The sequence below is a fragment of the Lagenorhynchus albirostris genome, chromosome 8 (genome assembly GCF_949774975.1).
Source record: "Lagenorhynchus albirostris chromosome 8, mLagAlb1.1, whole genome shotgun sequence".
NCBI classification, from domain to species: Eukaryota; Metazoa; Chordata; class Mammalia; order Artiodactyla; family Delphinidae; genus Lagenorhynchus; species Lagenorhynchus albirostris.
Genome location: NC_083102.1, coordinates 69,496,801 through 69,640,979, shown reverse-complemented (window position 1 = coordinate 69,640,979; position 144,179 = coordinate 69,496,801). Strand labels below are relative to the sequence as shown.

General features: G+C 37.3%; 1 protein-coding gene across 6 annotated transcripts; it reads right to left on the bottom strand.

Annotated features, from left to right (window-relative positions):
- Window positions 1-25,531: 25,531 nt before the first annotated feature.
- Window positions 25,532-129,960, bottom strand: AHR (aryl hydrocarbon receptor). 6 transcript variants are annotated; one of them, XR_009542005.1, is made up of 12 exons: window positions 129,761-129,960; window positions 119,028-119,215; window positions 102,868-102,971; window positions 95,652-95,741; window positions 92,976-93,099; window positions 92,149-92,279; window positions 90,511-90,713; window positions 89,683-89,792; window positions 88,921-89,062; window positions 86,255-87,503; window positions 83,039-83,125; window positions 25,532-25,940 (listed from the first exon to the last, which is right to left on the bottom strand). XR_009542005.1 is itself a non-coding variant. In XM_060157118.1 (11 exons), exons 1-11 carry the CDS (start codon window positions 129,823-129,825, stop codon window positions 25,896-25,898), a joined length of 2,451 nt encoding a protein of 816 aa, XP_060013101.1. In that variant the 5' UTR covers window positions 129,826-129,960; the 3' UTR covers window positions 25,532-25,895. The 6 variants fall into 6 exon arrangements, 3 of the variants coding, with proteins under 3 accessions (XP_060013101.1, XP_060013100.1, XP_060013103.1); XR_009542006.1 differs by lacking the exon at window positions 25,532-25,940 and adding an exon at window positions 54,810-54,821; XR_009542007.1 differs by lacking the exon at window positions 25,532-25,940 and adding an exon at window positions 54,846-55,762.
- Window positions 129,961-144,179: the final 14,219 nt, after the last annotated feature.

Here is a 144,179-nt window from a genome sequence, read left to right as displayed (position 1 = left end):
TGTATAGTTTCTGTGTAGTGTCTCTTAACGATGCCTCAGAACAGGTGTTTCATGGCTTATGTTGACTGGAAGCATTGAGATTTTTGAAGCCAGACTTTATTTCACTATTAAGATGAAACATTTTTTGTGATCCAAGAATGCCCATTCGTTCAAATGGGCTTCACACAAATAATTACCAGGAATATACATTTACCTTATTTTAATAGATGGCATATCAGTTATACTTTCTCGCTCTGTTCTATTGTACTGCTGAGTTACAGACAAAGAGAAATAGGAAATTAAACATGGTTCACCTGAAGTCTTAAAAGTAGAAGCTTCTCAAAAAAGGCAGGATATGGGAAGCTGTATATTTATCCCTTCTACTCTATTGCCCTTACCCCCATCATAGGTAAATTAGATCATAGTTATCAATATATATATATATATATAAGATAAGAAGATAGCACATCCTATGCTTGTGAACCAGTATCACTACTGAGATTTGTATGGCCAAAATTACCTTTGCTAGCAGTGTATGGAAAATGAGGTTTGGTAAGAACAAATGCTAAAGTAAGGAGTGAATAGCAACACTATTTTGAAATAAGACTTCCTAAAGTAAGTGCTTTGCATTTATGACTGGAAATTTCCACTCTCCCTGTCCCTCCGCCCTACCCTAGTTATCTGTACTCAAAATTCATTGCTAGGGATCCCAACCTGTAGTATGAAGGTATTTAAAGAAACCATATAGACGAGCTCTGGAAATATAGAGTCACATTTAAAAGAAAAATCTCTTACTGGAGTTTGGTGACATTAGAATTTGCTGGCTACGGAAAATGAATACCATGGCCTTTCCCTTCATATCCTGGAGTAGCTCTGCCATGCCCACCGGAATTCCTCCTTGAGAACTTGAAACGAGATTTGATTTCAGTCTCCACAATGTACACATGGTGGGTCTACAAACGACTTCTAAGCCTTTTGATGTTCATGAAGAGGAAGGAGCAGGGAGCTGTTTCCTGGAAGCGTATGGGGCACTAGGGAGCATTAAAGAAAGAAACAATGGCAAAGGAAATGTCAGCCTTCTGCACTCATTACGTTCCTGTGAACAATGAATTTCATGAGTTTTGGGTCCTTGAATGGACATGTTACAGGTTCCAATCCTGTTTCCAGCACTGTCTTGGGGACCACACATAACATTTAGATTTATTCTTGAAAAAACAATCAACGTTGTACCTCCTTCCCCAAGTCACCTAAAGGGGATACTGGGTTATTTTAATTACAGACAATATGAAAAGCCTTTTGGAACATTTGTAGTTTGAAGATGTATTAAAAGGCATGATTGTGTCAAATCTTACTCTTTCCACACCTCAGTTCCTCATGTTAATTTTCTCCGTCTTAAGAATAGAGAATGCTAGAAAAACGTAAAGAAGAAAATAATAACCCTCTATCTTTATACATTAACTTCTCTGTGACTTTCAATATGTATCCTTATAGTCATATAAATAGGTATGTATTGTTTTGCTCTTAAGGTAAGAATTAAGAGTTTTGTAAGTTATAACAAATGGGATTGATTTTTAAAATTTTAAGCATAGTTATTCAAATAGAAGTCATTTGTGGATTTTATTTCCCACAAAACTTTGTTTCTGCCAAACAACTACCCTAATTTTTATTTTTTCTGACCTCAAGGCACAGTAATACTTTACAAATTTTTTAGTGGTTTGTGTACGACTCACATTTCCCATGTTTTATCCAGTGCATATCATCCAAACCCTTAGATTGCTCCAGAGTTGCAGAAAGAGAAATCATGGTGACCTGGACACCTTACTCAGAAATTTACCCGTGAATTGTTCAACTGACAAAGTCCCAATCAGAGTCTAATCTGCTCTTAAGCTTATTACCTTAGGACTTTCAGTGCTGAATATGGTTGAACAGCAAATAATAAACTAGCAGATATCTACCACCTATAATTTCCAAAGAACTATGTTAGAAACAAAAAGTAGAAGTCATGGTTCATATAACCAAAAAGGAATGACTCCTCATCCCTGTCATGTTTTTATTTATTTTATTTTTATTTTTTTGCGGTACGCGGGCTTCTCACTGTTGTGGCCTCTTCCGTTGTGGAGCACAGGCTCCGGACGCGCAGGCTCAGCGGCCATGGCTCACGGGCCCAGCTGCTCCGCGGCATGTGGGATCTTCCCGGACTGGGGCACGAACCCGTGTCCCCTGCATCGGCAGGTGGACTCTCAACCACTGCGCCACCAGGGAAGCCCCCTTGTCATGTTTTTAGAGAGGTATCTTAGGAGAATTATTCCATATTCAACCTCCACTGTGACACTTAGTGTTAATTAAACCATTCAGGAATGAGAGTTATTTAAATTTCAGATATCCCCAGACCTGGCTCATTTTCCCCTACTCCCCTCACATCTTAATTTAGAGCTGTGCATCATGTCTCTCATTTCCCTTCCTGTTTTTTTAATAATTACCAGTCCCTTAAGAAGAACATAAATGAGGGCAAGAGAGTGTTTGTTGGGTATTAAGCCCTTAGTCATACTCTATATTAGCATGTGCTTAGCACGTTAAAAATATTATGTCATCTTTACCTCTTGCTTTGATATTGGTATTGCTGATATCTATCTAATACCTATTCACCCTCAGAATCCCATTCTCCCCTTTTTCCTGGGCACATGGCCTCTCTGTTGCTGATCACCTTTGTCAGTTTCTCATGCTCTTCCCCTTACATCCTGTTGGTGAGAATGAGTCACATGATCAATGGAAGTGAGGTGAAGAGCAAAACCTTTGCGTGTGTGACTTATTTATAGAAAATTGCTCGTCCTGGGCTTCCTCTTTTCCCCCTTCCTGCAGGCTGGCTGGATTTGCTGAGACCCAGCTGTGCTCTTGTAAAGGTGGAAGAGGGGCTAGAAGATGGAAGGAATCCGTGCTCCTAAATGGCTCAGAGGAGTAGAACCGCCCACCCAGCTTAGAATGCCCACCTTAAAATGGTTCCACAAGAAGGAGAGACACAAACCTCTAATTTAAGTCATTGCCTTTTTTTTTTAAGCATTGTATTTTGAGTTCTCTTTCTTTCAGCAGCTTAGTCCTTACCTCAACTAAGAAAGATTTCTTGATTTCATTTTATAGATCAAGAAAAGAGAGGCTCACAGGGGTAAGTCACTTACATATTAGGATTTTTCCAGCTTCCTCTTTTGCTCAGCAGAGCATATTTCTACTGAGCCCCATTGAAATAGGAACAGAACAAAACCCAAAACCATGTGGGCCCATGGACCAGAGAACACTCAGCCCCTATAAGATCTAAGTCAGAACTCTTTATTCTCTCTATTTCTGGATCTCAAATGAGCACCCTTTCATTCAATGGTTCTCCTCCAGAGGTTTGCTTTCTTGGAACTGCCCGTCCTCACTGCAAGTTCAAAAAAGAGCTTTCAGGGTTGTAGGTCATGTGACATCACCTCAGTTGATCTCAACACCTCTGACAAATGGCAGCAGAAGAAAGGACTCTTTCCACGTGAGTTCCTCATCTGTCCCCATCTCTTAGGGAGGATATTATTCCTTACCAAAAAAAAAAAAAAAAAAAGCTATCATCTTGTTCTACAAAGGCCAAATAAATATAATTAACACCAAATTTGTTCTGCTGACCAAACAGCACAGTCGTAAAAAGATAATCTTCATGAAATAAATGATGAGGCCTCTTTGATAAATCAATACGGCAAAAACCTTGAGAGTAAATCAAGACAAAGGGGAAACCAGATGGAAGAAATCAAACAGGCAAAGCAGGTGCATTGGCTTGTGTTTGGGAAGATAAAACACAGCATGAGGCATCGCACATTTACACAAAAAGCAAGATCTGTAACCTTTGTCAGGCTTTGAACTGAGCTAAATGCATGACTTAGAAGAGCTGGTAGCTGGGAACTAGTTGAACTAAGAGTGTCAAAACCAATTCTGAAGACGTTTTCTCATACTTAGCCTGTTTTCCTGTGCTCCGAGGATTGCCAAACAGCCAGAGGCAGATGGCCCTTCCGCTAAGTGTGTTTTAAGTGATGTGAAGGATTGTGTGATGGACCATTTCCCCAGAGTAGCAGGAAGAAAAAATTCTTGTAAAAATGCCTCTGCTATGTGGGGTGGCTGTAAAACATGCAGGGGGTGAACAGACCTTTGACAAGACCACACTGGGCCCAACAGTGCTGAATGACTTCAACACACATCTGTGGGCATTCAACAGGGACAAAAGCGTAAATACTAAACCACGGCACGACCTGGAGTACATACCTTAGGCAACATAATCTCTTACCCAGCAACACTATTTCCTTTTCCAGAGAAGGCCTCCTTGCCGTTGTGGAGGTAGATTTAGATATCACACTTGATTCCATTTTGGCAGCGTTCATTAGGCCAAACATAACTGCCTCCTTCATTTTGGGCCTCTGAGAATGCTTCAGAAGTTGTAGTCCAAGCATGCAAACACACACACTGAAGAGTGCCAGGAGTCTGATTTCCAATAGTTTCTGGCTAAGAGCCTTTCCTAATTTCTCACACAAAAATATGAACACTGAGAAAAGCCACCAAAAATTTGAATTTTCAGAATCTGGGAGCTCTTAACATCCAACCGCAAGATGGGCAGAATTGTATTGAAAAATGCAATTGAGACCCACCAATGCCAGATCTTTGCAACAGAGCAAGCTGCCCAGCTGGAAGAAAAGCAGAGAAATCCCCAAACCATTTGTCTTTTGGCTCCAAAATCTTAGAACTATACCAGCAAGAAAATTGAGCAGCTGTCTCGCTCTCCTGCACAGGTGTCCGGCCTTACGTAGTACACTACAGCTAATACAGCTTTTCCTATGCAAATTAGAGACTGATGCTTCCAGAGAACAACTTGAGAGGAGTGTGGAGGAAGGGTTGCCAGATTTAGCAGATACAAATACAGGGCCCAGTTAAATTTGAATTTCATGTAAACTTCAAATAATGTTTTAATATAACTATGTCCCAAAGAGTAAACAGAAACAAAAACATAATTTTTTTTTTTTTTTTTTTTTTTTTTTGCGGTACGCGGGCCTCTCACTGTTGTGGCCTCTCCCGTTGCGGAGCACAGGCTCCGGACGCGCAGGCTCAGCAGCCATGGCTCACGGGCCCAGCCTGTCCGCAGCATGTGGGATCTTCCCAGACCAGGGCACGAACCCGTGTCCCCTGCATCGGCAGGCGGACCCTCAACCACCGCGCCACCAGGGAAGCCCCAACAACATAATTTTTTAGTGTAAGTATGTCCCCAAGAGTTGTGGGACATACTTACACTAAAAAATTATTTGTAGTTCTATCTGAAATTCAAACTTAACTGGGCATCCAGTGCTTAATCACGGAGATATAGATCCTACAAATAAAGGTGTGGAAGGCGAGGCAAAGCCACAAGAAGCCCTTATAAGCATGCTAGCTGGTTGTTAGAAATTTACATTTATTTAATCTGTTCAGAATAGCATAGCCTGGGAAGGATAATACCCCAAATCAGCCCAGCACAGATGAGAATTACTACAATGAAGACTGCCTCTTAGAAACCAAGAATTGGGCTAAATTCTTGTACATTCACTGTATATTCTTGTATATTGAAATTCTTGTATATTCACTGACCTGCCTTCTAGTTGGTCTATAGCTAGATTCCAACAGACGCTGAATGTCATGAAAGGAAATCCACATTCCCATCAACGGGCAAACACTGGCAGAGTGGCAAGCTCTAGACAGAGCTTGTTTCATTAAGAATAAATAAAGGAGAAAAGACAAAACAAAACAAGGGAAAACATATCAGAGAAAGTAACTACTAGCCGAAGAACATAGTATTTTTATACTTCTTGACACAGTCCGTTTGCACTCTGTGAGACAAGAGGCAAATGTCATAAAAATGAATTGAGAAGCAAGGTATGTGAGATAAAGAGATTTTAGGAGTTCAGAATTAAGTATAGTAGGAGTATTAGAAGTGTTGTTGGCGTCATGAAGGCGTTAATGTATAACATTGATTCAGAGTTTAGATAGGAGATGCTTTCAGAACTTATAAAAAAAGTCAAAGGCGAAAAACATGAAGAGATGATAGCTAGAAAGGATGGAGAACCCTGCAAGTTTCAAGAATAAACAATACAAATTAAAAAGGAAAGTCTGCATCAGACTTGCCTTCTGCAAATATAAATGCCAGGAGAGAGTGTGGAGAAATAGCTATAAAATTTGAGTAAAAATTGGTCTCCCAATGTCCACATTTACCTAAATTACTCTTCTTGTGTAAAGAAATAAGGCATTCTCATACGTGAAAGATTTGGAAAACGTTATCACATATGCATGTTTCTTGAAAGTAAATTTCATTGAGAAGTTCAACATGTGTTCAAGAAATTAATCAAATTAAGAATTCAAAACTAGGTAAGTCTTGGAGAAAGTGCCTTGATGCTTTCCATAATCATCTGAGGAACAGCAGTGTTCATGCTGTGAAGCAGCGTGGTTTACAGCAGCGGTTCGCAAATGTGGAAATGCATGGGAATTACCAGGGGAACATTTAAAACCACAAGCAATTAAGTCCCATTTCAGATTAATTAAATCAGAAATTCAGAGCAGGAGGTGTGAAAGTGGGTGTTTAATGCTTTAAAAGCATTAATATGTAGCCAGGGTTGAGACCCATCATTTAGATAGAGAACAAGCATGAGATTGGAAGGTCTGGGTTTAAACTCTTTGCCTGTGACTTGTGGAGCAAGTGGTGACTATAAGCAAATGGCTCAATCTATCTAGACTTAGTTTATTAATTTTTTTAAAAAGCTTTGATAATAATGTGGTAAGAACAATCATACCTGTCCCATATATTGATCATTAACATAAAACTGGAAAATATATGTCCCATTCGCCAAAGCGGGCTTATACAGCTTCTAGCCACAACACAATATTTTCGTCTTTTCTGGGAATGGCAGTGTGCATGTGCTGTTTCTTTTGTGTGTGTTATCATAAAGAAGGGTTTTGTAGTTTAGTCAGCCTTTCTCCCACAAACCACTAAATTTTATGTAATTTCAGACACATTTCAGTTCTACAGAGAGCAGCAGCTCATTTGCCAGCCTTGAAAGGACCTCTGAAATTTGGTCCCTCTCATTTATTTCAATGCAAACCAATCACTCTGCTCTCCTCACTGAATCCTCGCCCAGCGCTAGATGGCCCTGATCCCCCCCTACTCCCTCCTATCCTGAATCATTCGCTCCCTGCTCACTAGTTCCCACGCCTGCCACCTCCTCAAGGCCCACCTCATCTTTCATCTCCACTGCCCTTTCCTGATGACCCCAGCTCTCAGGGACCTTCCGTAACACCCATGTAAACTTAGTCATATTTTCCAACACCTACCTTATAAAATTTAGTACTCTATTAATTATAATTTTGCATGTATTTGCCCTAAGTAAACTTTAATTTCCTGTGAGGGGTGTAGAAAGAAGACAGAGTGATGTGGAAAGAATACTTAATAGCATACAAAATGCTCATGATATGGTATTGAAGCAAAAAAAAGTTGGACACTAAATTGAATATACAATATTGACACAATTATGGAAAACTGCATAAAGCCAAGACTGGAAAAATAAGGGGTTGGCATTGGGTATCTCTCAGTGGTCAGATTATGAGGAAATTTTATATGTTTTCTTCATACTTTTCTTTATTTCCCATGAGCTGTATTTATTAATTCTATAATAAGTCAAAATATGTTTTATAAAGAAAATGAACCGTGACACAAAATGGCATATTAACAGAATCAAACTTTTCAGAAAACATGTATTATAAAAGTTTGAGAAGAGTGTACAAAAATGTTAATAGCATACACCAAAAAAGATATATGGATGGTAAATAGGTACACGAAAAACTTGCTGAATGTCACTATTTGTCAAGAAAATGCAAATTAAAGTCACAAGGAAATATCATTGCGCGTATCAGAACATGACTAAATTAAAATGTCTGACAACACCTAATAACAGCCAGAATTGTACATCTATATTCAATGTTGGCAGCAATACCTATAATAGAAAGAAACTGGAACTAAATTATCTAACCCTATAGAAACTGTCAGAAATTCATTGTACCACTTCAAAACAGAATAATTTACAGCCAACAGAAGTTATGTTTCAAGAGAATTTTAAATAAGTTAAAAGCTTATAATATAATATTGAGAAAATATGTCAGACATCAGCAATAGTCAAGCTTTGGTGGTGGTAGAAGACAGCTAATTTTTTTCTTCATGCTTTTCCAAATGTTAGCGTATATTATGTCCACTAGAAGAAAAAGCAAACATTTTAATGTAATGACTTGTTTCTGGAATACAAATAGAATCACTTCAGCAGGGGAATTCAGTGACCCTTGCTGCTGATTTGTGAATGACTTGGGTTTCTAGGACAATAGCTTTTCTTTCTTTTTTTTTTTTTAACATCTTTATTGGAGTATAATTGCTTTCCAATGGTGTGTTAGTTTCTGCTTTATAACAAAGTGAATCAGCTATACATATACATATATCCCCATATCCCTTCCCTCTTGCATCTCCCTCCCACCCTCCCTATCCCACCCCTCTAGGTGGTCACAAAGCACCCAGCTGATCTCCCTGTGCTATGCGGCTGCTTCCCACTAGCTATCAGTTTTACATTTGGTAGTGTATATATGTCCATGCCACTCTCACTTCATCCCAGCTTACCCTTTCCCCTCCCCGTATCCTCAAGTCCATTCTCTAGTAGGTCTGCATCTTTGTTCCCATCCTGCCCCTAGGTTCTTCATGACCATTTTTTTTCTAAGGTTCCATATATATGTGTTAGCATGTGGTATTTGTTTTTCTCTTTCTGACTTACTTCACTCTGTATGACAGACTCTAGGTCCATCCACCTCACTACAAATAACTCAATTTCATTTCTTTTTATGGCTGAGTAATATTCCATTGTATCTATGTGCCACATCTTTATCCATTCATCTGTCGATGGACATTTATGTTACTTCCACGTCCTGGCTATTGTAAATAGACCAAAGAAGATATACAGACTGCCAACAAACACATGAAAGAATGCTCAACATCATGAACCATTAGAGAAATGCACATCAAAACTACAATGAGGTATCACCTCACACAAGTCAGAATGGCCATCATCAAAAAATCTACAAACAATAAATGTTGGAGAGGGTGTGGAGAAAAGGGAACCCTCTTACACTGTTGGTGGAGATGTAAATTGATACAGCCACTATGGAGAACAGTATGGAGGTTCCTTAAAACATTAAAAATAGAACTATCATATGACCCAGCAATCCCACTACTGGGCATATACCCTGAGAAAACCATAATTCCAAAAGAGCAATAGCTTTTCTTGACATATTGTGTATTTTTGATTTAATTACTGGTCAACTTGTATTCTATATGGGAGTAATGCCCAAAATGTGTGTATCCCTGGCAGCCTCTGGATTCAAAAACTATTTTCATAATAATACTAAGACATTTGCCTTTTTCATAGTGTGAGATTTGCACTAAGAGTACAAAAGGAATAGCAGATAAAAACTTCTGGTGCCTTAGAGTGAATCAAGGTAGTGGCACAAAACTGTACCAGTTTTTACTGCATTTTTTGATACCACATACTCACTGCAAAAAAAGGAAAAAGGAGAAAAATATTTAGTTCAGAGTGTCCATGAGGAAACAACAAATATTACTTTATTAAATCTTAGTCCTTGAGTTCATGTTTTTATAGTATTCTCTATGACACAATAGGAAATAAACCTAAACTATACTGAGTACGATGATTGTTTTAAGAGAAAGAACTTGGGATATTATTGATTGAAATTCTGAGCTGGACTATTAGTTTTTGCATTTTTACTTGAAAGAATGACTGACAGAAGGCTATGGTTATCCTGATCTGGATTTTCAACACTTTCTTGAAAATGATCACAGTGAGCCTGTTACTTCAAGGAAAACAATAAGCAGTATTTGTTGTCAGGGATAAAAATCTGAGCTTTCTGGTAAAAATTAGAATTTTGGAAAACTGCTATCTACCACATGAGCTTAACAGCTTCCCAATACTTAAAGACTCTCCTGATAAAATTAATTTAGTATTACAGGAAGTGATTTTTTTAAATGTTACATGATGAATGGGTCGACATTTGGAAGAGCTAGGTAACTCATGGAAGCAATATTTTCTGAATAACCAGAGCATGATCAGACAAAGTTATGCTTGGATAAAAGATTCATTCAGAGTGCAGGAGAGACCAATGGCCTTTAAAGGAACAGAGTAGGAGAAGTTCACTGAGAAAGTCTCAGATTCCATACTGCAATTTTTAAGAAGCTATTATTAAAATATCCTTCCCTTTTCCAACCATGAATATGAGGTGGGGTTTTCTTTATATACGTCAACCAAAATAACATATTACAACAGATTGAATGCAGAAGCCTATAGGATAATCCACTTAAGTTATTCTCAATAAATTCCTGAGTTGGGTTTATGAAGCCCTGAGTTTAAAAGCCCCACACTCACTGTTTCAGATAAATTAGGATTACTATCAATTTTCTGGTACCTATATTCAACAAAACAAAGGAAACGGCCTTTTTGTACGAGATTAACTTAATGAGACATTTCCTCTATTGCCTTACATATTGGAAAGAAACAATTGTAACTGTTTATTTTTTGGAAACTATCCTAATGTAACTGACCCCAGTACCAAATATACATGATTCCAGTGTATCAGTCAGGATGGTGTTTAGCAACATGTAAAATAAAACCAAAATTACAGCGAAAGAGATTTATTTTTTCTTACGTAAAGAGAAGTTATGATAGATCCTCTAAAGCTGGTGCAGTGGTTCCACAATGTGGTCGATGTCCTAGGCTTGTGGCATCTTCCTGCCTTGCCTTCCTTAGCGTATGATTTTAATCTTCATGTTTGCAAGAGGGCCACTCTACTACGCATGCTCCAGGCAGGGAGAAGGAGGCAAGGGAACAGAGAGCATCAGAGCTGTTAATTAGCTTTTCACTTCATTGGCCTGAACAGTGTCATGTGACTATTCACAGTTGAAAGAAATGCTGAGAAACTGAGTTTTAACTTTTACTGTCCTGTGGCAGTTGTGGACAGGGGAGAGATGGGTTTGAAACACAGGCTGGATCAGGCAAGTGTCTGTGGTATCTAGTAAGAACAGAAGTAATGGAAAGAAAAAGAATAGACACTGACGAACGCCAGGAAAAATTGAAGTAGGCATATACTTCCTCCTGGATGAAGTGAAGAACAATAGGATTGAGAGGGTGGCCAATGTGCTGTTAACTATACAAACACACTCTGTTGAGAAGGAAAGAGTAAATGCAGAACTTACATTCTTAAAAAGAAGGAGGGCTTCCCTGGTGGTGAAATGGTTGAGAGTCCGCCTGCTCATGCAGGGGACACAGGTTCGTGCCCCGGTCCGGGAAGATCCCACATGCCCCGGAGCGGCTAGGCCCGTGAGCCATGGACGCTGAGCCTGCGCGTCCGGAGCCTGTGCTCCGCAACGGGAGAGGCCACAACAGTGAGAGGCCTGCGTACCGTACCGCAAAAAAAAAAAGGAGAAAAAGAGTCAGTCTTTAATTTTCCTTGTAGGAAAAAAAAGAATCATTTTAGGATAAATAATCTAATTACAGAATAGAAAATTTAGCAGGTGCAAAACTTCTTCATTTATGTGGCCCACAGCATGCAAGAAAGTTAAAAGAAGGAAACACCAAATGATGTCTGTGAGCCAGTCCTTACTAGAAACAATTATCTGAAGACGACACCAGAGATCCAGAATCAGTAAGGAAGGCTCCATTCCTTCCACATTCACTGTTCATCAAGCACAATTGTGTGTCTGGCTCTCTGTAGCTGGCACAAAGCAATGAGTAAGGTATGGGTTTTCATCTCAGGGAACTCGACATCCCGGAGAAGTTTGCTCTGAATTTTTGCCCAGTATTTTATTTACAGGCGGTTTGATGAACCAACTGATATAAAACTGTATAAAAAATGTCTTGTTCTGACATCAAGAACATGGCCTTTATTTTATGTACTTTATAGTATAAAATACACTTGGCTCTGCAATTAGGGCACCAAGTACATAATAAATGACTTAGTGACTCATTGAATAAGAGCCTGGAGATAATTTTCCTGAAGCCAAATTCTTAGGAATTAGTTTAAAGTCAGGAGGAGAGAAGAGAGCCATATAGCTTTGCTCAGAACAGGTTATTAATTGTTCCTGCACCAAGAGGGGGGATTTGAAGAGCAAAGATTAGGCTGGAAGTTTCTTTCAGCTGAAAGAGCTGACTAAATTTTATCTTCCCTTTTGGAGGAAGATGAGGAATACATAGATAAAAAATACTTAATATTTGAAGATCAAAGTTGGATAATTTCTTAAGCTTTCCAAAATTTCAGTGGTAGAAAATTATATATATATATATAATGTTTTATCATATGCTGTTTTTTAAATATTGTTTAAAAATTTTTTTAAGCCAAAATTTATTTGAAGCAGCTGTTAAACTTCTTGATGCGTTTTTCTGGTTTGAAGTCTGCTGTTAGTCCCAAATAAAACCAAATACCTACTTAGATATTTTTAACACTTTACCAAGATTAAATACACCAAACCATAACATTTTTGCAGGTTTGAAATTCTAAATTCTGCTTTCAACACTACTTTGAAATGTTTTATTTGGGGAGAAAGGAGATAAAGAAATTTCCAAGTTTATGTGGCCATTAGGGGAAGTCAGAAGGATAGGTCCACATTAGCCATGCCTCTATTTAAATCTCCAGCCCTTTTCAACCCAAAGAGGCCCTTTAGTAAGTCAATTCTGCTTCTGTATAACTTTGGACACAACATTTTAATATTTAGTCCTTTATACAAGGTATAATATTGGAATATCATTGCACATAGGAACCTCTTTATTATGAGAAATTTGTGCTTGTTTTTGGGAGGGGGAAGATCAGTTAAGTATTATATTGGGGAACCATTATGAATCTCAATTCTCTGCTTAGTTTTAAGTCTAAGCTAATATGATTTCCAGTTCTGGATCTATTACTCTAATGAAACAATTACTTCTACACCTGAAACTTTATTTTCTTTATTCTTGTTAGTTCTATTAAAAGTTCATACTTCTATAATAAAATTTAAAGTTTAATTTTTAAAAATCATTTTGTTTGCGTGTAAAAGCCAAGGTAATTTTAGTATAGATATCAAGTATTAGTATAATGAATACAGTTTCTGAATATAAGGAAAAAGAGAAGGGGGGAAAATACAGGCCCGGAGTGCAGAAGATCTGACCTTTGTCCCAGTTCTGCCATCAATCAATTGTTAATCTTCCTTAAACTCCCTTTATGTTTTCATATTGAGACAAAATTTAAGTTTTCGTGTATTTCTCAAATTCCACAAATCTCCTAAGTATTAGAGAACAGTATATTCTGTTTACTATTTATGTATCTTTATATCTTTCCAGGATACTAGCACCCCAATATTACAACATCATGGAGTAACTTAGAGTTTACAAACTTACATATCATATACATTATTAGATTATTTTTTATTATCTCTTTAGGCATATCTTCTAGGCAGACTTAATTGTAAGGACTAGAAGAAATTGTTTAATGGGAAATCCTTCCATTGAATAAAAAGCAAGATTTGCACTTCCAGAATCTCATCTAGTATTTTTGTAAAATATATAACCTATCACATCTAAGTTAAAAGCATACTTAATACTCAGTAAAAATGTTCAGCTATTTATGAAACTAAAAGGAAGTTACACACGACAGGTTGGAAAGCAAATGTAAACATTTTGCAAAAATCATACCAGTGACCCCACCCTTTTTCATTAACTTCATATCGAAATAAAATTTTATCCAGGACCCTGCTTCAGGCAACATCTGTTCCATATTTACTATTATCAATCCTTTCAGTTTTCTTAAAACCTACTTCTAAAGATAAACTTGATTTCATAGGACTCTAATTTCCAACATTATAAAGCAAAGCTTTCTTTGTTGAATCCATCATCTACAGTACTTAGATTATGGAAGTGTTTTTAATAAAAAACTTCATAGGAGGTATTTAGATCATTATTAATTTCAGAATATACCAGTGAGAACTATATTAGCATTTTCTCTTCATTGTTGTTCACAAAGCAATTGTGATGGTTTTATCATGTCCACGATGGTTTATTGTTTTTCTACTGACTTTTTTCCTGCGTTTTAGACTAACATGGTATTTCTCATCCAAAACCCTCTTAGGTAATTAAACTGTTGTAACTGCCCTCTGGGGCATCTTTATTTCATCTCTAACAGTTCATGCAAGAAACACACACACGCAAACTCATTCACAAATACGAACACACACCTGTCATTCCATGGCTCTCACAGTCCTTTCCACTTATAAATATTACTCTATTCCTTCCATTCATGTATTCAGTAACCATTTATTGAGTACCTTTTATATACTGGGCACTATGCTAAGTGTTGTGGACCTAAAGGTAAATATTACATGTTTTTCTGCCCTTAAGCAGAGTGCAGTCCAGTGACTAATACAGGCATGTAAGCATTACAATGCATAGTGATCAGGTGCTATGAAGTGAAGTAAGTGCAAAGATAAATCTGAGTTGGAAGGATAACTAGGAACAAAATTTAAAGATCGAAAATAAGAGTGAAGGCAGGAGCCTGGCGCTACTGCATTTGAAAACATTATAGAGCTGGGACCTAGCATTCTCTTGATCCTCAAGGGAAACCTGGTTATTCTCCCACACTGTGTGTACCCCATACAAAAGGTGATTATCGAAGCCTCCTAGCTTCCCAACACAACTCATCCATTCTCATTCCTCAGATTCAAACCATTCATTCCCATTCCTCAGACGAAAACCTCTCTTACTTTGGGGCTCTTGCCATCTGGTTGCCATCTCCTACCTTCCATCTAGCTCTTGTTCACCAACACCCTTGTCACTCCTCCACTTTCATCAAGGGCTTTAGACTCTGATCACATTTTTTTTTCTTGCCATTTTTCGTGGCCAATTTCAATGTCAGGGCAGACGACCCCATCCAACCAACTTTCTTAACAGTTCCCTGATCTCTTCAATGCCAGGGACCCGCACCACATACAACAGACCCCACCTGGACTTCATCAGCATCCTTCCATTTTCCTGTTCTGGATTTTTAAACTCTTGGCAGTACCTTCCTTTTCCTCACATTTCTCTCAATCCCTTATTTTCAGCACTCTCCTTTATTTGGCCACATCAAGAACACCAACACTTTTACTCTCCTTTTCTCTCCATCCTTCCACCCTCTCTTCTGTTTCTGACTTGCATCTGCCTAAACCCCAGAGGCTCATTAATGTATCACTTGAGCCCAGGTGTGCCCGTTGCGGCACCTTCCAAGGAAAATATAAAGCTTAGCTCATTCCAGACCTCTCCTTTACTCTTACACCTGAGAATCTTGACACAACTGGAGAGAAGGAACAAATGGATGTGATGATATAGTCATGGTCTCCAGCTTGCTGCAGACCCTTGTTCTCTTTCCCAGACTCACAGAAATCACTTTAAACTTCTGCCAGTCTCCTTAATGCCCTGGCTTGCTGTTTTACCTGTTAGTTTCAACAGATGACTGAAATCCGAATTCACGGAGAAAACAGTGACCATCAAACCTCTTTGCCTTTTTGACCTTCCTTTCGGTCAAGATCTGTATGTATCATAAACTGTCCCTTCAGTTTTGGTGGGAAGAGAGACACCCACCTCTGATGAAAGCGATTCTCTCCACCTTCACGTGGTTCGCATTTCCACCTGTAGCCTCAGTCACCTGATTCATCAATTCCGTAGTTAGCCTTTCCTTTTCAGCACATTAACATTCAAGTTTCTCTGAGAAAAAAAACAAGACCCTTTTCTGATTCTGTTTCCTACTCCAGCTACTTTTCTCCTTTCTCTTCCTTTCACACCTAAGTGCCCCCCCCACAAAAAAGGAACATACACGCTCAGCTTCCATTTCCTCACATTCCACCCATGCTTTATCAATCATTTATTATAAAATATTACATATGTATAAAATAATATGCATATATAAGATATAATAATTTAAATGTCTCCACAGCTCAGCTTAGGAAATATAACATTACCAGTGCCTTTAAAATTAGTTTGTTTTCCCTTCCAATCCATGCCCCTCCCCTATAAAGGCAGTCATGAATTTTTGCTTATTTTTCATTTGTTTCTTCATTTATACCTACCTAAACAATACATGGTAGGGTCTTACCTGTTTTAGTTTTATGTAAATTTTATCATATTGTTGGTATTCTTCTGTATCTTGTTTTCTTGCTGTTTTTGCTCCATATTAGCTCTGTTCCATTTACAGCTATATTGACAAACCAGGTGACTGTGGTTAGTAATTCGTTACATCATGAGAATTTACTATGAATAGAAATTGTTTTCAGTTGTTGCTGTTATTACCTTGAGCCTCATGAAACTGCAGCTTTTGTAGATTAAAAATATGTGATTATCAGGGTTTAGTATGATTTAACCTATACAAACAACTGTGCTGCCAACATTCTTGTACATGTTTTCTTATGCCATGTGTGAGAATTTCTCGAGGTCAAGGTAGAAGTGGAATTCATTGTTCCAACAGAATAAACATCTCCGTATTAAGAATGTCAAATGGTTTTTCAAAATTATGGTTCCAGTTGGCATCACCACGGTTAATGTTTAAATGTCCTCACTGGTTCATATTCTCAACGACACATAGTGTAAGAGGAAAAAATTTGCAAGTCTGAGATGTGTAAAATTACACTTCACTATGTCTTGAACTTTTTTGTGTATTAAGACTGCTTTTTTAAGAGAAGTTTCAGGCTCAAGCAAAATCGAGGGGAAGGTACAGAGGTTTCCCATGTACTCCCTGCCCACACACATGCATCATCACAGCCCCCCGCCCCCATCCATCATCAACTTTACACCAGAGTGGTGCATGTGCTGTAACTGATGGATCTACACGGACACATCATAACCACAGAAAGCCTGTAGTTTACGGTTCACTCTGTGGGTTTGGATAAATGTGTAAGGACAGGTATCCATCATTATGGTTTCATTACAGTGCCCTGAAACTCCGATGTGCCGCATCTGTTCATTCCTCCCCTCTCCCAGTAGCTGGCAATCCCCTCTCTTTTTACTGTCTCCATAGTTTTGCCTCTTCCAGAATATTATATGTTTGGAATCATACAATATGTAGCCTTTTCAGATTGGCCTCTTTCAGTTAGTAATACTAATTTTAATCAATAAATTAAATTATTAATTTAAATTTCCTGCTCTTTTTTTTCATGGCTTGATAGCTCATTTCTTTGTAGCACTGAATAATATTCCATTGTCTGGACGTACCACAGTTCATCCATTCACCTACTGAAGGACATCTTGGTTTCTCCCAAGTTTTGGCAATTATGAATAAAGCTGCTATAAGCATGTGCGTGCAGATTTTTGTGTGGAGATAAGGATTTGACACCTTTGGGTTAATACCAAGGAGTGAGATTCCTGAATCGTATCGTAGGAGTATGTTTAGTTTTGTAAGAAACAAGCAAACTGTCTTCCAAAGAGGCTGTACTGTTTTACATTCCCACCGGCAATGAACGAGAGGTTCTGTTTTTGCATATCCTTGCCGGGCGTTTGGTGTTGTCAGTGTTCCAGATTTTGGCCAGTCTAATAGGTGTGTAGAGGTATCTTGTTTTAATTTGCATTTCCCTGATGGCAGATAATGTGGAGCATCTTCTCATATGCTTATTTTCCATCTGTATACCTTCTTTGGTGAAGAGTCTGTTAAGGTCTTTGGCCCATTTTAAGTGGTTGTTTACTTTCTTTTGTTGAGTAATTAGGTCTCAGTCTTTCAGGAGCCTATATCTCTGGACTGTGAACTTCACTAGTGTTTCTGGTTTTTTCTACCCCTTTAGGTGGGACAGGATGACTAGAGCAGGCAGGAGTTGATATTTTGCTACTCCCTCGTGGAAGGTACAGCTGACTGCAGTTGAGATTTCCCTTCCCCCCAGGTCAATTAGGTCCTGATTATACCCCAGCAGGTTAGGCTCTGGTTAATTAGTTTCCCCTGAGGTCAGGCCTTGTTAAGAAACACAAAGGTGCTCTGGTTTATTTTAAAGTGGCTTTCCTCCCCCTGCCAGAAGCATGTCGGGATTTTTCTCCCATATTTACTGTGGAATCTGGCTGAGCTCGTGGAAGTGAGTCTCACAGTTTGGTGGGGGCCCTTTCTGACTGGGCTCCCAGGGATTTTTTAACGCTCAAAGCTGTGCACACTGAGCCCTCATCAGTTCCACAATTGTGGCTCAGGCCTTCCTACCTTGGCAGTGGTTCCCACCGGTGATTCTGCTAGTGAGTCTCTGCTCGGGTAAGTGACAACAAGCGTTCTTCCCTACTCTGTCTCTCCAGTCTTGGGGGCCGCGGTTTCCCCTCTGTCCTCCTTTCTTTTACGGACCCAAGAATTGTTAATTTTTCAGTCAAGTTCAGCCTTACTTGTTGTTAGGATGGAGTGATGTCTTCTAAGCTCCTTGTATGCAAAACCAGCTTTTATTGTGTCTTTAATTTTCATTTTCCTAATTAGTAATGAGGTTATCTTTTCATATTTTTATTGGCCACTTGTGTTTTCTCTTTATGTTTATGCCCTTTTTTTCTGTTTAAAATTTGTTGGGTAAGACTTGTCTACGAGTTTTGGATACTAATTGTTTCCCAGTGATACTGATTGCAAATATATCTTTCCAGTTGTGGCATATTTTTCCTCCTTGAGTTTTGTGGTGTCTTTTTTTTTTTTTTTTGTGGTACGCGGGCCTCTCACTGCTGTGGCCCCTCCCGTCGCGGAGCACAGGCTCGGGGCGCGCAGGCCCAGCGGCCATGGCTCACGGGTCCAGCCGCTCCGCGGCATGCGGGATCCTCCCAGACCAGGGCACGAACCCGCGTCCCCCGCATTGGCAGGCGGACCCCCAACCACTGCGCCACCAGGGAAGCCCTTGTGGTATCTTTTGATAAACGTCGTAATGTGCTCAGTGTTAATGGAGTCAAATTCACCAATTACTTTCTTTACTTGTTGTTGTTAAAGAATTCCTTTTTCCTCCTCTACAACCGTAAAGATAGTTTCCTATTTTGCTATGTAAAATTGTTAAAGTTTTGACTTTTATGCTTTATCTTTAAATCCATTTAGAACTGATTTTTGTGTAAGATGTGAAGTAGGAATCCATTTTCAGTTTTTAAAAATACAGGTACCGATTTCCAGAGCACCATCTATTGCATAGTTCATCTTGTACTCATACATATCTGTGCTGAATCTGTCATCTATCAAGTTTCCTTAAAAGTTTTGGTCTAATTCAGGCCTCTTTCTTCACTTCCACTGGTTTGTCTATTTCTGGACCAAAGAAGCTAAGACACCTGTGACAGCTAGTATCTATACTTCATTTTTTTCTTCTTGACTCTAATCCTTCTCCTTAAATCTTCAAATCAGTCTTTTAAATTTCAAGGGATATACAGTTTAGATTTTGGAAGAAATTTCATTGACTCTATATCAATTTAGGAAAAACTGATATATTTAAAATATTAATCTTGTTATTTATATCTCTCAATTTAGGTTTTTTAAAATGCATTTTAAAAAGTATGAATTTCTCCGTGAAAAGATTGATCTTTTGTTAAATTGATTCCTAATTATATATGTTTTTATAATTTTTAAAATTTATATTTTGTTTTTAACTTTTGTTTATTGATCTTATGTGGTCACCGAGCTAAGCTCTTTTATTTGAATACTTTGTAGCTTTCTTTTGGGTTTGACTGTCTTCAGTAAATGAGATTTCTTCTGTACTTTTTCTATCCTTACATATTTTTCATTTTCTTATTTTCTTGTGCTTTCTGGGATCCTCAGTTCAATGTTAATATGTGTGGTAATAGTAGGTATCTTTCTTTTGTTTCTCTCTTTAAAGAGAATGATTTTTCTATTTACCAATGACTATGATGTTTCCTGTGAAATTATTATACTCTTTTGCCAATTAGGAAAGTTTCCTTCAATTCCAAGTTTACTAAGAGTTTCTAATATGAATGAATGTTGTGTCTCTTTTATCTGTAAAAACTGAAATGATTTTATGCGTTTTTAGCATTTTTCAGTTAATTTATATTAATAGTTTTTAAAATGTTATCTAGCTTTTTATTTCTTGGATAAAGCCAACTTAGTAATATGTGTGTGTGTCTGTGTGTTTTCAATATATTGCTGGATTTAGTTCGCTAATATTCTATATAGGACTTTTGCATCTGTGTTCATAATTGAGACCTATAATTTTTCCTTTGAAACTTTCATTATTGGCTTTTGGAATCAAAATTATAATGCTGACCTTATAAAACAAGTCAAGGAGGAGTGTGTCATTGTTTTTTGCTTTCTGGAAGAATTTATGTGATGTTGGAATTGTTTGCTCCTTAAATATCTAGTGGAATTTGTTGTCAAACTGTGGACTTGAGTTTTTTTGGTGAGAAGATGACAGTTTATTTTCTTCAATGGTTATAGGATCACGCAGGTTTTCTAGTTCTTTCATAAATCAATTATTTTGAGAAATAATTTTCTAGAAATGCAGCCATTTCATCAAAGTTGTCATAATCTGAAGTTGTCATAATCTAAAATTGTCTATAACATTCTGCTCTGTTTCTTCTGTAGGTATGTTTCCTTTAACTTTGCTAATATTGTTTGTATCTTTCCTCTTTTTTCTTGATCAATTTTATCAGAGACATCTGGATTTTGTTTTTAAAAAAACAGACTTGTTTTTATTGATCTTCTTAATTATTTTCTACTTTATTAATTTTTATTATTTTTGTTAATTTTCTTCTAATATTTGGGTTTATTTTGTCACTGTTTTTCTAAATTTAATTAGGTGCTTAATTAGTTAATTATCAGCCTTACTAACATATTACATAAGACTACACATTTTTCTCTATGAACTATTTTACCCATATGCTATAATTTTTCATGACTGTTCTAAAATTTTCTAATATCCATTTTGATTGCTTTGTTATTTATAAGTATTTTCAAATTTCTAAACAAGAGTCATTTCATGATCTTCAAACTTAATTTTACTGTGGCTAGAGAATGTGACCCATATCGTATCAAATATTTCATATTTGTTAAAACTAGTTTTATAGTTTATTACATGGTTTCTGTATATTTATATAGGCAATACGCATCAAGTGTGCTTGAAAATTATGTGTTGTCTCTAATTGTTTCATACTTTACATAATGCAATTAGTTCAAGCGTGTTATTTATATTCTCAAAGTCTTTGGTATCTTACTGATTATTTTTGGGGGGAGGGGTCAATTTGATCTATCCATTGTCAAGCAATATGTCTCAAAATCACCAACTAACTATGATCTGTGACTCTCTCCTGCTAATTTTTACTATATACATTTTGAATTGTGAAATTTGGTGCATGGGATATTTTTATTATTAGGTAGTGTGAACCTCTAACCGAAATACTGCTTTATACCTTAAGGACTATTTTATCTGACATTTATATAGCCACATTAAATTTTGTTCACCATTTCATTTAAAAAGATGTTTGTGTGCTTATATTTTAGATTCCTGATATATTTTGGTTAATTTCTATCATCTTATTTTGTTCTTTGTATTCATGCTTAATACAGTTTAAAATTAATCTGTATCTTTTTGAACTTTATAAAAGGACTTTAGCATGCTTTAACTCGAATCATGCTCTTTCTGACTTACTGTTTTAGCTTTATCTTGTTTTTTTGTCCCAACTTCTTTGTGCAGTACACACCCTAAGGTGACCCCCGATGAGTCATGCCTTTGCATAATTCTCTCCCTTTGAGTGTTGGCAGAACTTATGCCTTGCTTCTAACCGATAGAATATTGTAAAAATAATGGGATGTCACTCCCTTGATAAGATTACATTATATGGCAAAGGTGATGGGGATGTCATTTCAGTTATTGCGTTATGTTATATGCACTGGGGAGAGATTCTCTTTACTGGGTTGAAGAAATTAGTTGCCCTATTGTGAGGGGGTGTATGGAATGGGATGGCCTCTAGGAACTAAGGGTGGCCCCTAGCTGGCAGCCAGTTAAAGGTCTAGACCCTCAGTAATAGAGCCTCAGGGAAATTACTCTGCTAAAAATGTGAATGAGCTTGGAAGTAGATTGTTCCTCAGTGGCCCCTCCAACTGAGATCACAGCTTGATATCTGCCTTGACTGCAGACCTGTGATACCCATTAAGCTGGGTCCCAACTCATGATCCTTGGAAACTTAGGGACCAACACATGTGTGTTGTTTTAAGCCACTAAATTTGTGGTATGTCATTACACAGCAACAGAAAACTAATACATTCTCAAATTAGACTTCATTGTTATTGTTTTATAGAGTTAATATTTGTTTAGATTCACTTATATTTACCACTTCATTCGCTTACCTTTTCTTCTTGAACTCGGTAGTTTTTCTGAAATCATTTTCCTTTTTCTTGAAGAATATATTTTAGAAGTTTCTGTAGGGAGGAGCTGCTTGTAGGAAATTTGATTTAGTTGTATCTCAAAGTTTCATTTTACTACCACACCACACTTCTAAGTCTGTAGCTATGAATAATTTTTTCATAAATTTGATATTACCTCACAGTTTTTGTGCTTCCGTTGTTGTCATTTAGAATTAGGTTGTCTTTCTAATTTTTTGTTTGGATATAATGTTTTTCTCTCTGGGTTTTTAAAAGTTCTTTGGCATTTGTGTTCTACAGCTCGGTTAAAATTGAGATTGTTTTGCTTCCCGAATCTGAGGATTCAAATCATCTGGAATTCTGAGATTTCCCTAAGATTTTGCCTTCCAAAATAATGTCTCTCCTATTTTTCTGCTATTTCTTTCTGGAATTCTCATTTGACTTGTGTTACATCTATCACTGTATCCTTTATGTCTCTCGATTGATTTTATATTCCATCTATGTCTCTCTGTGCTCTCTTGGGGCTAATGGCTTTATGGCTATATTTCTAGTTGAGTCACTCTTCAGTCATGTCTAATAGACTAAGGAGGCACCTATTGTTTTTATTCTCAATTTTTATTTCTGTATGTCCAACTTATTTTTGATTTTTTATTCCAACTGCTTACGTTTATAATCACTTCTTCCTTATTCATACATTTGATTTTTTTGTTTTGCTTTAAATGATTACATACTAATCTCATATTGTGAATGTGACAGTTGCAACATCAGAACTCTTTCTTGAGTTTGATTTTGTGTTTACTGTTTCTGCTGATGTTTACTCCTACTCATTTCCTTGTTTATTTTGTACTTAAATTCTGAGGTGACGTGAGGACTTTACATGTGGAGATTCTTTGAGGCTTGATTTGATGGTGGATTCATCTAGAGAAAGCTATCATTTGCTTTTGACAGGCACTTAGGGAAGCTTTAAGACTGGGGTTGCTTGAGTCCTTTTCAGACTATGCAGGCAGTGAGATGTGAGACCCTAGCCTGTATGAAGACTAGCATGGGCTCATGAAATCCCAAGGGTATTTTGTTTGTTTCTTCATCCAATGTCTATTTTATTTATTTTGAAATTTTTTCTAATTCACACTTTCACTGAAGATGCAATTCTTTACAGTTCCCAGAACTGAATTCCAGCTCTCCTGCCAAAGCAGACCTGAGTTTGTCAAGGTCAAAACCAAAGCTCTAGGTTTCTGGAATTAATAGATGATTTTGGTGCTTATAACTCTTTGAGTTGATTCTCCCCAGAACTTTTGGCCTCTGATGATTCTGGTAGTTTCTCTTACTCTTTCCGACTCAGTCATGCGTTAAAATATGTTTTTAATTTTGTATCTACTAGGATACAAAATTAGGAGCTAGGATAAGCAGCAGGATCATTTTCAGGATATTTACTCTGCCAGTATTGTTGGAAAAGGAAGTTTCTGTCTACTCTTCACCTTCCTGTAACCAAGGTTTGCCCTTAGCACTTTATAGAATCTATCCTTGCTCGGGTCACCAGTGACATCATAATTCCTAAATAAAGTGAATGCTCATCAGATCTTTTCTCACTTTGCAGCCTCTGAAACTATTGTTCACTTTCTCCATGAATTACTTTTCTTTCATATATTATCTGATGTCTTACATAGGCAGGCACACTGACACATGCTAATTTGGAATTTGCCACTGCCAACTCCTAGGATGGTATTTTCACACTGTCTAGTATCCTAATAAGGGCTATAAGAAATATTACCAAACCAAGGACATTTTCCTAACCCTGTGTATGTTCAATGGGCTATTGGCCATACATTTCAATACTTGTATTTCTTTTTGCAAGAACTGCTTATCTCTCAAGGCTGCTCTGTCATTCATCTATTCCAAAAATGCACCAGCCCATCTTAGAAGTTGCTTGTTACTTAAAATCCTATCACTTCCTGATTTTATTGCATCCTGCTATGCAGTTGATTGTTTTGCTTTGAATTACCAGTGAATAAATGGCTAGGTGCTGGTTTTAACGGCAACCTTCCAGTTCCTTAAAGTGGTAAAAGTCAACTTCAGTAAACCTCCTGTTGGAATGATTGGGGTGGAAGTTCCAGAGTCACAGGTCACTTCACCAGCAGCAGATCAGGTTGAGGTCTGATTTTTCAGCTGTGTCCCTGAGTCAGGAAGCAGGATCATTAGTGACTCTTTAGCAATGGCTAGTAAAGAGGATCACGTGGTGATCCTCTGAACATCCCTATGATACGTACCTCTCCGTGTTTTGTAGTAAAATGTCCTTTTAAATAAAAATCTATAAGTTATGTTAATCAAGTGATATTTAATTGGGAATGTTACTTTTTATAAAACTCAGGGAGTGTCACTGAACATCAGATAGATGTAAGATCTGGACTTACTGATTTAGCAGTTGGGGAAAAAAACAGGTAAAGCCTGTGCTCTGGACCAGAAGCACAGAGAGCCAGTTTCCCCTTCTGTTCCAGCTCTGGAGTTGCAGGCTCCTTCCCCAGCTCCTCATTCACTCTGTCCTCTAAATAGTACTCTTCCCGCAGTGTGTGTGCTCTCAGTCATCATCTCTTCTCACTCCGCCTGAGCTCCTTATGTGCAGTTCTGGCCACCAGATTTACTTTCACGACTGCCACACGTGTGCTGTTAGCTCCGATAGCCATCTGAGTTTAAGGTACACTTTCAAATTCTTCCTGGTTATCTCATTTAGAGGCTCCTAAAATTCAGCTTGACTGAAATTGAACTCTCTCCCTACTTGTCAGCTGTCAGTTCTCATCACACCAACACTTATAAAATCTCTTACTAGTTCACTCCTTTCAAATTGCTCCATAAAATTAAAGAAAGCCTAAATATGTCCAAGGAATAACGCATCCTGCTTAATCGATACTTGTAATTTTGCCCTCAACTTCAGTAGTTTCTGATGCGAGAGCTGTTCCATTCTTCACCTCTGAGTAAAGAAGTTAAACTTGTTTTTGCAGTTTCTAAGTTCCCCTTAACCTTGAGGATTTACTATCACCTCTGGGTTTACAGCTATGCTCCTCATGACGGATACTGATAAAAGCTTCATTTTAATAAAACATCGATGTATGTATAAAAGAAATCATCTCACTAGAATTGCTTAATTTGAAGGAAAACATTTAATGATAAAGACAGAAGCCAGTATTAAATCTCTAAGTAATGTAGGCAATAGGCAGGAAGAAAAATAACCCCAAACCATTGGCTTCCCAGAACCCAACATCTCTCTCACTTCCTGCTTGAGGTAAAGGAAAGCAGAGAGACTTCATTCCTTACGTTGCCATGGTCACAAGATAAATATGAGCTGTTATTATTTTTAAATCAATAAAGAACTTTCCACTGCTCCTTTCGCAGCTGTATGCACCAACCACTTCCCGCTCCTAACTCCAGTCAACGGTTCTCACATCTTCTGAGAAAAATAGGTGGAGGATATTTCTGCGATCCTCTGCTGCTGAGGTTGCCCACATTCAGGTAAAATCGTGGGAAACGCCTGGACCGCTAAAAACCTGTTCCTGAGAGACAGAAGTAGAAACAAAAATTTACACATATAAAAAAAGAGAAGTTGAGGTGCTGTGGGCGAGGCCTGCAACTTGATGAACTTCCTCTCAAGATAAAATAAAATTGAAGTACCTGCTGATGGATTGGCAGAAGCCAAGACCAGTCTTTTTATAGGCACCTCAGAGAGTATCTTCAGGATTGCCAAGTGTTTAAATATTTTCAGCTTAAGCACCTGGAGCAACAGGAAGGGTGTAGGCAACCGTGTTAGCAGAGCCCTTTGGAAAGGAAGCTGGGTGAGCTCTTCAGGACTGCTTATCATTTCCCTTTTTTGAAGATAGGAAGAATTTAGTGACCTTTCCATGATGCTTTATTTGAATCCCATGTGAGAGCACAATAACAATATGATCACATTTCTTTTATTTTTTTTATATTTTAAGGTCTACCTTAGGAGAAACTGAGCCAAGAAGAAAATAGTGGTAGAAAATAGCTTTAGAAAACAAGTATGATTGTCATAGTCTCACAGTTTACTCTTGCTGCTGAGATGGGGGTTGAGTTTGGTATCCAGGTTACTGGGTCTTATTTCTATGTGTCTTAAATTTTGGGGGGTAGATGTTGAGTAACAGGTGAGAGAGAGGGAGGGAGGATAGGAATTCAAAATAGTTCATTACAGTGTGATCTGATTTGGACTGGAAAGGACAGATGGTTACTAAATAGAAAACCAGAATAGTTAGAATAGCTGCCTCGGTGCAGGGAGAGAAGATAGGAGACATCTTGGTCTGGGTTAAGAAAGAGTTGGGGTCAAACTGAGGAATGGGAAGGCAGCTGTCTTTCTGGTGAGACAACTATAGGAGTGATGGGAAAAGAGAATTAAAAAAAAATAATTCTCTGCATCATGATCAAATGTCCCTTGGACACTTTTTTCAAGATGCTTCCATAGACAATTAAACTGCTTTTCAGCTGTGGTTTGTAGGTGCCCCTTGGTTTGCTGTGGGATACTGAGATGGGCTACAGGGAAGAAGCAAAAAGTTCTAGCTGTTCACATAATTTGCAACTGCCCCATCACAGCAGGGATTACATTCTCCTTAAGAATAACCTAACATACTTGGAAGTCACATCAACCCTTTAGGCCCTGACAGTACAGAGTTAAATAACTTAATTCTTTGGTCATAATAATTTGTTACGTTAGTTCTTGTTATACTAATGTTTACTATTATCGGGTGAATATAATAAATAAGGAGTTGTGTTAAGTGCTATGCATGAGATAGTTTGATTACCTCTATGAACTCTAGGAGTTCGGTGCTATTTTTATCCTTATTTAAAGGTTGAAGGTACTGAGACACAGAGATTTAACGACTTGCCCAGTCATACAGCAAATAAGTGGCTAGGCCAGGATTTGAATGGAAGCTGCCTGCCCTCTAAGCCTGAGATTCTTTTTTCCCCCAAATTTATTTATTTATTTGTTTGCTTGTTTGTTTATTTATTTATTTAAGCTCTGCCTCAAAGCACCTGCTTGATTTATATTAATCTGAAAATGGAACCATCGACACAATTTTGTATTTAGAGTTTAAAAGCACATACTTAGACTTTTAAAAGCACAGTCATGGGTAATATATCCTAAAGTCCTGTCTTTGAATTGACTGGACTAGTTTTCCACTGGGAAAACTATATTGCTGTCCTTTGCAGGAAAAATGATACTTAGATCATGTCACTCGAGCTTCCTCCTAAAGAGATGTGTCCAGAGAGGGATTTGAAGTTGGAAAATGTTTCCTTTTCCTTAAGGCTATTCCATGCACCCTTCTAATTAAATGGGAAGATTTTATGCTGCGAGATTCACTTCCTGCTTTTCCCAAATCTAAGGGATCCTGGAGATGACCAAAACAGGATCTGACACCAGAATAGACTCCCTGTCATTCATCTTTGAACATCACGTGTCATGAAATGTGACATAAGTTACCCTCAAGATACCATGAAATGGACCAAAAAGACACAGGGAGTTCTATTTCTAGCTTCTCATTCCACAGTTTCAAAACTTGGCTTTTGTAGATCTGCAGGTGGACTTTGAAAACAATATCGTGTTCTTCCAGGTCGCGAAGAAAATGAATGAATATGTAAAAGAAAAAAGGCATTTCTTTTCTTTAGGTCTTGACATTTCAGTGACTGTCTATCTTTCCATTCATGCACACACGCACACCTTCCAGCTTCTACTCTAAGTCTCCACAATGAGATGTATATCATATGCATACACATGTACACATACACAAACACTTATACATATCATAAAACTTTATGTTTCAGTAACTCTTCTTCTTAACCTAAAGCTTTAAACAATACTATTGATGACTTCTAAACTGCAGACTTCTAGCAGTCTAAGAATGTGGAGTTGTGGAAAGTCCCTCAGTGGACACCACAACACGAATAAAAACTGTACTTTGAACAATTGCCTCTCAAAAAATATGACCACACATGTTATTCATATGGGTTACCTGACAACATGTAATGAGAAGAAATAGTAAGGCAACCTGATTAGCCTTAGAAAGGTGAGAAAGGTGTATGGCTGCCCCAAGAAATATATTCACCTGCATGCAATGTGTGTTTCTTTATGGAAAGCACACTGAGAGGAAATGAATAATTGTACTGATCTCAGGTGACCTCGGCCTACAGCGGCTTGAAGCAGGGTTTCGACCCGACCAGAGATTGAGGTCCGGCAGCGGCAGTGAGAGCGTTGAATCCTAGCTACCAGATCACCAGGGACCAGTGGCCAGTGAACAAGGCCCTGGCCTGTAAGCTGTGTAGAAATGAATTTCCACATAGAGACGGAAAGTAGTGAAACAAGTAAAGTGTTTATTAGGAGGAAAAAGAGTGCAGTACGTGTGGATAGACCCATGGGCGGGCTCAGAGAGAGAGAGTCACGCCCTCGTGGCAGTTTGAATCACTTTTATAGGGCATTTATTCTGGGTTGCCTTTGACCAATCATCTTGCTTTGCTGGGTTCTGGGTCCGTATTTGGTATATCTCAGCGTCCTCCCCTGTGTGCCTGTGCATCTCTTAGCCAAGATGGATTCCAGTGAAGAGGCCTATGGGTAGTTGACATCACTTACTATGGGGTGGCACCTCCTCTCCTTTGACCTCCAGGGAGCCTTTCTGTGCATGTGTAGTCAGGGAGGTCTCCTTGACTTTGAAAATGAGGAATATGTGGTCTTTTATCTGGGCAGGGCCCCAGCCTCCTCCATCATCCTGCTTTTATGGAGTTTCTGTCCACAGGGGAGAAACTGTTCAGCCTGGAGCCCATCTGTCTCCTGCCTCAGTACCTTGAATTGGATATATGAGTATATGACACATAAATACAAATAATGCATTAAAGTCAGCCTACCCTGCTTATAAGAAAATTATAGGGTTATTTTGAAAAAGGAGAAGTTTCTGGAAACTAAGCCCTAAAATTCTTTTGCCTGCTCTCCTCTCTTCTAAGTACTTTTTGACATGATTATTTGCCATTTTTAAATGTTCAAACACAAAAGTATTTTCTTTAAGGACTTGGAAAGTGTTTTAACACCCTGACTGCAGAAGATATAGGTCACATCCACGTATACGTGCACACATACACAAACGCACGTATACACATACGTACACACATACACACACACACACATCTTCCAGCTTTGACTGTCTCCCTGCCTTCACTACATACCACTCAACAGCCAGAGTAATTTCTTAAAAAATTATAAATTGTATCTTGTCGATCCCATGCTCTCCTTGACTTCCAGTTTTACTTGGATAAAAGACAAAGTCTTCTCTCTGGCCATCAAGGTCTGGCGTGATTTGGCTGTTAACCTCTTCAGCTCTTACTATTCTATCAAACCCTTTGCTTTGTGATCTCCCACCACTGAGGTCACCTTGCTGTTTCTCCCACAGGCCAAGCTTGTTTTCACCTCTGAGCCTTTCGTCAGCCTGAAATGTTCTCGCTCTCTTTTTTTTTTTTTTTTTTTTTTTTTTTTTCTTGCGGTACGCGGGCTTCTCACTGTTGCGGCCTCTCCCGTTGCGGAGCACAGGCTCCGGACACGCAGGCTCAGCGGCCATGGCTCACGGGCCCAGCCGCTCCGTGGCATGTGGGATCTTCCCGGGTTGGGGCACGAACCCGTGTCCCCTGCATCAGCAGGGGGACTCTCAACCACTGCGCCAACAGGGAAGCCCTGAAATGTTCTCTTTTTATGGCTGGCTCCTCCTCATTTTTCCTGGTTACTTTTTTGGAGAAGTCATCCGTGACCATCCAATTTGAAGTCTCTCCCTACTGTTCTCTCATGATATTCCCTTCTCATTTTTGCTTGTACTTGTTAAAGTCGGTCTCTTCTGCTAGAATATCAGTTAAAAGAAGGCAGGAATGATATCTTCTTTATTTTCCATGTATATTCAGAACCTAGCACATTGATACATGTGTGTATAGGCACAGGCAATTATTAATCAATCAATCAACTTCCTTGCAAATAAAAATGGTTTCTGGCTTCTAACGCCCCTCCATTTTCACCTGATACTGTCTCCAGTTATCTCACAAGAAACTGTGAAGTTTTAGTGAACTTTAGAGTGAAGTGAGGCAATACAAGATGCCTAACATAACCGTTGGTGGACCTATAAGACAGAAAAACAACTGGTTAACTAAGGAGATTACGTTGTTACTAGCAATGTAACTTTTTCTGGAAGGATTCCAACCCGAAATTTTGGTCAGTCTCACTGTGATTATCTGAGATATGGTGGACATGTTCAGCCCAGACCTCAAAGCTCAGATTTTATTGTACTGCAATGACAATGACTACTTTGAACTTTGATTGTATCATGCATATTGACTCCCCAACTTATTCTGGTAATGGGCAAGTAGAAAACAAAACCAGTCCACCTGATGGTTTGTTTGTATAGACCAAGGAGCAAGTTGGCCAAATTCTTCATTGTTCACTAGTTATTACGGTGGTGTATTGACCCTGCCTTTAGCTTTAGACCTTCTGCAAAGTAGTCACTCAAACTGTCATATTTCAAAATGGTCACATTGTTGATGGCTGCTACTTACTAAAGCACAGGAAAGAACATCTGTCTGTTAATACAGTTCTAAAGAATCTTAGAGAATGTTTCCATCGTTTCATTGAAAAATGTGAATTGGATCACTTTACATATTTCAGCTGCCATATTGATTCACAAATAGGAATAAATTTCTCTTTACAGTACAAACATCTTTGATTGAGCTTTTGGGAAATGAAAAATAACTCTTGATGCACCTTAGATCCATCCTCTGAATGGCTTCTCTTTCCTTAACACCATCTTCTAGCTGTTCCTCAGTAGACAGCTGCTACTGTTGCTAACTTTCCTGCCATTACTAGTTCAACAGTACTTGCTTATTATCTTGTGGTAAGCCTACTTTTCAGACTAATGGCGCAAGTATTAAGAAAGAGAAGCATTTTCTTCTAAAAATGTATAGATAAATTGACAGTGTACAAACCTTAGAGAAACTTATGCAGCATCTTTAGGCAAGCTTTGGACCACTGCTTGTTAAGCTACATTTGGTGACAGAAAACTATCATCATCTTTCTTTATTTTTTATTTTATTTTTTTTCATCATCTTTCTTTAGATGGTCAAGTAAAATTCCCAAATTATTGTTCAAATATGTGTATGTTATGCATTTCAGTTTTTAAAATTCACACACATAGGATTAATCTTATAGCTGGGCAGTAAAGCAAAAACCAAGTTACTAACTCCGACACACTGTATTTTGAAAAACAAACAAACAAAAGACAAAGCAATAGTCAGTGTGTTGGATCCATAAGCAATACATTTTATATGTATTACCAAGAAAAACTATTACAAAACTTGTGTAATTCCAGGTCAATTAGGAAGAAATTTGTCAGCTGAGAAACATTCTCACAGTTTTGGCTTTTGGCAGAATACTTTTCAAATGTCAGTGACTGCTGCTTTTTTTAACCCAAGGGCATAGAAACATGCTTTAGTTCTTTGAATTTATAAAAAAAAAAAAGTGGAAAGAAAAATAGGAGTTTATTAGTATTGGATGCTTTCATGCTTATGTAACCAAAAAATCTGGCTGAATTGCTTTGGCAAGTATGCAATGCATCATATAGTGTAATAACTTATGGTGTTTGGAAGAAAAATAAAAGCTGCGAAGATATTGTGGTTTTGAACTTGGCAAAAGAGTTGTAGAATGAAATTGGCCCATGCACTTTCATAAGAACTTTGACAATGGATAACAGACTTTCCAGTATTATATATAATGAGGTGGTAAGCAACTTACTACGTTGAATCCCACTGTAACCTTTTTAGTTTCCATATATTAAGAGAGTCTTAAAGGGAAATTATTTTATAGAGAAGGGTCCCTGGAACATCAATAAATGAACTTTTTGAATATAGTTCAAGAAAGTCGTAGTTTATCTTATATTTAAGAGGGATTGCCATATAGCAATATTTTAATTTAACATCAAATGTTTAGTGAATACCTCCTATGTGCTAGTAGCTATAGAGGACACAAATATTAGTAAGAAAAGACAGACCCTGCCTCTGTAGAATTTATGTTTTATGGTCTCCCATGTAGGCATATAGCCATAACAGTTCTATAGGCAGAATAATGTAGGTTTATAAGAGGTAAAATAATTCTATGTTTCAGGTAGTGGGTGAGGAAAAGGCTTTGCTGGTATCACTCTCTGATCTCTAGGGAAGAGCTGACTATTCCCATTCTCACAGCCAACACCAGAACATGAATCAATAAATAAGATCCCTTTCTCCAAAGACAGAAAAATTATATGAGAACGAGTATAGGATGAAGAAAAGGAAATCCTCAAATATGCTTATTTAAGATATTACAATAATGACTGGAGCATTCATTCATTTCATGGGAGGATTAAAGAGTTTAAATTTCCTCTTTGTGGTGCTTTCTTCCATGAATTCTGATACGGCTGATGTGGTCGTTATGGGAGTGTCCAGGGCTCTGAAGCAGCATTCATTATAGGGCTTCCTGGAAAAGGAGGCACCTCTTACTCTTGGCATTGTAATAAAGGGGTAAGGACAGTGGGTGACTTACGAATGACCCAGCTCTGTGTGCTAGAGCAGGAGAGAGCTGAAGATTTGTTACTAATCCTTAGTTGGCAGTCGGGAACCTATCACTTTTTTGGAGTAAATCCCATGAAAATAACCCTTAGAAATAAGCAGAGGTGTTGTCATAGGCCACTGGCAGCTCATAAAGGATTTTAGGACTTGGCATCCCAGCTGTTTCTTCTTTACGAGCTTTATGAAAGGTATTTTGAAGTTAACCTTGAAAGTCACAAAGGATTTCAAATGGCAGAAATAAGAGGAAGAACATTCTAGAGAAAGGAAATAGCGCAAATACAGGTATGCAGAAGAATGGGGTAGGTTGGGGATGGGGTAGCAGAGCTGACAGAAAGATGTAAGTAAGCGTTTCAAGAGAGGCAGTGCTGGAAAGAGAGGTTGGGGTCATATTGAAAGCTAGGACGAGAAAGCTGTGGTAAATTTAGCAAGAGTTAGCATGTCTCCAGCATTTCTGCCTGAACATACGACAAACATGCCTTTCATATGTTCTCTAGGAAGATGCCTTTTTTTCTTCTTTCCTTCTGTCCCTTTGAATTTGCTCCATAGACTTCACCCTTCCATTCCTGGATGGAATCTTGTATAGATCTGGTAACTTACCCAGGTAATAAATAAGTAGTCTCTTTTTCCAATTATTGAAACGCCTTGTCCAGTGTAATTTCAAAACCCAAAGCTGTCATCCAATTTACAACTGCTGTTCTTTATTGGGCTGGAAATCTTTTCTTAAAAATACATACTTAGCTATTTTCATTCAGGGTTTCATTTCATGGTTATCGAGGTATAATATAGATGTAACAAATTTCACTGTGTTTCAGTGTTCAGTTAATGAGTTTTCACAAATTTATATTGTCTTGTAACAACACTGTGATCAAGATTATAGAACATTTCCACGCTAACAAAAAGCTTTCTCTCAGTCCTTTGCAGTCTCTTCCCTCTCCCAGTCTTTGCCAGCCACTGATCTGATTTCTGTCCCTATAGTTGTGCCTTTTCTAGAATGTCAGATAAATGAAATCATGGAGTATGTATTTTGGGGTTGGGTTTTTTTCCTCTAGCATAATGCTTTGGACATTCATCCAAGTTGTTGCATATATCAGTACATTCTTTTCGTTGCTGAGTAGTACGCCATTGTATGATGCACCTCAACTAGTTATCCGTTTAAGGTTGATGAATATTTGAATTGTTCCCAGTTTTTGACTGTTACGAAATAAAGCTGTTATGGACATTCACATACAGGTCTTTACGCAGAAATGTTTTCAGTTCTCTTGGTTTAATACCTAGAAGTGGAATTGCTGGGTCATATGAGTATGTTCTTAATTTATATAAGAAACTGTCAAAATATTTTCCAAAGTGGCTTTACCATTTTGCACTCTTATCAGCAGTGTATGAGAATTTTCCATTTTAGCGATTGTAGTGGACATGTTCTGAATGTTGTTTGACGTTATCTATTCTAATGATGTCCTTGCCTGGTTTTGGTATAAAGTGTATGCTGGCCTCATAAAATGATTGAGTCATAAAATGAGGAGGAATGCATTCTCTATTTTCTGGAAGAGTTTACTTCTTCCTTAAGTGTTTGGTAGAATTCACCAGTGAAGCCATCTGAGCCTGGCTGTTTTCTCCAGGAAAAAACGATGTTTTTCCTCTCAGTTTTACTGAGATAAAATTGACATACAGCACTGTATAAGTTTAGGGTGTACAGCATAATGACTTGACGTACGTATATTGCAAAATGATTACCACAGTAAGTTTATTTAACATCCATCATGTCATACAGACACTAAAAAAAAAAAATAAAATAAACCAAAAAACTTTTCCTCTTGTGATGAAAACTTTTAGAATCTACTTACTCTCTTAGAAACTTTCAAATAGATCATACAGCAGTGTTAGCTATAGTCATCATATTGTATATCCCCAATACTGATTTATCTTCTAATAAGAAATCTGTACATTTTGACCAGCTTCATCCAAATTTCCATGGACTGGGAATCTTGCAGTGGGGAATAGGGAATAGTTGGCCGCTTTTCTCCCTTGAAACAGCTCCTCCCTTACTTTCTAGCTGCATTTTCTGGTGGTCAAAGAAAGGCAGAGAGAAGAGGGAAGTGAAGGGAAGTCTTTCTTGATTGGCACAGTTAATAGGGCACTGGTACGTGGTAGATGACAAAAGCTGACTCACCTGTGGGGGACTTTCGAGAGTTCCTTGGACCCTGTGCGTCCGTCTCCTCCCAGACCTTCCGCTGCCTTTACCTGGAACCTGCTCAGTTTCAGTAATGGATGTTTGTTGTACTCACAGCCAGAAGCCCTCTTCCTTTTCAAGAGATCTTGCCATCAGCTCCCCTCCTAGTCCCTGGAAATCGTGCATCCTTTATATACCGTTGGTCGAAGGGGAGCCCTTTATTTATTCCCTTCTCAGAATGCTGCCAGCGTATGGCTCTGGATTATTTTTAGACCATTCCCTAGCCCCACACTCCAAGGGAAATATGACAAGTTCTTCAAGTGGTTCTTTCAAAGCTCCCTTCATTGATTTGAGACAAATGGGAAGACTCCCATTTCCCCTCCCGCATGGGAGAAATACATAACACATTTACTACAAAGTTATTACTACCTTCTTCTTGACGCAAGGATTTGTTCTATATAAGCTGGATGTGGGTGATCAGTTGAACAATGTAGCATGTGCTGCATAGGTGGTCTTGCACCTCCATTTAGGATCCTGAGCTGCTTGGAACTTAACTGGTTTTAGGGGCCTCCGCTGAAATTGATCATAGGGAAGGTCTAATTTGAAAACCTATTCCATACATAAACAGGAGATCCAGTGTTTATGAATGGTTTATCTAAAGGTCCACTTGTGAGTTACTTTTTGGAACATTGAAATCATGTTGCCTAAAAACCGTGTATAATCATCATACGTGAGGTTCAGAGAGGACCTCAAAGACCTGTGTTTATGTGAGTCACAGTTACTGATATTTAGCATATTAAAACAAACTTTTAAAACAAAAGAGTACACAAGCACATGTCACATTAGACATCAGAGCGATGACATCATCACGTGTCATGTAGACTCTGGAAAACTCCAGTGTGTGCTTGAGTGAAAACAAGTGAAAATGGCATATAGCATCTTGGCATTATTATGAAAATAGTTCTGACAGCACGAACCCCTTGAAAGGATCTCAAAACCCCGCCAGGGGTCCCTGCACTGTGCTTTGATAACTTGCTTGTCTAGAGTGAGGAGGGGCTGGGAGTTAGGAAAGAAGCATTGTGTTCCGTGCTCTCAAGTGCGGAATTCAGATACTGATTGAGAAGAACGGGTAATGGGAATAAGGCAATCCACACATAATGCTCTGAAAATGCTACATCATCGGAATAAAGACGTGTTGTCTTCATTCGTGAAGTAAATATTTGATGCCAAGCGTTGGAAATACAATGCTTATCTGTAGATTAGACAGAGACCTTGCTCCCACAGAATGTGTATTGTGCTTTATAGAGGCAGATAACGTAGTAAACAAAAGCACACGTTAATTGGAAAATCATGAGACTTTCAAAAGAAAACGTATTTTGGATAAAACATGAATAGAGAAATCCAGGGTTGAATTGACGCTTCGGAAGATGGCTCAGTATTCAGAAAGATTATGGTATCATTTCAGGATGCGTTAATACCAATACAAATGTGTTTTTCTTCGCGTAGTGGTGGAGGAGGAAACAGTAGGCATGAGTGTGCTGCTCAGAAGGCTTCTGGTCCTCATTCAGCTCCGAAGTCAGAGCAAGACTTCAGAGGAAACAAGATGGAGAAAGAATTTGTGTCATTTAAAATCACAAATTTACTTAGAAACCAATCCCTGATTACAGATAAGGGGGGTAAGGGCACATGGAAAGGATGAAACATACTCTGTCACATGTGCTATGAGAATGCTTTTTTTTTTTTTTTTTTTCCGGTACGCGGGACTCTCACTGTTGTGGCCTCTCCCGTTGCGGAGCACAGGCTCCGGACGCCCAGGCTCAGAGGCCATGGCTCACGGGCCCAGCCGCTCCGCGGCATGTGGGATCTTCCCGGACCGGGTCACGAACCCGCATCTCCTGCATCGGCAGGCGGACTCCCAACCACTGCGCCACCAAGGGAAGCCCGAGAATGCTTTTTTGTATCTATGAAAAGCTCTGCTTAGTAATTAACGGTGGTAATTTTTCTTCCGCTGAGAACTTTCTTTGACAAAGACTTTAGATTGGCAGTCATTCAGCAAATTTCACACCTGAATTGATGTTTTTATCTGCTGTATTTCTAAGTACATAGTCTTTATGTATTGGTGTAGGTGTCATAGGTATGCATTCGGGAGTGTGTTTTCTATGAAAGTATTTCCATAATTATTTACACCATTTTTCTTCATTATTAAAGTTAATTAGATGTGTCTGGATATCGAATTTAAAATCCTGATTAGAGTTATAATAAATCTGTTCTCTCCTGCATTCTTTTTTTTTTTTTTTTTTTTGCGGTACGCGGGCTTCTCACTGTTGTGGCCTCTCCCGTTGCGGAGCACAGGCTCCGGATGCATAGGCTCAGCGGCCATGGCTCACGGGGCCAGCCGCTCCGTGGCATGTGGGATCTTCCCGGACTGGGGCACGAACCCGCATCCCCTGCATCGGCAGGTGGACTCTCAACCACTGCACCACCAGGGAAGCCCTCTCCTACATTCTTAGGAGTTTATGTATCATTTCAACCTCAGACTTCAAATATTTTAGGATTTTTGTTCTGTTTTGTTTTTTGATGAGTAGTGAGGTTTATCCTTTATTTGTGTACCTAGAATTATTAAACCATTGTTGGCAAAATACTTTGCCTTGCATGACTTTTTACAGTAAAAAAAAATTTAGGTAGACTCTTTGGAGAAGACCTGGTAGAAATACTTAAGGGCTTAAAATAGTGATCAAAAGTTTCTTAGGTATATATGATATTTGTATAAAATACAGATTTTATTCCATTTCTTCTTGGCAAAAACCTGTGACATTCAATAAGACACTGTGCCAGGACCGACTCCTGGCTTGATGACTTTAGTTTCTTCAAATCACCCCCAATGGCATAAAATTTAAGTCTCAGGCCAATTGTAATAGGCTTTTTTGTTGTACCTGGATTTTGTAAGACTCTCTATTGAGCCCTCCACAGTGCACACGTGATAAAGACAGAGCTCTTGCTATTAAGTGCTTAAATATATGTTTTTCTTACATTTTGATCATTTTCTAAACCATGCTGCCAAATCAATAAATCGATTAGAGGTTGAATAAGAATTATTAGAAAACCTATTATATCTACTTTTTTAAAGTGAAAGAAAATAGACATGAATGTTTCATAAGTCTCTGAAGAAGCAAGGGCTTCCTAGATTTAAAAAGGGTAGAAGAAATCACAGTTAAAAAAGCAAAAGATAAAAATCTTAAACTTTTATATTTCTGGAAATAACTGAAATAGATAGATTATATCTATGTTTAACAGTTTGGCTAAGTAATTCCAGTGGGAATATTATGTTACTTCTTTTCTAGAACCGTTTATTCAAGCTGATAAGAAAAATAGTAAGATGTCTGATAAATTAATGGTCAAAGAACTGGAATGGACTTCACAACAGAAGATATAAAAAGGCAATTTGCATAAAAGTATTTATCTCTACTAGCAATGGAAGGGACATAAATATATATAAAGATAGGTTCGTGAAATTAACCAATTAAAGTTATAAAAAACTCAGTGTTAGTGATATGTGCTCACTAGAGTACTGTTTAGTGACTGTATCCAGGAACCATAATTTTAAAAACTTTTTTGGTAAACAATTTAGTAATACGCATTATAAGTCTTCAAATAATCATATCTTTTGATCCAGTAGTTCACTTGGATTGTTACTTTATCTTAAAAAAAAAGTCTTGGGCACCAAAATGATAGTTACAGTGCCGTTTTACATGACAAAAATAAAAGCAACTTAAATGTCAATATCAAGAAAATGGTTAAGTAAATTATGGTACATCAACATGATGGAACACTTTGCTTCTACTTAAAAAGGATGCTTGATTCTTTGAGAAAGCAGTGTTCTCTGAAGCCTGACGTTTTTCAGATCCCCACTTAGTAGCCGTGTGTCCTTGGGCAAGTGTCATAAGCTCGTAACAGACAATGATTGTCTTAGTTTAAAAAAGGGGAAATTATTGAAGCACTTGATGTAATTTAATAATAAAGGGCCTGATATCTATCCTCATGAAGTTAAGAATTCAACAGAGGACTAAAGTTAAGAACAGGAAGAACTATCATTTAGGGCAGAATGTATTAATCACTAGCACAGAGAAAGTGGGGGATTGATTCAGCAGAGGACAGATGAGATGCTTCACAGGGAAGTAGCATTTGGCTAAGGCCTGACTGAATTAGATTTAAGTACCTGGGAAGATCTACACTTTTCAAACGGTGACAACAGTGAGAACAAAATCAAGAATGTAAAAGGAACAGTTGCCGACAAGTCACTTGGCCGGTTGGAACATACAAAACTTGGAAAAAAATTGAAAAAGCTGTTTGGAATCCATAGTGGAAGGTCTGAAATCTCTTCTGAAAGCAATCGGGTATATTCAGGTTGGCAGGTTTATATCTGCCATCTATTTAGAGAAGGATATAGATGAGGTTTAACTCTGACTGAAATATTATCTTCTACCTAAAAATATTAAACCGTAAAACAAACAACATTGCCGCGGCCCTTTGAGTCTTCGCAATGAATACATTCTTAGCTTGCTTACATTAGTAGCTAAGGTCCTCTGGGGTCTGCTGGCATGCAGCTTCCCCAGCCCTCTCTGTGTTTACCCACACTTTCAGGCCTACCGTCCATCTCCTGAACAAATACTCCTCCCCACATTTCCACCTTTGGTCAAGAAACCCTTTTGTCATCCTGCTTGGCCTTTTGACTGCAATGCTGATTTATTTCCACACTCAGCTCAGTTTTTAGTTCCACCTCTGCCAGGGCAGTCCTCTGTGACTCTCTGTGCTTGTTCTCTCCTAAGACACATACACTTAGTCTGTTGTGTACTGCCTTGAGATCCCTCAATATTCTTAGCATGAGCATATGTCTAGGGCCTGGTATTCATTTTTAGGAGTTAAAAGTATATTTGGGTTCAGGGTCATTTGCGATGCTTCATAGTGTCCTCCGTGGACAATCATTTACACCCAGTCAGTGTTCAGCTCATTTTTTTCAGTGCTTATTTCTTTGACCCTGTCAATAAATTACTGAGCAGCGCTCTGGATATACAAGAAGAGCTAACGTTATGGATCCCATTCTGTTTCTGCTCAGGTCTGTCAAGAAATAGACAATTTTCTCATGAAATCCATGTAATTTTCGGATGTCATTAGTGTTTCTGCAATTCTTATGAAGAGTTTTAGATACTTAGCCATCGTTTCCAAATACCGTAGCCAAACCAAACTGGTTTCTAGCCCAAGATTATTTCTCCTTGTATGATTTTTAGATGTTAATGAACATGAGATCTATATTTAGAATATTACTGGATTTAAATGCGTTGGATAATATTTACAGTTTAAAGCAGCCCATTTGGAGACAGTTAAATTCAGCTTCAGTTTTGCAACTCATAAAAAAAGATGTATAAAACCTAGAAAAGGTCTAGTTGATAGTGGGAGGATACTCGATTATAGTCATGTCATGATAAATGCCCTGAGAAGTCACACTGAGACTTATGGCTGATCAGTTTTCCTTGTATCCTTGACACAAGCATGCACATGAAATATTCATAATTTCAACAGTTTCACATTAAAAATAGCACTGGCAAGGAGATTTAAATGGCAGAACTCAGAGATTGGCAAGGGTGTAATAAATGAGCACTTTCCTACATCACTGGTGAGGGTGTTGATTTGTTCCATATTTGGCAGCATAATTGAATACATGTTGCCAGAGGCTTTAAAAAGAGCATACCCTTTAATATAACCGTCTTACTTCTAGGAATTTTTCCTAAGGAAATAATTCTGGATGTGCACGCAGATGTAGCTATCAAGATGCTTGTTGTGGTGACCATTTTCGTAATGTGTAGAATATCAAATCACTATGTTGAACACCAGGAACTAGCATAGTGCTGGAGGTCGATCATACTTTAAAAACAAGCAAACTCGTAGAAAAAGACATCAGGTATGTGGTTACCAAAGGTGGGGGGGAGGGGAGAGGGAACTGAATAAAAGTGGTCAGAAGGTACAAACTTGGAGTTACAAGAGGAAAGAAGTAATGTACGACATGATAAATATACTTAGCACTGCTGTACGTTATGTATGAAAGTTAAGAGAGTAAACCCTAGGAGTTCTCATCACAGGGAGAAAATATTTTTTCTTTTATCTTGTGTCTATATGAGATGATGGATGTTCAGTAAACCCACTGTGTTAATCATTTCAGGGTGTATGTAAGTCAAATGATTGTGTTGTACACCTTAAACTTACACAGCGCCGTATGTCAATTATATCGCAACAAAACTGGGAGAAAAAATGATTCGAAGTGGAAAAAAAATTTAATAATGTAATACGGAAAACACTGAATTGTACACTTGAAATGGAGGAATTGTATATTTCATTGAGAGACTAGACATAGATAGGTAAGTGAATTATGTCTCAGTAAAGTTGTTTAAAAACAAAAACAACTGCTCTTTGGAAAACCATGGCCCGTGGGCCAAATCTGGCCTACCATCTGTTTTTGTAAATACAATTCTATTGAAACAACAACACGAACAACAAAACACATAAAAACAACAAGAAAAAAAAGCTGCTTATCACTGCATGATTAACATAGTGAAAAACTGGAAATGACCAAAATGTCCTGCATTTGAAATTATGAAATTTTAGAATGATTGACAAAAATAATTTCTGACACACCCATACACACCTATATACACAGAGCCACTGGATACAGCCACCGCATGATGTTCTGGGAAAATATTTTCTGACATGGAAAAATGTTCGTGGTATGGTCAGTTCCAATTAACAGACCTACAAATACTTCCTGAAAAACAAAAGTGTGCTTGACATTTGTTGTAGGCTCAGCTGTTATAAAAATGTCGAGAGACATACTACGACCACAAACAAATGAATTTCAGGTACCGCTATGGACTATAAGGAAAAATAAAATTAGGGTGATGTGATAAAGAGTGACAGGGAGGCTGGGGAGGGGCTGCTTGGTCTAGACCTGTCAGGGAAGGCCTCTCTACAGAGGCGACATTTGAATTGCAACCTGAATGAGGCAGGCACACGCAGATCTGGGGAAGAACATTTTAAGCAGAAGAAACAGCAGTGGAAAGACCTTTGGACAGGAACGAGCTTATGAGGTCTATAAATATGTGTATCAATGCTAACTAATAATGGTTATTTCCTACTGGCGAGATTACAGATTAGTTTTTACTTTATTGTATTTGCTTACCTGTAACAGTCTAATATTTCTGTAATCAACATGGATTTTTAATAAGAAAAAATGAAAGGTAATCTAATAATAAAATACCACTTTCATCTACATGCTTTAGGTGGCAGTTTCCGAAAATGATTGCCTACAGTAACAAAGATAAGGTGTTACTCTAGAAAGTAAGTAGGGCATGCTTTGCCAACTGTATGACTGAAACGGCCTATGTTACAGGTCATTCTTATCTTGTTGTTTTCTTTGATTGGGAAGTAATTCATTTAACCTAGTTAAGATAGTCTGTGGAAGCCTAAGGGTAGTGTAGAGTTGCACATTTGCTGAAGAAGCTAGGTCTGGACTTAACCTGATGGCCATACATAGATTGGGGCAAATTTATTTTGGCTCAGTGTTATGATAAACAAAATGCAACTCACTTACCTAGTGTTAAAATCAAATAGGAGTGGGGCAGCAATCTTTCACACGTGACTGCCAGTAACACAAATCCACACTTAGATGCAAACATGCTAAACATCATCTTCTGTAGAGGACTTACATAGTACCGATTGCCAGGGAAGAAAAATAAGACATCTGCTTTCTATTGATTCTGTAGGGAGCAACTCACTGAATCATCACATTTCTTCCTAGTGAAATAAGCACTTTGGTCTTTGGTCCATTTTCTGATAAGAGGTTAATAAATAATCCAAAGGAAAATACACTCACACTGTATAGCGATTCTGAATTTCTTTTTATTGAAATCAGTTTGACTTAATCTCTAAACACTGGTTGTTTGCTGTGGCAGCAGAGAGAAATGTGATAGAACCACACAGCTGGTTAATTCACTAAAGATGCAGAAGGTCTATGGAGAAGGGAACTACTCCTTTGCAAATAATGTCAAGTTAACAACGCAAACGTTCTTTGGCAAAAGGAGAAGGCTTTGACCTCTACTGGGCTAAATTTTTATAAGCAGTTGTACCACAAAATTGAAATTAAGTTATGTGTGGGATTTGGAGTAAGTACACGTTTGGGGATACAGAAGAAGGGAAGGATGGAGGTTTTGGAGGAAGTCCAGGGGAAAAACACTTTGTGTAAAATTTTGCTTTAGTTTGGCTCTGCCTAAGGGATTTTTAGGATTTATTTGATCTCTGAAGTTCTATCAGACTTTACCTTTTAATGAGAAGCAGGTTAGACTTAGAGTCATAAGGGGCTCACTTAGTAGAAACTTTAATTAAAATGGAAGGTTTGTAAGAATATTTATGTTAAACTTTTCAGTCTTCTCATTTTTCTTTCAGCTGCATCTATTGTTAAAATGTTTTTCAATTTCTCTGAAGAAATGAGGCTATGGTGTAAACCAGTTTATAAAGCAGACAGAGCTGCCTACTTTCTGTAGACCAAAGGACCTGACAAAGTCTTGGTAGGACAGACAATAAAGAATAGTGTTTGCTTGGATTACATGGAAATCAAATAAAAATGTATCAGATTACTATCTTGAATAATGGAAGAGACAGAACATTTGGTATTATTTTGAGGTGCTAAAAAGGGTTATTGTAGTTATTACATTTATAAATGAAAAAGATTGGCCCTTCAGAGGCATGATAAAAATAGGGCATTTTTCAAATAATGGAAATTTCATGGATATCATAGAATCATTAAACAAATTGATGATTTGGATATATTGTTACAGAGGTTGCTGAGAAAAAGTCAAGTTTCGAAAAACAATATTATTTACCCCAAAAAACTCGTTAGGATTAATCAAAATAATTGGCAAATGTAAACCAGATGAAGTACTAAATAGAATAAATTAAACGTGAAATATGAGTCCGTTATGGCAGATTCTGTCCTGAATGTGACCAGCACCAATCAATTGGTGCTTATTGCGTGCAGCTATTAAAATGAACAATCCTGTGAGCCTTTTTAACTTTTTTTTTTTTTTTTTTTTTTTTTTTTTTGCCAATAAAACCCCTCTGTGACTTTACTCAACCAAGGAGCTCTGGACAATTTCACCTGCAGTCGAAAGACTCACAGCATTTATGATGAGTCTTTTGATAGTAATGAAAGGTATAGACAGCGTTCTCTTAAACACATAAATACACAGAATATGTCCAGGAGCAGCTCATTCTCTAAATTTCATTAAAGGGAGGGCCACCTCCAGGGCAACATGAAATTGTAGACTATTTATATATTGTTGCAACAGTTACATATTTATGTCTTCTTTTCAGGTTTGTCTTACAGATGGAGTACTTAAACGCACATGCCAAATTAGATTTTCCTTTAAAGAATTTAAACATAATGAGGTGGTTTGCCCATTGCAAAGTTTTTTAGGCCTTGGAAGAGGTACGATGATACATTTTTTCTTTTTTTTTAATTGAGATATAATTGACACAAACATGAGTGTTTCAGTTATACAACATAATGATTCGATATGTGTATATATTGTGAAATGATCGCCACAATAAGTCTAGCTCATATCCATTATCATACCTAGTTACAATTTTTTTCTTGTGATGAGAACTTTAAGAATATTTAAAAACAGGGAACCTCAAACTCAAACAAGATACAACATTTATTTAAAAAGTTAATAAGGCTCAAATACACCATTTTAAACTGTAAGTTGTAAAGATACTTAGAACATTTCGATAAAACAGATGAGAAACTATAGACTCCTTTTTTTGAACTATCTTATTTGGTCATCTTGAGAGTTATTAAGGAACTAAGGGAGAATGTCGATAAAACCTTTAAAATTATAACAAAAGCAATAAAGTCTAATAGTAAAGTCAAGATAAATTATTCCGACACCTAGAAAAATATTGTAACAAAAAGGTTTCATGGGTAAACTGCAGTTATGTCTCTAAATTCTAAAAGGCTGTGAAGGACTAAGGATGCTACTGGCTTGTGGAAAGCCCTCAGGACAGTCACGTGTAGTCCATGACTCGTAATTGCAGAAATGCACTAAGAATCCAGACATTGGTGTCAGGCAGTGGACCAAATATTAGTAAAACGTAGCTTGTTGTCTATTCACATAAACAGTACATTTAAATCTAAGTTCTGATATTAACTCCCTTTGCTCTGTTGGATCCTTCGGTGCATTTCCTGGGAGGCAAGAGCAATGCTTAGAGACTAATGCTCTTAGGTGTTTTCATGCTTTAAAATTCTAAGATCAGGTCACTGTAACACGTCAGTCCATGACAGATTCATTAGACTCTGATCCAAATAATGTTAATTTTTCATCTGGCTAACATTCCTTCTATGACTAATGATCAATTTTTCCTTAATATGAATACTTAACATTAGCCTCATATTAATCCTTTGGTCTCTGGGGAAGAAAAATAAAGATGCTTGACTATTTTGCATGTAATTTACCTAAACACTTCCCACTTTTCCCCATGTTTAAAATATTTGGGGATATAGTAACTTATAATTAATAGAAAGACATTATTAATGGAAATATACCACCCATGCTGAAAACTGCCCTGGAATAAAGTGCTTTGGGATAAATCTTGGGTTAGAGGTTTTAGCATAAACCCTAAGAGCTGTGTGATTAAAAATAGTAAAACACAGTCTGTTAGACATGCTGCCCAGCAGTTCTCAGAACCGTCTAGTAATCTACTGACCACATTGTCAGAGCCGAGAGATGGGTGCTCATTCAACTGAACTTTGTGATTCAAGTTAATATAGCTAAATAAATTATATTTCTGTAAATGTCCTTTTCAGTTATGTTAATCATTAAGATAGGCAGTGGTGGATGCATGTAGATATCTAAAAGTATACACGCCTTAATGTGTGGTAGAGAGAAGGTAAGAGTACTTCATTATTTGATAAACTTGGCTAACTTCCGTTTAAATTACCTTTTTAAACTTGACAGTTTTAACATGCACTTCAAGGTCGTATGGGTGCATATTCTTGGTCCAAATTCCATGATATTTTAAATAAACCTATAACATTATGCATTACTGCAGATGTAACTGTGATTTAACAGCCATTAGATAAAAATCTTTTGCCTTAAAGCTTGGCATTTTGAGTACGATTTTGATTGTGAGTGCACCTCAAAAAATGTCACAGTCGTCACCAGGATCATCCCCCCACCCTTCCGTGAAATTTCCCTCTCTATGAGAGTCATAGAAAGTCTCAGATGACATGTTGCTGCATGTAATACTTGGCTGCAGAAGGGGTAGAAATTTAACTCTTTCCTTAATATTTAGCAGTTTTCATTGCTCAATGTTAAACTTACCTTCCAGTTTAAGGAGATCCACTGTTTTGTGACATTAATCCCCCAAGTGGATAATTATTTATTTTATAGTTTGAGGCACAAGATCAAGAAATTTAAAAAGAGAGCCAGGAAGAGGTAGAATATGCTCTGCTACGTATAACCCTGTTATTATTATTATTATTTTTACTTTGGGAAAAATATCAACTATTCCCCCAAATATTAGAGAACAGCAAATAGCAGTTAAGGAAACACCCTTTGCACCACCAATATAAAAACTAAAGATGTATCAATTCTGGAAATGACAACCAATTGAAAGGTGTTCCCAGGTCCTTGGAAGAGCAGCGCCATGAGGGGGTGGGAGGAAAATGATCTCCATTGGGAAAACATGCACACCCACCCACACACGGACATCTACACAGTAACCCACGATAATCCACTCATGTTCCTCCACACATGTGTATATTGGTACCTCTGAATGTTCTCACTGCTAAGTTTAGCTCTGTATTTTATATGGGCCTATTCATTTAGCTATTTTTCTAAGTCAACAATTTATACAGAGCTCTTCACTCTGTCTGAAACACACAAGCCAAAGCTCTAGAACACATTCACAATTAATAGGTTTCATGCACTTTTGTTCCCAAGCAATTGAGTTGTGCCGTGCCTGAAATTCATTTTAATTTGTCACAAACCTGTAATTACAAATATTACAAGTGAAGTAAGTGTAACAAGGAAGAATTTTGCTGTGCCTGTAAAAATTCAGTTAAAAGTTTTAAGATGTTTTTGAGAAAGGGAGTCATTAAAAAATGCTTTTGAATTAAGCGTGGGTGGGAAAGTTGTTAGAGATCAGGGAAGAAAATGTTAAAATTCTACAGAGATTCTGCACTCTGCTTTCTTTACGAGTGTCTCTGAGTTCTCGTTCCATTTTTTAAAAATGGGGCTAGTACAGATATGATATAAGAACGACAGTGACAAGCTCCATCGGTAGGTCTTTTTCTAAAGACAAAGGTTTGGCTCTATGTCAAAAGATCAATTAAAAGATGCACAATTTTTATGTTTTTAGTTAAAATAAAAATTTTAAGGTGTGTATACATCATATTTTCATAAAACCCTGCATTTAATTGCATTTTTCAACTGATCAATTACCTATTAGCCTGGATCTCATCGAGGAAAAGTGCTTCTAATGTAATTAACTTATGCTGGTACCATTCCACAAAGTCCTTGAATCACCTTACAAAAACACAGACAGTCTTATAAAATTATATAAAATTTATGTATGTAAAACGTACATAAATATTATATAAAAGTATAAAGCAAAAGCTGAGATTTTTAAGGAGGAAAGGGAAAAAAGGGAGAGAAAATAATAAAGCCAGTTTTATTTGGGTCACATTAGTTTTCTAATGGCCAAAGCGCAGAGAGAGATTGACCACAAGATTCATAACATCCAAATTAAAATAAAAGAAAAATGAAAACCGACGAGTTGCTTAGGGGAAGCACAGCTTTTCCTGATATTGAGAAAAATCCGATAAATAACAGGTCAATCTGGCATGGTTGTTTGGATACTAAAATATACCTGAAATGAAATACGTTTACAGAGTGCTTGAAAAACCCAAGAGGACTTTATTACGTGGCAGTATTTCAGTGTAAACGTCCAAGATAACCCTATATGAATACCAGTTCATTTCTGAGTCTTTAAACATTACCAGAAACAGTTCATGGCTTGTATAGATTATCTCACTATTCGTCACTGCAATCACAGAGGGTAGGTGGCCTCGCAGTGCCATTTTAAAGACAGGAATCTGAGGCCCAGAGGCCAGGGTTAGAGGGCTAGCCAGCAGGAGGCCAAGCCCCAGGATGCCATACCCCTGCCCGTCATAATGCTGACATTTCCCTCCTCAAGTATTTTTAGTCCGTTCCACTGAACCTAGTCCTTGGACAGCTTCCTTGGGCTACTTTTGCTTGTATTTATAATCAAAGCTGCTGACACATTAGAATCACCTAGGCAGTTTTAAAAAATACTTTGGGGCTTCACCCCCACCCCTTGCCCCAGAGATTCTGATTCAGTCAGTCTGGGGTTGGGACTTGGCATTAGTGTTTTTTAAAATCACCCTATGTTGAGTACCTGTGGAGGTGGGACAAGCATTTCCTTATTCTTAGTGAGAAATGATGCTTTGCAAAGTAAGTGTCCTCATCCTCATATTCTGGGGTTACTGTCACCTCTGGACATGACATAATCCTTCCCACTCTAAGCACAGATGATTGGGCTAACACAACTGAAGTTATTTCAGTCCCCTCTTTGGTGGGCTTTGCCGATATCTAGGAATAATTTTCTTAGAACCACCTTTTACCTGCCTTGGATTCATCGGGCATGACTTTAGGAAGGGAGGGGAAAGCTGCTTGTTACAAATCCCAAAGGATCCATCACAATTCTCCTCTACCTCTTCCCCACCCTGCTTCTCTATCCTGTCCTTAAATACCCTGGGGATCGGGGTGATTGTAGACGGCCTATTCTGCTGCTTCTTAGTCTGTGCCTATTTTGGGCAGCTCTCATTATAACCGATAGACTTATAACACCTCACTTTTCCAGCGTTATGGCTTTAGTCACAATTCTAGGTTAACACAAAAGTTTCATTTCCCATCCCATTATATTAATTTTTAGTCAACTTTGAAGACTTTTCTGGTGATTTATTGCTGTGTAACAAACCACCTCAAAACTTAGTGGCATAGCTCATGAAAAGCCTCTCAACATCACTAATTATTAGGGAAATGCAAATCAAATCCACAATGAGGTATCATCTCACACCAGTCAGAATGGGCATCATCAGAAAATCTACGAACAACAAATGCTGGAGAGGGTGTGCAGAAAAAAAGGGAACCCTCTTGCACTGTTGGTGGGAATGTAAATTGACACAGCCACTATGGAGAACAGTATGGAGGGTCCTTGAGAAACTAAAACTAGAACTACCGTATGACCCAGCAATCCCACTACTGGGCATATACCCTGAGAAAACCATAATTCAAAAAGAGTCATGTACCGCAGTGTTCATTGTAGCACTATTTAAAATAGCCAGGTCATGGAAGCAACCTAAATGCTCACCGACAGACGAATGGATAAGGAAGATGTGTACATATATACAATGAAATATTACTCAGCCATAAAAAGAAATGAAATTGGGTCATTTGCAGAGAGGTAGATGGATCTAGAGACTGTCATACAGAGTGAAGTAAGTCAGAAAGAGAAAAACAAATATCGTATATTAACGCATATATGTGGAACCTAGAAAAATGGTACAGATGAACCGGTTTGCAGGGCAGAAATAGACACACAGATGTAGAGAAACAAATGTATGGGCACCAAGGGGGGAAAGTGGTGGTGGTGGTGGTGTGATGAACTGGGAGATTGGGATTGACATGTATACAATCATATGTACAAAATAGATAACTAATAAGAACCTGCTGTATAAAAAATAAATAAAATTCAAAAAAAAATTTAGTGGCATAAAACACCACCGTCTCATGACCCCCGCAGATTTGATGGGTCAGGGATCTGGACAGGGATGGCTCCATCGTATGGGCTCAAACCGCTGCAGGTGACTTGAATGGCAGTGGGCAGAAATCATCTGGAGGCTTCTTCCCTCAGGTCTCTGGGGCCTGGGCTGGAATGATGTGAAGGCCAGCTGCAGCTGGGACCATCACTGGTACCGTACACGTGGGCTATCCTTGTGGCCTGGGCTTCCTCACACCTTTGCAGCTCTGCCTTACGTGGCAGCTCAGGGCTCTGAGAGCAAAAGTTCTACCTGATGTTCAGTGACCTTTCCTGCTGTGGATAGTCACTCTGTATCACTTCTGCTGAACTCTGTTGACTGAAGCAGACACAAACCTGCTCAGAATCCAGAGGAGGAGACCAACAGCCCACAGGTGCTTTTAGACTCAAGAATAAAATCTATCTTTATGTCTCCCTCAAAGTACATAATGCCTACCTTAATAGGAAGTATTTAAATATTTGTTGAACTAGTACAGCTGATGTCCCATAGTTTATGATGATTTTTTACATCTATTGGAAGATAATAGAACTGACTTCTTTAAAGTACACTTTCTTAGCAAGCAAAATGTCTAAGCAGCTCACTCAGGTAATCAGAGCAGAGTACTTAGTGAAAAGATATCTGCACTGTACTCTAATTCCAAACTCTTTTTTTTCAGAAATGTATAGCATTGGTTATAAACGGGGTCTGGGTAAAAAGAATGGTTCAAATCAAACTAATCTATCTAGAAAATAACTCAAAGCCAAGGTTGTATGGTATTGTTACTTAGCAATGTGTTTTATAAATGGAGCCAAGTTCTGCGTTTTGGGATCATTTTTTAGTTTTCATTTCATTTCCATGGAACAAGCCACAGTTACAGGGCGTCTCAGTAATCTTCTCAGGAAGCCTCACTCCTGGGTTTAATACAACACTGAAAAGTCCCAGATGTACATTGGATTAAAATTAATCACTCAGTGAATTTTTTCCAGACCTATTTCTTATTTACTTAAACCGGTTTAGGTAATTAGTTGGATGCCTACCAATTCTTAACTAAGTTTAGTTTGAAGTTTGTTTCAGCATTGTGATAAAATGAATAATAGCCCCCCCAAATGCCCAAACTCTAATCCCCAGAACCTGTGAATATGTTACTTTACATGATAAGAGACTTTGTAGGTGTGATTAAATTAAGGATCTTGGGATGGGGAAATTAGCCTGGATTATCGGTGGGCCCAGTGTAATCATGAGAGTCCTTATAAGAGGCAGGCAGAAGATCAGAGGAGTGGTAGTAAACAGAAGCAAGAGGTTGGAGTGATGTGAAGAAATCAGGAACCAAAGAATGCAGGTAGCCACTAGAAATTGACAAAGGCAATTTCCTGTTCCAGAAGCAACCAGCCCTGTCCACACCTTGGCTTTAGCCCAGTGAGACTGATTTTTAGATCTGTGACCCATAGAACGATAAGATAATAAATTTGTGGCGTTTTAAGCCATTAAGTTTATGGCAATTTGTTATAGCAGCAATAGGAAACTAATAAAAAACATGCAGGACACACAGCTATACCTTCCGTTAGATTGGTCTGAATATTGGTGTTAATAATTGATTCCTACACCATCTACTTCATCACTGTAAAAACAAAATCTGTTGTTGGTTTAGATTTCATTGATGACTTGAGAAAATAGTATAATGTCCATCTTTGAGAAAACTTAAAAGTTCAGAATTAAAAATCAGAAAAAAAGAAATACTAGGGTTTTATGTATAAACATGATTAATACAATGAACACTTCTGTATGGTATATAAGAAAATTGTTAAGAGAGTAAATCCCAAGAGTCCTCATCACAAGAAAAAATATTTTTTTCTTTAATTTTGTATCTGTAGAAGACGATGGGTATTCACTAAACTTACTGTGGTAATCCTTTCATGTTGTATGTAAGTCAAATCATTCTGTTGTACGCCTTAAACTTATACAGTGCTGTATGTCAGTTATATCTCAGTATAACTGGAAGGGAAAAATATTTAATATGAAGAAGGAATGAATGAATAAGTAAATAAATAGATAAAACTCGTTATTGTGATTCAAAAAAAATAAAATAAAAATCAGATAAAGGGTGGCTCATCATTTTCCCAAAGGATGTCTTGTTTAATCAAAGGCAGGTTTATTTCATCAGTCTTAAATATTGAGCCATACTAAAACTTTTCAAAAGTGAGTCAACTTAGAAAATTGCAATTTGCTTCCCAATTTTGGGAGCACATCTACTGCATAAAGGAATCAAGCAAGCAAGGAAGTGATAGATAAAGATAAAATTAGAAATTTTTTAAAAATGAAAGTAATTTTTTTGAGCACAGAGAGCTCTAAAACATGTTTGACATTATTAGCCTTAATGCTTTCCTTTTGTTCCCCGATAGCACCCAAATATGTTGAGTCGTAAACATGAAGATAAATTTTGTGGAGGTGCCTAGATTAGCATCTGGCCCATGGTAGGTGTATAAGTACTATTAGTTGAGTGCGAATAGAGATGGCGTGAAAGCTGCAGGGCAGCAGACTGTTTATTGGAAGGCGATGAATGTCATCCCCCAGCTTAGAGCTGAGAGAGAGACCAGCCTTTTTCCTTTTTCTTTTCAGTAGAGGAGAGGGGAAATCGGGCCCCTTTAATCTGGCCCTGTGCCAGGGCCTTAAGCTATTCACATTATCTACCATAAATAACTTGTGTTGACACTGACACACTTCTAGGCCATCACGTTTTCAGAATGTTAGAGAAGCCATGAACATGAAATGAGTTTCTAAATACTTAACATATGTGTTTTACTTCAGAGCTCTCTTAACAGTGAGCTAACAAATTTAATAACAAGTGGTTCTTTTAGTAGACCATTGTTCCGCATTTGCCAAAAGGCGAACGTCTGATTAACTGCTCTCTCTCTCTCTCTTGCTCTCTCTTTCGTCAATAGAGTATTAGTAAAACATTTGTCACTAGTACTGCAGCGAGAAAACCTCTCTCGGAATCCTGTGGTGCATGTTGTGAGCTGACCTACTGTGGCTGGGTATAAACACAGCTGCTCCAGAAGTTAGCTAGCTAACGAGAGGGCTGAGGAGCTGCGCGCAGAGGGTGAGGAATGTTTTCTTGAAGTAATGTTTGTACATTTGCACCTTATAGAAGACGGAAGACATTTCGCACCCCAGCTGAATAGTCCCTGATCTGGGGACATGTTGGCGCCCCCGTACAGCTCTGGTCTCGCCTTTTCTAAGCTTGTACTGATGACAGTGGAGAAAAGTGTTGACTCCTCCCCACTACCTACCACGTCAGCAAAGACTCCATCTTGATCTGGAATCTGAGATTTTGCTTCATTGAAGTTTGTACCATTGAAAAATGCAATATCGATAACACCTTGACTTCACTGTTTGAACAGAAAGAAACATGTCCAATAGTGATAACCATGCTTCTGACTTAAGTTCAGTGTGTGACCCCAAGATGCAGGAAGAGCTGTAAGATTCCTTTCAGATGTAAAATTGTATAATTTTATGTTTTAAGCTAGTTGTCTTTTCCAACGTAGTACTATTCCTCGTTAAAGCAGTGGTTTCCAGCTATGGGTGATCTTGCCTCCTACGGAACATTTGGTAATTTCTGGAGACATTTCTGGTTGTCGCAACTGGTGGTGTGGTGCTACTGGCATCTAGTGGGTTGTAATGGACTGTTAGTGCCCCCCCCCACCAAATTTGTATGTTCACATGCCTTATTCATTCACATACCTAATGTGATGGTATTTGGAGATGGGGCCTTTGGGAGGTAATTAGGTCATGAACCCCTATGATGAAATTACTGTCCTTATAAAAAGAGGAAGAGAGCTAGCTCTTTATCTGCTTTCACTAAGTGAAGATCTGAGAAGACGCCTCTCTCTAAACCAGGAAGAAGGCCTCTACCAAGAACTCAATCATGTTGGCACCCTGGTTGTGGTCTTCCAACCCCCCAGAACTATGAGAAATAAGTGCACCGTGTTTCAGCCACCCGTTCTAGCGTATTCTGTTATAGCAGCCTAAACTAAGACATGACCACAGCCCGGAGGTGCTGCTAAACACCCTACAGTGCACGGGACAGCTCCCCACAACTAAGAATGCCCAGTCCCCAGATGGCATTAGTGCTGAAGTTGAGAAACCCGTGAATGAGAGCCCGCAGGAAAGAACAGAGTGGGTTAGGGAGGGGAACTTGTTATGAGCGAAAGCCAGCAGCTGTGTTTCCTGGGAACATTTTGCTAGTTGCCTACCTGCAATTTTGCAATGTTGATTATTACTTAAGAGGAAGCAGAGCCTGCTCTGAGTGAGTGGGAGACACAGGCGTGCACTTTCTGAATTACGAGCCTACTGTGCTAAGGATACTAAGAAACGCAATTTGTGTACTTACACAAATAGGAGACATGTCAATTCATCCATCCTCTTAGTTTTACTTTTTTTTCTGAAAGGAGCCCTCACAAGAAATTCTGTTCGCCTTAGGCACAGCAAAGTACTTTTCTGATGAGAACTCCTTACCTTACCAGGAGAGAATGAATTCTCAGCGGGAAGTCTTGCATACCTTTCTGCTGGAGGCTGAGGTCCATCCACACAAGGCCAGGGCGTTGCCTATAAACACTTGATATTCAAAAGCAGAGGCCAGCAACGTGGGTGCCACCTGGGAGCTTGTTAGCAGTGCAGAATCTCAGGCCCAGACTTGACCTACTGCATCTGAATCTGCATTGTGACAAGACGGGAGTGAGGTGGGGGGTAGGTAGCTATGCATGTTCAAGATCAAGAAGCGCTGCTAGATGATCTTCGTTCTATGGTAATCAAGCCCTAATTTTTGAGCCTGTGAATAAAATGCATTTTACTCTCTTTCAAAGTATATGGGCATTTGTTCATGACTAGTTCTGTTGTATTGGGCAAATTGGTTCACCTTTTGGGCTTCAGTAATCTCATCTTTGAAAAGAGGGTGTGACGATGAGAGGATCTCTAGTTCTTTTCCACTTCGAACATTGTCAGAAATAGATTTTTTTTCTCCAGTGTAAACATCATTTATAACTGCCTGAGTTATCCTGGTGAATGTAAACTTAAGAAAGAGAAGGTCTGTGGCCAATACATACCATAGATGCACATATGCATAGACCCTTGTCAATTAATAGTCACTGAATTTTTATGCAAAATATTCCACCCCCAACTTGGAAACTGAACCTACTGAAGTCACACTTGGATCTGCTCTTCGCAGGAGCATTCCTTGCCTCCCTGGTTAAATGAGCATCCTGTGTAAATGGACCATCGCCAAGCACCAGCCTTGTGCGTACAAGCAGGCTCTACCTGGGTGTGCCACGTGGGCCCCTGGGCAATGTCTACCTGCTCCGAATCACCCCCCTTAAATCCCAAAGCAGAGGTCACCCAGCTCCTTTCTTGCAGTCTGCACCATTTGAAAACAGAAAGCCTGGGTGTAGGAAGATCTTTCAGCACAACCCACAGAGATGAAAAGTGTCTGCAATTCAGCTTCTTTCAAGAGCTACCTCTGGAGTGTGATTTCGGGAGACGGTACTTTGGCTTTTTTGTTTTGCACAATTCAAGAGACCACAAGATCACAAACGCCAGCCCAATCCCAGACACCACCGTACCTCTGAAGCACAGGAGGGACCGTTGCAGTTCTTTTTCCTCTGGAAACGATGGAATAATTAAGTGGAAAAGTGAGATTTATTTTTACTATAAACCAGAACATAGAACAAATATAATAGTTTATTATTGTCTAGTTAGCCAGTGTAAACTGCTCTACAAGAGAGAGTTGAAAATAATATCACGTTTCTTCACTTCCCAAATTAAATTAGAACTGGGCCCAGCTGCCAACCATCGGATGAGCAAAACATTCCGTTTCAGTGTCCTCTCCCAAGGTTAAGAACTCACAGGCTGGTGCCTTGGCAGGTGACGAGGTGGGAGGCCTGGGATGGCATCCGGACTGTGGATACTGCAGACCTAGCAGGGGTCCTCCTGTCTGCTCACACACCACCTGCCTGGCCTTGCAGCCCATCCATGTGCAGCTTCCTGCCCAGGCCAGTGGGGTCTCCACAGATGGAGTTAGTCCACTTCCACTGTCTCATGAGAAGGAGGTCAGACCTTAGAAAAGGCCAGCTCTTCCATGCCTCAAGAAGGAAAAAAATGTATCTTTCTTTCATTCCTTGACACAACCCAGTCTGCCTTCTATCAAAATGGTAAAAATTATAAAATGATTATTAATACTTGGTGCATTTCTAAACACTGTAGCAGGATTTACATTGCTACAGTCTTTTCAGAGGGCAATTTGGCTGTTATCTTAAAATATTTTCAATGTACATATACTTCACTGTACTAAGAATTTATCAAACAGAAGTATCTCCAAAAGTGTATGAAGATGTACATGGAAAGATGATTATTTCTTCTTTGTTTGTAAAATAGTTACAAAAAATTGTAAACCTAAAGTTCCATTAATAGGGAGGAGATTGAATAATTCGTGGCATATGCATATAGTAAATCACTACCCAAATTCCTAGTGAGGAAAAACTGAGTTTTATATACAATCATTCAGTAGAAAATGTGGTAAGTGAAAAAGCTTCATACACCCACGCACACACACGAAACACTGAAATGGTTGCATATAGAGTATGAAAATATGTACATCCGTGCAGCAGGCCATTAAAAATGACACCCTCTGGAGAATGGTTTGGAGAGATGAAACTTTCACTTTCTGTTTTATGCATTCCTTTACTCTAAATAGTATGCAGTAGCAGGAACTACTTTTGCAAACATAGTTAATATTTGGATTTTTACATCTATAATCTGAAACAAATAATAAAGATGAACAATTTTTTATTATATAATATTACCAATCCCACCACTGTTTTGTAATGAACATCCAATCAACCCTTACTCATTGTGCATAATTTATTGTCTCAAAGGCCTCTCTTCTTGGTCTCTGTGTGAATAATTGGCTCCCTTCTGACTGACCCTCTCTGCTAGATGATCTGTTACAGCTAGGTACCACACAGCTATTCACTAATTTCAGGGGTGCTGTTGGGAAAGAGAAGGATATGAATCGGGTAGGACCTCTCAGAAACCACCATTTAATTTCATTTCCTGGACCGTCTCCAACACAAAAAACTGTGTCCTTTTGGAAATCCTCCTTCTTCTCTTAGTGGTTTTGAACCAAGGGTGTTTCCCTCCCTCCCCACTGCCCAATCCCTAGAGGCATTTGGCAATATCTGGAGACATTTTTGGTTTTCACACCTGGAGGTGGGACTGTTACTGTCATCTAGTGAGTAGAGGCCAGGAATGCTGGCCTCTATCGTGCAACACACAGGCCAGCCCTTCCCACAAGGAAGAATTGTCCCAGAATGTCAATAGTACCATGAGTGAGAAACCCTGCTCTGCATCGAGATAAAATGGGCATTTTTTTAAAGCTGCTAGGGAGATTCTATGCCTGCCTCAAAAGGTTAGCTTCTACCATTCACACCTATCTTTTCATCATAGCTTTTTTGAGGTATAATTTACAAATAAAGTTTTAAGATATTTATAGTGTACAATATTAGGATTTGAGAGAGAGATATATATATGTGTGTGTGTGTGTATATATATATATATATAGAGAGAGAGAGAGAGAGAGAGAGAGAGAGAGAGGGGAAAGATTTCCCCCAAATTAATTAACATGGCCATATTTACCCCCCTCCCTTTTTTGTAGTGAGACCATTTAAGTTCTACTCTCTTAGCAAATAGCGATTACACCATGCAGAATTATCAACAATAGCCGTCATGTTATACGTTAGATCCTTAGACCTTATTCTTCTTATAGCTGAAATTTTGTACTCTTTAACCAACCCCTCCTTATTTCCCCCATACCTCATCCATTGGCAACCTCTTTTCTACTCTCTTCTTCCTCCCTCCCTCCCTCCCTCTCCCTGTCTCTCTCTTTCTTTCTCTCCTTCTCTCTCCCTCTTTCTCTCTCTCTCTTTTTCTTTCTTTCTTTCTCTCTTTCTTTCTCTCTTTCCTTTTCTCTTTCTCTCTCTCTTTCTCTTTTTCTTCAACATTTAAGTGCTGTCATGCAGTTTTTGTCTTTCTCTGTCTGGCTTGAACTTAGCATAATACCCCCCAGGTTCATCCATGTTGTTGCAAATGACAAGATTTTCTTTTTTTTTTAAGGCTGAATAATATTCCATTGTATGTATATACCACATTTTCTTGATCCATAAATTTGTCAATGAACACAGGTTGTTTCCATACCTGGGCTCTTGTGATCAGTGCTGCAGTGAACAAGGGAGTACGGATATCTCTTTGAGATAATGGTCTCATATCCTTTGGATAAATACCCACGAGGGGGCTTGCTGGATACTATGGTTGTTCTGTTTTTCTTGAGGAACCTCATACTATTTTGCATAATAGCTGTACCAGTTTACATTCCCAATAACAGTATAAAGGATTCCCTTTTCTCCACATCCTTGCCAGAATTTTTTATATCTTTTTGATAATAACTATCCTAAAAGGTGTGCAGTGATATCTCATTGTGCTTTTGATTTGCATCTCCATGATGATTAGTGATGCTGAGCATCTTTTCATGTGCATATTGGTCATTTGTACGTCTTAGGAAAAACATCTATTCAGGTCCTTTCTCCATTTTTTTAATCGAGTAATTTGGTTTTTTTCACACTGGTTTGTGTGTGTTCCTTGTATAGTTCGGATATTAACCTTTTACTGGATATGGGGTTTGCCTTTTCATTTTGTTGATTGTTTCCTTTGCTGAGCAGAAGCTTTTTGGTTTGCTGCAGTCCCACTTGTTGATTTTTACTTTTGTTGCCTTGGCTTTTCGTTTCAAACCCGAAGAGTCATTGCCAAGGCCAAAGTCAAGGGGCTTACCACTTGTGTTTTCTTTTAGGATTTTAAAGGTTTCAGATCTTAATTTCAAGTCTTGAATCCATTTTGAGTTGTTTTTTGTGTATGGTGTAGGATAGGGGTCCAGTTTCATTCTTTTGCATGTGGTTGTCCAGTTTTCCCGGCACCATGTATTGAAGAGACTATTCTTTCCCCATTGAGTGTTTTGGATCCCTTGTAAAATATTAGTTGACCATATATGCAAGGGTTTATTTCTGGGCTGTCTATCCTGTTCCATTCATCTGTATGGCTGGTTTTATACCAATACCATACCGTTTTCATTACAATAGCTTTATAATGTAGTTTGAAATCAGGGAGTGTGATGCCTCCAGCTTTGTATTTAGTTCCCAGGATTGCTTTGGCTATCTGGGGTCTCTTGTGGTTCCATATATATTTGATGGTTGTTTTTTTCTATTTCTGTGAAAAATGCCATTTGAATGTTGATAGATAGTGCATTGAATCTGGAGATTGCTTTGGGTAGTATGGACTTTTTAACAATATTCTTCCAATCCATGAGCACAGAATATCTTTCTACTTATTTGTGTCTTTGTCAATTTTTTTCATCAATATCTTATAGTTTCTAGTGTATAGATCTTTAATCACCTTGGTTAAATTTATTCCTAGGTAGTGTATTTCTTTTTGTGTGTGTGTGATGCTATTATAAATGGGACTGTTTTCTTAAATTCTCTTCCTGATAATTCATTGTTAGTATGCACAAACACAACTGGTTTTTGTATATTGAATTTGTATCCTGCAACTTCACTAAATTCATTTATTAGTTCTAACCATTATTTGGTGGAGTCTTTTGAATGTTCTTTATGTAATATCACATCATCTGTAAATACAGAAAATTTTATTTTATCCTTTCTGATTTGGATGGCTTTTTTTTTTTTTTTTTTTTTTTTGCCTGATTGCTCTGGCTAGGACTTGCAGTACTATGTTGAATAGAAGTAACAAGAGTGAACATCCTTGTCTTGTTCCAGATCTTAGAGAAAAAGTTTCAGCTTTTAACCATTGAGTATAATATTAGCTGTGGGCTTGTCATATATGGCCTTTATTATGTTGAGGTACATCCCCTCTCTAGCAAGATTCTTGAGTTATTTCATTGTGAAAAGATTTTGAATTTTGTGAAATGCTTTCTCTGTGTTGATTGAGATGATTATATGATTTTTATTCTCCATTTTGTTAATGTGGTGTATCACAATAATTGATTTGTGCATGTTGAACCATCCTTGCATTTCTGGAGTAAATTCCACTTGATTATGGCATGTCATCCTTTTAATGTATTGTCAAATTCAGTTTGCTAATATTTTGATGATGATTTTTGCATCTATGTTTATTGGAGACATTGGCCTGTAATTTTATTTTCTTGAAGTGTCTTTGGTTTTGGTATGAGGTTAATGCTACCCTCGTAAAATGAGTTTGGAAGTCTTCTCTCCTCTCCTATTTTTTTGGAATAGTTTGAGAAGGATAGCTATTAATGCTTTTTTAAATGTTTGGTAAAATTGACCAGTGAAGCTATCTGTTGGATGGTTATTTGTTGGAAAGTTTTTGATTACAGATTTAACCTCCTTATAGCAATTAGTCTGTTCAGATTTTCAATATCTTCATGAATCAGTCTTGGTAATTTGTATGTTTCTAAGAATATATCCATTTCTTATAGGTTGTCCAATTTGTTGGCATATAATTGTTCATAGTAGTCTCTTATGATTCTTTGTATTTCTGTGCTATCAGTTATAATGTCCCCTCTTTCATGTCTAATTTTGTTTATTTGAGTCCTCTCTCTTTTTTGTCTTGGTTAGTCTGGCTAAAGGCTTGGAAATTTTGTTTATCCTTTCAAAGAACCAACTCTTAGTTTCATTGATCCTTCCTATTGTCTTTTTAGTCTCTGTTTCATTTATTTACACTCTTATCTTTGTATTTCCTTCCTTCTATTGACTTTGGCTTAGTTCTTCTTTTTTCTAGTTCCTTATGTCGTAAACTTAGGTTGTTTATTTGAGATCTTTCTTGTTTGTTAATCTAGGCATTTATCTCTATGAATTTTCTCAGAGAACTACTTTTGCTGCATAGCATGAGTTTGGTATATTGTGCTTTCATTTTCAGTTATTTCAAGATATTTTTATTGCACTTTGATTTCATCTTTAACCCATTGATTGTTCAGAAGTGTATTGTTTAATGTCCACATATTTGTAAATTTTCCAGTTTTCTTCTTGTGACTTCTAGTTTCTTACCATTGTGGTTAGAAAAGATACTTGATATGGTTTCAATCTCCTTAAATTTATTAAGACTGAGAAGAATGTGTTCTGTGGCTTTTGAATGGAATGTACTATAAATGTCTGTTAGGTCCATCTGCTCTAACATAGCTTGGGTTCATTTTCTTATTGATTTTCAGTCTATGTGATCCATTTGCTGTTGAAAGTGGGATATTGAAGTCCCCTAATATGATTGTATTGAAATTTATCTCTTTCTTCAGATAAGTTAATATTTGCTTTAAATATTTAGGTGTTCCTCTGTTGGGTGCATGAATATTTATTAATGTAATGTCCTCCAGATGAATGGATCCCTTTATAATTATATAATAACCTTCTTTGTCTCTTGTTACAGTTTTTTTGGTTAAAAGTCTGTTTTGTCTGATACAAGTATAGCTACCCCTGTTTCTTTCTGCTTCCATCTGCATGGAATATATTTTTCCATCCCTTCAGTTTCAGCCTATGTGTGCCCTTAAAGCTAAAGTGAGTCACCTGTAGACAGTATGTAGTTGGGTCTTGTTTTTGTAACCATTCTGTCACTCTGTGTCTCTTGATTGGATAATTTAGTTCATTTCTAGTTAAAGTAATTATTGACAGGTATGGACTTACTATTGCCATTTTGTCTATTGTTTTCTGGTTGTTCTATACATCCTCTCTTCTTTTCTTCCTCTTTTGTTCTCTTCCTTTGTGACTTGATGATTTTCTGTAGTGATATGCTTAGAATCCTTTTTCTTTATCATCTGTGTATCTACTATAAGTTTTTGCTTTGTGGTTATGAAGCTTACATAAAACATGTTATATTTGTAACAGTCTATTTTAAGCTGATAACAACTTCAAATGCACACAAAAGCTCTAAATTTTAACTCTCCCTCCTTGCATTTTGTGTTTTGGTGTCAAAATTCACGTATTTTTACTTTGTGTGTCCATTAACAAATTATTGTAATTAAGTTATTTTAATACGCTTGTCTTTTGCTCTTTATACTAGAGTTATAAGTGATTTACCCACCTCCTTTACCACATTAAAGTATTCTGAATTTAATTATATATTTACTTTTACCAATGAGTTTTATACTATCATCTGTTTTCATGTTACTAATTAACATCCTTTTGTTTCAGCTGAAGAATCCCCGTTAACTTTTCTTGTCAGGCTGGTCTCGTGGTGTTGAACTCCTTTAGCTTGTGTTTGCTTGGAAAACTATTTTTCCTTCAATTCTGAAAGATACTTTTGCAGTGGAGTATTCTCATTGGCAGTTTTTTTCTTTCAGCATTTTGACTAAATCATGCCCCTCCCTTCTGGCTTGCAAAGTTTCTGCTAAAAATTCTGATGATAGGGTTCCCTTGTATGTAAAAAGTTGCTTTTCTCTTGCTGCTTTTAAGGTTTTTTTCTTGTTTTTAACTTTTGACAACTTAATTATGGTGTATCTCGGTGTGGCTCTCTTTGGATTCCCCTTATTTGAAATTCTGTTGGTTTCCTGCATCTGAAAGTCTGCTTGTTTATCTAGGTTAGGGAAATTTTCAGTCATTATTTCTTTGAATAAGCTTTCTGCTCCTTTCTCTCTACTTCTGGGATCCCTTATAGTTTGAATATTGGCTGCTTGATGGTGTCCCATAAGTCCCTTAAGCTATCTCCATTTTTTTTCATTCATTTTTCCTTTCACTCCTCAATTGGATGAATTCTACTACCTTGTCTTTTAGTTTGCTGATCTTCTCTTTTGGTTGATCTAGTCTGCTGTTAAACCTCTCTATTGAATTTTTCAGTTCAATTATTATATCATTCTTCTCTGTGATTTCTCTTTGGTATTTTTTAATATTTTCTTTCTCTTTGTTGAAATTCTGCCTTTGTTCATGCATTGCTCTCCTGACCTTGATGAGCATCTCTACCAGCATGATTTTGAACTCTCTATCATGTTAATTACTAAAGTTTGTGTCATTAAGATCTGTTTCTGGAGAATTATCTTGTTCTTTTATTTGAAACACATTCCTTTTTATTCATTTTCCTTGACTGTCTGTATTGTTTTCTATGCATGAAATAGAGCAGCCACATTTCCCAGTCCTTACAGAGTGCTCTCATATAGGAGATGAACCTCATCAATCAGTCTAGCCTAAGATCCTGGTTTTCTTTCAAGACTTTGTAATTGACCAAGCTGCCCTCTTTGTTCTTGGTGACTTACAGTAGTTTAGGGTGTGCCAAGACCTGTCAGTGTCCCTAGAGAGAGGATCGCATTCAGTGTCTAGAATGTGGACCCCCTTAGGTGGAAGGGAATGTATGTAGTTAAGTCCGTTTCACAGAGAAACCGGAGATGGGTATATTTCTTCCTGCCTCCTCTGTACTGGATCCAGGTGTATAGCTGCGGGGGTTACCTGTAATTGCCATAGTCCTGTTGGACCTGTGAAGGGAAGCCCCACTGGCTGTCAGCGCCAGACATACCAGGGACTTGCCCCTTGTGCAGCAGCTGCAAAAGCTGGGACACAGACATATGTACAAGCTTCTTCCAGAAAGATATTGGTGACTTGGAGCAGGCTACCAGGAGTCAATGAGAAAGGTGTTTGTTAGTTTCCCTGGCTTCCAGGAATTTCCAGCTAGCCCCTGTATGTGTGCTAAATCAAAAGGCCTAAATCTCAGGCAGCAGCTTTCAGAGTATGCAGATGGATCCTTTTGGGGGAAAGACTAGGAGTTGGGCAATTTTGCTTGCTCCCTCTGTACTGAGCCCTGGGAGAATAGCTCTATTGCAAGCACTTGCATACCCGTTAACAACTATTCCTTTTTCTGCTATAGTCTTACAGATACAAGCCTCATTGGCTTTAAGAAATAGATGTTTTAGGGGCCTATACCTCAACTGAGAGTTTTAAAAGTTTGGGTATTAGATGTTGGAGCAAACTCTTTGCTCCTCAAGGAGAATCTGGAAATGAGGCGTTCCCTTCCAATTGTATGCTGCTGTGCAGGGGTGGAGTTTATGGCATGTGTATATCTCAGCCTTTTCTACCCATTTTGATGTGGGCAATTTTCTAATTTGCTTGATGTGTAGGAATTGTTCCCTAGTTTCAGATTTCTTTCAGAGGTAATTGCTCTTTGTGTAGCCATAGATTCAGTGTGTACATAGGAGGGGAATTCAGGAGCCTCCTATATTGCCATCTTGGTTGACCTCTCTGTTCATAATTATCTTGGTCACACCTTTAGATACTCATGGATTTTTAACTGAAGCAATTAAGGAGGATTGAAGAATTTGGTTCCTTTAATGTGTATGCTAGCACTATTATAAAACCAGAAAAAAATTAGCTACCATGAACTTTGTTGACATGTATTCCAAATTGAGCTATGAATGTTAAGTACTCACCCAGTATCAGTTATCTCTGGTATCACTGCTTCTAGTAATCAAGAATTACTAGAACCAGAGTTCTTTTTTTTCTTTTTTTACGTTCTTTGTTTTGTTCTTTTATCAGATCATTCCAAAAAGAAAAAATAAATCTGATTAAAATGAGAACATATAAAATAGTATAGCAGGAACAGGAAAAAAAAAAAAGCAAGATAACAGCAGAGAAAATATAAATTAGAGGGAGAGGTTAACACAAGTTAGAGAGAGGTGAAAATATAACACAAACGTGCAGTCTGTAAGAGCATAAATCCTTAATCTAGCTGTGCCCTGACTTGGCTTTAAGCTTCCTGGTGTTCAGAATAAAAAGAGACTCCATTATAGTTTGATGAGGAGAAAACATGCTGTTTTCCTAGTTCTAATACTAAAAAACGCATATGGATCTTCGCAAAGGGACTTAAATACAATCTCTACAGTAATTGCCATACTATATCTCATAAGACTGCTTTTCCTACTACCCCTCAACGAAAACTAAGATCAAAAGCTTCCAAAATAAACTCGGTGAAACTCTTTCTGCATATAGTCAAAATAATATGGCGAAACTACAGAGTTTTTTGATGGTCAAGCTTGATCAGAAGAAAAGCTTACAATATTTTTATAGGTGATATAGAGAAGAGCCCCTACAGTGGGTACTTGAGGTATAAAAATAACATTAAACTCCTCCACATAGTGAGAAGCTGGATTGGAGGAATCTGGGTACTTAGGCAGAGAAATGGCAGATGATTTCAATGTGGATGGGTACGTCATAGGTATTCCAAAGCATATCTGTAAAATAAGGACTCTGAGCCATAGGAGCAATCCAAGAGAAGAACCTGGGATCTTTTACCAGAGATCAAATTTTCTCCAAGTATTTTCCTTGGCATACTAACGTCATGTGATAAGGTCTGAAAATGGTTCCAGTGTCAAATAAGTTTGGAAAATATTGCATACCAGTTCCATCTCTTGGAAAATTAGTAGTCGTATCACATGGTAGTACTACACAATACTACACAGCACAGTAATACATTAGAGACCTGTAATAAAGGAATCTGATTAACTTTTCTTTGCCTAGTGTTTCCCAAACTTATTTGATCATCAAATCCATGTTAACATTTGGTGTGACTAATATTCTATAAAACAGACGCTGAAAAATATCTCATAGTTTCTGATGACACTGACTCAATGTTATTAAGATTAAAATCACTTTAAAAAACATCACTGTGAAGAATGTCCTAGGAAACAAAACAGTAGACATTAACTCAAACTCTTGCACACCCACAGCCAGAATAGGATTCTGGTATATCTACTTTAAACAAGTATTAAATGGACATATGGCTTCCTCAGAACCTCAAAAGGCTAATGAAAATGTATATATTGGATGTTTATAACATGGAAGGTAATCAGAAGTCAAAATTCTTTTCTATACTATAAAATCTGTTTGGTAACTTGATTTTTAAATGAATTTTCAAATGCCATAGGTTGTGAATTCAGGAAAAATATGGGAGTCTGTTTTCTTTGTTTTTCAAGTGAGGTATTCTCATAAATTTTTAAAAGTCCAATTTGCAGCTTAGGACTTTTCTTTGATACGTACACAAATGTAAGACTATATTTTGTCAATGGCCTTTGTGTAGAGGCACATGTTAATTTTCTGAGAACACTGAAGTTCTGTCAAGAGCAAAGAGCCAACTTGCATATCCTAGTTGATATGAATGTTCAGTGGGAAACAGTTTCATATCTCACTTGAATCAAGCAGAGAAACCTCCTAAAAGATTGGTCAGTCAAATGACCAGATGATTCTTAAATCTGGTTATATTAATTTACTAGACCAATAAGGGGCATTTTAGGTAGAACAACATTGATTATCTCATTCATATTCTAGCTTCAATTTCCTCCACTGTAGGAATTCCTCAGCAGTCTTTCCTCAACAGATTCCACACACGTATTCCTGCCCTGCTATCTGAAGATGAACCCACAGTGTAGCATCTCAACTTCAAGGGAAATTTTAACTGTTTGATGCATGTAGTTAAACCAGCGATGCAATTCCTGTTGTATCCTATTGAAGACCAACCTGAAATATCCTTAAAAAAGTTTTTGAACTTGGAGGTCAGATGACTTGAGCACAGTTTTTCATGCTCCCAGTTACTGGCTGTACGGTGTTGCATAATCTTCTTGGAGTCTCCCTTTTCCATAAAAACTCACCTTATTGTAGCATAGTCGTTGGTATCGATTCTGATAATGGTTGTGAAATTTCTGGGTAAATAAAGCACTGACCAGATATATGCTTCCCTGCGTTCGGAAAAGAAAAGCTTTCTGACACTTCTGGGTCACTTATTCTCTTTTAATGGTCTTTTCTTAGACCCACCAGTGTGAGACTGTCAAGGTCTAGGTAAAAATGTGTTCTTCCCCATATACAAGAACCTTAGATGCATAGTTGCAAATAGCATGCCCAAAAAGGCTTTATTAATTTTAAAATAAGAACAAACACTTCAAGCTGGATAACTGACGCTGCTTGTGTAATGTCTAACTTACTGTAGTGAAACCATTCTTCTCCTAGGAATCAGGCCAATTTTGGGGGTTATTTGCAAAGACCAGACACATTTATCAGGACCCTTCTTCAGAAACACATGTGGGCTGTAAGCAATGTATTTCCTGGCTTCTGACATGAGCTAAACATCTGGAAAAGGCAAAGTTGTAATGAAACTGTGCATTGGCTGTGTTCTTCCACATTTCTTTGCAAAGGCAAGGCAAAGGCTGGCGCCCGTAAGGCACCACTCTCATCTATAAAGTGGAGGTTCTTTTGCAGGCCCAGATGTATCTCAGGGTGGAGTGGAGGGATGGGGACCACTGCCAGACCTTCCTGGTCCTCTCCTGCAGAATGGTCAGGGAGAGGTACAGAGAACGGCTCTTCTATTCTTCTCTAGACATGATTTTAACAGAGGAGGTTTTTTTTTTCCCCAAATGCCTCCCTTGCCTTCTTAAAATCGATAACCAACGTATTAGTTTCCTATTGATGGTAATTCCTAAATTACCACAAACTTAGTGGCTTAAAACAATGCAAATTAATTATTTTACAGTACTGGAAGTCAGAAACCCTAAAATCAAGGTGTTGGCCGGGCTGCCTTCCTTCTGAAGGCACTAGGGGAGAATTGGTTTCCTTGCCTTTTCCAGCTTTTAGAGGCTGCCTGCATTCCTTGGCCTGTGGCCCTCCATCTTCAAGGCCAGCAGCAGAGTATATTCAAATCTTCTCTCTTGCTTTCTCTCTCTCATCTCTCCTGTCATCACATCTCCTCCTTTGACTCTGACCCTCCTGTCTTCTTCTTATAAGGCCTCTTGTGATTACATGGGTCCACCAAGGTAATAGAGGATAACCATTCCATCTCAAGCTCCTTCCCTTAGTAACATCTGTGAAGACCCTCTTGCCATCTAATCTGGGGATTAGAATATGCGCATCTTTGGTGGGGGGTGGTGGGGGATGGGGCATTATTTTATCTACTGCCACCATGTTGGTTGTTTTGATTGCTTTTTAAAATAGTTTCATCATGTGTAAATTTGGGGCAATTATATTCACCTCCTGGAGATGTAGAGTTCATGAGATACGTTGGCTTCAGCCTCACAGCAAAGTGCTTGGCTGGTGGCCATTAGAAGATTTACTTTTTGTGAGTGCTCTCAATTCAGAGGTGCAAAGTCTAGATCCTGTACCCACTACCGACTCTGTTACCTGAACAGGCCACTTTGCCTCTTTGGCCTCAGTTTTTGCATCTTTAAGTGCATCACTTGAGTTTTCTCATCAGCCTGTGAATAATGACTCAAGTTGCAATAGGACTCCACCTATAAAAGAAAGCACTTACAAGCTTCTTACAGTGTCACCTACTTATTTGTAGGAGTGTTAAGGTGGTGGTTTGCATGTATCCACACATCAGTTCTCCCAAGTGTTCCCACTCTGGGCCCTTTTTACTCAGGTCCGGAAAAGAAAGCAGATAATCTGTACGATAGGAAATAGTTGAAGATATGACAACCTCAATGGGGAATATTAGAGGGGTCAAAAAGTAAAGGATTTCGTGGACAGTGCAAATAATTTCAAGTTAGCAGTGTCAGAGAGAAGGATCATGAAAAAATGTCACAGCTCCAGAAAGGCAGACAAGATGGAAACCATTATTCATAGTCATCATTCCTTCATCTTAAGGCTGCTTCTATACTGAGCCAATCTGTCTCCTGTAAATGCTCCCAAGTTTAATTGGCCAACACTTTCTCCAAAAGCACTCATGGATAGCATGTTTCTCTTCAACATTGTTTTCTACATCACTGCATTTACTGATTGCATCTTTATGAGGATAATTTATATCCTACCTAAAAAGAATTTGTGGCAGCTGACACGAAAACTTAAAAGTGGTGACGTCTAGAGGGAAGTAACAGATGAAGCAGGAAGAGTAGTCAGGCAGAAGCATAAAAAAATTTGCCAGACATAAAGGCAGAGGGAAACTGTTGCACTAAGTACAAAACTGAATTCTGTGCTTCCTGGCAGAGCAAACAGGTAAATGAAAGAAATCATGCAGCACTTTGAGAGAAGAGACAAGTCTTTTTTTCTCAGTCTAAACTCTAACTTAGTTCTGCATCTCATTGGTGTCATTGAACAAAATAATGGACAGTGGACAGGGCCCTTAAGAGAAGTTTTTACCAAATTAGTTTGCCTTATAATAATAATAATGGTGGTGATGGTGGTCATGTTTGGCCAGGAAAATCTTTTTCCTGTTGCTCGAGTTTCCATGAGGAAGGATGAGCACTCCTAGGCTCTTGCCTTATTCCTTAATTCTCCCCATGGTAGAAAGCCTGGGTGGGTGACAGCCACTGTCCACTCTCCTCACATATGTGAAGCACACCTATCAGTGGCCCGGGCATGAGGAATTTGGTCTCTTTTTCCCTTTTTCTCTCTCTGGAATGGCAAGAGGCAGTGACATGGGAAGGTAGGCTGGCTCTACTCATTGAAAATATCCCAGAATAGTTTAAGGTCTGGATTCAAGACTGGGGAATGGAGTGGTCAATCCCCATTTGACTCTTCCAAGTTATAGTTTCTAGTAACGATGACATTTTCCCTGTTTACACTTTTTTCTTATTTCTCAATAGCTTCAAAATTCCAGTAGAACAGAGAAGTGATATTTATTTTTTTCTTGGGCCTTTCAGTTGCCCACCAAAATCTGTTTCTTCTTTTTCCACAGAAATAGAATTGTTGCTGGGCAGATGGTGGCAGCCAGGTGTGACCATAGGACTAAGTTCGTGGGTACCGAATGTGGGCAGAAGGAATATATGCACCTTCTGACTTAAGCTCTCAAAGATCCTTGGCCTGGACAAGGTCCTTCCTTTCCTTTTTCCTGGTAGGAAGAAGCAGTGGCTGGAGCCTACTGAGGATAGAAGAGCTGCCCCACCAGCCTGGGTGGCATTCTGGAGCTGAGCCCACTCATATGAGACAAAAGTCTATTTTTGAAACAACTCATTCTTTGATCTCTTCATTATAGCAAGTTGGTCTTTAGCTAATACAGACTCCAAAAACAGTAAGAGCTAACAATTCTTTAACACTTTTCTTGAGTTTTCTAAAAAAATTTTTTATTTTATATTGGCACATAGTTGATTAACAATGTTGTGTTAGTTTCAGGTGTACAGCACAGCGATTCAGTTATACATATACATGTACCTATTCTTTTTCATATTATTTTCCCATTTAGGTTATTACAGAATATTGAGCAGAGTTCCCTGTGCTGTATAGTAGGTCCTTGTTGGTTATCTATTTTAAATATAGCGGTGTGTACATGTCAATCTCAAACTCCCAATCCATCCCTCCCCCGCACCCTTCCTCCCCCGGTAACCATAAGTTTGTTCTCTAAGTCTGTGACTCTATTTCCGTTTTGTAAATAAGTTCATGTGGATCATTTTTTTTAGATTCCACATATAAGCGATATCATATATTCGTCTTTAACTGCCTGACTTACTTCACTTAGTATGATCACCTCCAGGTCCATCCATGTTGCTGCAAATGGCATTTCATTTCATTCTTTTTAATGGCTGAGTAGTATTCCACTGTATATATGTACCACATCTTCTTTATCCATTCATTTGTCGATGGACAGGTTGCATCCATGTCTTGGCTATTGTAAACAGCGCTGCAATGAACATTGGGGTGCATGTATCGTTTTGACCTATGTTTTTCTAGGGATATAAGCCCAGGCGTGGGAATTGCTGGATCATATGGTATAGCTCTATTTTTAGTTCTTTAAGGAACCTCCACACTGTTCTCCATAGTGGCTGTACCAATATACATTCCCACAAACAGTGTAGGAGGATTCCCATTTCTCCACACCCTCTCCAGCATTTATTGTCTGTAGACTTTTTGATGATGGCCATTCTGACTGGTGTGAGGTGATACCTCATTGTAGTTTTGATTTGCATTTCTCTAATAATTAGTGATGTTGAGCAGCTTTTCATGTGCCTCTTGGCCATCTGTATGCCTTCTTTGGAGAAATGTCTTTTTAGGTCTTCTGCCCCTTTTTTGATTGGGTTGTTTGTTTGTTTGTTTGTTTTGCGGTACGTTGGGCCTCTCACTGTCGTGGCCTCTCCCGTTGCGGAGCACAGGCTCCTGACGCACAGGCTCAGCGGCCATGGCTCACGGGCCCAGCTGCTCCGCGGCATGTGGGATCTTCCCGGACCGGGGCACGAACCCATGTCCCCTGCATCGGCAGGCAGACTCTCAACCACTGCGCCACCAGGGAAGCCGGTTGTTTGTTTTTTGATATTGAGCTGCATGAACTGTTTGTAAATTTTGGAAACTAATCCCTTGTTGGTCGCATCATTTGCAATTATTTTCTCCCATTCTGTGGGTTGTCTTTTCGTTTTGTCTGTGGTTTCCTTTGCTGTGCAAAAGATTTTGAGTTTAATTAGGGTCCCATTTGTTTGTTTTTATTGCCTTTACTTTAGGAGATGGCTCAAAAAAGATACTGCTGCGACTCACGTCAGAGTGCTCTGCCTATGTTTTCCTCTAAGAGTTTTATATTATCCAGTCATACATTTAGGCCTTTAATCCATTTTTAGTTTGTTTTCATGTATGATGTTAAAAAATGTTCTCATCTCATTTATTACATGTAGCTCACCAGTTTTTCCAGCACCATTTATTGAAGAGACTGTCTTTCCTCCATTGTATAGTCTTGCCTCCTTTGTTGTACATTAATTGACCATAGGTGCGTGGGTTTACCTCTGGGCTTTCTATCCTGGTCCATTGATCTATCTTTCTGTTTTCGTGCCAGTACCAGACTGTTTTGGTGACTTTAGTGTAGTCTGAAGTATAGTATAGTCTGAAGACAGGGAGTCTGATTCCTGGCTCTGTTTTCTTTCTCAAGTTTGCTTTGGCTATTCAGGGACTTTTGTGTTCCCATACACATTTTAAGATTTTTTGTTCTAGTTCTGAGAAAAATGCCATTGGTAATTTGATAGGGATTGCACTGAATCTGTAGATTGCCTTGGGTAGTATAGTCATTTTGACAATTTGATTCTTCCTATCCAAGGACATGGTATATTTTTCCAACTGTTTGTGTCATCTTCAGTTTCTTTCATCAGCATCTTATAGTATTTGGAGTACAGGTCTTTTGTCTCCTTAGGTAGGTTTATTCCTAGATATTTTATTCTTTTTGATGCTATGGTAAATGGGATTGTTTCTTTAATTTCTCTTTCTGACATTTAATTGTTAGTATATAGAAGTGCAATGGATTTCTGTGTGTTAATTTTGTGTCCTGCAACTTTACTGAATTCATTGTTGAGCTCTAGTAGTTTTCTGGTAGTATCTTTAGGATTTTCTGTGTATAGTATCATGTCATCTGCAAACAGTGATAGTTTTATTTCTTCTTGTCCAATTTGGATTCCTTTTATTTCTTTTTCTTCTCTGATTGACATGGCTAGGACTTCCAAAACTATGATGAATAAAAGTGGCAAGAGTGGACCTCCTTGTATTGTTCCTGATCTTAAGGGAAATGCTTCCAGCTTTTCACCATTGAGTATAATGTTTGTCATATATGGCCTTTATTATGTTGAGGTATGTTCCCTCTGTGCCCACTTTTTGGAGAGTTTTTATCATAAATGGGTGTCAAATTTTGCCAGTCAAAAGCTTTTTCTGCATCTATTGAGATGATCATATGGTTTTTAGTCTTCAAATTGTTGGTGTGGTGTATCACATTGATTGATTTGTGGATATTGGAAAATCCTTGCATCCCTGGGATAAATCCCACTTGATCATGGTGTATGATCATTTTAATGTATTGTTGGATTCAGATTACTAGTATTTTATTGAGGATTTTTGCATCTATATTCATCAGTGATACTGGTCACTAATTTTCTTTTTTGTGGTATCGTTGCCTGGTTTTGGTATCAGGGTAATGGTGGCCTCATAGAGTGAGTTTGGGAGAATTCCCTCCTCTGCAATTTTTTTTGGAAGCGTTTCAGAAGGATAGGTGTTACCTCTTCTCTAAATGTTTGATAGAATTCGCCTGTGAAGCTATCTGGTCCTGGAATTTTGTTTGTTGGGAGTTTTAAAATCACAGTTTCAATTTCCGTACTTGTGATTGGTCCTCTTTAACACTCATTGTCACGTGCCAGTGTCTGTGCTGAGCACTTCGCATGTATTATGTCATTTGGGTCTCATGAAGAGCCTATAAGGTAAAGTCATTACGTCTTCTTTTTACAGAGGAAGGAATGAAGGCACAGAAGGTTAAATGAGCAATTTATACTACACATCTGGCAAGGGAGCAGAGTCAGAGTTCAAACCCAGTGCCCCGTGCCCTGAATCTTAAACATCATGGTGGCTTTGCTCTTCACAAGGACTTAGAACAGAGACTTAAAGGAAGGGTTTCAGAGCTATTTCCATGGAAAGGCAGAATAATGTAACTTGAGGATAGAAAATGCTTCAGGTTTGGCATGCTCCCCCTCTCAAATAACAATCGTCTCTGTAGTCAAAACAGGAGGCAGTCAACAAAGGATGAACATTTTACTTGAAAGAGCAAGCAGAACCCATCAGGGTAAGTGCTGGAGACCATTCTCCGAGGGTCTCTTGTGTTTCTGCATGTGTTGCAAGCAGAGGCACTGACTGCTTTTGTTGTGAACCATCTTTTCAAGGATGTTTGTATAGTGAACAGTCTTAGAAGATAGTGACAGTGTCTCCCTTCAGAGTAAAGGGTCAGGCATGTGTACTGCTGTCATGAAAGATTTGGGTTCCCTAAGGTCAGGGTTCCTTTCCTGTAACTGCATGTGGGGATGTTTGTCTTGCCTTGTGGGGAACCAACACAAATGCTGACACTGGTTGCTGCTACTGTTGTAAGTTATCAAGTGCCCTTTGACTCTGACCCAGGAATCACATGTCTTTCTGCAGCTGGTTAACCTGTTGGCTTGAATGTAGGGTAGAATCTCAGACCATTCACAGTTTACCTTGACAATAAGGTAAATCTTTCTATCCCCTCTTAAGTGCAATGAAACACTCGATATTCAAAGGTAGCTTGTCTGGATTTTCTACATGTCAGTTGGTTGAACAAGGAGGAAGGGAAGTGTCTTCCCAGACAATGGAAATTAACATCCTTGAAATAGATATTCATTTAGTCAGAATTCATGTCAACCTAATTCTGAAACACAGAGTTCCGTCTGAGTTCTAAACGTTATGGCAAAGTCCCCAAATTAGATTTCAGTACCCTAAAATGTCAACAAATATGTGGTTTAAAATTTTTTGAAGATACAACCTGATGGGGAAATGGAGTTGAGATACATTTTTAGACTTTCCACAAGCATTAGGATATCCAGCTCTGTTGGAAAGGAGGGTGACACTATAATTCTGAATAGAAGGAAAACAAAAATTTCATACATAAAGATTAAAAAATAAAGTTATTTGAATATTTTGGGTTCCCTAAGTGGGAAATAAAGCAAACTTCTTGTGCTGAGGAAAGAATACTGTACCAGAGCTCAAGATAGGTGAGATCATTTTATCAAGTAATTGTGAGACTTGCACGGGATATAGTATCTGGGCCTTGTTTTTTCTTCAAGCATAAAACAGGGGGTATGAAATACATCTCAAAGCTCACATCTAACATGGAAGTTAATGGAATCACAGACTCTCTGAAATAGAAGGAAACAGTAGTGAATTATTTTCTCAGCGTAAATTCTAAGTGGTGTTTCTGGAGAGAGGAAGATCATTACATTTCAGATCAGCCTATTTCATCTCCAGACATCTTTCAATAATAGAGTCTTCTTTATATTGAGGTAAAATGTGTTAACTTGTAACTTTTATCATTGATCCTGGATTAACTTCTGGACCATAAATGACAAGAATAATCTCTTCCCCCTCACCCTTGCTAGCATATCAGTTACTTGAAGTAGGTCATCACATCAGAGATCACTCTATTCTAATCTATTAGTCCCTGATCCCTATAAATTCTTCTATATATGAGTTTGCGTTCCTTCCTAATTCTGGTTGGTCTTAAATTGTAAGCTGTTTCACGCAGGCCTGTGTACTTTAGACAGCAAAACAGAGTTCTGTCCATTGCTCTTCCTGAAAAAGTTTGCTAGAGGTGGAAGAACTGGTATCAGAAACTGATCTCCAGGGGCTGTGGATCCTGTCCAAGATGGTGGCAGTGGGGTTGGAGATGGGGAAAGGAAGCCAGGGCTGGTTCTGCCTCCTGGAGTTTTAAAAGTCTAAGCTCATCAGCACAGGAAAGCTGATGGGGCAGACTTAAATTCTATCCAAGCACATGGTGATATCCTAAAGATCACATACCACGAGAGAAGGGCAGTTCACCTAATAAACGTGATTTTACTTGTCAGTTGGGAGCCAGAGGATCACGCAAGGAACAGTGTAGCCTGGGCAGGCTTCCCTAGTCTAATCCTTAAATTGTAAGACTATCCTGGTGGTTTTCATATCATATCATCAGAGTAGCTCGTTAAAAATAAGATTCTCAGGCCTACAGATTGGATTCAGTGAGCATGGGGTGTCCACAAATCTAATTTTCAATAGCTCTCTCCATAGACAGAGATGCAGATGGCCCATGGACACTCAGTAAAATACACTGTTTCTGGTTCTTTTGACATCAGAGACACCAAATCCTGAGGACCCCACCATAGGTCCCACCATGATGGAGTAAAATAGAGAACTATTCAGCTGGATGCTTTAAGGTCAGCCTAGAATGGCCCCCTGTAGGCCTGGATGGCTAAATGTTCGTTGAATGAATGCTCCTCCCTGCTCCTCCTCTCTAACCACTCCCAAATCCTTGTTTGTTGAAACCATTTTTGTTTTCAATTTTGAAACTTCTCTCAATCCCTACAACCAGTCTCTCCCTACACGTTCCTGTCAGATCTTCGGTAGAAGTTTTTTTTCTTCCCATTCTGTCTTTTCTTACTGCAAGTTGGCAGATCATTCTTGCTGAGTTCCTAACTATAGTTTGAATCTAAAGCGTCTCAGATTATAAGTACAGAAGCAAAGAATTCCATTGTCCAGTGGGACTGACTACTGTGGTAATAGAGAGGGCCAGATGTGAGGATTCGGTTTGAGCTCCTAGAAGATGGAAGTGGAGGTGTTAACAAAAATGGTAGGAGAATCTCTAGACTCAAGAGGGAAAATGAGGCGTTCAGTTTTGTTCAAAGACAATTTAAGGTTCTGGTAGGATATTTAAAAGAAAACTATACTGTATTACATATTGTACAAAATACACCATTGGAAATCTGGGCCAGGAACTCAGAAAAGAGGTCTAGGTTACATATTGAGTTATACACAGTGATTCGATTAGGTGAGATTATAAAGAGAGAGAGGTATGGGGGAGGGTAGGAAAAAGGACACAGATCGAACCTTAAAAAAAAAAAGCCTATCTGTAGCAATATAGAGGGAGAGGGACCACGAGTAATCCAATCAGGAAGCTAACTAGAGTACAGTGTTACAGAAGCCAAGGTAAGAAAGTATCAAGGAAAGGTTTCTTGACTTAATAGAACATTTGTACATACAAATCGGTAGTAGTTAAATTCACACTGAAGGTTTAAGCAATAAGCGGTCAGTGATGAAGAAAGCAAGTCGTAGCAAGCTGCTCTATTCAGATGTAAAACAATAAAAATGAATGAGTGAATGGATGCATGGAAAAAGAAACAAGAATGAAGTAGCAGTTTGATTTGTCCTTAGAAGAAAATGGATGATGCTTGCTGGAGAAACCAACACATTCAGTGACTGAAAATGCAAGAAAAAGGAGTTAAGGAAAATCTGAGAGGATAATTGATAGCAACATAAAAGTAAAAAAGGAGGAAACTGAAAATTATATCAGACTTTTTTGAGTCAAGTTGGAGATAACGTCACTAGAGAGACTGAGAAGATGAAGATACCATGGGTGGCTGGCAGTGGGGGTGGGATAGATAATAGAATGATGGGTTAACCAAGGCAGAAGTCTATTTATCTCTTATATAAAAGAAGTCACAAGGTACACAGACAGGGTTTCTTTGGTGGTTCCAAACATGTGGCTCCACGTCATGAGGGACCCTGGCTCATCCTGTTTTCAATTCACCATCCTAGTTTATGGCTTCTATCTTCATGGTTCAAGAGAGCTGCTAGATCTCCATTGATCACACCCATGTGTGCTGGCTAGAAAGGAAAAGCAGAAAAGCAAAAATGGCTCCTTGCAGCTGCATGAGGTCTCTTTCAGCAGCCTTTGTGGGAAGTATCACAAAAGTTTTGCTTTCATGTATTTGGCCAGAACTTTTATCAGCTACACCTATTCACAAAGGAGGCTGGAAAATATAGTTTTGTTCCCTCATTGTGACCAGAGAAACGTCAGGGTTCTCTTACAAAGAAGGAAGGGAAGATGATGGTGTTCGGTAACTGTCAGTTTCTGTCATAGACATGGTGAAACATTTGTGATGAGGCCATTATTCCAGTTTCGTCACTTTTTCTAGCAAAACTGGTTATCAGGAAAAGAAATGTTTTGGCCGGGGCTATGGACTGGAGTGGCAGTTTCCAAGAAGGAAGTGAGCAATTCCAGAGTACAAGCAAACATACTGCTGAAACCCGGATACTGAGGTCCAGGCAGATGGACTGAAAAAGCACAATGGGTACTCATGGGGCTAGAGATCACAAGGAACGCAGAGAGCTAGTTGAATAAAGAAGAAAGGAATGGGAAAGTGGAAGAAAGATGGTGTGATGAGAAGAGGAGATTTCAAGTTGGCAAAAATAAGGCAGTTACAAATGCTCAAAGTATGAGATGTGATTATTCTTGGCTGGAATGGAAAAACAGGTTATTATATTGATGTGTAGTAGTTATGGAAACAAGGCTAGAAGGATCATTGATAAGGATGATATCAGGACTTGAAAGTGGAGAGCAACACTGAACTGGAGACTAAAAACCTAGCTATTCATGAGATCAGAAGTAAACAGAATGAGGAGTAGGGTCAATGTAGAGATTCACCTACAACTGAGGAGAGGTTGATTGGAAATCGCAGGGAAATATTAGTAATGGCAGACATTTATTGAGTACTTGCTATGTGACAAACAAGAAACTGTGTTTTTAATATAAAAATGATTTTTAAATTTACTATTTAGGAATAATTTTAGATTTACATAAAAGTCGTGAAGATACAGACTTTCTTTCTTCCCTTCATCCGTCTTCCTCTAAACTTAACCTCTTCCATAACCGTGGTACATTGGTAAAGCTAGGAAATGACAGTGGTACAGTACTATTAACTAAACGTGACTCGGCTTTCTTCAGTCGTTCCACTAATGCCTCTTTTCTATTGCAGAATGCAATCCCACATACCCTGTTGTACTTTGTATTTCGTTGTCATGCCTCCTTAGTCTCCTCCGACCTGTGACGTCTCAACATCTGTTTTCCTTGACCTTAACACTTTAAAGAATACTCCCAGGAATCTTGTGGCATGTCTCTCAATTGGGGGTTCTCTGACATTTTCTGATGAGTAGACTAGGGCTGTGTGTGTTTGAGAAAATACCACAGAGCAGAAGTGTGCTGATCATATAGCATCGTATCTGTGAGAACACCACAACATAACTGATGTCAAACTCGATCTCTTGGTTAAAGTGGTGCTTGCCAGATGTCTACAATATAAACATTTTTTCCCCCTTTCTCTACTGTATTCAGCAAGAGGCTGAGTTTAGCCCACACTCAAGGGGAGGGGTATTAAGCTCCATCTATTGGAAGGCATAGTTACCTATATTTGTGATTTTCCTGTAAGGAAGGTTTGCCCCCTCGTCCCCATTTATTTATTTCTTCAATCATTTATTCACATCAGGATGGACTCACGGATATTTTATTCTTTGGGTTGTAATCCAATACTATTATTTTTTTGCTCAAATTGTTCGTTTTGGCAACTGGGAACTGTTTTTACATAAATTATTTATTGAATCCTGTGAGGTGCCTATTACTGTTATCCTTATTTTGTAGAAACGGAAACTCAGGCTCAGAGAGTAAGAAACCTTCCCAATGATTCACATCATGTGTGTGTTGAGGCCAGGTGTCTTCAGAGTCTGTGTGCTTAGCTTTGCTGTGCTGCTCTTAAGAGTGAAAGGATGCTCAACGGAAGTCAACCAGAGATAAGGTGTCTTTCTTTCACCCTTTTTCAGAGGTGAGAGCACAGATTTTGAGGGGATTCGTCATAAAGGCAGTAGTTGCAGAATGGATGAGCTTCCAAAGGGTCAGTATGTAGAGAAAGAAACACACATGGTGGTCAGAACTAAGCCTGTTGCCAGGTGGGAGGAGAGGAGAGTAGCTAACTAAGGCAAATGAGGGAATAAACAGGATGCAGGACAGCTAATGTCATAGAACCTAAGGGAGGAAAAAAGTTCATTGAGGGTGCAGGGCCATAGAGAATCAGCCTGTGGTAAGATGGAAGTTAAGTGAACATCATCAAAGCAGCGTAATGGGAAGAAAACAAGATTTCAGGAGACCAACATTATTTTAGAGAAAGGAGGCAAAGAACTAAGTTAATAAGAAAAGGGATGCAGAATCAAGTAATTTTCTTTTTCCTGGGATAGAGGATGACCTGTACACAGGGGTGCCCATAGGAGAGAGAAAAGACTCTGGAAGAGGGAGACGGAGTAGCTGAGTGTATGAAAACTGGAAAGGAAGGGTGCTTGTTTTTTTTTTTTATTGAAGTAGAGTTGATTTACAGTGTTGTGTTAATTTCTGCTGTACAGCAAAGTCATTCAGTTAAATATAAATACACACGTTCTTTTTTACATTCTTATTCATTATGCTTTATCATAGGATACTGAATACAGTTCTCTGTGCTGTATAGTAGGGCCTTGTTGTTTATCCATTCCAAATACATTAGCTTGCATCTGCTACCCCCAACCTCTGTATGTAGAGAACAGACTTGTGGTTGCCAAGGGGGGGGCGGGGGAGGGATGGAGGGGCAGGTTGTGGTTAGGGAGAGTGTCCATCTTGGAGGCCGGGGAGCTTCTCCTTCTCCCATGTTGGAGGTTGGCCTAAGAGCAGAGGACAGTGGTATTGTGGAGGTGAAACTACAGACACACTTAGGATGTGCTGTGGGGTTTTGATGGTTTCAGTCGTATCAGTGCAACTGGAAGCATGGTCCTCTGCAGACACTGGGATAAAACTTGAGACATTCCCTAGTCTTGTGAGTAGCTAACATCCCTGGTCAGTGTTTGACAGGCTTGGTGACAAGGGGGCAAGTTGCAGTCATTCATGCTGATGAAGTCATTTGACTGAAAGTGGGGATCAGAAATATTATCTGGATTTTTCTTGACTCTTTCAGATCAAACAGTTGAAACTGAATATATTGTGCACGTAGGCAAAAGACAGTGTTAGTCTTTCTCAAATATTCAGAATTAAGTATGATGCTAATTGGCTATGTTTTTATCGACTTGTTGAGAAAAATACCTAATGATTAAGAATCAATGTAAAATTAATGTAAAAAATTGTTACTAGAATGAAAACTTTTCCCCAGGAACTTCTTTTCAACTCTAACTGCAGAATTCTTGGTGAGTGTTTAATAGTTACGAATTTAACACCAAAGGCTTAACATGCCATTTATATTTGTTAGAGGTGTAAGTTTGGGCAATACCTTTTCTAATCTAAGCATAGAATAGAACATGGGTTGTTTAAATTTTTGTCATAAATATTGTTAAAATATTGGCTATTAAAATGGAATGTTGGATTTTAATCTGAGATACAAAACAAATACCACTAGACTATACTACTGATAATACAAGGTTTAAAACAACATCCATTTCAGAAGCATTTTAACCTATGAAGTTACTTGAAGTGTGTTTTTTTTAATATTCCTGTCAAGGCCAAAATATCCAGGGGCAGAACTTTATAAGAAGTTTATGAATTATTGACTTAACCTATCCTTAAATATTGAAGACTGCTTTCATCTAATATAATTATAACACTATACTTTAAGTACTCACTTCCTTTATATGGACCAGAAAGAAGAATTTGCCTTAAAACATATTATTCATACTTGGTGATTATTTTATTACCATATATATTATTGTGTACAATTTTTTGATAATGAAGGATATTTATTACAAATCATATTTTAAACAAAAATGTATTCATGGCATATGTAAGCATTAACATCTTGAAGGAGAGAATACCCATGAAAACATTTACCTCAAATTTAGTAATACTGAAAAACACTAGTTTGAGCATAGCAATGATTGAAAGCTATATAATACATTGGAACACTGGTAAATCTTCAGGTACTGTAGGAACAACCTGGCATAGGAAAAAGATCAAATGAGGCACATCACATCCTCAGAAGTGCACATCATCTAAACATAAATCCCTCACTACAGCAGTACACAAACCATTCTTCCTTTGTTTGGCACTTAGCAGTACAGACAAAGGTGTATTTGGTTTAATGTGATTTTATTATTCTTAGATAAATTTTAGTTACTTTTATAGATAAAAATATACAATATTGCTTTAAGTTTTTTAAATTTTATAAGTGTATACTTGATTGTCATTATATTCACAATTTAAAAAGCCTATTTTTTTCCCCCACTAAACCATTCAGTAACATGTGGAAGAGACTAACAAAAATGGTTTATATGAAGACTTTTAATGAAAGGTTTAAATGTGAAAATGGAATATTAATCTGGATCACTGGTCTAAATCTTTAGTGATACCTCATGCTGGAAACAAATTATGAAATGTTTTAGACAAATTTATTATTTTCAACTCTTAAACTGATTCTACAGGTTCAAAATTTTGTCTGAAAATGCGTAAAACTGATGTAGATATTTTGTCTGAAGTCACTTTTATATACATTAATTTACTAAAAAAATAGAAACAAAAACATGTATTTTAATACTACATTTCAGTGTGGGATTCCATCACGTTTTTATATAATACGTGCAAAACGTGTCTGTGCCTTTCCAGATGTCATATTTAAATAAAAGAAAGGCAGATGGTGGCACTTTTAAGTCACCTGAGGATGGTTAAATTAATAGCCTGATTAATTTGCCTTATTGATAATAGAGGTCATCCTGTCATAGAAACAACCTAATACTTGAAGTTAAGAGAACTGCATGATTGTCTTTTTCTTAATACCAACTTTTGAAAGAAGTTGGATTCATTATTTGCTATCTTAAAAAGACACACTGATAAAATATGTTAAGACCCAAACAAATTATTTACGTGCATATATAAGGTATGCACTATCTTTAAATGAAAGAAAATATTTTACAAATAATTTTGTTCATGATAAACTATACAATGCACCATTCTTTTCACTCATACCAATACTTTGCACCAAACATTGCTGTATTCAATCTTAACACTCCTCAAATATGAGAAAAACAGTTTCCACTATACCAAGAAGTGAAATTTATAGTGAACATATTCCAACATCTTAAAGGATCACAGATCTACAACAGTTTTTAAAGAATTTATACATATTGAAATGGGTGCTTTACTTACTAAGGAGCTAAAAGTAAAGCTGCTTCTCTTCATTTTAAGTTAAATGCTGTAGCATTTAACAGCAGATTCTTTACACTGCAACATTCAACTATTAAGGTGGAGATTTTAGTAAAGCTAAATGGTGGTATATCTCTTACTTCTGAAAACTGTTGAAATTTTAGTGCTGCTGTCTTCTTTATATGATAATTAAAAAATAATTTGGAAAGACATCTTCCCTTTCAAAATTTTTCAACGTAAGGCACACGGCAACATTAAAGTCTAGAAACAACGAGATTAAATAATTAACTTTTCAACCATTTTTTGCCCTTTACCTGAAGAAAGTGGGTGAGTAGCGCCGTTAAAACATGCCTGGATTAATAAAAATGACTGAATTTAAGAAACACTGATAATATTTGTGTGCAGAATGTTATTAATTTTAAAAAGAGGAAGTATATTTTATACAAAACATACTCCTACAGTGTTATAGGTAGAAAAAATTGTGAGGCACTTACATTACCAAGGAAGGAGGAGAGCACTGAGATTATCTTTTTATAAAAGCACCGAACCACTCATTTTAACATCTGAGATAAAAGCAGAAGCTACAAATAAAAGAAAATAGTTCATATTTGGTACACTAATAAGAATGTTGAAGTTCAAAACTCGAAGTATTTCATTTTATTCTGACAGAAATAATTCCACCAGAGAAAAAGTTCTTATTTAAAAGTGTCATAATGTCCCCCTGAATAAGTTTTGTATATTCTGTGGTATCTCAGAATACTATAAAGTGTAGATTACTTCACTCCTCTGTGGCAGCCTACTTTCTATTTTAATGATGGTAATATATGTAATTAACTCCTCTTATAAAATCATTAAAATTTGGTTTGGAAAAACAGTGAGAACTACATATATCAATGCCTCCACGTGAACTTGCTAACGTCCAACAATGACAGTTTTATTACTCCCTAATAATGTTTCACAAACGAATTTAATCAAAAAACCAAGATGAAAAGTGGGCTTGGAATTACAGGAATCCACTGGATGTCAAGTCAGAGAAAGGTCTGGCTTCTGACGGGTGAAGATGGGTGGTAGGCTGAGGGTTATTTATGCTGTTTAATTCAGCTGGATAGGTTTCATTTAAGACTCCTCCGTTCTGAAACTGAAAACAAACAAAAATTGCAATGCAACTTATTAGAACAGCTCCTTCGTATACCTTAAGCCGTTAGATGTACGAAAATGTATTTTTAAAATCTTTGTCCTGGGCTTCCCTGGTGGCGCAGTGGTTGGGAGTCTGCCTGCCGATGCAGGGGACGCGGGTTCGTGCCCCGGTCCGGGAGGATCCCACATGCCGCGGAGCGGCTGGGCCCGTGAGCCATGGCCGCTGAGCCTGCGCGTCCGGAGCCTGTGCTCCGCGGCGGGAGAGGCCACAACGGTGAGAGCCCAGCGTACCGCAAAAAAAAAAAAAAAAAAACAAAAAACAACTTTGTCCTGCACGTTGTTAAACTTCAAATTCCTTTCCTGCTTTTAAATTTTAAATCATTCAGTGAAGACATACTGAACATATATTCTGTATTAGTTGCGTTTACAGCCTTTTGGTTTCTCTATTACATGGTATGGATGAATAATATCATTGTCTCACTGCAGATTTGGCATTCCATACCCTGAGAGAGTACTTGGTGAGTGAACTGCCTTTGGTTTGGATAGGAACTGATGGATCAGAGAGTGCCAATCGTGAATCACAGTAACTGTACTCTCTGTCATAAGTAAGTTTGTTTTGACCAGATTTTATCTAAAAGTTCTAGGTACCGATGAATTAATTACATTGAAGATCACTACACTGAACTACAGATAACCTAGAACCTTCTCAAAGGAGGTAAGTTTTGATTTGCAAGAGGTTTCTTAACATATTACACCATGGGTATATGATTGCTAGAACCAAGTTTTTTAATTCATAACATGCTTTACTACTAAAATTACTGTCCTAATTATGGAAATAAGTTACCAAAGTAAAATACTTGCTCTTGCCGTGTAACAGTGAACTTAGGCTGATTTCCATAACTGCTACTGGAAAAAAGGAGGGATGACAGAGATACCTAGTTCTGTAGGATTTTTACAGATTAGAGAGCCTTTTGTATTTTAGAATATAGTTAGTGAAAGTAACATTATAATCATACCCTTAATTGCTTTGAATGACATCTACCTTTCTGAAGCCTATATAACATTAGGTTTCAGTAATCAAAACAGACTGCTTCTAAACTTCGTCGAGTTTTCAAAAGGAATATAGTAAGTGCCCAGAGAATGGTAGGTTTTGAATAAATTACTCTCATCAGTCATAATACAGTGCACATCAGCAGTTCTCTAAATATACTGCCTACAGCAGTGCTGTCCACCAGAATATAATGTGAGCCACAGATGGAATTTTAATTTTCTTTAGTTTTTATAACTCCTAGGGGGAATATATAGGTCTAGAATTCTTATCATTCATAAAGAAGTAATACAAAACAGTGGGGGAAGAAAATACTGTAAGGAACTCATGCTAATGCAGGCCCTGTTCAAAATGTAATTTTACATAATTAACTTGTACAGCAAACTGTACAGAAGTTACCTACCCAGGCTTACTTCACAGCAGTGTTGTGAGATGAACTGTAACCAATTGTTAAATAACTGAAGGAAGTCAGGAATGAGGATAAGAAAAACTTTCACAGCCATTTTCTATGAATAAGCTCATATATAATCAGACAAAACCACGTGTATAAAAAGGCCAGAAAAAAACAATTAGTGAAAAAGAGTCAAGTAACATTTATAAACTATTATAATACATAGTCTTAGAACCAGGATTTGCTTCAAAACTAAACTTAAATACACGGTAAAATGAACTAAATATTTTCTAATGGAAAAGCATCAATGCAAACATGATGTATTCCTGGGTGGCCGAAGAGAGCAGCAGTCATCGGCACGCACTTTTTTTTTTTTAAGTTTCCACGATGCTAGAAGGGTTAGAATGACACATTTAAACGAAGACAAAGCATCCAGCTTGAGTCCCCTGATAGAAAGCCAGCTGAGATACCCTTTTTTTTTTTTTTAAAGAATGCCAGGGAAAAAAACTATCCTACCTTAAAGGATAAAATGAGGATCTGGCAGGTCACATAGAGCGACTGCCAGAGAACACCAAGGAACCCAAGCACTGAATTCCAGAGATCATCTAGGACAAAAGCATTTGAAGGAAGCACAACTATATTGATTTTTAACCCAATTTCAACAGAAATAGAGCCAATATTAAATAATAACTTTAAATAGAGTATAATCGATAAAAGCATTGAATCACTGTGTTGTACACCTGAAAGTAATTGTAAATCAATTATATGTCAGCAAAAAAATTGAGCTTTGAAGAAAATAGTTTTAAAAATTTAAAAGGCCGTATTTTTAAAAATCAAGATTGTTCTCAATAATATACTTTTAACTAATTTCATCTGGTTGTCACTTAAGGCCATGTTGCTTTTTTCCTTGATTTCTTTCTCCTTTCAGGTAACTATGATATACTTGTATTACTAACCTATTAAAAAAGTACTGGCTTATAAAAAAATAGATAACATTTAAAATGCTCTCTCACATAAATGCTACAGATAATAGATTAAAATCAGTCACTGACGTAGAAAATTTTATAACTTGGTTCGATTTATAATGTAAGAAGAATCATCTAAAGGGTTTATTCAGTTTAATGAAACTCTTACCTTGTTTAAAAATGCCTGCGGGCCCGGCATTGTTGGGTTGTACTGCATCTGAGCCACATGGCTGTGCTGAGCTTCCGGCTGGCACTGGTACATTGACACAGCCCCGGCGTAACGTGTCTGAGGAGTTACTATGGCTGACTGTGGATTGAGTCCGTGCCTTTGGCTTTGAGGAACTTGTAAACATGTGACAAAGTCTTCTAAATTAGAAGAAGTTGTAGGGTATGGGGCTGGTTCAAAATCCCCGATGGGAAAGTCTAACTGTGTACCCTTAGAATGTGGCGGCAACACAGACTGACCACAGGGAATAAAGCTCTGTGCGTAAGGCATAGTATCAATCTCAGATTTGTAGGGCAACTCTTGACTGGTCCCAGGTACGTCTGAAAAGACATTGTACTGCTGTAAGTCTTGCTGAGGACAATTAAAAGGCACGGATTGGTTCGAGTTCCAGTTTGCGAACATGCCATTAACTTGCATATGCTGCATTTTCTGACACAGCTGTTGCTGCTGCTCCACTGCTCTGTGCTTCTGATGCTGCTGTAGCTGCTCTTGCTGTTCTAACTGGAGGTGCTCCTGTACCATGCAGCTTGGGTTCAGAGCCATGGACTCTTGCTGATGGTAACCTGAACACCCCAAGGCAGACTTATTTAAAGAGTCTTCGACGTAGGTCAGAATTTCATCTGTTAAGTCAATATCTCTGAAGTCTTCTTCACCAGAAAAGTCAGTTCTGAAAAATTCCTCATTCTGTTGCATGTGTTTGATATCTTCAAAATCGATACCTAGGTGTTTCATAATGCTGTACAAGTCACTGTTTCTATTATCTGGAAAGAGCCCTGCGTGATCTCCAGAGAGGGTTGGGTTCATTTCCTGAGACTGGCCAATCTGCTCGTGTTTCAGGATACTGTCACTTCCCATTGGTGCGACATTGTTTTGCCAATTACTGCACTCATTCTGAGAGTCAATGAAAAAGTTTCTTTCAAAAGGTGTACTACTTGAAGCAGGATAGAGATAAATAGATTCATCTTGTTGCATCATGGCATTCAGGAGGGAACTGGGATTGAGGGAATCCTTACTTAGAGTTGACTTGGTAGCAGAATCTTTTCCACCAGCACCATTTTTAGTCCTTATTGGTAAGGGATCCATTATGGGAGGAAAAGGGTTGGTTACCTCATATAAAACAGCTTCTCCAGTGGTAAACATAAAAGGCAACTTCAGATTTCGTTTTCGTAAATGCTCTGTTCCTTCTTCATCTCTAAAATTGTGCACAAGGAAGTCGGCGTTATGTTAAGGAGAGTCGCATCATAAACATTTCGAAATAAGAAATTTTAGAAAAGAAAAAATGATAGCAAGCAAAAGACACTGTAGTTGAGTTTCATAGCAGGGAACATGAACTTTGAGAGAAAATCTTTCTGATGATAAGTACTTAAAATTGTTTTTCAGACAAATTTAATTTAGAATTTGTCCAAAAACTTAATAATACAGTCATTAATTTCACACTCAGGTTCCATCCCTACCTGAAAAATGGATTACAAATGGAATAAAGATCCAAATGTAAAAATGAGGCTCGTTGAAATAAAATATAAAACCCAGAAGCGCTAAAGGAAGATTGACATATGAAAACTAAAAATGTTTGCATGGGGAAGGAATTCATAAATCAAGGCATGGAGAAAATGTCATAGTTATAGGTTCATATGTACTACACAGAGTGTATATATGTAAAATTTAATATCCATATTAGGTAAAGAGCTCCAATGGATCTCATAACCTCTTAATAACTAATAGAACAAGCAAACAAAAATATCAAATGTATAAAAACATTCCTCCATTCTAAAAACATTCTTCCATTCTTATAAACAAATTTTCCCATGGGAATTGACAACTGATTTCTAAACTTTATATAGAAATGTAAAGAGCCAAGATTATCTTGAAAGAGAACAAAAATTCTGAACAAACGAGATGGCGGGCATACATCAAGATATCAAGGCATATTAAGGTACAGAATAGTTTTGGTCTAAAAATAGACAACCAGACCAATGGAACCCCAGATACAATCCCCTGATTGAAATGCAGCGCAGTGGGGGAAAAGATGGTCTTTTCAAAAAACCATCTTTCCAATAAATGTTACTAGTCAGCTAGATATCCATATAAGGGATAAGGGAAAAGAATAATCTTGATCCTTACCCTCAAAACCACATACAAAAATCATTTCGCCAGACTGGAGAAAACTTTTGCAATACAAATATCTGACAAACTACTCACTTCGAGAATATATGAGAAACTTAAAAATCACTGCCTGCTTATTAGCAAACACGCTAAACAAAAGCACTGTTATGTTTTTATTTTGACAGATGGCGCTGGCTTTTCATCTTTCCTTCATATACTCATCTTTCCTTCATATACCCAGGATAAACCCTTGGAGTTTTCTTTGATTATTCTCTTTCTGTAGCTCTACATACACAGTTGTTCAAGAAAGTCTGTTAACTCTGTTTTCTCAATGTCCTTACCCTATGCCGCCTTCTTTCTGTACATATTACCTTTCAATTTTTATTTCCAGTGTAAATTCTCTTAAAATTTATTTTTAGGTTTTCATGAAGGAGAATTTATAAGCCAAAGTGTTATTACTAAAATAAAAAACCAAAACATGAAATGTTCTAGGTCTTTGTACTTACGTTAGAGGTCTCTGAGTTGCAATGATATAATCTGGTCTTCCATTCTTATAAACTAAGCGTGCATTCGACTGCACCCAAGTCCATCGATTGTCTTTCGTAAGAAGCCTGAACACTATCATGCCACTCTCTCCAGTCTTAATCACTGAAACAAAAAAGAATTAAATTATCAAATCCAAAATCAACACAATAATCTCTGTAATATTTCTAGATGTAATTCACATATCACCAAAGATGAGAAATATATTGATGACTTTTAAGCACAGTATATTAAAATGTATGAAAATACTTCTTCAGCATTGCTCTTTTTTCCTGTTTCATACTAAATTTATTATTTAAATGGTTCAAGGACAGATTAAGTCAGACAATTCTCGTAACACGTGAAAAGAGAGTATAGAGTTTGGAGGGAAAATTGTTTTCATTTTAAAAAAAAAGGGAACATTTCCTACAGCCTAATATTTTACTATACAATTTTAAAGCATAATCTCTATTAACGTAAGTTTTAGAATTAAAAATGATGCCATTAAAAAAACTCCTGAGCAAAAACGTGGGCAAACCGGTCATTTTCAGAGTAATTAAACTACTTAATTCCTGTGTGGCAGCTAATGAATAGAGAGTGTAACTCAGGCTAATCATAATTGTGGGATACTAAGGAGACGTTTATCCAAATAGTTTCCTTAAACACATTACATTAGTAATAATTTGAAAGACGTACTAGAGCGTAAGCTGCTTTCACAGCCAAGCTCATGAGAAACTACAACTTACTCCGGATATGGTACTCAGCACAGTAAAGCATATCGGCGGCATGAATAAACTGATATCCTGATCCTCTCATGCATAGCTCTGCTTCAGTATAGCCTAAAACAATTCTTCCTCTGTTTAAAAGAAAGGCAAAATAAGAATGCAATTAAAATTTAACAAAAATGAAGTAGCCAACATCAGTTCATTAGTTATATGCTAGTTTCTGTACTATGTTGACATTCAGAATTTCACACTAGCAGGTAGAAACACACACAGTTCTGTAACTGCTCTCATTTGCTTATGGTTGCAAATTTCACTTTTAGACTGTTTTCTTCTCCTGAATAAAGACCATGAAAATTATTGCTAAAGATCAGTCTAACAAAGTAGATTATATAGGTGAAACACAAAATCTCTAATTAAATTCTAGAATACCTATACTACATTTTGAGGGGCAGGGTTTCTCCAACCTGTCTGCATCCGCGTTATTAGGAAGGAGAAAAGTAGCAACATGCTTTGGTTACTAAACTTCTAGGGCTAAAAGTCAAAGTTTGTATAGTTTAAAAATGTAAAACAAGCCAACAATAAATGTCATCAGGATACCGAATCTTATATAAACACATCATCTGTATAATACAGAAATTGTGTCAAATATTGTAAAATAATAAAAAGATTTGTGAACGTGATGAAATTTTATTTTAAAAGGCTATGCTGTAAAGTATGAAATAATAATAGCTACTATAATAATAAACAATACTATAATCAACACCATATGGAAAATATATACATGCTAAGACACACTTACTGCAACAAAATATACATTTGGTAAAATAAACCTGAAAAGGTTTCACTTACTTGGCATCACAACCAGTAGGTGTAAAGTCTAACTTGTGTTTGGTTCTAAAGATGAAATTTTTGGTCCGGATTTCAAGTATGGATGGTGGCTGCAGTGGAGTAGCTATTGCAAACAAAGCCAACTGCGGTGGAAGTATTGATCCATCTTTCCCTTTCTTGTTCTGTCCGTGAAGATACTTCAACCTCCCTTGGAAATTCATTGCCTTAAAAAACCAAAAAACAGTTCATTAAGATTAACGTTTTAAAATGGTTCCTTTTTAAAAGGCTCCATCAGGGCCATTTCCAGTGTTCTTGATAATTCCATAAAAGTTCATGAGGCTATCAAATGTGACTTGAATTCCTTTCTCCCCAGAAAGCCCATTAAAAATATCCTAAAAGGTAGTATGAGGGCTATCCTCAAGGGATTCGTAAGTGAACCACTCAGTGCTTTAATAGGTCACAAAAGGAAGACCTAATGGTTTTCTGACCTTGCGGCTGCCCTACCATCCACGCCTAGCACGGGTCCGTACACACTGCACACTCAAACTCTATTTCCTAAACGAATGAATAGTGATAAAGCCATCAAGTACATACTAATTTTCAGATATAGTCTGTGGACTAGTCCACAGCTCAGAGTATATTCAAAATTCATAGGAATCTTTTATAGAGAGAGAAAACAACTGTTTAAAAACACTAAAATGAATCGTAAAACGATACAAAGAACACAGAACTCTATTAAAGAACAATTTTAGAAGACAGAGGAAACAGAGACAATTTAATCATGACCATGATCAATCTGGCTGCTTAAAACAGTACCAGGCCAAGGGATGATTCTGACATCAATATGAGAGCAGCACAAGGGAGAAAAGACCCAATTACACAAAGAAATTCCACCTAGACATATATACTAAGTGATCATCAATACTAGCAAACTAGCTCAAAGCACAGTTCTAATTCTGGGTCAGCAAAACTATCTTCAGGAATAAGCACACCAACAAAAATCATCGTTTGCTAATAGATTTGATCATCTGTTTCCAATTCCTGATAAGTCACAAAAGTAATATGCAACATGCTTTGTCTCCTTCTGTACCTGGTGGAGTGCACAATCTTCAGGACACAGGCACCTGACAGGCCGGGCCGTCTCTACTCTTAGCGTCCTGCCTACGCTGCTCCCTGGCCATCCTACTCAGGAGTTCACACTATTCAAGAGCATTTCATACTAGAGGAGGATCCTGCAATCATGAAGACACAACCACTTTTTTACATGGCAGTTATTCCAGCCATGCGGAAAGGGCCGTGATAATTTTTCCATTTGGCAGGCATTAAATCCAAGGAGGGTAAGCAGTCTGCTGCCAAAGAAGTGCTATATAATTCTCTCTCTTATACCTAAAAAGTCCAAAAAAAGGGGAAAGATAGAGAGTTCCCTGTTATTCCACTAGTCTTTGTTACTGTACCCTAAAGGATAGAGATTTTGAGTTATGGAAGATATTTCTAAAACTTTAGAAAGATTTTAAAAAGTTACTGTCCTTTATAAAATTATTTAATAAACTAGATTTTTATAACACAAACTCAAATACATTCAAATTAAATTGGTTTCACTTTTCTTTTTAATTTTCTAAAACTTCATAGTAAATGTCAGTAAAAGATTTTGCACCTTACCAGAAAACCAGATGAATTATCCAGCAGACACCTTAGTCGGCAAACGAAGCACCTTTCCATAGACGAAGAGTTCTCTGGAGGAACCTGGTCTGGGTTATAATAGACTGCTGGCTGTGAGAGGCCATTAGCTTCTGTAGAAATAATAGCAACACAAAGTTACTTTCATTTTCCTGTAAAATTAAGTGTTTGAATAGCTGAAATTTGTGTTAATTTCTAAACCAAAGTCTGTATTTGGATTACAAAAGAAAAATCGCTTTCAGAAGGGGAGCTAGTGAAAAGAAATTAAAACTTATTGAATAACATTTTCACTACATAGAACTTTACCTATTCGGCTGTTTTTACTTCTACTGAGCTATCCTGTCAACAATTTCTATATTTTCTAAGCCTTTTCTTCTTTTTAACATTTTCACAGATGTGTGAAAACACTGCTTGCATTGAAAGAAGGTTTTTTTATCCTTGCGTATGCTAGTCTGCTTTTATATTTGGTGCATTTTAAACACAGAACAATTCATACACACTCCAGAATCAACCTTGTACATTCCTTCCCCCTTTTCACAACAGTGTAAGAGTTCTTTTTATACAATATATTAGTGAGTATATGGGTATACTTTGTCGCGTGAAATTCATCAATGGCTGTCATCTGTCAAAATCCTCCTTAGGTCACCAGGTTCCCTGTGACTTGGCTCTGGCCCGCAGCCAGAGATTCATGTCTTTCCCCTTCTTCCCAACCTTCACCATGGAGTTCTATGCCCCTAAAGGTTCTCTGCCTTCTTTCACAGAATTATATCAAAAAATCCCCAACACTATCTTTTGGTAGACATTCTTACCATCCATTTTTTGTCCAGAGTCCGGACACTGTGAAGGGTTTAACGCCCAGTGCAGCTGGCGCTGAAATTCAGCTCGGTCTTCAGTATGGATCAGTTCATACACACTCTGATGGATGACATCAGACTAAAGAAAAAGAAAAAAGGAAATTAACAGGAAGTACTGATTCTTTTAAAATGGGGCTTACTAATTTCAAAACCTTGCTAGATTAGCGGGTGCTTGTTAGTGGTGATGAACGCAAATGAAATGCTTGCAAAGCTCTTCAGGAATCCAATATAGGAAAAGCCAGAAAGAGACTAGCACTGTAATTGACAAGTCAAAAGTTATTTGCCATCACTTCCCCGTGTGAATGCTTTTCAGTCAAATAAGTCACCTTCCCACTCCTTAACTGCAGCACATTAAGTTCTGCTGATTTTTATCTATTTACTGATCTTTTAAAATCCTCCTTCTTCCACAAAACCTTGTCTGAACATCCAGCTGCATTTGAATTCTCTAAGCTTGATAGTATTATGTATTTCCTTCACTGCTCTCTAATAATTTTCCTTATATGAAATTTTTACTCCTAGTAGATTCCATAAGAGTAAGGGATTATGCCATTACCAGGTCAGAATCCCTCCTTCACCTCTTGCTTCTCAGCATTTACTACAGTAAATGGCCCTTCCACCAGAACTGCTCTAACTTTTTTTATTGCAACTCATGGCAAGAAATACATTTTCTATGCAATGTGTGTGTGTGTGTGTGTGTGTGTGTGTGTATACACACGTGGAAAAAAGTTTCACAGAACACTTCTTTTATGTGTAACAATATTTTTAAAATTTATTTTTATTGGTGTATAGTTGCTTTATAATGTCCTGTTAGCTTCAACCGTACAGCAAAATGAATCAGCCATATATATATATATATATATATATATATATATATATATATATATATATATATATATATACCCTCTGTTTTGTATTTCCCTCCCATTTAGGTCACCACAGTGCATTAAGTAGAGTTCTCTGTGCTATACACTATGTTCCAATCAGCTGTCTATTTTATACATAGTATCAACAGTGTATATGTGTCGATCGCAATCTCCCAATTCCTCCCACCCCACCCCTTTCCCCGCTGGTATCCATACATTTGTGCTCTATGTCTGTCTCTATTTCTGCGTGGCAAATAAGGTCATCTCTACCATTTTTCTAGATTCCACATGTGTGTGACAATATTGTGTTTTCTATTTTATTTCATTTTAAGCAACTAAGAGGAATGATTGATGGTGATCCACTATATCAATTTCATAACCCACTAATGAGTCACAAGAGGCAGTTTTAAAAATGGTGCCATAAACCACCACCAATGTCAGATATGAATGTTTTCTTAAAGAATATCCAGGTTATATGCATATATGAAGAAAAACAGATTGGGAAACAGCTAATCTTTCTGATTTCTTAACTGTTATGAATCACATCAAATAATAACTAAACTAGTTATGTAATTAAGTTGCAAACAGGCTTTTCCATGGACATTAGTATATTTTCTTTAAAATCCAAAAATACTTAAGTTAGGCTTTGTGTCAGTAGCCAGATTCCACCACTTTAGCTATCTGGACTTAAATCTTCCTACGAACTTTATCTTCTAGCATGAAGTCATCTCTATGCCATCCATTACACAATGCCAGAGTTATCTTCTGAAGTACAGATTGGAGCATACACGTTCCCCTTAACAAAAACATTTAGTGGCTTCTATAGTGTGTATGACATAATTTAAGCTTCAGTCTATGTAACAGTGCAGATGGGGCCATTCAACCATCAGTCTTGGCATCACCTGGGAGCTTGCTAGAAATGAAATACATGGGCCCCACTCTGACGTACTGAATCAGATTATATGGGAAGGAGGCCCATCAATGTTATGACACCTTATGAAGTTCTTCACGTGATTCTTATGCACATTAGAATTTAAGAACTACTGATACATAAGAGTAGTTAGCATTCAAGTGTACTTACAAACTTCTCAAATCATATTGGATGTTCTTGCCCCTCAAATATGCTGAACGCCTTATTACTCCATTTATTCACTATACACTCAGTAACATTAAACCAAACACGCTCACCTCCTTCAAGGCCTTCCAACCTACTGTCTACATTACTTCTAGCTTTTCTTCTCTGTGTTCCCTCCACAATGGTCCACCCATCCAGATCCTACACTTTCTTTAGGTTAGCTTAAATACCATTTCCTTCAGGAAAGCTTCCATAATCCATACAAGTCAGAATTAAAGGGAGAAGCCATAGTATTTTGCTCACACCTTTACATATCACCTCATTCATTTCATAGTTGTCATATACCTTCCAGTATCCATAACTAATTTGATGGTAAATATTCTCGTCTGCCCCTGTCCAAACCCTATCTGCCCCTTACCCTAAAGTTTCGTATATATATGAGTTCTTTATAAGTGGAAGAAGAAACACAAAATCCATGAATCACATATACCCTTAAGGAAATTATAATGCAGTATATTTTTTAAAGTATAAAAATATATTAGCTGCAAACATATACTTTTTTATTCTATAGCATATGTATTTTAATTACATTTTATATATACAAACTATCACTTGTGTCCCTAAGATAAATTAAATGTAGAAAATTAATTTTCCAAAAAAATTTTTTTAACGACCTAAGAAAAATATATTTACCTGCTGAAACCCCAGGTAATCTTGTATAGTAGAAGAAGCATAAAAGACCAAAGCATCTGTAGTGACAACCAGTACAAAGCCATTCAGTGCCTACAAGGAAAAAAGTTACAAGATTAGTAATGTGATTAAATAAAAATATTATCATCCATAAATACTGACTTCAGTTAAGGCTGTTACTTTTATTGATGAAAAAATCTTTAAAATGGTTAATATTATTACACTCCACAAATGCAGAAACACCACATACCCCAGTAGTGAGAAGAATCTATTCACACCTTTTGATTCTGCCAAAGAAAAGCTTAGAAGTAATTTAATACTCAATCACAATAACTTTAATATTTATTTCTTCTTCTTCCTCATGCTTTAGATTTTGTTTTAAATATACTGTACATGTTTTTTAAATATAATTGTATACACATCATTTACTGTAATCTGTCACACTGCTTTTAAAGGAAGATAGTGTGTAAAGATGTTTATTAGAACTGTAAAAAAATTTGATAGAAGAAAAGCTCTGGGCAAAGATAGTTTAAGCACTGACACAGTTTGAAATGTGGATGCTCTCAAAGTATTATAAAACTTTTAAAAACTTTTTATTAGAAAAGGAATACACAGATGGACTCTACATAAAATACACATGTAGAACGAATACATGTAAGACAAGTACACAGCAAATATAGTCCATTTAAATTTAATATAATTACTAATATATTTAGGTTTAAAGCTGTCATTTTATAGGTGTTATTTTTATCTGTTCCACTTATACAATGCTGCTTTTTTCTTTCCATTTTGCCTGCTTTGGGCCAATTATTTTTTATTACTCCTTCTTCTTTCTTTTAGTTTAGAAGTTATCCTCTCTTTTTCTATTCTTTTAGTGGTGGTTCAAGTCCAATGTTAATATCTCTATAGTCTAAGGTAATAAAAGTATTTAGATCAACTTAAACATTAATCGTGATCACATATTTTAATTCTAAAGCCCTCCTTATTTCCTGCTTGAGTTTAATTCAGTACTTGTTTTACTCTATGCTATGTGATCATTGTTAAACCCTCCTGAGACACTCTTCTTCATGTAAAATGAGACGTGGAATGGTTTAGTTTAAGAACCACACAGTTTGGAGTCAGAATTTGGACTGGATTCTTCTGTTTCTTACTAACTGTGTGGTTTTATTAAGTTATTTACCCCTTTAAGCTTTAGTGTCATTGTTTGAAAAACAGGCGCTGTACAGTGCCTGGTACAGAGCTGGCGCTCAATTCACGTAAGGCACCATTACTATAATATGAGGTTGTGGACATGAGCAGATAAAGATTTACATGATCATGCTTTGTGAACTACAGAGAGATATATAAACGACAGCAAGTAGTTCATTCAACACTTAATGAAATATTGCATACCAAAGATGATGCATGCTAAGTACTGAGATTCAAAACTGAAGAAGCTACTGCGCCTGTGCTTATGATGCTCACACAGTCTTGTAGATACCCTCAGTGTTAGATGAGGTAAAAGAAATACGGTGACTGTCTTCCTTTTCCCTCAAAGTCCTTTCACCTTCAAGATCCCTGGTCTATAATATACTTCTGAGAACTTAATTATGCAGACAACAAACAGCACCTACTATTTAACAGCCACTTTTCTAAATGCTTTTTTTTTTTTTAACGTATTCAAGTACTTTAATTCCCTCAGCAATCCACTGAAGTAGGTGTCATATTCCAGTTTTTAAATCGCGGAAACTGAGGTAAAGAGCTGCACAGTAACTTGCCCACGGCCATACAGCTAGGAAAAAGCTGAGCCAGAAGGTAAACTTTGTTTAGCTCTAAAGCCTGCACACTTAACGTTATATCACGATCTACTGCTTTTATGTGTTACTGATCACCAACGGTTGCATGCCTATAACTCATGTAATCACAACTGGGATCTAAGATCCTTGACTTTAGATATTATGCCTTATAAAACCTGGCAATTTCCCCAGGATGAAAAATGGCGATGGCACCCACCAAGAACTTAAATGTTTAATGATTAACACCCCCAAAATTGAGTATTCTTAAGTTTTAGCTGGCAGTAATAGTATATATCCATTACTGCATCTTTTTATCTTGCAGATGTCTTCCTTCTAGAAAATAGTATCCATTGATCATATGCATATTATTTTGTAGAATATGTTTTTCGAACAGTGGAACGAATTTAGTACTGTACAATAAGCTCATTAGTGCATGCCAGGTGACACAAAGATAATTTAGGGTATGACAGATAAACACTTTCAGACAAACGTTAATTGTCAGAAATAAAACAAAAAGCCTCTTAAAAGAATATATACATACCAATCTTAAAAGAATATATACACACCAATTATATGGATATTAAATGATCTTAAATACCATGTGGAGCAAGGTTATTACTTGTACTGAATTATTTATCTTAGTAAACTAAAAGAAGGAATTAATTTGGTAATTACATATTAATAAAAGAGATTATGACTCTTTGGTCTAAGTCACAACTATCTCTCTATCTGAAAATCACGTTGAGCTTCACTTACTATTTAATAAGAGAAATAAACTGCAATTAGTACTGTTATTTATAATTTCAACTGCTGTTATCTCAAAAATGAAGGTACAGATTTTAGTAAGCACAGTATTAAGTAGCAATGGATAGAACATATTTAAATATATGAAAATAAACAAGTAAAGCAAATAACAGATAATGAAACGATACAAAAAGTTACTTTATTGTTTTATTTTTATTCCTCATAAAACAGTAACAAATTTAAGCTAATCAAGAAAATAAATATTTTAAACTTTCATTAAACATCTTGTAACATTTTCTTCATGTGCCTCCTTTGTTAAAACAAAAGGAAAAGATTTCGTTTCAAAAGTTTCAAGCCAAATGGTATACTGTACCTTTGGAAACATCCTCTGCCTCTAAGTGATAACTAGGTGATAACCGCATGTTGGAAATATAAAGTAAGATACCATTATGGCAACTGTGTATAATGAAATATGCCATTTTCACATATCTACAATGTGTTCATCTGCTCCATAAGTGATAAGAGGTATGGCCCTAAGCAAATTGTATAGTGTCTGATGCTTCCTACTAGAGAGGAAGCATCACATACTATACAAATGGCATCCAACAGAATTAATGACAAGACCACTTATTTTAAATACCTAAATATTTCCAATCTTGAGAAAATTAAAAAGGTAACACTAGTTTTGCAACAGTATGTTTTTATTCTGGGTCCTTGACATAGGATATGTTTACAATTTGTCTAAACACTCTAGGGGAAAAATAAAAATCATGGGCCCAGATATCACTGATGAACATAGATGCGAAAATCCTCAACAAAATACTAGCAAACAGAATCCAACAGCACATTAAAAGGGTCATATACTATGATCGAGTGGGATTTATCCCAGGAATGCAAGGATTCTTCAGTATATGCAAATCAATGAATGTGATAAACCATATTAACAAACTGAAGGATAAAAACCATATGATCATCTCAATAGATGCAGAAAAAGCTTTCGACAAATTCAACACCATTTATGATAAAAACCCTCCAGAAAGTAGGCACAGGAGGAACTTACCTCAACATAATAAAGGCCATATATGACAAACCCACAGCCAACATTGTTCTCAATGCTGAAAAGCTGAAACCATTTCCACTAAGATCAGGAACAAGACAAGGTTGCCCACTCTCACCACTCTTATTCAACATAGTTTTGGAAGGGTTAGCCACAGAAATCAGACAAGAAAAAGAAATATAAAAGGAATCCCAATCGGAAAAGAAGAAGTAAAACTGTCACTGTTTGCAGATGACATGATACTATACATAGAGAATCCTAATGATGCTACCAGAAAACTACTTGAGCTAATCAATGAATTTGGTAAAATAGCAGGATACAAAATTAATGCACAGAAATCTCTTGCATTCCTATACACTAATGCTGAAAAATCTGAAAGAGAAATTAAGGAAACACTCCCATTTACCACTGCAACAAAAAGAATAAAATACCTAGGAATAAACCTACCTAAGGAGACAAAGGACCTGTATGCAGAAAACTATAAGATACTGATGAAAGAAATTAAAAATGATACAAACAGATGGAGAGATATACCATGTGCTTGGATTGGAAGAATCAACATTGTGAAAATGACTGTACTACGCAAAGCAATCTACAGATTTAATGCAATTCCTATCAAACTACCAACAGCATTTTTCACAGAACTAGAACAAAAAATTTCACAATTTGTATGGAAACACAAAAGACCCCAAATAGCCAAAGCAATATTGAGAAAGAAAAATGGAGCTGGAGGAATCAGGCTCCCAGACTTCAGACTATATTACAAAGCTACAGTCATCAAGACAGTACGGTACTGGCACAAAAACAGAAAGATAGATCAATGGAACAGGATAGAAAGCCCAGAAATAAACCCACGTACATATGGTCACCTTATCTTTGATAAAGGCGGCAAGAATATACAATAGAGAAAAGACAGCCTCTTCAATAAGTGGTGCTGGGAAAACTGGACAGCTACATGTAAAAGGATGAAATTAGTACACTCCCTAACACCATGCACAAAAATAAACTCAAAATGGATTAAAGTCCTAACTGTAAGGCCAGACACTATAAAACTCTTAGAGGAAAACATAGGCAGAACACTCTATGACATAAATCACAGCAAGATCCTTTTTGACCCACCTGCTAGAGAAATGGAAATAAAAAACAAAAATAAACCATGGGACCTAATGAAACGTAAAGCTTTTGCACAGCAAAGGAAACCATAAACAAGACAAAAAGACACCCCTCAGAATGGTAGAAAATACTTGCAAACGAAGCAACTGACAAAGGATTAATCTCCAAAATTAACAAGCAGCTCATACAGCTCATGCAGCTCAATATCAAAAAAAACAAACAACCCAATCCAAAAATGGGCACAAGACCTAAACAGACATTTCTCCGAAGAATATATACAGAATGCCAACAAACACATGAAAGGATGCTCAACGTCACTAATCATTAGAGAAATGCAAATCAAAACTACAATGAGGTATCACCTCACACCAGTCAGAATGGCCATCATCAAAAACCTACAAACAATAAATGCTGGAGAGGGTGTGGAGAAAAGGGAACCCTCTTGCACTGTTGGTGGGAATGTAAATTGATACAGCCACTATGGAGAACAGTATGGAGGTTCCTTAGAAAACTAAAAATAGAACTACTATACGACCCAGCAGTCCCACTCCTGGGCATATACCCTGAGAAAACTATAATTCAAAAAGAGTCATGTACCACAATGTTCACTGCAGCACTATTTTCAATAGCCAGGAGATGGAAGCAAACGAAGTGTCCATCAACAGATGAATGGATAAAGAACATGTGGCATATATATACAATGGAATATTACTCAGCCATAAAAAGAAACGAAATTGAGTTATTTCCAGTGAGCTGGATGGACCTAGAAACTGTCATACAGAGTGAAGTAAGTCAGAAAAAGGAAAACAAATATCGTATGCTAACACATATATATGGAATCTAAAAAGAAAAAAAAATGGCTCTGAAGAACACAGGGGCAGGACAGGAATAAAGACACAGACGTAGAGAATGGACTTGAGGACACAGGGAGGGGAAAGGGTAAGCTGGGATGAAGTGAGAGTGGCATGGACATATATACACTACCAAATGTAAAATAGATAGCTAGTGGGAAGCAGCTGCATAGCACAGGGAGATCAGCTCGGTGCTTTGTGACCATCTAGAGTTGTGGAATAGGGAGGGAGACACACGGAGGAGGGGATATGGGGATATATGTATACGTACAGCTGATTCACGTTGTTATACAGCGGGAACTAACACACCATTGTAAAGCAATTATACTCCAATAAAGATGTTAAAAAAATAATCACTGGCCCATAATTTAAAGCAGTTTAACAAGTGTTAAGCATGCCACATTTGTCTATTTTCACTTGAGATAAAGAACTTCCTTATTACTTTACTACATAAACTAAGATGCATAACATAACATAAACTTAATCATAAACTTATGTTTACTTATAAACATAAACTTATGTTTACTACATAAACTTAATCACATTCAGCAGCAATTATTAGAATGCTTCCTGTGACCTGAATAAGGGGTCTTTACGTTTCAGCTAATATACATAAAAATCCTCAGCTAGAGGCAGGAGGAGGACGACTCACGGTTGAATATATTTAATTTTTTCTAACATAATGGAAGCAAAAGTTAATTTTCAGTATCAGGGATTTGAACACAATTACAAAATTATAATAAAATCTTATAAATTGTTAGGTTACACTTAAGCATTTACTGAATGAATGGAGTTACTGAAACTTATGGCTACTTTTTGTCACAATGGCAAATTAAGTTCTCCACTCAGTTCACTGGGTAGAATTGAAAATTATTATGTAATAGTAACAGCGCAGATTATAGCACACATCTTTTCTGTTTTGTTTTATTTTATTTAACTAGTTTCTTTTTTTTTTTTTACCATTTTTTTAATTGAAGTATAGTTAATTTACAGTGTTGAGAGTTAGTTTCAGGTGTACCACAAAGTGATGCAGTTATACATATATATATATTCTTTATAGCACACATCTTCATTCTATCTTTCTTTAATAAGATAAATACCTGAGAATTTTAACTGAGAATCGAGCATTGTATCAGATCCAAAAGAAAGAAAAATTGGAAAAGATTTAAAATACTTTTATAGACAAATCTACTAGAAACTCTCCAAGTTCTAGCGCATGACAATAGGGCTGACGGTTGTTGAAAAAAATCTGTAGCAAGTTGATAAGTCACACACAGCTGCTAAAAGAAAATATAAGAACACATTGAAAAAACTAAAGTTCAGGTTAAGAACAATTTCAAACTATTTTACAAATAAAATTATTTTAATGGAGCTATATTCCTCAAAACATATACATAAATCCAGTGTCTTAAATGAGAACCTTTAAAATAATCTAGGAGTTCTTGCTATTTAAAGAAATGCAACATGGAAAGTGATAACTAGACTTCTAATAAATATGCTTCATAAAATTCCATTTTTTCATGTACAATACTAACATTATACCGTTATTGTACTTCAGATGAAAGTGGTATGAAACGCTGGGTGAGTCCTAAATAAACTGGGGATAATTAAAAGGCTGTTAATTAATTCTCCATTTATAACTGTCCTAATGAAAACGAACTATATTTACTACAATTTACCTGCAGTAAGAATTCTCCTTCCTGCAAGTTCAGGCCTTCTCTGAATTTTGTTCTACAGTTGTCCTGGACTCCATTTCTGTCAGCTGGGGTGGACTTTAATGCAACTATGAAAAAAAGGGAAAAACAATGATATAGTATAGGTGGTTTTTAAAATAAGCAGTTTCAAAGAGCTATAATAAAAAACTTCTGTACACCAAACACAGAGATAATTTGAAAAATTGGTATCTACTGGTACTACAGTAACTAAGTGAACAATCCTTTGCCAATGGGTGGTTTCCAGTCAGCTGACAGATTCTGGTGTGTTTTTTTTTTGGCTGCATTGGGTCTTCCTTGCTGCGAGGGCTTTCTCTAGTTGCGGCGAGCGGGGGCTACTCTTCGTTGGTGTGTGGGCTTCTCATTGCGGTGGTTTCTCTTGTTGCTAAGCATGGGATCTAAGCGCGGGCTTCAGCAGTTGTGGCTCGCAGGCTCTAGGGCACAGGCTCAGTAGTTGTGGCGCACAGGCCTAGTTGCTCCGCAGCATATGGGATCTTCTCGGACCAGAGATGGAACCCGTGTCCCCTGCGTTGGCAGGCAGATTCTTAACCACTGCTCCACCAGGGAAGTCCCTGACAGATTCTTAAAGATAATTTTTGATGAGTTCACTATATGATTTTTGGCATATTACTTAAGGAGTTTCAAAGAATTGCCATGACATTGCTATAAACACTCCTTCAGTTCTTATCTATTTAGGAGAATAAGGTTCCTCACAACCTAACCTATAAAAATATTTTTAGTTTGTCTCTACGTATTTATCTTAACATCTGTGAACTACTGGGTGGTGAGAAGAATCAACCAAATGCCTTATTAAGAAATATATGTCCATTGAGGTTAGGATCCTCTTGTCTAGTTTTAAGGTAAAAAAACTGTTAGTAGTATTATTAAGTTCATATTAAATTTATAGGTCAATTCATGGAGAATTAATGTCTTTATGATGTTGAATCAATCTGAGAACATGTGTTTTCCCACTTGTTCAAGTCTGTATTTTTTGTCCCACTAGAATGTTTTGAAGTTTTCCACAGAAAAGTATTTTTATGTCTATTCCTAGGTACTACTACACCTTGTAATGTGTCTTCTCTTTCATTATCCTCTTCTAGTTGCTTATGGATTGCATATGTGAACGGGAGTCTGACAGGATGGTGGGATGCTTACTAGAGAGGGTACCACACAGTAATGCTGCATCTCCCCACCTTCCCATCTCTCTCCACATCGTGTGTGTGTGCATGCATTTATAGTCTGGGAGGCAGCACAGCTGAATAGAAATAATAATTGCTACCATTTACTTATTTAGCATTTTTCCAAGCACTCTCAAATGTTTTCTCAGTTAAAACATGTGGATGGACATTGGTATCTGACAGAGCTGAGTTCAAATCTCAGCTCTGCCTTTTCCTAAATGTGTGAGCTTTCTGAGCCTGTCTCCTAATATGTAAAGTGGTAGTTGAAAAAGCAAACAAACAAACAAAAACACCCTGCAGGGCCGTTGTGAAGAATAATTAGAATATATGTGAAGTTCCTGATGTAGAGCAGCTCAATATTAGTTGGTAGCTTTAATTATTAGCAGTATTTCCCAAAGCTCACAGATTGCCCTGTTACAAAGTTGAAACTTTTAGACACACTATTACACCACCTTTCTATTTTTCTGATCTTTTTTTAACCTGTGATATTTAAAATAAGAGACACCATTAAGCCAAACCAACTGTGACGTTCCTTTTAAGATTTCTTATTTCATTGGATTTTTAAGCGTTAAGGATAATCTGGCTCAGTGATAAGCTGGAGATATATTAATAACCAGATTTTTCTCTCAGTTTGAGCAAAGCATCACATATAAAACATTTTCATGTGTGAAGCATATTTTCTGGTAAACCAGCAGTGCATGTGTCACACTGGACTCTTATGCCAAGTCCTTGCCTTTGCAGAACTTGAAGCATATCTCTTTGAAAGAAGAAGCCAAAAACCTGGCCTCTGAATATAACAATTCCAAAAGGCCACAGAACAGATTTCTTTAGGCCAAAATATAGTTTGAGGTAAACTAACTGATCTAACAGTTAACCAAGACCAAAGGAAAGGCTTAATCTTTTCTCGTTGAAAGGTAAAGGACAGATTTGTTGTTCCTTGCTTTCCAGTGGCCACATTTGCTTGAACGCATTAAAACCTCACAATGTAAGGGTTAACTACACTCTCCTACTTTTCCAAAAGCTCCAGTACGAGGCACAATTTAAGAGTTATACCAAATATCAGTAAGATTTGCTATTAGAAAGAAAACAACAAAACCCAAACCCTGACATTATGAAAGAAGCAAAGTCATCCTAAAAATGGATAGATATTAATTGTGTCAAATTTACAATGTCTAAATTTTCTTATTAGGAATCTTTTAAAGTTAACTTTTAATCAGTGGAATGATGTCAGTTCCCACTAGAGTTATTGGACCACTGAGAAGCTGAATAAGAAATGAAAGAGGCCATTCATCTCAGTAACTTACAATTTGTTTCTGGTCTTGTATTGGGGATATTAGCCAATGTAATTAGACATTAGACAGACTCTGCCTTTAAGTAGGGCATATAAGCTATGGAAATGAAGAACTAGAAAAGAATGTCAAAAATATTGGTAAAGAATGTCAAAAACATTAAGTACCAGGATGGAATTTAATTAAAGTATCAGAGGAACTTGAAAAAGAATAAATTCTTTCTAAACAACAATGCTTACAATTCTAAATGTTAGAGGGACAATGTTTAATACGTATGTATAACTACTGCTTAAGTAGGAAAAGTGGTAATGCATTTGGGGGAAGGACCACTGGAGGGTTCTTCCAAAAACAAGCAAACAAGTATTTCTGTTGCTCTCTTGTTTAAGGCTAATAATTAATCAGTTAAGAATTCAAGTAAATATTGTGCAAAGATGAGTCGAGGAAGGGTGCACTTCCTTCCCATTCTCATCTAAAAAATACTAATATGACTTTTTAGAAAACTTATTTTATGTCCTAGCCACCTGACCCAAACTATGTAATTTTTGCCTTTCCATGAAGTTTGTCCTCTACTTCTTGATCTCATACCTACCACCTCTCCCTTCTTAAAGTTACTGGAAGATGTATTAATTAATACTACTCACTTTCACATATACATTTCTTGCCCTGGTCAGAAAGCAATAAAAGAGTAAGAAGATGATGTGGGGATATGACTTCCTACCATCTGAGTGGCCTTAAATAATTTCCTTCATAATAATATGTGATACTTAGAGCCCACACTGTATGCCAGGCAGTCTCCATGTATTACGTCTTATTTATTTAATCTTCATAAGAGTTCTATGGAACTGGCCTTACTGTCCTTTCAGTAGATTAGGAAACTGAGACTTAAGGAGGTTAGGAAACTTCCCCAAGGTTCTAGCTTTAAGTGGTAGAGCCTAGATAAGAACCCAGGTAGCCTAATCCTAATTGCATGAGCTACTATTAATCACCTACCAGACTTCTCTCCCATTCTAACCACCTTTGACCTTTAGTTTCCTCATCTTTAAATTAGGACAGTGATACCTCTGGAGACAAATTCTTGTGAGAGCTAAAATAACATGTAGAGTACCTGGGTTAATGCCTGAATCTATAACTGACAGTCAAGGATGGAGAAAATGGGCTACATGCTGAGTTTACACACCCTCAAACCATTATGGAAGCTGACACTAAAAGTTGCAAACTAGGGATAATTGAGTGTTTTCTCATCTCTAAACAGGGAGCGTTAAAGAGTGTCTAACAGGACTACTATGATGACTGTGCAACATAAATCTGAAGGTACTTCAAACATGTAAATTGTTATAAAAATTATATGCATCATCAGATACAGAAGACACTTTAATCATTACACCCCTGGAATTAAATACATGGCAGTTCATAGCAACAAAATATAATATCTGAAAATAAGTCATAAGCCAGTTCTGCTACTCGAGAAACACTGGCCGCACTGAAGAGACATTTGTTAAAATCCTCCCCACATGTGCAAAGGGTAAGGCTTACACCTTCCAAAGTGTAAGGCTCTGACTTTCAGCATTCAGCGGAATATTAAGATAATAAACCATCAAAATATTTCAACTATTTGTTCTTTGAGAGATCAATGATGCAATTAAACAAGAATTTAATTGATAATGGAATTTAGAGTGTAAATATATCACAGCATTATCAGATTATAATATTACTCATATAATTATTACCAACTGATTCAAGTCTTTCCCACATGCATTTAATCATATCCATGTTTCCTAATACGGCACTTTCCTTCCTTATACATCTAAGCTCAGATTTCCATTTCTCCCTACAAGCCAAATATTTCCTCTTCAAAAAACATGCTCTGAATTTCTCAAGAGAGAAATTCACAGGGAACAAATATTGGCATGTGGTAAACTATACTTTGTATTTTGTTACTGTAGTTGGCATTTAAACAGAAAGATGACATGGTAAATGTCTTGCCAGGAAAAAGCATAAGCCTTTTTAATCTCTAATTGTTGACATAAATTCAATTTATTTTACAATAATGTTTATCATCCCCCTTTATTACTTCTGGTAGGAAAAGTTAAAGTCCATTCCCACATTTGTATAAGCATAAAAGAGAGCAAAGCTATCACCTATTATGAAACTCAACCAACTACATCTATAAATTAGAAAGAGTTAAGTAATGTAGTATTTCTTGAATATACGGAAAACATCCCCAGTCTAGTATGGATGAGTATTTACAAATAATTTCCAATCATATATAAGTGTACCTGAAGTGAGTTCCTTCTAGATCCTTTGAGGTAATACATAGATATTTCACTTCAGTAACATCAAGTTTGTTTGTTTGTTTGTTTGTTTGTTTGGTAAATGAAGCATTGTCCTTTTGAGGGAAAGAAGGAAGAAACTGAAAATTTTTTTTAAAAACGATGTTATATTCTAAGTTTTCAGGAGACAGAGATTAGGTGTACACAGTTCAGTGCTTTCTGATGATATTCACAGATTTTTTTTCTGCCTAGAAGTTTCTACTCACCAAGGCAGAAAAAAAGTAAATTCAGGTTTTAAAAAGGCACATGTTAGTTTATATCTTTATGAATGAATGTAGGTTGCATAACTGGCGGTTACTGTCTTTTTAGCAAATCTAAAGAAACACATCATTCTAAAGCTGCAAAAATCCTTAAAAGTTAGATCTATTCTCACTCTCGATTAAGTGGAAACTAACTTCCAAAGATGTTACTCAACATTTTTCCAGTTTTACGTTTAGTTACATGCAATTCGACTGTAACAATATGTTAGGTCTCTGAATTAATGAAACCAACTAGAGCAATTAATTTACCTTTTCAGTGGGGAATGAGTTGCATTTAGCTTTCCACATAAATAAGAGTGGAATTAAAACTGCATTCTAAGTAGGAAATTTAATCAGCCAGAGCAGTGATTCTCAAACTTTCATAGACATTAGAATCATCTGGAAGGCTACTGAAACACATTGCTGGACTCCACCCTCTAGAATTTCTGACTCGGTAGGTCTAGGATGGGGCCCCACAGTCTGCATTACTAACAAGTTCCCAAGTGATGCTGAGGGGCAGGTATCACATTTTGAGAACTAGTGACTTAGAAAATCAGGATTTAGGAAATAACTCACAAATGTTCTGGATCTCATTCCTTCATACTTTCTAAAATTATCTTTCCTCTGCATAAAGAGTTCATTATTAATATGTCTTCAGGAGGTAATTCTAATCCCAATTTTATAAAGATGAAAGTAGAACCACATAATTTACTACTGAAACACAGGGCAATAACAAAAAATTCTGTATGTACAGTTGACTTGTCAAAAACATGGGGTTTGAACTGGGCAGGTCCACTTACATGTGGATTCTTTCCAGTAAATAGTACAGCACTACATGATCGTGATTGGTTGAATCCACGGATGCAGAACTTTGGAGATGGAGGAACCATGGATATGGAAAGCCAACTGTAACGTTATATGCCAATTTTCGACTAACCCTTGTGTTGTTCAAGGGTCAACTGTATACAATTTAAATTTTATAACTGTGGTTCACAAAGATCTTACTTTTTAGGATAAACCCACTACACACTTAAAACATCAGGCAGGCAAGCATTCTTACTGTCCATGCTGAGAAGATGAAGACTCTGTGGAACAGTGATGACAACGGTCTAATCTAAAGCCACAGCGTTAGTAACCGAACTACCCCCATGTCCCCTGCCTGCTGGTGCACCCCTTACACGACAAAGTCTCCCTCTCCTGGGCCAGGACAAAGAGAGGGAAGCTGCCTCTGTAACACAGAGACTAGACACTTGAAACTAGACACTATCAAAAATGTAGGAGGCAACAGAATATTCTGTAAAACTGACCATAAAGGCACTGCCACATCATGTGGGCAAATTTAAGGCTAGAAGAATTCGATACAGACAATTCTAGGTTCATTAAGTTGATCCAGTTTGACTGTCTCTTCTCTCAACCTCCCACGGCTGACACCTGAATGGCGTTATGTCTTCTATGGACAACCAAGAATCAGAAATTACCACCTCTAGTATTATTATTTTTCTGTAGACTTTAATTTCACTTTAGGTTACACTTTCATGTGCAATTTTCTCTTTGCCCCTTTAAGAACTTGACAAATGAAGTCATCTTTGAGCAAACTCATTATCACCATAGCACAGTTTCGTATTCCACACACAGAGATGTGCTTTCCTCTATCTCTGCCCATCCTTAAAGCATTTCATCTTTGGTATTTTCCCTCTTATTCTATATGCTTTCCCCAGGAATATTTTATTCACTTAATAGTTTAAAATACTATTCCAATGACATTATGATGACTCCAAAATCTAAATCTCTAGCTACAAACAAATAAATGAATTTGAGCTACTGATTAAAAATGATTGATTAAAAAGTCAAAAAGCTGTAAGAGCAGGATTAAAAAATAACACATAAATTACTAAATAAAAAATGATTAGTGGTAATATGTGTTTTATTACAGACCCTCGAGTGATTAATTTTATATTACATGTGAAAATAGTTTCTAAAACACTATAACATGGCAAATGTATATTTCCATTAACCAGATCAGCAAAGACTCACAAAAAGTCAAATAATTTAACTACAGACATTTAAAATCTGTCCTGGGGAAAAAAAAAAAAGAGAAAACTGCTGAAAGTTGGCTGGCTTTAATATTCCCCCAATGGTAATCTCTGTTTAAAACAGAAAGCTAAGCTCATAAATTTATGACCAACTGGAACTGTTCATGGCCAAGCAATTAAGGATCAAGGATCCTAGAGTCATATAACACTAGGAAATGATCAAAGAGAAAACCTATTAAAGCAGTAAATTTAAAAGACACAAGAAAGAAGCAAAATATATAATGAAGGATATAATGAGTGTAGGTTCAGTTTGAAACTCTGTTATATATTTGTCACTGTTTTTAAAAAAATACTTGTCAAAGCAAAGGAAAACACTCAGAGATAAAAGTATCCTATGTAAAATATCATAAAATTATTTTTTCACTTTACTTATTCATAGAATTTGACTCTTCTGCTGTAAGTTAGGATATCTGAGGAAAAGAGACTAAATTCCTGATCCAAAGAGGCCATATTATTAACTATAAAAGCCAGGATTTGAATACCACAATACCCTGACTCAATAAGAATGTCCTACCATTCTTTTCATCCATCCATGTTTCAATCTGCATAGATTTGATTATATTAAGTCCATAAATTAAAATTTAAAAGAATCTCTAAATCTTAACAGTTTTAGTTATGGAAGGTATCATGAATGTTAGGAGAGTTTCATGTTTTCAAATGTAAATTCTGGAAAAAAACACATAGCTAAATTACCATCTAAAATGGATAACACCATGGGTTAATGACACTCAACACTATTTGATGATTTCAAATGTGCTGATCTTTTAGGCAAACAAAACCTACTTTGGACATTTCTAGGATTCAGAAATCACAACTGCTGCCATACTGCAAGTTTTGTAAATTACTTGACACATAGTAATTAAAAAAAAAAAAAAAAGCAGATAAAATTAGTACCCAAACCCTGTGAATGTAAAAAGAAAGTGCACATACAAACGCCTTAAATTTTATAAAACATCAACCCTTAAAAAGGCTTTTTATTTAATTCATTTTTACTGCTTGTTCAAGCTCATTCTTCATATATATACATGCATATATATTTGTTTTTCAAGATAATGCTCTGAAATCCAGAGAAACACACAAGCTGAAGATGAATAAACACAATAGCTCTTTTTTGAAAACCTAATGAACTGGAAATGAACTGTTAAAGTATCTACAAAAGGAAGACCAAGAAAAGAGAACATATAATTTTTAATGTAAAATAAAGTCAAAAAAGATCCATGGTAAACAATGAGGTTGAATAAATTTTAGATCATCACATAAACTCTCACCATCCTCTCCTCTCACAGCATTTTTAGACTTGGTGAATTTAAAATACTCCAATATGTAAAATATTTACACTTAATACATGCTTAAAATAATCACCATTTTATAATGATTCGTGACTCATTGCCCCTACACTGCCTAGTTTTAAAAATAACCAGAGAACTATTCCCTATGACAGTTGCAAATGCAGAACTTTGGAATTAGAAACTCAGATCCTCAAGCTCACCTCTGTCAGGCTTAACGCAGCCCACACAAAAATCACCTTTTTTTTGTTTATAAGTTTTCCTTTCCACAAATTAAATTTGCACATCTCAGTTATAGAGATGTCATGAAGAGTAACTCATGACTGAGATTAATGAAGGATGCAAAAGATTTCACAGTTAATGACTCTATTTTAATGGTATAATAACTACCATGAGTATTTTACAGAATTAACAAACACTGCATGCCCTTGACATTTACTATTACCTCAAAGAAAGAAAACTTTTCTGCCCTTTTTACCTCATTAGGTATCTGTGTCTCAACAAAGAACGTGGATTAGTCATTCTCATCAATTTTGGGGATTACTGTCAAAAAGTAGAATAATTTAAACAATCCTTACATGATGATGAATATTTTTAAAACTGATAATGAAATCTAATTCAAAATTTTTACATGTTGAAATTACTTTTGCTAGGAATAAAACATTACCATACTGATTCAGAGTAGTTAACAAGCACAATGTCCACTGTTTTGACTCTGGCATTAAAAGACACAATATAGGAGGAAACAACCCTTTCCTTTCACATCGACCAATTTCAAAGACTGGGTTATGTATAACCACCCAAATCTAAGTCTCTCTTAATAAACTATGATTGCTCATAGTCATTTAGTAATTTAAACTTATTAAATATTTTCCATCTCAAAGGTAACATGATATGTGAGTCTAAAACTCATTTTATGACTGGGGTCTTCTTTTTATTCTCTACTTTTCTTTTTAAATTAGAAGGGGATAGTTTAATTTTAACAATTTGAAATTTGATGAAAAAGCGTGAACGTGATGTTAAAGATTTTAGGCTTTCAGTCTATATTTCCAAGACCTAAGTCCACACTGACTTGCCAGGTCATAGCTCCACTTCGTCATTTTCTGTCTTCAGGCCCCCCTCAACTTTGATTTAATCTATCAAGATGCAAAATTTGTACTTTACTATGTTTAATTACCAACATGAGAAAATAGCAATTTTGAATTTTTAAAATTTGTTTCCTAAAAATACAAAAGACACTACAGAAGTACTTCAAAGATACATAATTTAGAAAAGTCTTTAAACAGTTAAAATAAGCAGGGAAGAATAGAAGGTAACACAGAAGAACAGTGTTACTGAGGAAACTGAATAGAACTTAAACACCTTCTATAATTTCAATTAATCTATTATTAATATATCATTGTTATTAATCCTTAAACATGTTTACATGTGTCCATTGTGCAGAAATTAAAAATAAAGTATCACCTTATTCTGGAATTTTTAATCTATCAAATTTACAAAGAGTGATTTTTTTCCTTTAAATCCAGAGACCTATTTGTCCATCCTATCTACGCTGACAAAACTGAAAAACACACCAAGACTGCCAGACGACTGGGAAGTATTAATACAACAGGAACATGCAGCAAAGAAGAAAACGACCATAGGCCCAGGAACAAGATAATGAACACAAAGTGAAGGCAAAGGAGCAAAGCGGATGGCACAAGAACGTAAGGGGCAGTACTGAAAGCACCAAGAAAGGGCACAGTGATACAGTTAGTTCAAAGAAGACTGAATCCTTAAACACTTCTACACGTTTCACTGTATGATCCAGCCAATCAGTTAATTAAAAGCCATGTAAAAAGTTCCTTACTGCTCTGATTCCTTAAAACAAACATTCCTTGCATTTGTACATTTAGAAATAGAGAAGAATATAATTGATAGAACCAATAATTATAATTGGCTATTAACAGAAAGCTTATTTGGAAATAGCAAAATATTAACGTCAGAAACTAAGCCCTAGAGCCATATTTCTAAGTATATAATTTAGAATTTCCACATTGTTTTTCAGATATGTTAATACAATTAAGTTAATAAATAATTACTGAGGGCTCACTCTGGGGCAGGCATTGTCCTAAGTGTTTAAGGTGTAACAGTAAACATATTGATAATATTCTCAAGGACCTTCCATTCTAGTTAGAAAAACAGGCAATAAATGGCATATTTAAGTGCACCAAAAAAGAAGCATATTATGAAAATGAAAATTTTATAATCATTGCTTCATCATCTGTAAAATAGTGTACAAACTGAAAAACAATTCTCTGAGCTTTACTGTCTAGAATACATATAGTTCAAGAGTTTTCAAGGATTAAATATTCAAAGGTTCCCACTGTTCCTCAGCTGAAACTAAAACTAATAACTAGTGAAACTTCTAATCCTTTTCCCTCCCTTGTAAATGCTCCCTAAATGTTGCATTATAAATATTTAATGTGCACATTTTTAAAGGATTTCACATGCAGTATTTGTCACAGTTTCTGAGATACTCGACCTTGAGCTATTAGAGGGCAGAAGCCTTTTTTCCCCTTTTTCTTCTTCATGAATTCAGCACAGTGCACACTATTTAGAATACAGCACAATCTTGAATTACAAAATGTATTAAAAAATGATTTCAGTTTAATTATGTCAAAGAAACACCTTCTAACTTTACCATAATGACTGAGTCTTGTTCAAGTACTTCAAAGTTATATTTTAGAATGTTTTGATTAATTAGAAATGGATAAAGATTAATGTTGTACTTGAAACTTAAGTGCTGCTTTTCAGACAGTCTTAGAAGTATAGTCATGGCTCCAAAGTTTAAGAAGATCCCATCCAAGCTGGATTATTTAAACTCACAATAAATAGATGTATTTTCTTGGAAAAATATCTATTGTTACAGTAAAACTTGAGTTTCCTTTCTAACAAGATTGTATGATTACTCGTTTATATTGTTCTTTCCGCAGGAATTCACACACCCCCTGTTTGCATCCTGTTATTCACTTAGAGCTTCCCTTCACTTCGCTCTACTCTTTCCCTAATAGTGGGAGAGTGGTTTTAACCGCACACAAAAATCCTAATCACTGTCCGCCTGCTCCAAGTCTCCTCATTTGCATTTAGTACTTGTTCAGGTCCTAAGAATTACGTGCAAATTTTATTCTGTGTTTTTTCAAAATATTGCATTGCCTTCCTAGATAACTGGTGGTCTGGGGAAGACTTTGGGATTTTTCACACATTATTTCCCTCATCTTCCATCAAACTCCTTTCCTGTACTGAACAACCCTACAAAACTGCTTAGAATACACACTACCCTGAAATCACACTTACAGTCTTTCTAAAACTTTGTACATTTGGATTTGTCTTTCTAAAGGCAAAGAAAAATTTATTTTTAATAATTCAGGACATAATCAAAACCAGGTTAAATCACTGCCTCAGACTTATCTAGAATGCTTGTAAAAATACAGATTCCTGGGTTCTACATTAAACCTACAAAGAATCAGCATAAAAAGAGCATGTCCTAGAATGTGCATTTTAACAGGCTTTCGAGGTTATGCCGATGCATACTAAAGTATAAAAACCAGTAATTCAAAGGACCTAAAATTAAAGATAATACCACCCAGCAATCCCACTACTGGGCATATACCCTGAGAAAACCGTAATTCAAAAAGAGTCATGTACCACAATGTTCATTGCAGCACTATTTACAATAGCCAGGACATAGAAGCAACCTAAGTGTCCATCAACAGATGAATGGATAAAGAAGATGTGGCACATATATACAATGGAATATTACTCAGCCATAGGAAGAAATGAAACTGAGCTATTTATAGTGAGGTGGATGGACGCAGAGTCAGTCATAGAGAGTGAAGTAAGTCAGAAAGAGAAAAACAAATACCGTATGCTAACACATATATATGGAATCTAAAAAAAAAAAAAAAACATGGTTCTGAAGAACCTAGGGGCACGACAGGAATAAAGACGCAGATGTAGAGAATGGACTTGAGGACATGCGGAGGGGGAAGGGTAAGCTGGGATGAAGTGAGAGAGTGGCATGGACATATATACACTACCAAATGTAAAACAGATAGCTAGTGGGAAGCAGCTGCATAGCACAGGGAGATCAGCTCGGTGCTTTGTGTCCCCCTAGAGGGGTGGGATAGAGAGGGTGGGAGAGAGACACAAGCGGGAGGGGATATGGGGATATATGTATACATATAGCTGATTCACTTTGTTATACAGCAGTAACTAACACAACATTGTAAAGCAATTATAATCCAATAAACATGTTAAAAAAAAGATAATTGATGAAGGAATGACACAAATAGGGTAAAGATAATTGATGAAGGAATGACACAAATAGGGTAATAAGATCTTACTGTCGAATACACTGAGCCAGAATAAAAAATAAACTTATTAATGAAAAGCCAAGAAAATACTTTTTAACAAGTGAGAATTCCACAATGAGCCCCGCTACACTATGACATTCTTTATAAGGTAGATTTGGGAATCGCTTTTACTTGAGGTATTGAACAGGATACACATCTATTCATGAAATATATATATATATATGTATATATATATATAGAGAGAGAGAGAGAGAGAGAGGGAGACTGCTTTTACATTAAATATACATATATTAATGTATATGTATGTGTATGCATGTGTGTAAGCATATACACATACTCACACACATAGAGACAGCCTAGAAAGCAGTAAGTATGTTAATACTGAAATGGCACACTGGCTATTCTCCAAGCAGCTTCAATTCTACTCCACTGCTTCTAAACAGGGAAAAACCCATACATTTTTTTTCTCTTTTAACATATAATTTGATTTCCCATTATAGAGGAGCAGGAAACGAAAAGGCAAAATGATCATGTCAATACATCTTGACCAGAGTCAAGGAATAGTGCCTCCCTGGCTTCTCGACTATAAACCCTCTAAGGACAGAGACCACATCTTACATGTCACGGAACCCTCCATCATAAGGTCAAACAGCACAGCATGTGAATAAATGCTGAAGATCAGGACTGCATCCCAAGAAGCTGGGATTGACCTTGGGGTTACAATCTACAACGGGGGCTCCCAAACTTGCCACACCACCAGAGTGTATGATTCCATTGGTCTAGGGTAGGGCCCAAGATTTGGCATTTCTAACAAATGGCCAGGTGACATTAATGCTGACTGTCTAGGGTCTATACTTTGAGAATCACAGATCTAGGGAGAAGTTCTCAGGATTTTGCTATATATATATATGGTTCCCAGAAAAGAGAAGTAACTGAGATATGGTCAACAAAAACAACAGAGGGAATGTGGAAACCTAGTTCTAGCTCGATGACAAAATAAATATACAGCTGATACACACACACACACACACACACACACACACACACACACACACCACTGAACATCACGTGACCCACCTAGAAGATGAAGGGTCTGGTATACATGAAGATTGAAAATTCAAAGGCTTTTTATATAGATCAGAGAAAACATAAGCGTCTACTATGAACACTTAAATATATAATCTTCCCTGAAGTTATTATCCTCAAATCAGTGTATATTGCCCAGATCACAATGGTTAAACTATACAGTTTTTTTAAACATCTTTATTGGAGTATAATTGCTTTAAAATGGTGTGTTACTTTCTGCTTTATAACAAACTGAATCAGCTATACATATACATATATCCCCATATCCGACTCCCTCTTGCATCTGCCTCCCACCCTCCCTATCCCACCCCTGTAGGTGGTCACAAAGCACCGAGCTGATCTCCCTGTGCTATGTGGCTGCTTCCCACTAGCTATCTGTTTTACATTTGGTAGTGTATATATGTACATGCCACTCTCTCACTTCGTCCCAGCTTCCCCTTCCCCTCCCTGTGTCCTCAAGTCCATTCTCTACATCTGTGTCTTTATTCCTGTCCTGCCCCTAGGTTCTTCAGAACCTTTTTTTTTTTTTTAAGATTCCACATATATGTCTTAGCATATGGTGTTTGTTTTTCTCTTTCTGACTTACTCCACTCTGTATGACAGTCTCTAGGTCTATCCACCTCACTACAAATAACTCAATTTCGTTTCTTTGTATAGCTGAGTAATATTCCATTGTATATATGTGCCACATCTTCTTTATCCATTCATCTGTCGATGGACACTTAGGCTGCTTCCATGTCCCGGCTATTGTAAATAGAGCTGCAATGAACAGTGTGGTACGTGACTCTTCTTGAATTATGGTTTCCTCAGGGTAGGAGCAACAAAAAGCCAAGCAACTTCGTAATTGGATTATATTAATCATTTAGTCAAGCAGTTTTTGACCAAGCATCAGAAACCCAAGGAGTACATTTATTGCTTTAGTCTGCACTCACTGAAGGCGTTTATTACTGTACTACAGCTTTGTGGTAGTCCATTATTCTCCTTTTCCTTTTTGGCTCTTCAAAAACTTGAATACTTAAGCTCGTACATGATCTTGTGTTTTGCTATCCTTTTTATTGTAAAATGCAAATATTTTAAGGGATATTTTGACTCTAAATATGATAAAAGAATTTCTCACCTAAAAAAAAACTATATAATTTTTAATCCAAAATGAAGAACATACAGCATGCAAACAAACCAATAAATAAAAAAGATGCTCAGACTAAACACAGCAAACCATCTAAACATAGACCTACAGGGAAGTAACTGTTCTGCAATATTCTACACACAAACCGCAAATTCAAGTATCTGTAAATATGTCAAGGGCAGCAGTATCAGCATCATCTGACAGTAAGAAGAGCAAAATCTCTGGCGACACCAAAACCTACTGAATAAGAACCTTCATCTTATCAGGGTCCCTATGTGATTTATGAGCACGTTAAAGTTTAAGAGCACTGACATGTCACTGAGATTTTATCATTAATTCTTTACTACTATGGGTAAAATGACATAACAGTTCCTAAAAAATCTATTTCTGACATACAAACAGACCAAAAGAGAAATCGAGGAATTATTTTACATGAGAAGACACACTGAAGCATTATTTTCAACAAAAACTTCCATTTAAAATAATTTATGACTATGATAGACTGTGCAATTGAAGTGTAACAAACATCACCTAGTTCAAATCCCTAGCTTAAAGCGGAGTAAACTGATGCTAACATGTTAAAGTCAAATAGTTGTCAGTGGCACAATGGAGACTGAAATCCAACTCTACCGACTCCAGTGACAAAATGCTCTTTCCAATGGAAAAAACATTTGTAATTACATTTTCCTGGAGCAAACATATAGTTAATATAAAGCAGTAGAAGTATAACTTTGAAAGGATAAACAAAATGATGTATCTGTGAAACATATTGAAGGAAATCCAGCAAAAATATATCATAGTAGTTAATATGTGTTTTATTCTTTCCAGTAAAAAAAAAAGACCTTAAAACACTGAGTAGAAAGGAGAAGAACCAGAAAGTGTCCTTCTTAATATGAGTGTTACTATTTTCAAAGAATGACACCACATATTATTTAAGTGGCAGCATATGTTTGATGAATCAATCTGGAAAACTGATTTCAGAAATATTAAAAATTTGGCTTTGCTACCTAAGTTTTACTATCCAGCAATAAACAGAACTTTTTCACGTAAGGCTAATTTTTGCACTTTTCAACACAAAAGCAGAAACGTATTCAAAATAAGTATTTTGTAAGCGACTGTAGAAAAATTAAACCCTTCTGTCTTACCATCAAAGAAGCTCTTGGCTCTTAGATAACTGACACTGAGCCTAAGAACTGAAAGTTTGTCCAGCTTATTAACAACATCTTGTGGAAAAGGCAGCAGGCTGGCCAAACGGTCCAATTCCGTATTAAGTCGGTCTCTATGCCGCTTTGAAGGATTCGACTTGATTCCTTCAGCTGGGACTGGCTTGACACTAAAAAACAAACAAAATTCCATAAAATACATTAAAATCTATAAAGAAAAAATTCTGATCACATTATAACATCTCCTCAACTATTTTTCTAACAAAACAAACATCTAAAAGCTACTTCAAGTTTACATAAATCCTTTCAAAATGCTCCCTTCATATCTTAATTAAGAAAAACACAAGGGAATGGGTAAACTCCTTCATAATGTTTTATTAAAAACGTATGAACCCATCACAGGAAAATGCTGAGTACCTCTTATATACCTCATACATTTGTGGTACATGATTCCCAATTAACAAATCTATTAGGAGTTTTTCCCCTTCAAACACATCTATTGTTAGGGGGAAGAAAGAAATCTGCAGTAAGTTATGTGAAAATTATGCCTCCTTTGCTATCTTCCACAAAAATCATCTTAGCATCATTTATGTTGCAAATAAACAGGAGCGACCCTAAATAAAAAGCTGTTCTTCATCATCCTCAGCTTCCTATATTTAACACTTTCCTGTCAGTGACAACGTCTCAAAGCCCTTGTGGCATCTCCACAGGGTCCTCCAGCCATCTAATGGGGTCCTCCGATATTAAGGCCAGAAAAACTTTGACTTTAGTTATTGATATTTGTCGATTGTGACAAATATTAGAGGTTAACTGTTTACCAGCAATTGCCCGCAAATTTTGCTTTTATGACTGGCCAGTAATCCTTCTTAATTATTAGCCATCATAGTTTGCGTCTCAATTAGAAAATCCAATGAAATCCCAACATTTAGCATGATTTTCATCTGAGAAAAATGATACTTATGGTTAGGAGTAGAACTTGAGTTCAGAAATGAGAAACTGAACTTCACACAAAAGCCTTAGCCAGGATTTCATAACAGAAATTCATTAAAGTGGATTTACAGATCATCAGACACCTAATGTTGAAATATAAAAAGAGAAGATATCAAAAAACCAAACAGGGGCTTCCCTGGTGGCTCAGTGGTTGAGAGTCTCCCTGCCAATGCAGTGGACACGGGTTCGAGCCCTGGTCTGGGAGGATCCCACATGCCGCGAAGCAACTGGGCCCGTGAACCACAATTACTGAGCCTGCGCGTCTGGAGACTGTGCTCCGCAACAAGCGAGGCCGCGATAGTGAGAGGCCCGCGCAGCGCGATGAAGAGTGGCCCCCACTTGTCACAACTAGAGAAAGCCCTGGCACAGAAACGGAGACCCAACGCAGCCATAAATAAATTAATTAATTAATTTTAAAAAAACAAACAAAGTAATTTTTAGATCATGTCTCTGTACCCCACCATTTGCCAGAAAAATAAAGAATTAGCCGGAGCATTCTTATGATGAAGACTTTTTTCCTCCAGTTTTACTGAGAAGACAAAGACATTTTTGATAATTCAAATTAATTTCATCTGAAAGAGTGGAAATTGGCTTGAGTATAATGCTGTTAATTTGATTCAATCAAAACATTTCTCGACAACATGTTTTCAATGTTATATGAACATGAAGAAGTAATACTTTATGCAAAAAGATAATAGAAAGTAATATGAAAACTTAACAGGCTTTTTTCAATGTCCCTACCCAGTAATTTCTTCAGAACTTGTCTATTTCTATTTTTTTCTATTACAGTTCACGTTATTTCTACAAAAAATAAGAGTAAGAAACTGATAAAGTGGCATATATACAAAATAAGTCAGTAGATACTTCCTCTAGACTATGCGTGTAACTACATAACAGAAATTGGTGACTATTTCTCTAGCTATTTTCCCTGGTCACGTGTATAATCAAATTCAAGTCATACCTAATTACTGCATCTCTCCAATTAACTGAATCTCAACTTTTACCTATAATGCATGTCTACCTCAATGAATAACTGTCTACTGACTAATCACCTGTTAAAGCAAATATTTATTTGCACCTATGTCCTGGGTGGTCCAGGAAAACATTCTTCTCCTATATACTCAAAAAGTGTGACGGGAGCTGAGTTCAGTGAGCAACTGCTTGAAAAAAGATTTTTATAGAAAAGGTGGTATCTGAGCTACATCTTGAAAGGTGAACAGGATTTCAGGAGGCGGCATAACTGAGGAAACGTGAACTGTGAGAGGGCCTATCTGTGAAGCACAGGGTAAAGAGAGAGAAGGGGAAGCTGGTTAGGGCCGCCTTCCCTCAGTAAATAGTGACCACCCACCACACGTGCCAAGCACAGAACACTGAGCAGTGAACCAGCTTCAAAGCGCTGCTCAATTAGATCACTTTACTGTAGAGTCTTCTCTGACCTACTCCCACTGGATTCCTCCCAGGTGACTACTGTACTTTATGCATCTTATGTAAATGCCTTAGGCACCATTCCATTAAGGAATATTCTGTGCAGACAGCATTTCCCGTAATTGAAAATAAAATCTAGTCGTGCACTCTTGGTAGCTTTCCAGTAATGATTATAAAACACTGGGGAGAAGACAGTAACACAAACATTGAAGCAAGACAAGCTGCTAGGACACAGAAAGAAATAACAATAAAAGTAGGATAAAGAGGTTTAGAGGTGTTCCTCCATGTGATATTGCTGCCTGTCTTGAGCTGGCTTTTTGCAGTAGTCAACCCTGCACTAGATGAGACTATTTCTATACACAATGCAAAACTGTCCACAGCTCTAATGTATTATTATGCACATTATGGAATATTTAGCTTGAGATTGAATTTCCTAAGTCAAGTGTTATGCAACCTATATTGCATATACTTGTTTGTTCTCTTATTACAATATCAACTTAATCATTTTGTATCTCCAGTGCCTAGCATAGTACTTGACAAGGAGTGGACTCTCAATTAATGGCTGCTGATCAGAAGTGTCCAGAAAGGAAATGATTGCAGCCTGACCACAGGGAGTGATAGTGGGACGATAACAAGTAAGGCCTGGCTTGAGATTTTTAAACACAGCACTTTGTACCTACCACAAAGCTCCGTACCTAGCCAGACTCAAGTGTTCAATCAACTAAACTGACGTGCTGACTTCCTAGGTATAGGAAGTAAGGGAGAGAAAAACGGTGAGTGAGGAGAGGTTGCAAATGACTGGGATTGGTAGCTTAGGATCACAACTGTATTTCCTAATGGAAAGTACGCCAAACGAAGAAAGAGGAGACTTGAGGACAGACCTCAATGATGCCAACATTTAGGTATAACGTTGAGGAAAGGGCCACGGGCAAAGAGTATGGAGGAGGAATGATAAGGCAGATAGGAAAAGAACCCAGGCAGAATATTTTGAAGGTCACAGAACAAAGTCAAATGCACCAAGTTATTAAGGAAAGTCAGGGCTGAGAAGTACCCACTGGACTTGGCATTTCGAATCCACTGTTGTTAAAGCTGAAGTCATAGATTTGAGACACCTTTTCACCGATTTTATGAGAAATATTCAGAACTATTTTGTGAAAATACTTCATACTTATCCACACCTATTAAAGATGCACCAAGTAATTAAAAATAGTAATTCTACATCAATTACACCTGAGTTACGCTGGTACTTTTACTTTCGTATTGTCTTTAAACCTATGCCAAACATACTGCCAGCCATCTATTTAAACAAAAGTCTACATCTGAAATGTAAATAAGTGTCCCTGCAAGATTGGATTTGGGATATCTGGAATTCAGACACCTCCTGAAATAGGGAGACTGTAGATGTCGATCGGGGAAAGGAACAATTTATTATTTTTTTAAACCTTAACCTCTAAAATCTTGTCCCAACCTGTAAATCAAAATTGCTGTGAAAGCAAGACTTTAGCTGACTGCATGCCATGCTCCTGTTTTAGAAGCCCTGCATGCCATAAGTACTGGCAGTAACAAGCCCAATAGCATGTCCAGTGCCAGCTTGCATGCTCCCTTTAATACCTTTTTAATATCCCAGGCTAAAATGTCTCTTAGGCTCATCACTTGTGCTCAGGGTTTGAAACAAAGTTGAAAAACATAACAATCCAGTTTAATCATAAATTACTGTAATTGTAAATGTTTATATTTTTATGACATTTACCATAAAACCTCAAAATGACACGCAAAGACAAAGTTTCAGTAATCCTTAGATTAAGGTGGCATTTTCTAACAAAGATCACCTATCACAGTACTGAGTTTTTTGCCCTATCGGCTTCTTGCTGTGGGTGATTTAATCTACTCTCACTGCTTCAGTCTACTTACCAGTAACTTGTTTATTTCCAGCCCCTGTACCTGAATGTCCTCACATTCATATTTTTCAGAAGTTGGGCACCGCTTCTCTGCATCTATTATGGTATGACTCTCATTCCAACAGCTAGGAAATTGAAGTATTTCTCAATAAATCTCTCTACCATACCACGAACACCCCATTAAGCCCAACTCTTAAACCCATTCATTCTTCATTTCCTCCCCATGGCTTCAGTGCATACTTATTTATCTCTGAATATAAATGCTGAATGTTTATCGTCATAAATTGTATACTTAACGTGATATTGGAGAGGGGATCTGTGACACAAATTAAGTCAAATTTCACTGTTACTCGGAATACAGCTGGATATTTTACTCCCCTATGCGAAGCAAAAAAATGTCTACAAAACCTTCGGAGAATTCTGGCTGGCAGTTACTTGTAAGGAGTCTGAATTCTTCAGTCGCTCTCCTGCAGCCGCTCTACAATTGTGATGGGTTCTTCCCTTTCCCTCTTTTGCTATGCTTAAGGAGTGGTGATGAGGTACAGACGGCATATAATCTTTAGCACAAGACTTTAACAATGAAAACTGGAACATGAAATATGCCCTAGAAATCACTGTTACTTCCAAAATCCTGGAAAAAAATCATTAAGAATGTTCCCTTTTTCCTCTTCTTTTTAAAATATACACTTTTTTTCTTTGTATTTCCCTTGGAACCCACAGAGAATACATCACTAAAACATGAAAAATTTTAACTGGTGGCCAATTGTTAAATTAGTAAATATTCTCAAATGCCTATTATGTATATGGTACTAGGAAGTTCTGGTTGCTATAAAGACAAATAAAAGGTAGACCTATCTTTACAGAGCTTGTCTTTCTTACTAGGAGGAGATACATTCTATAACAAGCCAAAAATCAAACATAATGTATTGCTCAATAATGTAGATGCCATAAAAGTGATGCTGGAGAGTTCAGGAAGGTAAGAGCTCACATACAGGTAGAGTAATGGGGGAAGGTTTCATGGAAATGTGGTTTCTACATCAGGTCTTAAAGATAGGCAAATCACTTCCAGTTTCATGATGGCAGAGTACATGGCTTTCTGCAACTACCCTTCTCTCTGGAAGATCATGCCAAACAAGGAAAACAGAGATAGAAACACAAAATCTGTCTTGGATAAACCTAAGACACAGCTAAACCCAGATATAAATAATATGAAGATGAAAATTAGGTAAAAAGTGAAATCAATGACAACGGAGAACAGAAAAGAAAATGTAATCATAGTATATTACTTAACTCAGCAATAAACAATACTTACAGTTAAGGAAACACTGCATGTGAATTTAATCCAAAATTGTGATAAAATTATACTGGGAGGATGAGGAGAGATTAAATAGCACTAATAACCATAACTATCACAATAAAACATCAACAGATAATGCCTACTATGCTAAACTTAAGATAACATTATACACATTATTGACTTTTTCATGTGCATGTGTTATTTAAAACGAATACTTTTCAAAATAGTATTTCATTAAAAATAAGGTAAAAGAGCAAACTGAAAAACAAAAGACAAAGAAAATCAGTATGTAAAGGACACCTCAAGTAGAAAAATCTGCAAATGTACTCACTATTATTCCACACATACAATCCCAACATAGAAGTTCCATTATCTACCCCATTTTTTTTTTGGCTTATGAAGTTGACAATATTTTTAAAGCAAAAATGCAAGGACATAGGCACTCCTACAGACTACCAATAGGAATGGAAATTTTTTGCAGAGTAATTTGACAGCATGTTTCAGAGCATAATATCTGGCTCAACCGTAAAAGTATATCATATCTTTGTACCCAAATTTCCACTTACAGGAATTTTTCCTAAGGAATGAACTAAAAATTTACATAGAAATTCACATATCTCAAGGGTATTCTCTGAAGTACTAGTTGAAATATTTAAAGATTGGAAATAACAGAATTTCCGCCTCAAAATAAATTACAGAGCTTTAACAGAAGGGAGTACCATGCAGCCACTGAAAACAATGTTTTAAAGGAGGGGAGGTAGCTAGCACATCAATGAAAAGAGGAGGAAAAGACTCTAAGAAGAAAGGGCATGAATGCAAGTACGGAGTCAAGCAAGCACAAATCATGTATGGGCAAAGGGAAATAATTTATTCAGAACACTATTTGAGAAGAAACAGTGAGCGTTAAGGAAATCCCTAGTATGTGGGTGTACCATATGCATCACTGAACTTACCTGGGCAGCACTGCGAAGTTGGAATGAACGTAAGCTTTGGAGCCAAAAGACCTGGAATCTGATATTAAAACTCATCCTTTCATTTACTACCTAACAATTTTGAATCTGAACCTCAGGTCCCTATCTGGAAAGCTGAAATAATAATACCTTTTCATACTACTATTATAAAAATGAAATAAAATGATGTCTGTAAAGCACTGTGCCTGCTTATGTCACAATAAGTACTAACAAACAGTAGATTTTTGTTATATAAAACCAGTATGCAAAAATATCAGTTTTAAAAGAAGAGTGGAAGTAGAAAGGTACTGTTGTTAAAGATTTGCATGGTACTAATTTCTAAGTAAGTGTCTAAATTATATGCACCAATAAGCATGTACTGTGTAAGTTTTTTCACCAGTGGAGTAGTACATTTCATTACCCACAATTGAGAATGCAATCATATACTGCCTCTTACTGTTTCACAGGAGAATTGATTGTTCTGTGATAATGTAAGCTGAAATTATTTAAAAATAGAATCTATATTTCTGTTAGAAGTCTTTACAGCTTATAAAATACTCTTCTTCTGCTAATTTTAGTTGTGAGAGTGGCAATGTAGGTGTTGACTGCCTGCCTTATTGGTCAATCACTTGCCAAGACCTATACAAGTGAGAAAAGTAGACCTCATCTTTTAGTTTAGAGCTAGTGCTTTTTCAATTTTAGTTTAGAACTAGCGCTTTTTCAACTAGTGCTCACTGTTTCCTCTTTACACTATGTATTTGTATAAATGTTACCAATAACTAATCACTTTCACTTACTTATTTCATAGGTCCAATATTTGAGAGCCTTTATAGTCACTATGTATAAACTATCTGAACAAAGCTTATTTGAAAGAAAAACAACAGTGGAGAAACAATTATGTAACTAAAAATACCTATATTTTTATTTTAGAAGCTATTTAGGAAATTTTATCATAGTACGTTTATATCAAACATTTTCAGTAAAACAATTTTATTCAACTAAGTAGGTATTGTATAAGTGAGGTTCATTAGGTTTAAACAGAATGAATAGCAATTTAGCAAACATAGCAAGGAAGACACTGCCTTTATACTAATGTTATTAGTGTGTTAACAAAGTAAAAAGGGTCAACTAAGGCTGAGAAGTTATTTCTAACTGTGACACTTCATGATGGCTGGCTTGATCACCACCACTAATGATATCATTTTTAAGTGTAGATTTCATTTACTCAACACCTATTATTTGCCAATATTCAGCACTAATTTTCTAAAAATATGGTGAATTGAAGTACCACTAAAACTTTTTATGTATTAATAGAACTTAAAAACTACAAAAATACATCCAAAGTTATTATCATTAGGGAAAAGAAACCCAGACTCTATTTAATTCAATAGTGTGCTTTTCACCTATCTTCATGCAGCAAAGTAATTAAAGAAATGTACAAAAAGGCTTTCATCTCCAAAGAAAATAAAACAAGAAGAGGATTTAAGTAAAAACAAATTGTTTTTTCTTTCTTTCTTTCTTCCTTTTTTTTTTTTTGAGCAGGGTTATTTTAAGGAACAGGTAAGGAAACAGTAGAACCTATTCCTAAGGGTATCTTTGAAAATTTCTTTAGGAACATGGATCAGATGCAAGGTTGCTTCATATCCTTTAATCTTCTAGCTTTCATTACTCCGAAAAGAAAAGAAACATTTACTGAGTGTCTACTATGTACAAGATACTTTAGCGGGATTAAATTTAATACGTTTAAAATATATTTCGTACTAAGATAATTTTCAACGTTGGACTTTGCCACTAGGGGGCGTTGATCCCGTTTAATAAATTCCATTGAAGATTGGAAGAGCTTCAGGTTAAAAGTATGTCACACACTTGGTTCCAAAATTTTATGGAATTGTATATTTAAATGGCCATCTTTTTAACAGTCCTATAATTATGCTACAACATATTTTCTCTTTAAGATACAATGGCTGACTTAAGGGGTCAAAGTTAAATAGATCTCAATAACATTTTCAGCTCAAACAAGATGAATTTTTCTGACAATGTGCCAACATATTATAGAGCCTGTTAGCCACAAACTAGTAATTTAACTAAAAAAACACATTAAACTTAATATTGGGTTTATGGCCCCATTCTTAAAATGGACTTTGATTAACTGCATTTTAAGTTAACCATTTTTTCATTCTGGTAAAAACAATTTATAAACAATTTCATGTGATTCTGTAAATGCCAGCACTAGGCTTTTCTTATGGAGCAGTGACCTTTTAAGGCATTTATATGATTAAAAGCAACGCATGATGCTCAATAAAGATCTGATAAACATTTATACTAACTAAATAAAATAAGGGTGAATGTAGAAACGCTTTAGTTGTCTTGTATTAGAGATTATTAAATACAAATATACTAACATCTTAGAAAGTATATTAAAATGCTAATATAAAATAATAAAAGGTACATCTTACGTAAATAAAATGTACAGTACTATGTTTAAAGGAAAAATCTTTAATAAAACATTAACGAGAAGCCAAAAATGTTAAAACTTTATGATGAATAAAAATTAAAGCATTCTATTAAAGTCATCTAGGTCTTTCTGTAACACACTGACTGAAATGCAGTAACTTAAAAATCCATCAGGGGCATCTTCAGGTTATGTGACCATATACATAACACCTATGATAAAACTCTATTATATATAATGCCAAGTATACCAGTGTATTAATAAATACATAGTAGCGTTTGTGACGCCTCTGAATTTTAAATAACCACTAAGGACAAAGTCAAATTAGACAAATACATTTTTATATAAGAAACCACTCTATAAAACGCAAGTATTGAAAACCAATGTCAACAGAACTGCCAAGACAAAAACTGCTGATTCGGCAGTATTCCTAATGTCGGCCACACTGCAGGATAAGTCTTCCAAATTTTAATCAGTCTATTTATAGATAAATATCCTCTGTTAATGCCAAGTCTAGATCTGAAGACCTATAATCACTGAAATTCTAAAAGGAAATTAAAACTCCAGAATAATTAAACTTTTAAACTGGTCTTAAATATTAATCTTAAACTGTTATTTTTCTGGTTTGGATTAGTGACCTAAATTAAGTTTTAAGCCAAATGCACACTTCTGATTTGTTCTGAGGAACTGTTTAATGTGTTCTGAAAGTTGTTTATGAAAGTTTGAAAAATGTGAAGTAAAATAACTCAGGGATAATAATTAGGAATAAACACATGAATACTGCCAATTCACAAAAGTAAATCTGTCTCAAGCACGGATTTTTCTTTTTTCTGAAAAAAAAGGATTTGCCATCTCACACAAATATCCCACCAAAACAAACAAACAAAAAATCTAAGTTTGTAATCTATCAGAACTGACTAAACTTGGAAGTAGAGGGAGAAGGGAATTAGAGAAAGATGCTAAGAATGAAAACGTCTGTTTCAATAATTCCAGCTCCAAATCATTTACAGACCCAAAGTGATAAGAAAGCTCCCCCAAAAGGTGACTGAAAATACAAATCCGTTACTGTATTCTGGCTACTACACTCACTCAAAACTGCTACCATCTCTATACATTGTACCGATGCGTTCACGCTGAGCGCTACAAAATTACTGCCAAATAAGTAAAGAGTGCAACAGAAAGCCAGTTGCACCGGACTAAAAAATACCTTCAGAAACACTCATTCCCTTTCCTGCAGACAGCACGTGTTTAGCTCCTAAAAGCATCTCCCCCCATCAGGAGTGAGAATGGTGACCGTCCTCTAACCTAACCGAGGAGGATATTAAATGTGAAAGGGGATTTCAAGACGGGCTTAGGTTAACTAATCCACCAGCCAGCCCCACAGGGCAGACCAGAGCTGTCAACAAATTAGGACCATAGCACAGTGAACAGTGCTACAAATGGGTGGGGGGTGGGGGTGCGAGGGTGCGCGTGCCCTAGAGACTGGGGAACGGGGGGCACAATTTTTTAAATGCGATCTTTAAACACGGAAAAACCCAAGGCCTGGGTTTCTCGACCGGCCTCCAAATCGCGATTCCACGGACTGCGTGGGGAAGGGGACCTAATCACCAGGCCGCGGGGATGTGGGCACGGGTGAGGCGGCCTCCGGCACCTGCGCGCCTGAGCGCCCACCCCCGCGCCGAGGACGCGCACCAGACACTCACGTTTTCTGCACCGGCTTCCGCCGCTTGCGACTGGCGTAGGTGATGTTGGCGCTGCTGCTGTTCATGGTGCCCGGCTGGCGGCGGCTTCTCCCCGGGCGCGGGCGCGGACAGCCCGGTCCCCGGGACCCGGCGGCGACCGGGACGACGGCGGCGGCGGCGGCGGCCGGCGCCGGGTTCCACGCAGCCGCGCCCGCTCCACCTGCACCCTCCCCGGGCGGTGGCAAAGACGCCGCACCCCAAGAGCCTTGGCTCCCGCAGCCCCGAGTCCAAGTGCGCCGCCCGGGCCTGGCGCCGGCGGTCGAGGGGCGGAGACCGGTGAGCCGGGCGACGCAGGTGCCGTCTATACGGGCGGAGGCGGCGCAGCGTTGCCCGCAGGTGAGGCGGCCCGAATGGAGGAGGAGCCTGGGCCGCCTGTTTGGAATCCCAGCCTGGGTCGCGCGCTCTGGCGCCGCGCCCCGTGACCGTCGCCGCGGCCCCTTGGGTAAAGGAGGCGACGCCGCGCTGCTCCCGGGGCTTCCCCGATCCCGGGTACTTCCCGCCTTTGGAGCTCGGACTCCGGCCGCCGCTTTCGGTGCCACCAGCTTCCGCTCGACCACGCGTCTGCCTCTGGTCTGAGCCGGTGGTCCCAGTAACGCTCTCTGAACCTAGCGTCGAGGGGACTCGACAGGCGCTGCCTCCCGCCGCCGCTTGCACCGGCTGAACGGCAGAAGCGCCCCCGACTCCTCTCTGGCCCCGCCCCGCCTCGTGGCCCCGCCTCTCGCGGCCCCGCCCCCTAGCAGCCCCGCCCCATTCTATTTGACTCCGCCCTTCCTTACAGTTCCCTTGAGGGCCCCACCCTCTCGGCACGTGATGACGCAAGGCGTAATGACCCCCTCCCCCACCCCCGGTATCCATGTTCTTGAGGTCAAGGAAAGGAATCTGTGGACACATTTCCAGTCCAGAAAGACGTGTGACAACAAATTATGTGTAGCCAAACGCTTTGTAATTAGACAGTCTCAAGGATAGAAATGCCAAATAGTGAGCTTAAATTCACCTATGTAAGAGACAGTGATGCAGCTAATTTTGGGCTAAGAATTACAGTGAGCTGGCAGAAAACCAGTGGAACTATAAATTTTCCTCGAGAAGAAATCTTCAGGAGGCCACATCTGAGTTGAACTTGAAGGCTAGGCGTTTACTTGTCTTTTTGTTTGGGTTTGGTTTGTGTCTCCATACTAGACAGTATAGTATTTTTTCCCCAGCCAGAATAACTTTGTTAATCTATAGTCAGATTTCAGTAAGGTAGAAAGGAAGGAAGAAAGGCAGCAGGAGGCATTTGAGGATAAGTAGTCTGGTATGGCTGGAGAGAGGAGCTGGAAGTGAAATTCAGGAATTCTAGGATCAAATCATAAAGCTTTGATCAAGAGTCCAGATTTTATCTGCAGTCAATGGAAACATTTTAAGGATCCACAGCAGGAAAATGACATTCTGGTGTCTTGGAAAAGTCACTCTGGAATGAAAGTGCAAACTAGATTACAGGAGAGCAAGACTGGATGCAGGGAGAGTAGTTAGGGAGTTGTTGAAGTAGTCCAGGTAAAAGTCCAGGGAAGTGACAGTGGGATAGAGAAAAAAAAAGAAAGAATAGATAAGGAAATAGATGACGAGAGGAGTATGTTTTGCTTGTCAGGAGCAGAAGGGCAACCAGACTAAGATGTCTAGATGAAATCTCACACCATATCCATTCCTACATTTCAAAATGTCATCAAACCATTTCCACCTGGTGAGTTTGTTACCTCAAATTCAGAACATTGATAAATTGAACATCATTTTCTTCAGCTGAAACCTTGTTCTGTCTCTGGCTCAACCATTCTCCAATGAACCTATGAAACATCTTCAACTCCCCTACCACTTCCATCTAAATATTCCAGCAAATACTATTAAATTTTGTGCTTAGCAACGTCCCTAATTCATCTTCCTCCACCTTATTCTTCAATAATAACACCGAGAGTGCCCAACTCAAATGCCATATCATTTGCGATTCCTATCCAAATATTGTGGATAATTACCCCCTCCACACATTAATTCAATTAAGAGATATTTTGAGGGTAATGCCTGTGTGCCATGATTGTTCTAGTACTGAGGAGACAATGGTGAACAAAAACAGAAAAGTACCATACTCTCAGGAAATACTGTAATGGAGAAGTACACGATTCAGTATGGTCTTCTAGTAGAGAAATTTGACCTAGACATTGAGACAAAGATAAGCTTTTGCAAAATCATGACAGTTGAGTTGCGGTCTGAAGGATAAAGTCTTAGGAGAAAAGAGGGGAAGGGCATTCCAAGCCAATGAAATAGTACAAGCAACATCCGTTTAGTGGGAAGGAGCCTGGTAAGTAGTATGATGGACTAAAACAAGTTCAGGATGAGCAGGGGAGAAGGGCAGAAATGATCAAATTTGTGTTTCAAAATATCACCATATCTGCAGAGTGTAGAACAGATAAAAGAGGGAGGAGCAGAAAGGAATGGAAATGATACTCCTTAGGAAACCATTAGCAGTAGCCCAGCCAAGGGATGACAATTACTGATACAAGGGTGGAGGTGATAGTGTAGATGGAAAAAAAGTGAATAGGTTCCACAGAATTTGAGGAGGTCTTGAAAGATGGAAAGGATGAATATATGACAGTGACAGAAGAGGATGTATCAAAAACACAGTAATAGCTTTTTGGACTATGTATCAGGCTATGTAATAATGGCATGTGCTGGTGGGAAATTATTAATTTAGCTTGGATCTTTTATGTTTGAGGTACGTTTGAGACATCAAAGGTGTCAAGTAGGCCGTAGGATATATAGGTTTGTAACTCAAAGATGTGTGAGCTGGAGAATATCTCAGAAATCATCTGCATTTAAGTGACAAAGAAGAGATTATGAAGGTTGTGGGGTGCAAATATATGCTAGAAAAGGAGGACTGGGCACCAAAAAACTTCAGTATGTAATATCTAATTGCTGGATAGAAGATTATGGTGCTGTGAAACTGAAAAAGAGTTGCTAGAATGGTAACAAGAAAATAAGGAGACTTTTGTCATGGAGGACAAAGTGGAAAAATGTCAGAGTGGTTCACAGTATTGAATGCTGTTGAGAGGTTCAAATAAGATGAGAACTGGAAATGTCCTTTTTGGCTTCTCAAAATGGGGTAATTTGTAACTTTAGTGAACACCGTTGGTGGACTAATGGACCTACAAATCACACGGAAGTGGGAACAGAATTGAATTGGAGATGAGGAGGTGACATTGGCAAACACAGACAATTGTTTTTCTAAAAAAGTTTGTGAAAGTGAGAGACCTAGGATGGCAGCTAGGGGGAGTAAAGGGTTAAATTGGGATTTTTTCTTTTTCTTTTTTTTTTTAAGTGGGTGGTACTTAAGCAGATGAGAGAGAGGTGAGAGAGAGATTGAAATTGACTGCGTAAAAATGACAAAGAACATTAAGAAGAACTGATACTAAAAATAGTAAAGGCAGGAGGGAAAGAGTGCCAAAGCAGAAAGGGGGAGTTAGGATAACTGTAGTTTTGATAATAAGAGAAACAGCCCCTCTAGTGCTTTACTCTTCGAAGTGGTCCACAGCTTCTCATGAGAATTATGAGAAATGCAGAATCTCTGGGTGTCCTTACTGGCTCAGAATCTGAATTTAATAAGATCGCCTAGGTGATTCAAAGGTACATAAAGTTCGAGGAACATTACTCTATAAGCTGGGGGACAGAAGAGTGGTGGGTGAGATAGAGAAGGCTGATAATTTTGGATCAGAAAGATAAAGAAGGTGTGATGAGGAGGTAGCATGACCTACAAAGGGACAGGTGTGTTTTGTGGGTGATGGTTTTTGTTTTATTTTAATTTTACAAGACTGTAAGGTAAAAGTGATCCAGGATATGGCAATGGGGAACTAGGTGGACATCAACACTATATCCTGTATATGTGATGAAAGAAAATAATTAGGCACCATTTGGGAGCTGATAGCCTTGGGGAGAGCTAGATTTTAGTTTAAGGCAAAAGGTGGAATGAGTTCCCAAAGAAGACAGTGCATACAGGGGAGTTTGCTGTTCATGGATTAGCAATTCCAAGGGCACAGAATCAACCATCTTTATCTTACCTTCTCTTTTATTTCCCCATCTCTGTATTATTATCCAGAGCCATTCTGTCTAAAATGTATAAAGTGTAAACAAATAATTTCCTCCTTGCATAGGAACTTTAAGGGTGAAAAATGCATAACAAAACATAACTTATTGATTCTGTACCTTAAAGTGCTTTTTCAGAAAAGGGATATACTAAATGTACAAAATCCCATAAATCAATCCTAATCTACTGTTTTCACAAAAGTCCACCCTTTTTAAGGTTGTTAGTTATTTAATACAATCCTTTGCTATCTTATTTTGTCCTACTTCCATATCCCTATTTCCTGTTTGACTTTAGGATTCTGTTTGACTTTATTTTACTAATTGATCTTTATACCAGGGTTAAAATAGAATATCAATAAGATTTTCAGAATTCATTTCATTTTAATACTGACATCATGCACTTCCCTTAAAATTTGTGCTTACTATGTCAATAAAATCAGGCTTTGTAGTTGAATGCCATTTAAAAAAAAAAAGAATGAGTTGCCACTTTCTAGAAACTATCACCTTCTACTTCTAATATCACCACTGTAGAACATGGTTCTCAAAGTGTGGTTTGTGGCCTTTGCTAAGATTTTAAAATTTTCTATGAGCAATTTTTATGTAATAACATGGCTTTTTCTGCTACAAAGCTACAGTAATCAAAACAGTATGGTACTGGCACAAAAACAGAAATACAGATCAATGGAACAGGATAGAAAGTCCAGAGACAAAGCCACGCACCTATGGGCACCTAATCTATTACAAAGGAGGCAAGGATATACAACGGAGAAAAGACAGTCTCTTCAGTAAGTGGTGCTGAGAAAACTGGACAGCTACATGTAAAGGAATGAAATTAGAACATTCTCTAACACTATATACAAAAATAAACTCAAAATGGATTAAAGACCTAAATGCAAGATCTGATACTATAAAACTCTTAGAGGAAAACATCGGCAGAACACTCTCTGACATAAAGCACAGCAAGATCTTTTCTGATCCACCTGCTAGAGTAATGAAAACATAAACGAGTTCTTCCCTGGTGGCACAGTGGTTAAGAATCCACCTGCCAACGCAGGGGACACGGGTTCTAGCCCTGGCCCGGGAAGATCCCACGTGCCGCGGAGCAACTAAGCCTGCGTGCCACAACTACTGAAGCCTGCGCGCCTAGAGCCCGTGCTCTGAAACAAGAAGCCACGACAATGAGAAGCCCATGCACCACAACAAAGTAGCCCCACTCCCCGCAACTAGAGAAAGCCTGCATGCAGCAACAAAGACCCAACACAGCCAAAAATACAAACAAATAAATGTATTTTAAAAAAAGAAAATATAAACGAAAACAAATAAATGGGACCTAATTAAACGCAAAAGCTTTTGCACAGCAAAGGAAACCATAAGCAAAATGAAAAGACTTGACTTCCCTGGTGGCGCAGTGGTTAAGAATCTGCCTGCCAATGCAGGGGACATGGGTTTGATCCCTGGTCTGGGAAGATCCCACATGCTGCAGAGCAACTAAACCTGTGTGCCACAACTACTTAACCCGTGGCTCTAGAGCACATGAGCCTCAACTACTGAAGCCCACGCACCTAGAGCCTGTGCTCCACAACAAGAGAAGCCACCGCAATGAGAAGCCTGCACACCTCAACGAAGACTAGCCCCTGCTCCCCGCAACTAGAGAAAGCCTGCACGCCGCAACAAAGACCCAATGCAGCCAAAAGTAAATAAATGAAATAAATAAATAAGTAAAAATTTTTTAAAAATCATGAAAAGGAATGTTTAAAAAAAATGAAAAGACAACCCACAGAATCGAGAAAATATTTGCAAATGAAATGACTGACAAGGAATTGCCAAAATATACAAACAGCTCATGCAGCTCAATATCAAAAAACAAACAAAAAACAAAAAACCCAAAACAAACAACCCAATCAAAAAATGGGTGGAAGATCTAAATAGACATTTCTCCAAAGACGACATACAGATGACCAAAAGGCCCATGAAAATATGCTCAGCATCCCTAATTATTAGAGAAATGCAAATCAAAACTACAATGAGATACTAAGTCACACCGGTCAGAATGGTCATCATCAAAAAATCTACAAACAATAAATTCTGGAGAGGGTGTGGAGAAAAGGGAACCCTCCTGCACTATTTGTGGGAATGTAACTTGGTACAGTCTCTATGGAGAACAGTATGATTCCTTAAAAGACTGAAAATAAAGCTACCATATGATCCAGCATTCCCACTCCTGGACATATATCTGGAGAAAACCATAATTCAAACAGATACACGTACCTCAATGTTCATTGCAGCACTATTTACAATAGCCAGGGCATGGAAGCAACCTAAATGTCCACTGACATAGGAATGGATAAAAAAGATGTGGTACATATATACAATGGAATATTAGCCATAAAAAAGTGAAATAATGCCATTTGCAGCAACATGGATAGAGATGGTCATACTGAGTGAAGTCAGAGAAAGACAAATATCATATGATACCGCTTATATGTGGAATCTAAAAAAAAATGGTACAAATGAACCTATTTACAAAACAGAAATAGAGTCACAGATGTAGGAAAAACACTTATGGTTACCATGGGGGAAGGGGGGGGAGGGACAAATTGGGAGATTGGGATTGACATATACACACTACAACTAATAAGAACCTACTGTATAGCACAGGGAACTCCACTCAATACTCTGTAATGACCTATATGGGAATAGAATCTAAAAAAGAGTGCATATATGTATAACTGATTCACTTTGCTGTACAGCAGAAACTAACACAACATTGTAAATCAAATATACTCCAACAAAAATTAATTTAAAAATAAGATAAAAATAAAATCACACCTTCCAAAAAATGACTTTTTCTTATAAAATTAATTTGCCTCTAAGAGTTTATGAATATTTGACTGCCTTTTCCAAAGCAACATTATCCTTTTATTTAGTTTAGGTGAGATTACTTTCTGAGGTTTACGACACAGCTTTATATCTGTGGGTTCTTTTTTCCTGCTAAATGTTACGAGAAAAAGAAAATAAGTTTTAGGAATGCTACTATAAATAGCAGCTGTTTTACAATAAAAAAGAACTGAAATGAATGCTAACCTTATTCTGTCAGAGTATGTGCATTTATTCATTTAATCCAGCAAGGTTTTAGCTTCTATAATATACCAGACCGTGGGATGTGGTGCTGGTACCAGACATATTCCTAGCCTCTTAGAGCTTACATTCTAATGAGAGAGAGAAGTTATACAAGTAGTTATACAAATAAATATATAATTGCCACTATGATAAGTGCTATGAGATGAATACTCTGAGAATGTGTAATAGGTGAATTTGCCTTGGTTAAGGGAGGCTACCCTGAGGCGAATTGTGAGACACGGTAGGCATTTTGTAGGTGACATGGGGAGGGAAAGTGCACCCCAAGCAGACAGACATTTATTACAATTTTTACCTTCTTTTCAATCCTGCAGCTTCTTACCCCAGGCCTTCAGAATGATCTATTTCACTTATCCTCTGCTTCTACATTTTACATCACATATTACATTTACATTAAATATTTTAGAGAGCATAGCCCATCCTTCACAAACTGTGTACTGGGGCACCCCAAGGGCGCCCCAACAAACTCAAAGGGGCACCTCTTAGACCTTACATTCATGGGCTATTTAAAATTTTCAAGGCCAACACAGTGACATCAGTTGGACACCATGCAAAACACTACCTCCAATTGGATTAGACCTTCAACATGAAATTGTACTCAGTCCGTTTGTTTTTTTTTTTGCGGTACTTGGGCCTCTCACTGTTGTGGCCTCTCCCGCTGCGGAGCACAGGCTCCGGACGCACAGGCTCAGCGGCCATGGCTCACAGGCCTAGCCGCTCTGCGGCGTGTGGGATCTTTGCAGACCAGAGCACGAACCCGTGCCCCCTGCATTGGCAGGCGAACTCTCAACCACTGCGCCACCAGGGAAGCCCTGTACTCCAACCTTCTGATGACATCTTTTAAGGCAGCGTTTTGTAAGTTGCTGTTATAAAACACAAGAACCATGGGAAAATGCCTGTGGAACAGGAAATGAGGACACTGATTTCCCATCCAATTCCAAGGTTTCAGAATTTGTAAAGTATCCAATAAACATGCACACGCCATTAAGAATGTAACAAAAAGTTTTAGAAATGTATGTGTATTATTTTTTTTAATAGCAACGAAGTTGTTAGGACAGACATACATAATAAGTTTGGACCTAGCTACTTAATAAATGGAATTGTTAGGTATTTCTTTTAGCCTCCACACCATGAAAACACTTCTGAGATAATAAGAGAGCCATGAACTGGGAAAATCTGGGAATCTTTGGCATAGCTAAACCCTTCATTAACAGATGAGAAACCTGAGATAAAGTACCCTGCTAATCAGAGCCTAGAATTGAGGTCTTGTGACTTCTATTCCAGTCAAAAATATATAATTTATCTCACTGTGAACTGGTTTGATTCATTTCTTGAAAAATAATCAGTTTACGAGTTGCTTGCTCTAACACGAAATAACAGACATAAGTAACTAAGGGCTATGTCTAAATGCATAATGCCCTCTTTCCTTGCTTGGATATGCTACACAATGTCACAGTCAGAAGCCAAAAAAAGTAATACCTTTTTTTTTTTTTAACATCTTTACTGGAGTGTAATTGCTTTACAATGGTGTGTTAGTTTTTGCTTTAAAACAAAGTGAATCAGCTATACATATACATATATCCCCATATCTCCTCCCCCTTGCATCTCCCTCCCACCCTCCCTATCCCACGCCTCTAGGTGGTCACAAAGCACCGAGCTGGTCTCCCTGTGCTATGCGGCTGCTTCCCACTAGCTATCTATTTTACATTTGGTAGTGTATATAAGTCCATGCCACTCTCTCCCTTTGTCCCAGCTTACCCTTCCCCCTCCCCGTGTCCATCTATTTGTATCATCTTTAATTTCTTTCATCAGTGTCTCATAGTTTTCTGCATACAGGTCTTTTATTTCTCTAGGTAGGTTTATTCCTAGGTATTTTATTCTTTTTGTTGCAGTGGTAAATGGGAGTGGTTCCTTAATTTCTCCTTCAGATTTTTCAGCATTAATGTATAGGAATGCCAGAGATTTCTGTCCATTAATTTTGTATCCTGCTACTTTACGAAATTCATTGATTAGCTCTAGCAGTTTTCTGGTAGTGTCATTAGGATTCTCTATGTATAGTATCATGTCATCTGCAAACAGGGACAGTTTTACTTCTTCTTTTCCGATTGGGATTCCTTTTCTTTCTTTTTCTTCTCTGATTGCTGTGGCTAACACTTCCAAAACTATGTTGAATAAGAGTGGTGAGAGTGGGCAACTTTGTCTTGTTCCTGATCTTAGTGGAAATGATTTCAGTATTTCACCATTGAGAATAATGTTGGCTGTGGATTTGTCGTATATGGCCTTTATTATGTTGATGTAAGTTTCCTCTGTGCTTACTTTCTGGAGGGCTTTTATCATAAATGGGTGTTGAACTTTGTCGAAAGCTTTTTCTGCATCTACTGAGATTACCACATGGTTTTTATCCTTCAGTTTGTTAATATGGTGTATCACATTGATTGATTTGCATATCTTGAAGAATCCTTGCATTCCTAGGATAAACCACACTTGATCATGGTGTATGATCCTTTTAATGTGCTGTTGGATTCTGTTTGCTAGCATTTTGTTGAGGATTTTTGCATCTATGTTCATCAGTGATATTGGCCTGTAGTTTTCTTTCTTTGTGGCCTCTTTTTCCGGTTTTGGTATCAGGGTTATGGTGGCCTTGTAGAATGAGTTTGGGAGTGTTCCTCCCTCTGCTGTATTTTGGAAGAATTTGAGAAGGATAGGTGTTAGCTCTTTTCTAAATGTTTGATAGAATTCGCCTGTGAAGCCATGAGGTCCTTGGCTTTTGTTTGTTGGAAGATTTTTAATCACAGTCTCAATTTCAGTGCTTGTGATTGGTCTGTTTATATTTTCTATTTCTTCCTGGTTCAGTCTCAGAAGATTGTGCTTTTCTAAGAATTTGTCCATTTCTTCCAGGTTGTCCATTTTATTGGCATGGAGTTGCTTGTAGTAATCTCTCATGATCTTTTGTATTTCTGCAGTGTCTGTTAATACCTTTTAAGCTAATATTAATCTTAACACTGATAGGAAAAGTACAATAAAATGTAGGAATAATTTGTTGTTGGTCAAAATTACTTCTATTTACTTAGGAAGAATGCTTTGTCATAAAAAAGTCAAGATTTTTAACAAATGAAAAAACGTTATCTTTTAAAATATTAACGTGTATTAGGTTTAGATTTTAACTTTTGCTTGCTGGACCTTTTATTCTTATAACATGACATTTGATTATGAAAAAGTTATTAAGAAGCTTTATATTTTATGTGCTAAGATTCATATCTGACAGTTTATTAAGTAATGTATATGTATAAATATCTTGTGCTTAAAGTTATTTAGCTTTTGATATAAATATATTTAAGATTTACATAAGAAAACATATTTCATGCATTTAAAATCATGATATAGAAAATACTGAAATGAAGTTCAAATATATTTATATTAGATAAATATTTCAAAAGAAATTATATTAACATGATAAGAAAAACTTAAGGAAATATAAATTATTATGACACTCTGTCCTAAAATCTATAATTTAGATCTGCTAAACTTTAAAAGACTAGCACATTCTTATGCATATTAAAAAACAAAAACGATGTATCCTTTGTTGAAAATATTTAACTTGAATTTAATCATTCTGTAGACAATGACCCTCAACTTTTATTGTACATTGTGATCTCCAGGGAGCTTTAAAAAATATTGATGCCTAGGGCCCTTTCAAGAGATTTTGATTTAGTTGATTTAGGTTGTGGCCTGGATATCAGGACTTTTAGAGGTGATAATTGTGTTGTGGTTGTGAATGAGATCTCAGGAAATGCATGCTGCAACATGTAAGTATGAAATATCCTGATGTCTGCAACTTATTTAAGAAAAAAATGTATATGCACATATATATGTATATTTATATGTATACACAATTGTGAAGGGAATATAGGCATTTGTTGTGTTAGTCTTGCAATTTTTCCATATGTTAAAAGTGTTCACAATAAAAAGAGAAAAAAATAAGAGCAAAACAAATAGACATTTACTCTCAAGTTTAGAATTCCCAGACAAAATAATTCTTTGAGACCTGATAACTGTTTCAGTGAGGCCAGGACTGATATATTACCCACCCAGCTCTTACATGAGTTAAAGCTTTGGAACTTTCTCTAGCCCTTTATATTCCAGGAAACATATTGAAGATAAGTGAAAGAAGACACAAATGAAATTTCTGCACTTCTCTGGCTTGAGAACAAACTTAGAAGCCAAGATTCCCATTTTGCACCATCTATGGACTGAAGGATGTATGTGTACAATAGTTAGTTGTGCATTTGAAGAACTTAGCTAGTTTATGTTAACAACAAATTATTCATTTTGCTGTATCCACCAGTTACTTACATATACTAAAACGCTAATAGTTTCCATTACCTCACAAATAGTTTTCACTTGTTCTTGTACTATAAATTTGAAATGTCTTTGGTATCCACTTTTTTGCTTATACTCCCTGACTTGTGTAAGACTTTACAGTGATTCAGTAATCAGGATTTACGTCTGTAAGGCTTATGTGCTAAATTAATAGCTTTTTAAAAATCTTTTGGGGGTGGGCTTCCCTGGTGGCGCAGTGCTTGAGAGTCCGCCTGCCGATGCGGGGGACATGGGTTTGTGCCCCGGACCGGGAGGATCCCACATGCCGCGGAGCAGCTGGGCCCGTGAGCCATGGCCGCTGAGCCTGCATGTCCGGAGCCTGTGCTCCGCAACGGGAGAGGCCACAACAGTGAGAGGCCCACGTACAGCAAGGAAAAAAAAAAAAAAAAAAAACTTTTGGGGAAGATGTTAACTTGCACCCTAAGTTAAATCTTTTCACATTAATGCTGTGCCAAACAAGTATAATAAGGCTCTCAGGACCCCTCTAAAGCAACCTCTATAGCAAGCATCAGAAAAATCTGCCATTACCTGATTGGTAAGTAGATAATGATAAAGGAGATCTGATTACATAATTAATCAAGGGGATGTAGCTGAGGGTGGAGTGTCCTGTGTAACAGTGGGTTCTCCACCCTTCCCTTCTAAGGCAGGGTGAAAGAATTTCCCTTGTAAAACTGTAAACTTCAGTTGAGTTGCTTTCCTGCCTGAACATCGATCGACTTCCCATCTGCCTTTAGAGTGGCAAGGAGTCCTGATGGGAATGGCATAGAAGGATTCAATTTATTCCCAGCTTTTGGATAAACCTTGCACATTCTTTTTGTACCTGCTTCAGGTTGAATCCATCCTGGTTATCTGGGTCTATAAGTAAAGAATCACATAGAGCAAATGTGTTTCTGAAAAAAAGCATGGAAATCAATAATTGTTTTGGAGTACATTGGTATTTGATGGAATACCAACTGGATCATTTTATAATGTAAACAATCCTTATCTAAACTCTTCAGGAAATAGGATTTTCAATTATTTAATTTATTAAACATTATAGTTTTCCATATTTACTTATTTAAACTAAGATTTTGTGATCTAAGATTTATGTCAACTTTTTGCATGATTCTTTGAAGCAAAGCATCACTACCACCAGCACCCAAACATACACCTGTGTTAATCAAAATACCAATCTAAATCCTGCTAGGGTGTTTTGACAGTGGATGAAAAGCATAGGAAAGATAAAAAATGCAAACTTTAACTCTTTTTATTCTTGAACAGCTCAGAGTTAAATGCTAACTTGGGCAAGAACTGAATGATTTTTTTATGTAGTAACATGAATTTAACCCCTTCTTTTAATTTTCACATAGTATTATCAAGTCTAAATATACATGTTATCTAGTAATTTATATTTTCCTTTTAATGTATAGATAAGAAATTTCTGTACTTATATCATTAAATGTGCATATAAAAATATGTTCCCAAAGTTGCTGTAAAAAGCATTTGGAATGAAAGTTGTGATTTAATTTTTATTAATGAGATATTACAGATACATTAAAATTTTTCCATTTGTCCAAGTATTTTATTTGCATATTCCATATTTTTAATTTCAATATTGAAGTATACACTTAGGAAGACTTCTCAAAGAGAAGTTTCAGTCTTCTATTTTTCTTTTATGCATGATTAAAATTCAAGAGGATTTAGCACCCCATATCTTTTCTTTTTAAATGTTTTCCTTGCACCGTTAGCAGAAAATGCAAATTAAAATAAAGATGAGGTACAAATATTGCCATATTCGCTGTCTTACCCAGCAGAAAGACAGCCACTAATGTATTCTAACGATGTCCTTTCCCCCATTTTAATAAGAAGGTTTGTGCTGTTCTGACATTAAATGGATTAAGCAGCAAGCCTGCTGAGAAAAATACTCAAAGGTATTAAACCCTTGCTGTGTTGGTTTAACTGTAAGTACTGTAAAATAAGATTAAGTCTTAGTTTGGAAGAACAACTAGATTTGACATAAGACTAAAAGGTAACAATAATCACAGATGCCTGAATTAATGCTTCATTGAAAATATAATTAGCACAAGATTTGAAAATATGTCTCCTTTGGCAAATGTCTTCACAGAGTAATGAGTGCTGTAGACTGATGTAGTGGAAAGAGCACTGGGCAACTGGCCAAAAATCTTTGAATTCAAGTTTGTTGCTCTAGCACTTGCTAGTTCTGTGATCTTGGGTACGAAATTTCTAAAATCTTCAAATCGCGTAAGGTGGATGTGGCCGGTTGAAACCATTGTCTGCTTTGCAGTGTGCGTCTCTGTACTGCAGAAGCTTGAAGGCTAAAAACTGCACTTCCCAGATTCCTGCGCAATTAAAGTTGCAGATGCAAATTAGTTTCGGCCAATTAGATGCCCTTGTTAAGATTTAGAAGGCAGAAGTCAAGTGGAGGTCATCTTCCTGCTGCTTGCACTGTTTTCTTCTAATAAAGATTGTGAAGACATGATTTTTGTGTGATAGGTTCCAGCATCCAAGTTCTGCGTTTCATGGGTTTTGAGAGGTTGTTGCAGTGGCAGCAGTGGTGGTTTCCTGATTCCTTACTTGTAGCTACAGCGGTGCGCGTTTGAACTCAAATTCTGTAGCGACTTCGGGATTCCTCACCTTTCTGACTGAAGCAGAAGTAGTGGTGCCGCTAATAGGTCAGTTCTGCCATGTTCTGGAAACATTTCTGGATGCCCAGCCTAGAGCCTCCACCTCTAGCCTTGCCAATTATTTTGTAAGCTTT

What these genes read in the sequence shown, in the direction of transcription:
- AHR (XM_060157117.1), bottom strand. Translation starts at nt 129,825, where the DNA reads ATGAACAGCAGCAGCGCCAACATCACCTACGCCAGTCGCAAGCGGCGG. An exon ending in TGCTGAGTACCATATCCGGA is followed by an intron (nt 89,063 to 89,682) that starts GTAAGTTGTAGT and finishes TTTTTGTTTCAG; the next exon opens with TGATTAAGACTGGAGAGAGT. An exon ending in CGCAGGCATTTTTAAACAAG is followed by an intron (nt 83,683 to 86,254) that starts GTAAGAGTTTCA and finishes GTTTGTTTTCAG; the next exon opens with TTTCAGAACGGAGGAGTCTT.